This window comes from Theropithecus gelada, chromosome 17 (assembly GCF_003255815.1).
Source record: "Theropithecus gelada isolate Dixy chromosome 17, Tgel_1.0, whole genome shotgun sequence".
NCBI lineage: Eukaryota > Metazoa > Chordata > Mammalia > Primates > Cercopithecidae > Theropithecus > Theropithecus gelada.
The window spans coordinates 54123596-54252852 of record NC_037685.1 but is presented as its reverse complement, the minus strand read 5'-3'; the positions used below and the strand labels follow the sequence as shown (position 1 = coordinate 54252852).

Here is a 129257-nt window from a genome sequence, read left to right as displayed (position 1 = left end):
TTTTTTTTTTGAGACGGAGTCTCGCTCTGTCGCCCAGGCTGGAGTGCTGTGGCCGGATCTCAGCTCACTGCAAGCTCCGCCTCCCGGGTTCCCGCCATTCTCCTGCCTCAGCCTCCGGAGTAGCTGGGACTACAGGTGCCCGCCACCTCGCCCGGCTAGTTTTTTTGTATTTTTTAGTAGAGACGGGGTTTCACCGTGTTCGCCAGGATGGTCTCGATCTCCTGACCTCGTGATCCGCCCGTCTCGGCCTCCCAAAGTGCTGGGATTACAGGCTTGAGCCACCGCGCCCGGCCAAAAATCAGTAGCATTTCTATATGCCAACAGTGAACAATCTGCAAATCAAAAAAAGTAATCTTATTTACACTGAGCCATGATTGTACCACTGCACTCCAGCCTGGGTGACAGAGTGAGACTCTGTCTCATAAAAAACAAAAAGGAAAAAATAAAATTAGCCAGGCATGATGGCGAGTGCCTGTAATCCCAGCTACTTGGGAGGCTGAGGCAGGAGAATCGCTTGAACCTGGGAGGCAGAGGTTACAGTGAGCCAAGATCCTGCCACTGCACTCTGACCTGGGCGACAGAGCGAGACTCTGTCTCAAAAAAAAGAAAAAAAAGAAAAAGAAAAAAATAACTAAAAGATTATAATTGAATTGTTTGTAACACAAAAGATGAATGCTTGAGGAGATGGATGCCTCATTTACCCTGATGTGATTATTACACATTGTATGCTTATATCAAAATATCGTATATATTCCATAAGTAGATACACATGCTATGTACCCACAAAAATTAAAAGTTAAAAAAAATCATGAGATCTATAAATGTGGAGAGAAGAGCTGCATTTCCTATAAAGGGTTGCAGCCTGCAGGTGGTCATCCTGACAGGCTCGGAAACACATCCCCTCGCAGAGACAAAAAGCAGGCACTTCAGAGAAAACCGGGAGAGGCTGTGATCTGTACCCAGTGAGATTAGCTATATATACATATTCAGTAGGTTACAGGATAATCTTACAAATATCTGTGAGGGAGGCCTAATGCATGCAGACTGGATAAACATATATGTTATATGTGACCCATGTTCACCTTGAAGTGGAACCTTAATATTTCAGACGAGATCAGGTGCATTCCGGGTGGTATGGCCGTGGACAAAGCCTAACTATTTCAGTGCATTACAGTCAGGCCCTATACATTGAAAAGTGAGGCAGGGATGCAAAGGCACTCAGTGCACAGCCTCTGGGAAGCGGCCAGAGCCAGTCCATGGTCGGTGGTCTCTTGCCAGGAGAAAGTTACTGAAATCAGTCTCTTGTCCAATCAAAGCTGTAGCCACAGCTGGTGGAAAGAGGGCGTAGGGGCCAGTTAGGCAGGTGTGGAGGTCAGAGGAGTAATTGTTTCAATATTGCTTATCTCCAGGCCAGTGCTTGTTTAGCTGCTAGAGAAAACAAGCAAACAAGCAAAAACCCTTGTGGCAGTTAGAGCGTAATTTATTCTGTAAGTGTAGGGCTTAACCCTTGCCTGGCATGGTCTTGTTTCCAATTTGGTATCTTACTGCCACAAAGACTCCATTCTCTCAGTCTTATGATCTCTATTTTACCATTAATGCTGGTCAGTTGTGTTTAATCCACAAAAGGGAGGGGCTGTAACGAGGCATGTGACCCTACCATCCCATCATGGCGAGGTACTGTTTTTAAGGTTTCTGTGGGGTCCTCTTGGCCAAGAGGGGAGTCTGGTCAGTCAGGTTGGAGGGGGCGTATTTTTATTTCTTTTTTTTTTTTTTTTTTGAGACGGAGTCTCGCTCTGTCACCCAGGCTGGAGTGCAGTGGCCGGATCTCAGCTCACTGCAAGCTCCGCCTCCCGGGTTCACGCCATTCTCCTGCCTCAGCCTCCCGAGTAGCTGGGACTACAGGCGCCCGCCACCTCGCCCGGCTAGTTTTTTGTATTTTTTAGTAGAGACGGGGTTTCACCGTGTTAGCCAGGATGGTCTCGATCTCCTGACCTCGTGATCCGCCCGTCTCGGCCTCCCAAAGTGCTGGGATTACAGGCTTGAGCCACCGCGCCCGGCCCGTATTTTTATTTCTTATCCCTTAGCAGGAAGCCAGGTCTGAGGGAGGGGTGGGGAATCTGGGTGAGGAGGAAGGGGCCAAAATTTTGCGGGCAGAGCTCCCAGATGGAACAGCATGACCTGTGCAAACATGTGCTGAGGTTCACAGAGAAACACAGCCTCGGGGCAGGCCGTCCAGAAGGAAGGGCTATGGAGATGAGGTGGGGCAGGAAGGCAGCTGAGCTGCAGGGCCTGCAAAGCCTTCATTAATGCCTCGTCATTCGGACCATTCGAGTGTATGAAGCAGATTTAATTTTCTAAAGGCTCACTCTGTGGACTGCAGGCAAATGGAAAACAAAGAAAGAGCCAAAGCTGCACAAGAGCAAACGTTTTCTCTCCGTGTTCCCGAGTGCTTGGCACAAAGAAGGTTATCAGAACAGGTTTGTTTCTGGGCGAGCACAGGAATGAAAAAGTGTTTACAGAAGGCTGGAGGAGGGCAGTGGTGTGTCGGGGCAGCAGAGGGGAGGCTGTGAGCTAATCCAGGTGAGAGTTGAGGGCAGGACACACACGGAGGAAGGTTAAAGGAGTGAGCAAACTGGGTTTCCAGCCACAGGTAATGCCTCTGCTTCCTGAATCGGTTCCACGTCCCTTCTTCCTCATCCCACCCTAAACCTGCTCCTTTTCCTTCTCTCCCTCCCCAGAGCATCACTGAAGAGTGTGGACTTGCAATTTTCCCGAACTCACTTGCTCCTAAAGCAAGCCGTGGCCCTTCTGAAGTTCTCAAAGAATATTTTGATAGTTGGTAGCATAGGGGAGAAAAGATTTTCTCACCCAGTGCACATTTCATAGCTGAGGCACCGGTCATAAAAGACAGATTAGCAAGAGAAAAACATGCACATTTATTTAAGTTTTATGTGACACAGGAGCCTTCAGAAATGAAGACCTAAAAAACAGGACAAATTGTGTTTTTTATGGACAGTCATATAGAAGTATGATTGGAGGACAAATAGCAATAAAATAGGGGGGAATTAGCAAGGCCAGTTTGGTTCAGGTTGCTGGCATCTCTGTGTCTTGAAGGATATACTTCCAGGTATAGGAAGGGGACCTCCCTAATGAGGTCCTACTTCAGAGAATTCTTCTATGGCCTACTTTAGGAGGGAAGGATGGGTTAGAGAGACCTTCTTGTTTTGGCTGTTCCCTCAAATGCCAAGGTGCCATATATTGGGGTAACATGTCCTGAACCCCATCAGCAGAAAGACAAAAACATGGTTTTATGGTTTTCTGTTTTTATTTTTTGAGACAGAGTCTCACTCTGTCGCCCAGACTGGAGTGCAGTGGCGCGATCTCGGCTCACTGCAACCTCCACCCCTGGGTTCAAGCAATTCTCCTGCCTCAGCCTCCCAAGTAGCTGGGATTACAGGCGCCCAGCTAATTTTTTGGATTTTTAGTAGAGATGGGGTTTTGCCATGTCGGCCAGGCTGGTCTTGAACTCCTGACCTCAGGTGATCCACCCGCCTCAGCCTCCCAAAATGCTGGGACTACAGGTGTGAACCACTGTGCCCAGCCTATGTTTTTTCATATATTCCAGCCCACCCCTCTGCCACTTGGATGGCTTGACATATTCAAAGGGCAGCACAGTAAGATTTAGCCCACTGCAGCAGGAAGCAAGACCCAGGACCTTGTGTGCCAAATCCCTCTTCCACAATGTCCAGATTGGAATTTTATTCTGTCTATTAAGTTTTAAATTTGACAGCAATATTTTCTTATTTCAAAGACTTGTAATTATTATTTTTCAAATCTACCTGTTGTTTTTTGTTTGTTTTCTTAGAGTCCCGCTCTGTTACCCAGGCTGGAGTGCAGTGGTGCAATCTCAGCTCACTGCAACCTCTGCCTCCCAGGTTCAAGCAATTCTCCTGCCTCAGCCTCCTGAGTAGCTGGGATGACAGGTGCCCGCCACCATGCCCGGCTAATTCTTGTATTTTTAGTAGAGACGGGGTTTCACCATCTTGGCCAGGCTAGTCTTGAACTCCTGACCTCGTGATCCACCCACCTCAGCCTCCCAAAGTGCTGGGATTATAGGCATGAGCCACTGTGCCCAGCCAAATCTACCTGTTCTTTTCCCATTTTTGTCTACTATTTTGTTTCAAAATTTTGTGCACTTCAGATGGAAGTTATTCCTTCATTTACCTCTTTGTACATGCATGCCGAATACTGTTTTTAAAAGTCTTCATCAGCCTTCTTCATATAATTAATTTTATTTTGAGTGAACTCTAGTTCTGATTGTTGATTTTTATTTGCATCCTTTTTCAGTATTAGATCTCTTCATGTGTTTTGAAATTGTGGTTTAATTTTGAACTAGTGAATTGTTTGTATTTTCTTCTTCACTCTTCCACATTTACATGTACATGGTTTCCATAAACCCTGTCTAATCATTTCATAGCTGCCTCTACTTGCCCTCATTCTTCCCCAGCTCTCAGTCCGGAACTAGAACTTAAAATGGTATTTTCAGGTTCCTGGATGGTGGTTATAACGGGGAAACCACAGATCTAGTCCCCAGGCTAGTTGGCAACTTGGTTTATTTCCAGGTTAGGGAGTTGCATGGTGTCCTCCAGTCTCCATGAAAAGCCATTATCCTAGAGATCAGTCAGCACAATTCTCCTTTGTTAGAGAATGGAGAGGGATAGAGGTGGGGGATGAGGGTTTGAGGCTGACTTTGTCTTTTATTTTCTATCTACCATTGCTATGTTTTGGAGTAGAGTGGGTACATCAAAGCTGCTCTGAAGTCCTAAGTAGCTTTCTTTTTTCTTTCTTTCTTTCTTTTTTTAGTAGAGATGAGGTTTTACCATGTTGGACAGGCTGGTCTCAAATTCCTGACCTGGTGATCTGCCCACTGTGGCCTCCCAAAGTGCTGGGACCACAGGCGTGAGCCATCATGCCCAGCCCTAAGTAGCTTTCTTATCACCTTCTTCACTGCCACAAATCAAGGTCAGGCCACCATCATCTCTTGCCTCTATGACTGCGACAGCCTCCCAACTGGTCTCCTTGCCTCTAGACTTTCCTCCCTCCAATCCGTTCTTCCTACCACATTCAGAGCGACTGTTACAAAATGTAATTCTGCTCACATCACTACACTGCCTAAAGTCTTTAAATGATTCCCTGTTGTCAAAACCAGTAGCAAAGATGGAGTGGAATCACAAGCCCAACATGGAAATGGAAGGAAGGGGTTTAAGACGCTGGTTCCAATTGCTCACAAACAAAAGAACATTAATTCATGGAGTAACTGGCTAACAATAGAAAATTTCAAATATTCGTTCAACAATTTCTTACTAAATATTTCCTACTGCAAGTCACTGTGGATGTGCAAGAAATACTTTCTACGTTCCAGAACCTTACAAGGTAGTAGGCAAGATCACACATTTCAATGAGTATCAAAACTACTGGCTGAGCGAGGTGGCTTAGGCCTGTAATCCCAGCACTTTGGGAGGCCAAGGCAGGCAAATCACTTGACTCCAAGAGTTCGAGACCAGCCTGGCCAACATGGCGAAACCCCATCTCTACTAAAAATACAAAATACAGGCTGCACGTGGTGGTGCACGCCTGTAATCCCAGCTACTCGAGAGCCTGAGGCATGAGAATCACTTGAAGCTGGGAGGTGGAGGTTGCAGTGAGCCAAGATCATGTGACAGCACTCCAACCTGGGTGACAGAGCAAGACTCTACCCAAAAAAAAAAAAAAAAAAAAAAAAAAGGAACGTGGCCTTATTTGGAAGTGGGCCTGTTGTAGATGTAATTAGTTAGGATGAGGCAATACTAGAGTAGGGTAGGCCCTTAACCCAATATAAGGGGAGAGACAGGAAAGGAGAATTCCACCTGAGGATAGCAGTAGATATTGGAGTGATGCCACTGCCACTGCAGGCCAAGGGAGGCCATGACTAATGGCCACCACCAAAGGCTAGGAAGAAGCAAAGAAGAATTCTCCCCTACGAGTTTCAGAGGGCGCGTGGCTGTGTTGGGCCGTTCTTACACTGATATAAAGGAATACCTGAGACTGGCTAATTTATAAAGAAAAGCGGATTAATTAGCCCACAGCTCTCCAGGCTGTACAGAAAGTATGGGGACAGCAAATGCTTCTGGTGAGGCCTCAAGAAACTTCCAATCATAGCAGAAGGGAAAGGGGAGCGAGCGTGTCACATGGCAAGAGAGGGGGCAAGAGAGAGAGTGGGGGAAGGATCAGGCTCTTTTCAACAACCAGATCTCTTATGAACTACTAGAGAAGCAACCCCTTATCCAAGGGGATGGCACTAAACCATTCATGAGGGATCCACCCTCATGATCCAGTACCTTCCACCAGGTCCCACCTCCAACATTGGGATCACATTTCAACATGGGATTTGGAGGGAACACACATCCAAACCATATCCGATATCCTTGCCAACACTTTGATTTGGGACACCTACCCTCCTAAACTGTGAGACAACAAATTTCTATTATTCCCCCGTTTTGTGGTACTCTGTTATAGTCACCCTAGAAAATGAATGTGACAGTTTTATAGCTGGGTTATAAACAAAATGTCATGAAAGATCATTTCTAACAGCCCTGGGGCTTGTAAAGGACATGGCTTTGTGCTGAGCTCTAGCAGCACGATTTTGGTAGGTAGAGATGACAGAGGAGAAAGGGCTTTATATTCTTCCATGTCCATTCGAATTGTATGTTGAGGTCTAACCCTCCCAAGCAGCCTCTCTGGCAAACTAGTTGAACCTGAACCACTTGAATGCCCTGAACCTACTGTCGACTAGGCCACTAACTGATAGGACTTTTAAGGCACAAAATCGGGGATAACAGAATCTTTTATACATGCTTTATTACTCAAGCAGCAGTGTGCAGTGATTAAATAATTACTCGCTTTTACTACATTTCTCTGACACTGCAAAGGGAGAAGTCTTCATGGAGACTTCAGTGAGCAGTAGCTAATTTAAAGCTCAGTGTAGGCCGGGTGTGGGGGCTCACACCTGTAATCTCAGCACTACTTTGGGAGGTGGAGGTGGAGAGGGGTTGGGATTCCTTGAGCCTTGGAGTTCAGGGCCAGCATGGCAACAGGGCGAAACCTAGTTTTTTTTTTGTTTGTTTTTTTGTTTTTGTTTTTGTTTTTTTTGAGACGGAGTCTCGCTCTGTCGCCCAGGCTGGAGTGCAGTGGCGGGATCTCAGCTCACTGCAAGCTCCGCCTCCCGGGTTCACGCCATTCTCCGGCCTCAGCCTCCCGAGTAGCTGGGACTACAGGCTCCCGCCACCTCGCCCGACTAGTTTTTTGTATTTCTTAATAGAGACGGGGTTTCACCCTGTTAGCCAGGATGGTCTCGATCTCCTGACCTCGTGATCCGCCCGTCTCGGCCTCCCAAAGTGCTGGGATTACAGGTTTGAGCCACCGCGCCCGGCCGAAACCTAGTTTTTACACAAAATACAAACATTAGCTGGGCCTGTAGTCCCGGCTACTCTGGAGGCTGAAGCAGGAGGACTGCTTTAGCCAGGAGGTTGAGGCTTCAGTGAGCCCAGATCGCGCCACTGCACTCCAGCTTGGGCGACAGGGCGAGAAGACCCTGTTTCAAAAAACAAACACAAAATCTCATTCTAACGAAAACTGAATGCTAGTAGCAGGAACTGGTATTAAGACTGCGGTCTGGAATCCCTTCTAATGCGTCTGACCTTGCATTATGAAGTCTTCACAGTGATGTTTCTGGGTTCTATATGATTATCGTCATTGCTTAGCAATCTCAAGTGGTAAATAAATTCTTTAAATTTCCGTAGTCGTTTGCGGGACAAGGAGAGGGCCATTTACATGCTCTTTCCTTCTTGCTACTCAATCTTAAATTTGGGTTACGAATCAAACTGATGGACCCTACACGGCTTCTACCCGAAATTACAGATATCTACCATTTCATCTTCAAGAAACGGAGGGGTTCCGCCAAGATGGACATACGAATCACAGGAGGAGCCTTCTGACCACGTGCATTCTTCGCACACTGAGTGGGGAATGGCTTTGTCATGTTTGAAACGGTGCCTCAACTACTCAATGTCCCAGGAACCCCAGTGGAGCAAGTTGTGTACACAGAGGCCCAAGATCCACAAATCAGCTATGAAATCATTTCCATAGTCTCCCTCCCCCAACGCGTCTCGATCCACGAAGACCATCCCCTGTCCCTCTCATCCATCAAGGGCGTGTTTTTCTCCCCTCCTGCCCCGACCTCCCGCGTCCGCCCAGCCTGTCCACATCCAGCCCCGCCACGCCCCATGGGCGGTCCCGAGCCGCGGCCCCGCCCCCTCCCGCCCTCCCCGGCCGCGGAAGCCCCGCCCCCAACAGCGCGGAGACCGGGGGCGGCCCGCGGCCCGCGGCGGGCGGGCGGGCGGGCGGGCGGGGACGGACGCGGGGGGAGGGGGGCCACGGGATGTGGGGTGGGGGCGGGACCTGGCCGGGCGCCGGGACGGGAGGAGTCCCGGCGGCGCCTCGGACTTTTGCTCCCACAAGCCCTGCCTCGGAGGCAGGGGAGCTGGACCAGGAGCCGCCCGGAGCGCCCGAGTCGCCGCCGCCGCCGCCGGGGCTCCCGCGCTCCCCAGAACGGTGGGACGCGGGGCTCGGCAGCCGCCCGCGGAACATGGCGCCCTGGACGCTGTGGCGCTGCTGCCAGCGCGTGGTGGGCTGGGTGCCGGTGCTCTTCATCACCTTCGTGGTCGTCTGGTCCTACTACGCGTACGTGGTGGAGCTCTGCGTGTGTGAGTACCGTCCCCGGGGGCTGCGGCGGGCGCGGGCCGCGGCTCGGGCGCGAGACAGGCCTCGGAGCCCCGCGCCCGCCGCCTCTGTGGAGCCGGCGCCGCACGCCGGGCGTCCGGCCCCGACCGCGCTCGGAAGCGCCGAGGCCGCTGCACCCGCCCTTTGTTCGAGCCTGCGGCGCGGCCTTCGGGCGACCTGGGGCTCCTGAAGCCTCGCGGCGGCTTCCCGGGTGCGGGTCTGGCCCAGGGAGGGCCCAGAGCTTCCTGGTTCCCGCCGACCCGGGGGGTCCACATCCTCCTGGGGAGGAACGTGCAGAACGGGGGTAGGCCAGCTTCTTAGAAGGTGTAGGTTGTGTTTGTGGCCTTTTTGGCTTTTGTTCATTTTTTAAAAAAACCAAACGTGTTCCTCCTGGATTGTTTTTGTTCAAACAGCGCGAGAAGAAACGCCTGTTACCTGTAGAGCCGGCTGCGGCGGGTTGGGGGAAGGGAGGTGTGTCTTTTGGTGGCCTCGGGCTGGAGGCGGGTCAGACCTGGAGGACGAGTGAGCTCCCGCTTTTGAATTTTTGGTGGTACTTGACTCATTGTAAAGTTCATTTATTTCTACTCTGAATCCACCCGACTTTTGCAAAAGATTAAGACAGAAAGAATGGGTGGGAGGAGACGTAACCTGATTATCTTTTTCTTGACTGATTATTAAGGAGGTTTATATTTCTTATATTCATATTTTGGCGTCTTGTTTTCGTTACTTCCATTTCCGTGATTAGTTCTTAGCACAAAATTCTCACCGGATTCCCTGGAAAAAAGGAGTAGCATTGCAGTGTACTTCAAGGATTTAACCTACTGGCTTGAATTGGTTGCCTGTAAGATTGAAGGAAATTGGTTGTCATTAATCAAAACACCGTTTAGGGGTGACTGCTATATTTGTGATGTTGGGCAATTTCTCCAAGATTGTTTTGTCTTAAGTCAATTGTTCTCAGACTTTGAGTATGTGGATATTTTACACTTAAACCAGCCTCACCTAGGTTGTTCTGTGTACATCCGCTGCCTATATCAATTTTTTATGAAAACCTAGGACCAAATGGTAAGTGGTGTTTGTAAACGTAATCCCTTGTTATTCCAGAATGATCTACTCTTAGTCCTTAGACTGAATCTACCATTTTATGAAGGACTGTTAATAGTATTCTTTGAATAAAGAACCACATGAGCTAGAAACTAATGTTATGAATGAGAAGAATTTGTACCACCCACTCTTGAAAGTGGCTGAATCAGGACTTCAATTATATTTGGATTTGTACAGCTTCCAACCAAGTATTTGGTTAAAGCCTTAGTTCCATACATGGAAGAGAATGCTTTGGTTCAGAAAATTTAAGGGTAAGTTTTAAAATTAAAACATCCACTCTTAAAATTACTTTGTACCTATAGAACGCTTAATTTTGAGACGACTATCCCTGCAGGGAGGCCCAGAATAAATTAGTTGTGGAATGCATTTCCAAATAATACTAATCTTTTCAATATCATTATTTAGTCTCATCCTTTTGGATACCAGAATGTTTACTAAAAATGATGTTTGAGTCTATTAAAATTACTAGATTTAAATATTTCTGGGAGCTGCTTCCAGAAAGTGGTAGTGATCATAGGATTCTCATCAACTTATGATGATACCTCCTTTAATCTTCTTATTTACTGTGAAGTGAGCGTTTATTCCAAAAGTTATATCATTCCTATTCCGTCAGAAGATTTTTCCTACTCGATTTTAATTCCCATAGTGGTTTTGAAGTAAAGCTGAAGGAGCACTAAAAATGTGCTTTTATGTTGAGATTCCACAGCTTAACCTGTAGATGGTTTTTGTCAAAAATATTAAAAAATGAGATCAAGCGGTGCTGTGGAAAGTCTTAAATTGCTTCTGATTTCTTTCACCTGCTTCAAATAAAGAAAGAGAAATGAACATGAATTGAGAAATGCCATGTGCTAGAGGGATAGAGGGAACATTTCATTCACCCTCTCCTTTAATTCTTTCAGTATGTGAGAGCACAGGTATCTCTACAGGTGGAGGAAGTGAGACTCTGAGGAATAGGTCCTTTTGGTTAGGTCACACAATTGTTGATATTGGAATGTGACCCACATCTTTCTGTTCTTTTATGTAACTTGAGTGAGCTATGAGGGTCAGTGGAACTGTAATTGTTTGGGCCATAATGGTGTGGGGGGGATAAAGGGGTCGGCATATTTTTGGAGATCACTTAGTTAGGCTTGAGACCCATACCGGAGAGATTATATCCTACAGTTTCATTAAGTTAAAACATTCTACAACTATGGCCTGATGCTTGGCAGAATCTTCAAATATTTGGTGGTGAAAGGTCTTATGTAGAGGCTGTATTAAGTTCTGAGTTATTTGATTTTAACTAGAGAGAATTTGGGAGGTGTGCAGTGTCACTGGAGTATAAAACAGTTGAGCATAAAAGCTATCCTTTAAACTCATATTAAAACTATCCTTTACTCATGTTAAAACTATCCTTTAAACTACTTGTATGTATTTGTTTTCGTAAGTACTGACCCTCCCACTGAAATATGTATAGATATATTTATAGGAGGACTTAAATGGAGGGAAGTGTGAGTTTTGTTTTTTTTTTTTTTTTTTTTTGAGACGGAGTCTCGCTCTGTCGCCCAGGCTGGAGTGCAGTGGCCGGATCTCAGCTCACTGCAAGCTCCGCCTCCCGGGTTTACGCCATTCTCCTGCCTCAGCCTCCCGAGTAGCTGGGACTACAGGCGTCCGCCACCTTGCCCGGCTAGTTTTTTGTATTTTTTAGTAGAGACGGGGTTTCACCATGTTAGCCAGGATGGTCTCGATCTCCTGACCTCGTGATCCGCCCGTCTCAGCCTCCCAAAGTGCTGGGATTACAGGCTTGAGCCACCGCGCCCGGCCGGAAGTGTGAGTTTTAATTAAAAGTGCTGTTTTAGTAATTTTTATAGGATGTTCTTTTTATTTATATATATTTTTTTGAGTCGGAGTTTCACTCTTGTTGCCCAGGCTGGGGTGCAGTGGTGCGTGGGATCTTGGCTCACTGCAGCCTCCGCCTCCCAGGTTCAAGCGATTCTCCTGCCTCAGCCTCCCAAGTAGCTGTGATTACAGGCGCTGACCACCACGCCCGGCTAATTTTTTTTTGTATTTTTGGTAGAGACGAGGTTTCACCATGTTGGTCAGGCTGGTCTCCAACTTCTGACGTCAGGCAGTCCACCCGCCTTGGCCTCCCCAAGTGCTGGGATTACAGGCATGAGCCACTGCACTCGGCCTATAGGATGTTCTTAGATTATGGTATTCTCTATCAAACTAGGAGGAGAAGATCATAATTAAATCTTTACATGTATGTATTCATTTAATCTTAATAATGATCCCCATAAAGGTTAATTTGTCTACAGTTATAGAGCCAGTAAGTAGTATGGTAAGAATTGGAATTCAAGGGTTTTGGCTCCAAAGCCCATGCTGTTAACCACTATACAATGAATGACTAATCTATTTGGTGTCCAGATCTGGACACTCAGGGCAGATTTCAGTCCTGTATATGGTATATTTATATAAAGTACTTTTCTTTTAAAAGGCAGCGGCAGAAGATTCCTAAATATCTCAGACAATAAAAATACCTGACCCACAGTAGGCTGTAAGTTGAACAAATTGTTGATTACCAAGAGGCCCTCATTCCATCTCACCTTCTGTAACTTCCTAATTTTGTAATTAGACACACACCCCCCCCCCCTTCACCAGAAGTAATACTGAGGACAAAATTGAGGAAGAGGGTAATGCATGTAAGATGGCCATCTCACAGGAGTGATAAGCTGAGAAGCAAAGATTAAGTAATTAGTAATATTGGTCCTTGATTTTAAATTAGACAGAAATTCTATAATTTTTTTCCCCAGGGTTGATATTTAAAGTATGAGTGGATTGAATAACTTCTTCTCTTTGGTCAAGATGGTTATTTTTGAGGAAAGTGCTAATTCTGGTTCCCAAGGTTTTATCAGAATATCTTCTTGTTCGGGTCATCTTGAGCTGTTAGTAGATGTGTATCTCTTCTTTGCATGTAGAGAATCTTAGACCTTAAAGAGATTTTAAAGATAATCTTGGCCGGGCGCGGTGGCTCAAGCCTGTAATCCCAGCACTTTGGGAGGCCGAGACGGGCGGATCACGAGGTCAGGAGATCGAGACCATCCTGGCTAACCCGGTGAAACCCAGTCTCTACTAAAAAAAAAAAAAAAAACAAAAAACTAGCCGGGTGAGGTGGCGGGCGCCTGTAGACCCAGCTACTCGGGAGGCTGAGGCAGGAGAATGGCGTAAACCCGGGAGGCGGAGCTTGCAGTGAGCTGAGATCTGGCCACTGCACTCCAGTCTGGGCGACAAAGCGAGACTCCGTCTCAACAAAAAAAACAAAACAAAAAAAAAGATAATCTCATTCAATCCCTTTACTTCTGAGGAAAGTATTGTTCAAAAGAGCTATGTTGTTTGTCCAAGGACAGGTATACCTTTTATATTTTTTCAGACAAATTTGTGGAGCGGACTCTAACCTTTGAGTCTGTACCAAATACTTCCTTGTGTCTCCTGCATAACTTCTTCAAATTTAGAGACAGATTAAGATAAATAACTTAAGCACTGTCATTGTACACACTAGCTTGACACAGTTGATTCTGAAGTATTTTATTGATCTTGAAAGAACCCGTTTTCTATTTCATTGATTTTTCTCTTTTCTGTTTTGTTGTTTTCCTGTCTGATCTTTACTGTCTCCTTTCTTTTGCTTTGCGTTTAATACGCTCTTTTTCTAGATTAATATGGAAACCAAGGTCATTTATTTGAGCCCTTTCTTAGTTAGTTAGTCTTACAAATTTACCTCCAAATATTGCTTTAGTTTTATTCTATCAATTTTAGTATGTTGTGTTGTCGTTGTCATTCAATTCAAATTATTTTCTTGGGCTGGGCACAGTGGCTTACGTCTGTACTACCAGCACTTTGGGAGGCTGGATACAACCCTGTCTCTCTTTTTGTTTTCTTTTTTTTTTTTGAGACGGAGTCTCATTTTGTTGCCCAAGCTGGAGTGTGCTGTGGTGATCTTGGATCACTGCAACCTCCTCCTCCTGGGTTCAAGCAATTCTCCTGCCTCAGCCTCTTGAGTAGCTGGGATTATAGGCATGTGCCACCACGCCCGGCTAATTTTTGTGTTTTTAGTAGAGATGAGGTTTTGCCATGTTGGCCAGGCTGGTCTTGAACTCCTGACCTCAAGCGATCCACCCATCTCGGCCTCCCAAAGTGCTGGGTTTACGGTTGTGAGCCACCATGCCTGCAAGAACTCTCTCTCTACAAAAAATACAAAAAATTAGATGGGCATGGTGGCTTGTGTCTGAAGTCCAACCTACTCAGGAGGCTGAGATGGGAGGATCCCATGAGCCCAGGAGTTCAAGGCTGCATTGAGCCATGATTGTGCCATTGCACTCCAGTCTGGGTTACAGAGCAAGACCCTTTCCCAAAGAACAAACAGATCCTTTTCTTTTGTGTTAAGACAGTTTTACTCTTTGCCCAGGCTGGAGTACAATGGCGCGATCTTGGCTCACTGCAGCTTCCACCCTTCAGAATTCAAATTATTTTCTAATTTCACTTTTGATTTCATCTTTGACCCCATGGATTTAGTTTCCATTTATTTGGGGGTTTTCCAGATATCTTTCTGTTATTGATTTCAAATTTCTTTGTGATCAGAGAACATACTTTGTATGACTTAAATCCTTTAAAATGTATTCAGGCTTGTTTTAGAGCCTAGAATGTGGTCTGTCTGAGTAGTGTTCCATGTGTGCTTACGAAAAATGTGTCTGTACTCAGCAATGTATTGTGCTCTTTGTTGCTGGGTGGAGTATTCTGTTATGTCATAATGCTCCATAAATGTCAATTAAGGCAAGTTGGTAGTGTTGTTCAAGTCCTCTATGTTCTTCTCTGTTTGTTCTCTCAATTATTAAGAGAGGTATAACTATAATTGTGATTTATTTCTCCTTGTAGTTCTATCAGTTTTTGCCTCATGTATTTTGCATCTCTGTAATTAGGTGCATAAAACATTTAGGATTGTGATATCCTATTGACCAATTGGCTCATTTAACATTATGAGATGACTTTTTTATCCCCGGTGATATTGTTTGCTCTAAAATCTGCTTTGGCAGATATTAACATGGGCACTAATCTTTCTTTTGATTATTGTTAGCATGGTGTATCTTTCTCTGTCCTTTTAATGTGTATGTCTTATATTTAAATTGTGATTCTCGTAAAGAGCATATATTTGGGTCGTTTTAAATCCTACCTGAAAATCTCTGCCTTTTAATGGGGGGTTTTGATCATTTACATTTAATGTGATTATTGATATGGTTAGGCTTAAGTCTATCATTTGCTATTTGTTTTATTTTCTGTCCTCTTCTTTGTTCCATTTTCCTCCTTTGACCTTCTTTTGAATTAATTGATCCTTACAATTTTTTATTTTGATTTTTAAAAATGATTCTATTTTATCTCCTTTATTGGCTCATTGCTAGTAATTCTTTTTGTTATTTTATTGATTGCTTTAGGGCTTATAACATGCATCTTTGAGTTATAGTCCACCTTCAAGTTATGTACCGTTTCATATATAATACTTTATAAGAGTATACTTCTATCTCTTCCATCTCTGCCTGTATGCTATTGTTGTGCATTTTATATGTTGTAAACCTCACACTATATTGCTACTGTGTTTAAACGGCTGATTATATTAATAGCTTTTAAAGATTTAGTTTTTAAAAACCCCAAATATATACATTTATTCCTGTAGTTACCATTTCTAGTTCTCTTCATTTCTTTTTGTAAATCCATCCAGTGTCATTTCCTTCTGCCTGAAAGGGCCTCTTTTAACGTTTATTGTAGTGCAGGTCAGTTGGACTGAATCATTTCAGTTTTTGTATGTCTGTAAAAGTTTTAATTTTGCCTTTGGTTTTTAAAAGACAACTTTATCGAGACATAGTTTGCATATCATAAAATTCACTAATTTAAGATGTACAATGCAGTTATTTTTAGTAAATTTGCCAAGTTTTGCAGTAATCACAACCATCCATTTCTAGAACATTTCTATCACAACATTAAGATCCCTCATGCCCATTTACAGTTAATCCTTCTTCCCACCCCCAGCCCAAGGCAACCACTAATCCATGTTGTCTCCAAATTCCTTTTCTGAATATCTCATACAACTGGAATAATACATGCTTGCAACACATGTACTAAAATTGGAAGGGTACAGAGAAGATTAGCATAAAAACCAAGAAAAATTTTAAAAGGGAAAAAAATAAATGGAATCATACAATAAGTGTTTTTTTTGGTTCTTGGTTTTTTTTTTTGAGATGGAACTTCACTCTTGTTGCCCAGGGTGGAATGCAGTAGTGCGATCTCGGCTCACTGCAACCTCCGCCTCCTGAGTTCAAGCGATTCTCCTGCCTCAGCCTCTCAAGTAGTTGGGACTACAGGTGTGCGCCACTATGTCCTGCTAATTTTTTTTATATTTTTGGTAGAGACAAGATTTCACCATGTTGGTCAGGCTAGTCTTGAACTTCTGACCTCAGGTGATCCACCCGTCTCAGCATCCCAAAGTGCTGGGGTTACAGGCGTGAGCCGCTGCGCCTGGCCAATAAGTGGTCTTTTTTGTCAGGTGTATTTTACATAGCATAATGTTTTTGAGGTTTATCTGTGTATTATGTATCAGTATTTCTCCCCTACTCTTCAACCTCACATCCTAATTTGTATTTTTCTGTTTTTAAAACATACCCAGTTTTATTTAGGAATATATTTCTAGTAAGCCTCACCACATCATTTGTACACTGAATTAGAATATAAATTAAAAGTATGCACTTTCTTATATTTCTTTATGTGCCTGAATAATCCTGCTTACAAGACTTATAGTATAATTGGGTCCTGTTTGTTCTTGTATCCATTAGAGCCTAGTGTTAGTAGACTTTAAATTAATATAACTTGAATTGAATTGAATCATAGTCTTGTAAACTCACTTGAATCATGTTTGAATGTTGGGACACACAAACATCTAGAATAATAATACTAATTATAGTTACAGAACATGTATTTCACAATCTTTAGTGGTAAAGGCTACATGAAATGGTTTATTGGTCCTACATACAGTCTTTGTTTTGGGTTATGAAACAGTGATTCTTTGAAATTATGCCGACATGGTTTAAAAAAACGTGTTTCCCTAAATCTTATTCTCAATCGTTGGCATACTTATAGGAAAAGTTAAATGTGAATTAAAAACAAAAAACTTTTGGCCAGGCATGGTGATTCATGCCTATAATTTCAGTACTTTGGGAAGCCCAAGTAGGAGGATCGCTTGAAGCCAGGAATTCAAGGGCAGTTTGGGCAACATAGCAATAGCCTTTACAAAAATAAAATAAAAAATTAGCCAGGCATGTTGGTACCCACTTCTAGTCCCAGCTACTTGGGAGGCTGAAGCAGGAGGATTACTTGAGCCCAGGAGTTCCAGGCTGCGGTGAGCTATGATCACACCACTGCCCTCCAGCCTGAGTGACAGAGTGAGACACTGTCTCCGAAACAAACACACAAACAAAAAAACCTTTTTATTAATTTTATCTTTTCACATCTATTTTCAGATGTGAGAGTAGTAATTTTCTAGATAACTTGCCTTTGAAAGATAGTGGCCAGAAGACCTATTTATTTGAATTCTGCAGTGACCTTAGCCTTCTCTTTTACTTTTATTATTTTTGAAGAAAAAGTTTTTTTTTCTCGTGACTACTAGTGAGTTAATCTGTCCTGGTATTATTTTCTGTGTTACCAGATAGCAAACTGGTCTGAAAGAGCTCTGTAAATATATATTTTTAAAAACCCTCCTAAACTCAAATGAAAAAAAAGATCTGTTTTATTTCCCCACATAAACTAAACCTTCTTTGGGGCTTCCCTGCTTTCTTGAAAGACAAGAAATGTGGAAGAAAAAGATAGTGGACAACCTGGAAACCAAGTCAGACTGTTGAGAAGAACTTTTGCCTAGTCATGCAAATAAAAGCCTGGCTGCTTCTCTGCCCACTCCCACCTACCAGCAGAGAAGTAGCAGTATGTGAACTCCAAACTCTAATCTGTTTACTTGACATCTCTGCTTGGAGATCTAATAGGCATTGTAGACAAAACTCTTGATTTTCTTTTTTTTCCTCACCTGAACCTGCTGCGCCTAATAGCTCAGTAAATGACAGCTGTATCCTTCTACTTCTTGGGTTGAAAAGTCGTTCTACATTTGGTTAATCAGCATGTCCTGTCATTAAATGTATAAAATCCAGCTGCTTCTCACCACTACTACTGCAACTATTATACTCCTTTAAACACCATGATCTCTGCTTAGTGTAAAAGATTGAAAAACATGACTATAATAATCTGCACCGGCTGGGTGCAGTGGCTCACGCCTGTAATCCCAGCACTTTGGGAGGCCGAGGTGGGCAGATCACCTGAGGTCAGTGTCATGCGCGTCCGTGCGAAGAGACCACCAAACAGGCTTTGTGTGAGCAACATGGCTGTTTATTTCACCTGGGTGCAGGCGGGCTGAGTCCGAAAAGAGAGTCAGGGAAGGGAGATAAGGGTGGGGCCGTTTTATAGGATTTGGGTGGGTAAAGGAAAATTACAGTCAAAGGGGGGTTGTTCGCTGGCGGGCAGGAGTTGGGGGTCACAAGGTAATCGGTGGGGGAGGTTTTTGAGCCAGGATGAGCCAGGAAAAGGAATTTCACAAGATAATATCATCGCTTAAGGCAAGGACCGGCCATTTTCACTTCTTTTGTGGTGGAATGTCATCAGTTAAGGCGGGGCAGGGCATTTGCAGTTCTTTTGTGATTCTTCGGTTGCTTCAAGCCATCTGGGCCTGTACGTGCAAGTCACAGGGGATGCGATGGCTTGGCTTGGGCTCAGAGGCCTGACAGTCAGGAGTTCGAGACCAGCTTCACCAACATGGCAAAACCCCATCTCTACTAAAAATACAAAAATTAGCTGGGGGTCGTGGCACACACCTGGTATCCCAGGTACTCAGGAAGCTGAGGCAGGAGAATCGCTTGAATCCGGGAGGCAGAGGTTGCAGTGAGCTGGGATCGTGTCACTGCACTCCAGCTTGGGCAACAGAGTGAGACTCTGTCTCAAAACTAATAATAATAATAATAATAATAATAATAATTTGTACCATCTTCCATCAGGAAATAGTCTGTTTACCACCCATTGAATCTGGGCTGGCCTTGTACTTGCTTTGGCCAGTAGAATGTGGTAGATGTGTGAGTGTACCCTCTGTAAAAGAGTGTACCCTCTGTAAAATAAGTACTTCCTCTTTTACTATTTCCTCACCCTGCATTTTTCCCCCTCATTGCACCTATTATTACTTGACATACAGTTATTTTTGTTTCTCTTCAGAGTCTTATATTCACTGCTGTCTTTCCAGAACCTAATACTNATTTTTGTTTCTCTTCAGAGTCTTATATTCACTGCTGTCTTTCCAGAACCTAATACTTCTGGAACCCAGGCCTCAAGACAGCATACATCTTCTGCCTTAGCTCTTTCGGGACATTCTGGTCATTGTGTAAGGGAGTCCAGACTAGACTGCTGAGTGAGAGACCACATGGAGAAGAGGCCCAGCCAAGAGAAGCCAAAACCCCTAATGTGTGAACAAGACCATTTTAGACTCCCACCCCATTCGAGCTGCCCGATGACTGCTGTTAGTAGAAAAACGTTCCAGCTGATCAGAGCCCAAACTGCTGACCCACACAATTGCAGGAAATAATGAACAGTGGTTGTTTCAAGTAACTAAGTTTTAGGGTGGCTTGTTAATGCCACATTATCACTTATATTGTTGTAGTATCCTTGTAAACCTGTCTTCCTCTACTCCACCCCCACCTTTATTCCATATGTTCTCCAGGAAGCAGTCAGAATGATCTTTTTCAAATTAATATCAGTTTGTTACTCCTATTTTCAGGACCTTGACTGGCTTCCTCTCTTGTTCAGCAAGATATCTAAAAGCCTTAGCATGGCCTTTAAGGCATTATGGACTCATTACTTCATTACTTCTCTGACATAGTTTCCTTTCCACTCTTCCTCTAACTTTATCTCTAACTTAAGAAATCTATTTTCTATAGACAGAAGTTTGGGAGGGTGTGTTGTCTAAGGGAGGGAGCTCTCCACATCATCACCATGTGAGATTTTAAGATTAATACCTGACACTATTCCTGTAAGCATATAAGCAACACATTTAGATACTGCTTAGATATGTAGAACATATACTTGAACAGATGGGCATTACACTTAAATAACTGATATAATAAAAAATAAAGGTGACTAGTTTTGTGGAGAATAGATTCCCTTAAATAGAGATGCATAGGTCTTTAAAAATTAAAAAAAAGGTTTGGTTTTAAAACATCTCTATTTTGGCTTTCCCAGTGCTTCATTTTACTGACTATTGTGAACTTCGAACCACTCATTGGAATCATAGGAAGAGTTAATTTTTATGGACGTACTAATTGAACAGCATATAAAAACAAACACAAACTTATTAAATGTGAAGTCTTCTGGGAAGCTTTTAAAACTAATTGCATGAAGAGGATATCCTTAGCGTCTGAAGGAAATAATACCAAATACACCAAAATATTAACAGTGTATGTTGCTGGGTGAGGGATTATACTGATTTTTTCCTTATGCAATGCACAGGCTCTTAATAGACTTTCGTATTTTCTCCTTCCAGCATATTCTTCCCTTATCCCCCAAAGAGCTAATGAATCTGCTAAAAAAACACAAGTCATGATTATTACTCCTCTGCTCAGCACCCTCCGATGGCTTTCCACTTTGCTTAAAATGAAATTCAAAGTTGAAAATACATAAGGCTCTAGATGCTCTGGCCTGCCACTGCTTCTGACCTGATTTCTTCCTTTGCTCATTCTGCTTCAGCCACAGGCCACCTTTCTTTTCATCTGTCAGGCCACCTGAGGACCCTTGAGCTTCCTGTTCCTTCTGCCTGGAATGCTCTCCTCCCAGACTTCCACATGGCTAGCTCTCACTTCATCTAGATGGCTGTTCAGATAGTCGCCTGTCAGAGAGGCATTCCTGACGACCCTCTGTAAAAGAAGCACTTCCTCTTTTACTGTCTCCTCACCCTGAATTCTTCCCCCCTCATAGTGCCTGTTATTACTTGACATACCGTTGTTTTTGTTTCTCTCCAGAGTTGTATATTCACTGCTGTCTTCCCAGAACCTGAAGTAGGGTCTGGTATAATATGTTCTCAATAGATGTTTGCTGAGTGAGTGAATTGATTGTGTAGCTGCCAGGTCCCATGCTAGTAGAAGAGGGAGAATTGGAATATTTTCATATAGGAGACAACTTGCAATTATTGATAATTAGTATTATTGGTCATCTTAAAGTTGCCTCTGGATTTCAGGCAGCCTGTTCATTAGGCAGGTGAGGAAACTGTCTTGAATTGTCAGGAGGAAATGTTAATTATAACAGCTGTTATTATTTACTGTATGCCCACTGTGTGTCTGACATGTAGCCGAAGGCACTTCACTTATGTTAGGTCTTTTTAAATTCTAACTCTATTGGAGAGAGATTATTAGCATTGTTTTATGGATTAAAAACAAAGACTCATAGGTTAAAGGTCTCTTTTGAGGCCATATAATTGATACATAAAACCAAAGCTCAAATCTGTGTAACTCTGTAAGTTTTGTCCTTTTCATTATATATTTGTCCATTAAAATATTTAATAATTTATAAGCTCTATTTGCAGGCCTTTCATTATATTTGTTATAACTAGTCAAATCTTGTGTTTGGGGCATGTAATGCAAATAAAACAAAACCTCTCCCATATATATAAGACATATATGTAAAATGTGTGTGTGTGTGTGTGTGTGTGTGTGTGTGTGTTTTGAGACAGCGTCTCACTCTGTCACCGGGCTGGAGTGTAGTGGTAATCTCAGCTCCCTGAAACCCCTGCCTCCCAGGTTCAAGCAATTCTCCTGCCTCAGCCTCCCAAGTAGCTGGGACTACAGGCACCTGCCACCATGCCTGGCTAATTTTTGTATTTTTAGTAGAGATGGGGTCTCACCAAGTTGGCCAGGCTGACTCCTGACCTCAAGTGGTTCTCCTGCCTTGGCCTCCCAAAGTGCAGGAATTACAGATGTGAGCCACTGCACGCAGCCAAAATTATAGAACACAGACTAATTATAAGATGATGTTATCTGTAACTATATATGGAAGTTCTAGAAAAATGAGAGTTGGCAGATAATATTTTAAATCCTTCTGAACAATATTGAAGGACCCCAGGAAATAGTAATAATTATCTTTACTATTCATGCATTTAATGCGCTAATTAAGTGGTCTGTCTATATCTTTTGATCTTTACAGTAATTCTACAAAGGAGATGCATATTTTTCTTCAGTTTATAACTTGAGAAGTTGACTTAGTTCCTCAATTCAGACCTTTTCACATATCCTTCTAAAACCTGTACAGATTAGTAAGGGCAAGTAAAATCAACTATATAACCTGGGCCTATGGCATAACTAGGACAGAGAATTTTTTAAACCGCAGTTTATATGTGAGTGGGGAAATAGTCATCTAAGAATAGCCAGATGAACTCTGGTGACTGTATCAGAACTAAGAGTCAGGGACTCTGCAGAGGATACCAGGCTCTTTGTTCATCCTCAAGATGAGAACCCTGTCCCGAGTGGGAAATACTGAAAACAGGTTTGAAATCTGGTAGATCAGAGCACGGCAACTGAGAATGCAAAAGAAAAGGCACTTGGAAAAGTGTTTATGACTTGAAATGACAGCCTTAGGAAAAAAAACACTTCTAGGGGAGAAGGTAGCACCTTGGAAGTTGAAAGTGTCCCATGAAGTATTAATGTTTAATAGTAAAGAGAAAGAAGGAAATAGCTGGAAGGACACAGCTGAAACAAGAGTATCAAAGCAATGGAGGATAAATAAATGCACTATCCATCTAGCAAATAAACTGTACTTCACTGAAGCAACAGAAGAAGGCACCGTAGAAATAAGAAATTAAGCAAGCCTTTTTGCCACAGAGGGTTTCTTGCTGTGAATGGTCCATGAAAATCAGCGTAACTCAGCATGAACGATAATTAAAAAACAACATCCATGTAGATTTCTCTGGTTCAAAAAATGAGAATCAGTGCTTTTCAGTAGATGAAAATACATTAAAAGGCAACAAAGAAGAGAACTAATTCAGCATCCAGACATAAATTAAATATAAATAAGTATCTGCTGAATAAAAGAAACTCCAAAGTTTTTTTTTTTTTTTTTTTTGAGATGGAGTCTTGCTCTGTTGCCTAGGCTGGAGTCCAGTGGTGTGATCTCGGCTCACTGTAACCTCCGCCTCCCAGGTTCAAGCAGTTCTTGTGCCTCAGCCTCCTGAGTAACTGGGATTACAAGCGCATGCCACCACACCCAGCTAATTTTGGTATTTTTAGTAGAGACAGGGTTTCACCGTGTTGGCCGGGCTGATCTTGAACTCCTGACCCCAAGTGATCCACCCGCCTTGGCCTCCCAAAGTGCTGGGATTACAGGCGACGTCAAAAGTTTTTAAAACTCAATGAAAACAGTCAAAGAGCAGGAAGATTTGAAATAAGAGCTGTTCAAACTCAGGAAAGAAATGGAAAATAAGACAATATCAGAAATGAAGATTAAACTACAAGATGCCCAAAGGTGAACAGATATGACTGAAGATACAGTGAAGGTATAGAGGATAGAAATGGAAAAAGCTAAGAACCTGTACTCAAGATAAAGGGGAAGGTAAAAGGATTGGAGGAAAAAATGATGGATATACAAGATAGGCTAAGATTCATTATTATAATCCACCATATTAATACATCTGGTAAGAAAAATCATTATTTCCATATATACCAAAAAAGTAATTGAAAAGTCCAACACATCCATTCTTGATTGATAAACAATAAAATAGGGGTACATAGCGTAAACAACATAAACAAAATTTATGTACACACAAAATGCCTGATAAAATTCCACTATAAAACCAGGAATAATGATGCCTATTATGTCTACTACTTGGTAACATTGTATTGACGGAATTAATTACCACATTCATTCAAGAGAAAATAATCAGGAGCGTGAGACTTTGGAAAAGGGAAAACTATTTCTGTGCGCAGTGTATCTGATGGTGTATGTTGAAAAGCCAAGAGAATAACAACAGAAAACCTAGACAAAAAGAACTGAGTAAAATGGCAGAATAAGGGCTGGGCGCGGTGGCTCATGCCTGTAATCCCAGTACTTTGGGAGGCCGAGGTGGGCAGATCACGAGGTCAGGAGTTCAAGACCAGCCTGGCCAACATGGTGAAATCCCATCTCTACTACAAATACATAAGTTAGCCAGGCATGGTGGCGCGTGCCTGTAGTCCCAGCTACTTGGGAGGCTGAGGCAGGAGAATTGCTTGAACCCAGGAGGCGGAGGTTGCAGTGAGCGAAGACCGCGCCACTGCACTCCAGCCCGGGCAACAGAGTAAGACTCCATCTCAAAAAAAAAAAAAAAAAAAAAATGGCAGAATAAAATAGCAAACAGAACCAAATACTTTTTATATATACAATAATTTAGCTTGAAAATATAGTGGAAGAGGGCCAGGCGCGGTGGCTCATGCCTGTAATCCCAGCACTTTGGGAAACTAAGGTGGGCAGATCACGAGGTTAGGAGATCAAGACCATCCTGGCTAACACAGTGAAACCCTGTCTCTACTAAAAATGCAAAAAAAAAAAAAAAATTAGCTGGGTGTGGTGGCGGCGCCTGTAGTCCCAGCTACTTTGGGAGGCTGGGGCAAGAGAATGGCATGAACTCAGGAGGCGGAGCTTGCAGTGAGTGGAGATCCCGCCACTGCACTCCAGCCTGGGCAACAGTGGGAGACTCCGTCTCAAAAAAAAAAAAGAGAAGATACAGTGGAAGAGAACTATCCATATCCGGTAACATTAAAAAGAGAAAATACCTTAGAAAAAAACAAGGAAAATGTCAAACTCACAAGAGGAAAACATTCTTAAAAGACCCAAAATGTGACTTGAACAAATGAAAAGACATTTCATACTTTATGTTCATAGACAGAATAATTCAACATTACAAAGATGCCAGTTCTCCCCCAATTAATGTATAAATGAATTCTAATCCCAGTAAACTGTTTTTTTTTTTTTTTCCCCCTGGTGCTAGACAAATTGACACCAGAGGTCTTGTGGAAAAATAAGAGAGAATAAGCAACCCGGAAATCTCTGAAAAATAAGAGCAATAAGGAGGGGAAATTCCCCAGATTTTAAACCAGAAAGCCTTATAATTAAAACTGGGGGAGCAGGAAGTATATGAGAACTTTCTACTTTCTGCCCAATTTTGCTGTGAACTTAAAACTACTCTAAAAAATAGTGTCTCTCTCTCTCTCTCTCTCTTTTTTTTTTTTAAACTGTGTGATATGGTGCATGGACAGACGTGTTGACTAATGGAACAGTATATAATGTCCAGAAATAGACTAATAAAGAAATTTAGAATATTGTAAAAATAGCACATCAAATTACAGAAGAAAAGATGGGACAACTGGATACATATTTTGTAAGAGTAAAATCACATCCATACTTCATGCTGTGTTTTAGTGTAAACTACAAATGGATAAAATCTTTCTTTTGTCATATACACGTGCGCACACACACACTTTTTGTTTTTGAGACAGAGTTTTGCTCTTGTCACCGAGGCTGGAGTGCAATGGCGTGATCTCAGCTCACTGCAACCTCAGCCTCCTGGATTGAAGTGATTCTCCTGCCTCAGCCTCCTGAGTAGCTGGGACTACAGGCGTGTGCCCCCATACCTGGCTAATTTTTGTATTTTTAGCAGAGACAGGGTTTCACCATGTTGGCCAAGCTGGTCTCAAACTCCTGACCTCAGGTGATCCACCCACCTCGGCCTCCCAAAGTGCTGGGATTACAGGCGTGAGCCAGTGTGCCCGGCGGATCTTATATTTTTAACTTTTTATTTTAAAATAATTTGATTTGTGAAAAACAGTACAAACAGTTGTTGTATACCTTCACCCACATTTTCTAAGTGTTACTATTTGTCATATGTGCTTTGTCATTCATTCTTTCATTCTCTCTCTGAAATGTATGAGAGTAAGTTGTAGAGCTAATGCCCCTTTACCTATGTTTAGCTTTATTTCCTAAGAACAAGAACATTGTCTTTTTTTTTTCCTGAGAAACAGTCTTACTCTGTCGCCCAGGCTGGAGTGCTGTAGTGCATTCTTGGCTTACTAAAACCTCTGCCTCCTGGCTTTGAGCAATTCTCGTGACTCAGCCTCTCTCTTGTAGCTGGGATTACGGGCGCGTGCCACCACACCTGGATAATTTTTGTGTTTTTAGTAGAGATGGGGTTTCGCCATGTTGGCCAGGCTGGTCTTGAACTTGTGACCTCAGGTGATCCACCCGCCTCAGCCTCCCATATTGCTGGTATTACAGGTGTGAGCCACTGCGCCTGGGAATTAGAATATTATATAACCAGAGATTTGTTAAAATCAATAGATTAGTATTGATTAAATACTACTCTTTAATCTGTAGGCCTATTCAGACTTCATTTGTCCACTCAGTTCCTTGTTCTGCTCCACAGTTCAGTGTAGGATCACACGTTGCAGATGTCATGTCTCTTTAGTGTCCTTATATTTGGAAGAGTTCTTCAGTCTTTGTTTCATAATCATGATTTTTTAAGAGTACAGGTTTGTTTTACTTTGTTTTGTTTTGAGACAGGGTCTCACTCTGTTGCAGTGCAGAGTGCAGGCTGGAGTGCGGTAGTGTAATCGCGGCTCACTGCAGCCTAGACCTCCTGGGCTCAGGCAGTCCTCCTGCCTCAGCCTCTTTAGTAGCTGAGACCACAGGCATATGCCACCATGCCTGGCTAATATTTGAAATTTTTGTAGAAGCAGGGTCCCACTATGCTGCCCAAACTGGTCTCAAGTTCCTGGGCTCAAGCGATCCTCTTGCCTCAGCCTCCTTACGTGTTGGGATTACAGGTGTGAGCCACTGCATTCGGCCAAGGTTTATTTTGTAAATGTTCCTCAATTTAGCTTTATCTGATCTTTCCTCATGATTAGATTCAGAGAATGGCAGGCATGCCTTGGTGGAAAAATTGCGGGTTTGATTTCATATACCACAATAAAGGAAATATCAAAATAAAGCAAATCACACAAGTTTTTGGTTTCCTACTGCATATAAAAGTTATGTTCACCCTGTACTGTAGTCTGTTAAGTGTGCAATAGCATTATGTCTTTAAAAAAATAATTTTTGCTCAAAAATGCTAGCAATTAGCAGTCACCTAAGGCTTCAGCAAGTCTTGATCTTCTTGCTGGTGAAAGGTCTTGCCTCGATGATGATGGCTGCTGACTGATCAGGGAGGTTGCTGCTGAAGGCTGGGGTAGCTGTGACAATTTCTTAAAACAAGACGAGATTAAAGTTTGCCACATCTGTTGACTCTCCTTTCACAATATTTTTCTGTAGCATGTGATGCTGTTTGATAGCATTTTACTCACAGTAGAACTTCTTTCAGAAATCGGAGTCAGTCCTCTCAAACCCTGCTGATACTTTATCAACTAAGTTTATGTAATATTCTAAATCGTTCTTGTCATTTCCTCAGTGTTCACAGTATCTTCACCAGGTGTAGATGCCATGTCAAAAAAAAGTTTTCTCTTCCATAAAAAGCAACTCCTCATCTGTTCAAGTTTTATCAGGAGGTTGCAGCAATTCCATCACATCTTCAGGCTCTGTTTCTTATTCTGCTTCGCTTGCTGTTTTCACCACATCTGCAGTCCTTTCCTCCACTGAAGTCTTGAACTGTTCAGTGTCATCCATGATTTTGGACTGGAATCAGCTTTTTCTATACTCCTGTTAATGTTGATATTTTGACCTCCTTCCATGAAAAATGAGTGTTCTTAATGGCATCTAGAAATGATGAATCCTTTCCAGAAGGTGATCAATGTACTTTGCCTAGATCCATCAGAGGAATCACTGTGGCATCAATAGCCTTATGAAATGTATTTCTTTTTTTTTTTCTTTTGAGACGGAGTCTCACTCTGTCGCCCAGGCTGGAGTGCAGTGGTATGATATCGGCTCACTGCAAGCTCCGCCTCCTGGGTTCACACCATTCTTCTGCCTCAGCCTCCCGAGTAGCTGGGACTACAGGTGCCTGCCACCATGCCCGGCTAATTTTTTTTGCATTTTTAGTAGAGACGGGGTTTCACCGTGTTAGCCAGGATGGTCTCGATCTCCTGACCTCGTGATCCGCCCGCCTTGGCCTCCCAAAGTGCTGGGATTACAGGCGTGAGCCACTGCGCGCGGCCATGAAATGTATTTCTTAAATAAATATTAAGACTTGAAGGCCGGGCGCGGTGGCTCACGCCTGTGATCCCAGCACTTTGGGAGGCCGAGGCGGGCGGATCATGAGGTCAGGAGATCGAGACCATCCTGACCAACACGGTGAAACCCCATCTCTACTAAAAATGCAAAAAATTAACCGGACGTGGCAGCGGGTGCCTGTAGTCCCAGCTACTTGGGAGGCTGAGGCAGGAGAATGGCGGGAACCCGGGAGGCGGAGTTTGCAGTGAGCTTAGAACCGGCCACTGCACACTCCAGCCTGGGCGACAGAGCGAGACTCCGCCTCAAAAAAAAAAAAAAAAGACTTGAAAGTTGAAGTGACTCCTTGATCCGTGGGCTGCGGAATAGGTGTGTTAGCAGGCATAAAAACAACATGAATCTCCTTGTACATCTCCATTAGAGCCCTTGGGGTGGCAAGGTGCATTTTCAATGAGCAGTAATATTTTGAAAGGAATCTTTTTTTCTGAACGCAGTAGGTCTCAACAGTGGGCTTAAAATATTCAATAAAGCAGCTGGGTGCGGTCTGTGGCTGGTTTGATCCTCTGTCTAGAACACTCGAACTTTTTTCGTATCAGCGTTGTTGCACTTTCTTATTCATCTATTCGCTGGAGTAGTACTTCTATTTTTCTTCAAGAACTTTTCCTTGGCATTCACAGCTTGGCTAACTTTGGCCCAAGAGGCCTAGCATTTCGCCTGTCTCGGTTTTTAACATGTCTTTCTCACTAAGCTTGGTCATTTCTAGCTGTTGATCTAAAGTGACAGGTGTGTGACTCTTCCTTTCACTTGAACACTTAGAGGCCATTGTAGGATTATTAATTGGCTTGATTACAGTATTGTTGAATAGGGAGGCCCAAGGAGAGGGGGAGAGAGAGAGGAATGTCTGGTCAATGGAGTGATAGAAAAACCACATTTACTAAGTTTTCCATCTTTTTTTTATTTTTTATTTTTTTGAGATGGAGTCTCACTCTGTCGCCCAGGCTGGAGTGCAGTGGCCGGATCTCAGCTCACTGCAAGCTCCGCCTCCCGGGTTTACGCCATTCTCCTGCCTCAGCCTCCCGAGTAGCTGGAACTACAGGCGCCCGCCACCTCGCTCGGCTAGTTTTTTGTATTTTTTAGCAGAGACGGGATTTCACTGGGCTAGCCAGGATGGTCTCGATCTCCTGACCTCGTGATCCGCCCGTCTCGGCCTCCCAAAGTGCTGGGATTACAGGCTTGAGCCACCGCGCCCGGCAAGTTTTCCATCTTATATGGATGCAGTTGGTGGTACTCCAAAACAATTAAAATAGTAACCTCACAGATCACTGATCACAGAGCACCAGAGCAGATATTATGATAATGAAAAAGGTTGAAATACTGTGAGAATTAACCAAAATGTGACATGGAGACACAAAGTGAGCCGAAAGTGTTGGAAAAATAGCACAGATAGACTTGCTTAATGCAGGGTTGCCACAACCTTCAATTTGTAAAAAACACAATGCCTGCAAAGCACAATAAATTGAAGCACCTTATGAGGTGAGATGTGCCTGTGTGTTTTCAGCAAGAATATCACAGAAGTAATGCTGTGTCATTGTAACATTTTGGAGACCGTTAATGTTGATCAACACCTAAGGTTGTGTGTGTTACGTTTCTCCATTCTGTAAAGGTACAGTTTTTCTTTGTAATTAATATTCTGTTAGACCACCACCTCACACGGATTCCTTAAGAGGAAGGACTTGTTGCGTAGTTTTGGTCAGTGCAGTCAGCAGATAGCTTCCAGCACTTTCAGTGTGACTCATATCATCCAGGGTCACACCCTTCCTGGTGCAGCTTGCACACAATGCCTGAGTGAGGTGGGGTGGGACTGCCCACTTCAGAGCTCCCTGCCAGTTGCTGAGGCTAGGCCTACATTGCAGTGAGATTGCTCCCTTAGCCCTCTTATACCTCTTCCCCCTTCCTTTCACATATGCTGGTCCCTAGTAAATACATTGCACCCCAAACTCTGTCTCAACATCTGATTCCAGAGAACCCAACCTGAGTCATTTCTTATTGGGAGACATTTTGAAACCCTGTGAATAATCCGTTTGTCATTACTTTCACTTACTTCTTTTAGCATCTATTGAGACTTCTTGCTTGAAACAGTTATTATTGTGCTGGTTGCCAAATGGTGTTTTTCTTTCTTTTCTTTTTTTTTTTTTTTGAGATGGAGTCTCGCTCTGTGGCCCAGGCTGGAGTGCAGTGGCCGGATCTCAGCTCACTGCAAGCTCTGCCTCCCGGGTTCCCGCCATTCTCCTGCCTCAGCCTCCCAAGTAGCTGGGACTACAGGTGCCACCACCTCGCCCAGCTAGTTTTTTGTATTTTTTAGTAGAGACAGGGTTTCACCGTGTTAGCCAGGATGGTCTCGATCTCCTGACCTCGTGATCCGCCCGTCTCGGCCTCCCAAAGTGCTGGGATTACAGGCTTGAGCCACCGCGCCCGGCCCAAATGGTGTTTTTCTAATTCCATGATTTCTTCTACATTTACTAGTTAGAATTCTACCATATGGAAGATATTATCCTTCTCCCATTTACTTATTTATTGATTCACTCACATATATCAGCATGCACCAGCAAATTCTATTTTGTGAGTTATAATCTGATGTTTATTGTATTGTTCAGTTTGTCTCAGATTTGGCCAGTAGGTGCCCCTTCCATCTTGTTTCTGTGTGCTTTCATGTGTCCTCATTGTTGTTTTTAGTACTTCCTTTCTTTCTGGCAACATATTTCAGTGTTGTTTCTTACTTTTCCTGCCCCTGGAATTGGTCATTTCAACAGGGACCAAGAATGAATGTAAAAACTGAAAACATTAAAGCATTAGAAGAACATATGGGTGGATGATCTTAAGGCAATGGGAAAGCCTCTAACAATATCTCAGAATCACCAAGCCCAATAGAAAAGACAAACAAACAAACAAAAACCAATAAGCAGATGTTTCACAGGGGAAAAAAATGAAAATGACACATAAAGAAAAGATACTGACCCTCACTTACAAGATAAACACGAGTTAAAATTACCCTGCCATACCAAAAGTTTGAAAACTTCATCCAGTAGACTGCAGAGAAACAGTCAGTCTCATTCATTGCTGGTAGAAGTATAAAATGATACAACCCTTATAAAAGTTTTTTTGCAAAAAGCTAAACACATGGTGGAAAGATTTACTTATGGTTCAGTAATCCCACTATTAGGAATCTACACTGAAGATAAACTTCCACAAATAAACAGCACATGCACAAGGTTATTTATTGCAACATTGTAGTAGCAAAGGATTGGAGACAACACAGATGCCCATCAATAGAAGGCTGATTGTATAACTGGAATATCCACACAATGGAACATTGTGCAGTGCTTTAAAAAAGAAAGGAATGTCTCTGTGTGCTAATGGGTAGTGATTTCTAGAATTTGTAGGACATTTCACAAGACATCTGGCCTGATCTTTTCAAAAAGTCATCGTCATATGGATTTAGGGAAGATGATGGTAATAGTGCATTATTTTTGAGTCACTCCAAATCACTACATAAAAACAGAACTTGAACAGTATCTGTAGCAAAACTAGTTTGCTAGAGAATGAGAGTGAGCTTCAGACAACCAAATTGACTGCAGAAATACAAATTAAACTCTAATATGAGCATTAAATATTTATTATATTTATTTTCTTGTAGACCCAAGACTAAGACTAAATGAGGAATAATGTTTGTCATGGATACTGTATGCTTTCACAGTGTAGATACAGCACAGCTACTAGAGAATGGAGAGAGACTATGTGAAAACATTATTCAAACTTTTAAGTAACCATATTATTGGCAGTGTTATTGGTGTCATTATCTTGAGATTATTGGGTAAGCAATATGGGATATTACAGTTCTTCATCCCTTGTGTCCTTAAGAACCAGAATTTTCAATGGAAAAAGGAGATACAAATGTGAGATAGAAGATGTTAAGTAAAAACCCTGTAGACTTTGATTTTAATTGGAAATATCAGTATAAACTTACTGTTATGCCCAGACCGTTTGTTCCCCAAAGAAGACCACCAGAGTCCAGAGTCAGAGCCAAGCGGCAAGGATCTTTACTACAAGTTCGAACCTGGTGCCTCCATTCCACAGCATACAAGAGGGCCCCGAACAATGCGAGCGTTTGCTTTTTATAGCCCGAAAGTTACAGGGGAACAAAGGAATTCTTTTGGTTCCCGGGCTTTTAGTAAAACTTCGAACGGCTGTCTCCTTATCGGAGACTTTCCAGGTGGTGTTTGTACTGGGCTCAGGGAGTTTGAGAGATATATGGAGATATGTGGTGGGATGGGATGTGTTTGTACTGGGCTTGTTTGTTTTGAGCCCGGGGCTGAGGAATGTGCCCGATTCCCTTCACTTACCAGGTATTTTATCTTCCTTTTAAAATGGCATGCGCGCACACACACACACACACACACACACACACACACACACGAAGGAAAGGAAAACAAACCCTGTTGATTACTAGTCATTTGTGTAGAAAATCCCAAAGAATCTGCAAACAAGCTACTAGAACCAAAAAGTGAATTTAGCCAGCACACAAGGTCAATAAACAAAACTAAAACATTTCTAAATAGTATTCTATAGCAATGAGTAATTAAAATTGGAATTTTTAGAAATGCTGTTTATAATAGCACCAAAAACATGAAATATTTTAGGGATAAATCTAACAAAATATGTGCAAGGTTCTGTGTGTTAGAGAAAATCTAAAATGAAGAGCTACGCCATGGTCAGGCAGGAAAATGGCGGGAACTCAGAAGGTGGAGGTTTTAGTGAACTGAGATCACGCCACTGCACTCCAGCCTGGGTGACAGAGCAAGACTCTCTCTCAAAAATAATAAAATAAAATATGAAATAAAATGAGAGCAAGACTCTGTCTCAAAAATAATAAAAATATGAAATGAAATAAAATGAAAAATACAGACCTAAATGTAAAACCTATGAAACTTCTAGAAGAAAACATGTAAGAAACTGTGACTTTCATAGGCTGGCAAAGATTTCCCAGGCATGAATGATAAAAGAAAAAAATTGATAAATTAAGACTTCGTCAAAATTAAGAGTTTGTGCTCTTCAAAAGACACTTAAAAATATAAAGAGGCAAGTTATGGACTAGGAGAAAATATTGGCACATACATACCAAGATTTATATCCAGAATATATAAAGAACTCAATAAGCAATACAGTTAAAAGAGGGGCACCATTGAACATACAACTTCACAAATAAGGGATACTGATTGTTAATAAACACATGAAAAGATGCTATACATCATTAGTTATTAGGAAAACACAAAAGCACAATGAAGATACCACTGCATATTTTTTGGAACAGCTAAATTTTAAAAACTGTCAGTTCTAAGCGTTGGTGAGGATGTGGAGCAACTGTAACTCTGATCCATTGTAAGTGGAAGTGCCAAACATTTTGTGCCAAATACAGCCACTTTGAAAACAGTTTGGCTGTTCCCGGTAAAGTTCAGCACATGTTTTAACATCAGACCCAGCAATCCCGTTTTTAGATATTTACTTAAGTAATAAAAACTGATAGTGTTTGGCTGTGTCTCCACCCACATCTCGTCTTGAATTGTACTCCTGTAATTCCCGTTGTTGTGGGAGGGACACAGTGGGAGATCATGTGAATCATGGAGGTGGTTCCCCCACACTGTTCTCGGGGTAGTGAATGAGTCTCACGAGATCTGATGGTTTTATCAGGGGTTTCTGCTTTTGCATCCTCATTTTCTCTTGCCTCCACTGTGTAAGAAGTGCCTTTTGCCTCCGGCCATGATTCTGAGGCCTCCCCAGATATGTGGAACTGTTAAGTCCAATGAAACCTCTTTTTCTTCCCAGTCTCGGGTATGTCTTTATCAGCAGCGTAAAAATGGACAAGTACAAAAATATTATGTCCACCCAAAGATTTGGTGAATACACGAGTAATCATAATAGACAAAAAGGTGAAATCACTCACGTGTCTATGAACTGATTAATGGATAAAGAAGTTGTCGCACCTCCTTATAACAGATGCTATTGGGCAGTAGGACAACAAGCAGGGACTTCCAGTTCTGAGACAAGATGAAATAGAGACTCTTCTTCCTTTTCTTAGTAAGTACAGCTAAAATCCCTGGAAAATGTACAGAAAACAAACCTGAGAAGACCCTGAAAGGTAGCAAGAAGAAGCCAGATCAGCTAGGGACCTTGCGACCTGAGGAATAACATGGTGGTATGTTCCCTAGATTTATTTTTTCTTCATATATGTGCTAGAGCAGCTGTCAACCTGGAAACACCAATTAATACAGACCAAAACAAACCCTAGAAAACCATTTTCGTTAGTCAAGCCAGGAAAGGGACAACCTAGTAAGACAGAAAACTTGTAGACAATAACTGCCCTACTGTAGCCAAAAACAAAGACAAACTGTGCTCCATCCCCCACTCTCACCAACAAAGACTGAGTATTGAGCTTAAGACTTCCCCACCTTGCCCAGCTGTAACAAGACCCCCCTCCTGTGTCTCTTCCCCAACATTCCTGCTGGGATAGTATCAGAAAAGGTGAAGCGCTAGTCAGGAGCCTAGATTTTCATTCCCACTGGGCAGTAATGATGTGTGCCTTCCATCCCCCCACCCCAAACAGTAACAAGTGCCCTCTCATGGTGTCAATGGAGGCTATGTGGGAAGCACTAAGGAGGCACCTCTACCCTTCCCAGCCAAGATATGTCCGCAGACGCCTAGCGGGGAGCCGGGACTTGTACTCCCACCTGATGGCAACAAGGTGGTGCTCCCACATCTCCCACTGTGTGGAGTCAGAGGAGGCCTGCAAAAACAAATTTAAATAAAATCTAGAGTCTCAAAACATTCAGGGTGCAATTGAAAACCATCCATCCTACCAAGAACCAGGAAAACTAAATGAGAAAAGACAACAGATGCTAAACCCAAAAAGACACTGATGTTGGAATTACCTGACAAGGACTTTAATGCAGCTATCTTTAAAATGATTCAATTTGCAACTGAATCATGAAAAAATATAATTCTCAACAAAGAAATAGAAGACGTAAAGAACCAGATGGAGATTTTTAAACTGAAAATACAATAGCCAAAATTTTGAAAAGTCAACAGCAGAACGGAGAGGGCAGAGGAAAAAAATGAATGAACTTGAAGATAAAACATTAGAAATTACCCAGTCTGAACAAAAGAGAGAAAATATACTGAAAAACAAAAATGAACAAATCATCAGGGACTTGTGGGACTATTTTTAGAAGGTCTAATATTTGTACCATCAGAGTCCCAGGGGAGAAGAAAGACGATATGGTTGAAAAGGTATTCAAAGAAATGATAGTTTAAAATTTTGAACTTGGTGAAGGACATACTATAGAAGAACTCAAGAAGTTCAGCAAACTCTGAACAGAAAAATCCCAAAGAAATCCACTCCAACATACATTATAACCAAATTTCTGACAACTAAATATAAAATCTTGAAAACAGTGAGGACACTTTACCTATAGGGGAAAAACAGAGTAACAGCAGATTTGTCATCAGAAACCATGGAATTTAGAAGGAAGTAGTACATATTTAAAGTACTGAGTGGAAAGAACTGTCAACCCAGAATTCTATATCCAGCATGTAACTGGCCCATCAAAGTTGAAAGTTGACAGTTGCACATTCAGACAGCACATCCTCACATTACAAGAATTCAAAGCTAAAACAGGATAAAGGAAATAATAGAGCTTCTTTGTCACATGCTTCTCACTTGTTAAGGAGGGCAAAACAAATTTTTCCCAGTGACAGTTTTTCCCTCCCTCAAGATGTACCTTTTGCAAGAACTGGATCCCGTAGCCATAGTAGATACAAGTATACTGATAAAGTGAGTATCTGACATTTTCAGGCTCAATAAGTGGGAGACAGGCAAGAAGGCAATGAAGTGAAGAATAGGACATAGCCAGCCCTCACGTTCACAAAGAACCATGAATTAATATTGTCTCTAAATGAGATTAGTGTCATTGACAAGGTTGAAATACGACATTTCTTACATTTAAAAAATCATGTATAAACATTTAGTATGCCTAATAGGTTTTTGTTGTTGTTGTTGTTGTTGTTTTTGTTGTTGTTTGAGACAGAGTCTAGCTCTTTCACCTAGGCTGGAGTGCATTGGCGCGATCTTGGCTCACTGTAACCTCCGCCTCCCAGGTTCAAGCGACTCTCCTGCCTCAGCCTCCCGAGTAGCTGGGACTATAGGCGCATGCTGCTGTGCCCGGGTAATTTTTTGTATTTTTAGTAGAGATGGGGTTTCACCATCTTGACCAGGCTGGTCTTGAACTCCTGACCTCGTGATCTACCCACCTCAGCCTCCCAGTGCTGAGATTACGGGCATGAGCCACCATGCCCAGCCCTAATAGTTTTTGTAAGCTTGGTTTTGTCATCAAAAGAATTTTTATAAAACATATTTTGGGGCTGGGCATGATGGCTCAAGCCTGTAATCCCAGCACTTTAGGAATCCAAGGCGGGTGGATCACAAGGTCAGGAGATCAAGACCATTCTGGCCAACATGGCAAAACCCTGTCTCTACTAAAAATACAAAAATTAGTCAGGCGTAGGTAGTGGCGTGCACCTGTAATCTCAGCTACTCGGGCAGTTGAGGCGGGAGAATTGCTTGAACCCAGGGGGTGGAGGTTGCAATGAGCCAAGATCACACCACTTCACTCCGGCCTGGGTGACAAAACAAAACTGTCTCAAAAACGAAACAAAACAAAACAAAGAAAAAAATATTTTGGGATCCCCTTAAAATGGAATAGCCTTGTCTCGCTGTGAGAGGTTCTACAGATTGCTGTCCCCAGCCATGTCTTTGTCTCTATAGTTAGAGGTGCCATTAGCAAATATTGAGAGCTTGTTCCATGCTGTACACTGTTTCAGAGGCTGATGAAAAAGTCATGTCCTGTACCTTCAGGAAAAAATCCTAGAAGGAACTATGAACTGTAAACCAGTAATTACAAGTGTCAGGGGTGTTATGAAAGGGAAAGTATAAAGTGGTGTGGGAATATGTACCGAGATTTATTTAACCCATTCTGTGGTCAGGAAAGTCCTCTGTGAAGAAATGATTCTAGGCCATTGTTGGTTGGTTGGTGGTTTTTTTTTTTTTTTTTTTTGCAACAGAGTGTATTTCTGTTGTCCAGGCTGGAGTGCAGTGGTGCAATCTTGCTCACTGCACCCTCTGCCCCCTGGGTTCAAGCGATTCTCCTGCCTCAGCCTCCCAAGTAGGTGGGACTATAGTTGCATGCCACCACACCTGGCTAATTTTTGCATTTTTTAGTACAGATAGGGTTTCACCATGTTGGCCAGGCTGGTCTCGAATTCCTGACCTCAAGTGATCCGCCCATCTTAACCTCCCAAAGTGCTGAGATTACAGGCGTGAGCCACTGTGCCCGGCCTAGCTTTGTTTTTATATGAAGCAATTTTGTTGTTCCCTGAATATCTTAGTGAGAGGCTGGAAGAGACAACCACTGGAAACTGTTAGCTAGATGTGATTCTCTACTTGGAGGAGGGTGATAACACAGTACATTATCAAGTTTTCATCCTTACCAGTAGTCTGAACAGATTTTTAGTTCAAATCCCTTCTATATACTACATATACTAGCTCTGTGACCTTAGGAAGGTCATTTAATTGTTTTGAGCCTTAGTTTACTTATCTGTAAAATGGAGCTAATGATAACTTGCAGGGCTGTTAACTATTCTAAGACGTGATTCCACATTTCAAGGAGCATTTAGTCCAGTAAGGTGAGACAGACATATTGACAAGTAATTGAAAAAATAAAAAGAAAAATGAGATGGTGTGGTAAAGATGGAAGAGTGATCAGTGGTGATATAAAGGAGTGATCTACTCTGCCTTAAGAGGGACTCAGGAAGGCTTTACAAAGGAGCTAGTATTCAAAACGGGCCTTGAAGGATGAATAGACAAGGTACATGGCACATATGAAACAGCTTGATGCATCTGGGAGACCACAATTTGTTTAGAATAATTAGACCAGAAATATGGGCAAATGACAGAAGAAACTAGAGAGGGCCTGGCGCAGTGGCTCACGCCTGTAATCCCAGCACTTTGGTAGGCTGAAGCGGGCGGGTTCACTTGAAGTCAGGAGTTCGAGACCAGCCTGGCCAACATGGTGAAAACCCATCTCTACTAAAAATACAAAAATTAGCCTGACATGGTGGCACGCACCTGTAATCCCAGCTACTCAGGAGGCTGAGGCAGGAGAATCACTTGAACCTGGGAGGTGGAGGTTGCAGTGAGTCGAGATTGCACCACTGCACTCCAGGCTGGGCGACAGAGCAAGACCCTGTCTCAAAAAAAAAAAAAAAAAAAAAAAGAAACTAGAGAGGTAGACAGATTGTAGATTACAGAGGGCTTGTAGTGTTTGCTACCTACCCTGAAGATTTTGGACTTCATTCCGAAAGTGACTCACAGGTGTTGAAGAGTGTTCATCAGATTTGCTGCTGATGGTGATGTGTTACACTGACTATGGGAAGATGCCTTAAGCTGTTGCATTTGAGGAAGGCAGTGGGGAGGGATTGGAGAATAGGCAACAGATTATAAACAGACTTAGAGAGTAGAACCAACATGACTCGAGGCCATTGGATTATCCAGAAAGAAAGAGTAAATAGCACTTCCCAGGGTTTCAGGCTTGGTAGACTGAAGTGGTCGTTGGCTTTATTCATCACAAGAGTGATACAAGATGGAAGAAAACATAAGAGAGGTAGACACTGAATTACATTTTCTGTGCATGGTCTGAATTCTTCAGTATTTGATTATTCAGAGAAAAATAAAACACTAAAATTAGGGTAAGTTCTTCTACTTTTTTCTTTAGAAAAAATGCATTTGTCTTGAGCATAGATTCACAAAGAGGTTGATAAGAGTACATTACAGACTAATAAATAAGTTATGAGGGTCATAGAGGACAGTTCTATTCATTCTGCAGATATCATTAAGGAAAGAGCTAAAGAAAACATTGCAGCTATAACCATGTTGATACACTTAAAATTAATAAAGTTCTGAAAACATTTGGTGTGACTGTAGTGTTAAAGAATTTGAATTTTAGCATTTTAATGGTTTTGGAGTTTTTTTAGTGCAATTTTGACTTTGCATTAGTGTCTACAATTTATAACTAAATTTTATTTTTTTGAAAATGATATTAAGATGAATATTCAACCTGAAATAAAACTTACATACAAAATGTTTAAAGTATATTTATTCACTGTTTTTTCTTCTATTCTAGTTACTATTTTTGGAAATGAAGAAAATGGTAAGACACTTTTAGTTTCAATTTAAGTTAAATGCTTAATGATATTTTAATTGGAACAGACTTTTTATTTATTGATGAATACATGTGTTTTTGTTTTTTAGAAATAAAATCCCTATCTTTAAATTTTAAGTAATTAAAACAAGATCTAGTAATGGGGTTATTTCCAGACCAAAACATTTCATGTATTCTCATTTTGTGTTATTTATGTAAATTAAAGTAGCCATTATTTTGTACAGCACCAAACTTCTTTGTGTATTTATATAAATATTTCTGTTGCGTATGTTCTTCAAAACTTTTTATTTGGATTTTTAAAAATATGAGTTCTAGCTAGCTAGGTTGAGGAGACAATTCTGCTTTCATGATGTCTGAATTTTATTGATGGTTCTCGTTTAGGCATTTGTTAAAATCACACTTTACAATGCACAGATATTTAAGAAAATAACAAGAATGTAAATTTGTAAATTGCATTACCAGTTTAAGGAAGCTAAAGTTTTTATAACAACTAAGTAAAAAAGACAGTGCCTAGAGGGAAAATTCGTTTCTCAAAATTTCACTGAGATAAAAGCATATTTCATAATCTGATGAGATTAAATTTAAACAGAATTTAATTGGACATGCAAAACTCCAGAGGATTTCTAAAATACTTGAACAGTTAGAAATTATTAATATATAGTAATTCCTCTTACTGGAGATAATTAGGCATTAAGTATGTAAATCTTAAATTACCTTTAAATTTAATTTCTCAGTAACAGAATAAATGCAGACTCAGTTGGCTTATTTTCTTTCTTTAAATCAAAAATGTTTCCTGTATGTTGGAAGCACAGATACAGAAAGCAAAGAATTTAGAAGTTCTTATAAAAGAACTTTTAACTTATTATCTCTTGGGGCTATTTTTACCATGTCTCTCAAAGAGTCTTTTTTTTTGTTTTTGTTTTTGAGACAGAGTCTTGTTCTGTTGCCCAGGCTGGAGTGCAGTGGTGATCTCAGCTCACTGTAAGCTCCGCCTCCCGGGTTCACGCCATTCTCCTGCCTCAGCCTCCCAAGTAGCTGGGACTACAGGTGCCCGCCACCATACCCAGCTAATTTTTTTTAATTTTTATTTTTTAGTAGAGACGGGGTTTTACTGTGTTAGTCAGGATGGTCTCAATCTCCTGACCTCGTGATCTGCCCGCCTCAGTCTCCCAGGGTGCTGGGATTACAGGCATGAGCCACATTGCCTGGCCAAAGAATCTTTCAATACAGTCTTTTGTTATTGCTGCTGTTAGCTTGTTTGTTTTTAAATTCAGTTACAGGTGATTTTTGAACTTTTGAACACAGAGTTTGGTATATAGGTCTCAGGTTTTTCTTTCAACTTTGATTTAATTTTCTCGGTTAACTATGATTTTACTTCCTCTATTGTGACCAATAGCAGGTATATGTAACCAGAAGTTTGCCTATTGATAATCACATTAATTTGAATTTAGTGAAAAGCATTGTTTTCTGTTATTCTTTACTTATTATAATTTAATAATACCATCTTTTAAGTACTATATTCTAGGTCTTGTGTTAAGAGCTTTATTTTATCTATTTTTTAACAGAATATATTTTTAAGCAAAACCATTTTGTTTTGTTTTCATGAAGAAAAGAAATATTCTGAAATCATGTTAAATGTTTTTAAAACTATGAAGAGTATATTGTTTTTACATTTAAGGTATCTCAAAGTTACCATCTATCTCAAAGTTACACAATAGTGTATAGATGAGGAACAACAAGCTTGATTTAATATGGAGTCTAGGCAAAAATATTTATAAAGGAAGTAAGCAAAGTGAAGATAACATTGCAGGGTTGTTAAATGGTCTCAGTGTTATCGTAACAGTAGGAAACTAAGTTCTTGCACGCTTTTCCAAAGGAAAAACAAATGAAGCAATTATATATAATACATAAAAATACATATATATAATATGTATTTTTTCTTTTTCTTTCTTTTTTTTTTTTTGAGATGGAGTCTCGCTCTGTTACTCAGGCTAGAGTGCGGTGGCACGATCTCAGCTCACTGCAACCTTTGCCTCCCAGGTTTGAGCAATCCTCCCACCTCAGCCTACGACGTAGCTGAGATTACATGTGTGCACCACCACGCCCAGCTAATTTTTTGTATTAGTAGAGATGGGGTTCTACCATGTTGGCCAGGCTGGTCTTGAACTCCTGACCTCAAGTGATCTGCCCACCCCAGCCTCCCAAAGTGCTGGGAATACAGGCGCGAGCCACAGCACCTGGCCAAAGCAATGGTATTGAGTCCATTGGGTACACCGTGGGGTTCAACCTGAAGGGAACTGACAGGATAGAGAAAGCAGATTTTGAAAAACCAGTTTTTAATGCGCATGACGATCAATGTTAGTGGAAGCAAAAAGAGCACATTTGAAAATAGAAGGAAGTTATGGTTACAATTTTATCTTGGCATCAGATACTTGCTTAGAAGTAGAATATGACCATTAAGATGATGGTTGGAAACGTGGAGGAAACTGTAATTTTAGCTAGGACATAGTGAAAAGAACCTTGGATTTTTGTCAAACAGATATGGGTTTGAATTCTGGCTTCACCATTTAATAACTAAGTGACGTTGGACAAAGTATTAAATTCTCTGAGCCTCACTGCTTACATCTGTAAACGGAATGATACCTTAGAAGACTTACTGTGAAGGTTAGAAATAAGGCATAGATTATAGTGCCTTCTAGTTGGCTTTTGGTACATAGGAGTGGTGATTTGAGTACCTATAGTCAGTTATGGTGACTGAGTAGTCCCATGGTTTTACTAGGATGCATTGGTAATGAGGTTGCAATTATTTCTTAGGAATTCCACAGCCAAGAGGGAAAAGAAACTACGAGCAACATATTTTACATCAGCCACTGAGATGGATTGGAAGCAAAGAGGCCAATTGGCTCTTGCAGCAATCCAAAGAACATAGGCAACAATTTATGAACTATGCACCGGCAGTGAAAATAATGATAATTATTGAAATTTTTGAAAAATAATGAAAATAGTAATAATGAGTTCACTTGGAGAGTAATTTTAGGAGCTAGAATTAGTAGCATTTGCACGGATAAGCCGTGAGATACGAGGAGTCGTTTCAGGCCTGGGTTTCTGCCTTGGTCAGCTGTGTGACTGGAGTTTCTGTTCTCTGAGATCAGGCATGAACCCAATACAATTTCAAAAGAAAAGGTTGGGTTGCAACAGGGTTGTCAAATTATTATTATTATTTTATTTGAAAAGAACAAGCACTTTTTAAACCAGAAACATAAGGGAAAATAAACCTCAGACCGAAGGAAGGAGAGTACTTCAAACTGAATACATGTTAGCTTTTACAAAAGCTTCATTACGTTCTTTTTTTTTTTTCAGTGCAGACCAGTGAATACTTTTTCACTTCTTAAAATTGAGAAACACTGATATAGGGAATGCACAAAAAGGACCAAATTTTGGAGAAAATAATTAAAATGCCTGGATAAGACTAAGTAATAATATTAATAGTCAGTATTTATTGAGGATTTATTGTGTGCCAGGCATTCTTCTAAGTGTTTTGCGTGTATTAGCTCATCAGTATTAAGCAGCTAGCTTTACTGAAATAAGTAATTGAAATCTAAGCAAATTATTTGGAGAGTGCAGTATGAAGAAGTAATGAATTCTGAAAGTAACAGAAAAGACCTTTGTGGAAGGAGTAGCATTTTATCTGAACTTTAAAAATGAGTAGAATTTCAGACTTGTCTGTATTTGTTATCTTCAGAGGGTTTATGGTGCTGCATTACAAACTGAAAAAGAGTTTAAGCATCTGGTAGATCTTGCTTCTTAAAGAAATCAGTACTACTTCTTTCAAATATGTAGAATACAACAAAAAGCTTAAAATTATATCAGTGACAATATTTGGAGATAGAGATGTTGGAATGTTACATTAATCTACTTGGGAAATAGTTATGTTAGATATTCAAAATGGCCAAAACTTTTTCTTGTTAGCGTGTATTGAACGGGAATGAAATTTAGGGTACTTTTTCTGAGCAATACAGGGAATGAGTTATTCAGATGTATTCATCATTTATGGTGATGGTAACTTATTTTATTTATTTTCAGTTGACAGTTCCTTGGATTTAAAGTTCATAGTAATAGATTCTGTTTTAAATAATTTTAAGTCATTTAAGATGAACTTTTGGAGAACTTGAAATATAGTGAGTGAAGAAAGTGTTTTAGCTTAAATCTTCAGCAATTTAATATAATCAAATCTCATCTTAAATCTCATCTTATAAACCAGACTGATAATCCTTAAATATAGGAACAGAGTATTTCTTCATATCTAGTAATGTTTCCTCATGCAAGTAAAGTTTATATATTTGATGTTTCAGTACATTTTAATTTGTTTATTGGATTCGGCCTCCTGACCCAATTATTGTGTTTTAATGTAATGCCTTTTGCTGTTTTCACCTGGATTCAATGAACTGTTATTTGTTTTTATTTACCAGGAAAGACCGTTGTTTACCTTGTGGCTTTCCATCTGTTCTTTGTTATGTTTGTATGGTCCTATTGGATGACAATTTTCACATCTCCCGCTTCCCCCTCCAAAGAGGTAAATTTAATGTTGGTAAATTACCAAATGTTTTAACTGATTATGGATTTTTTTTCCCTTGTGTTACCTTTGTTAAAACTTTACATAATGCATGTGTTCTGTTTCCATTCATAAAACTGCTTGGTTGCTCTGTACTGTGAATGTGAGTCATCAGCCTGTTCTCAGATACAGTCCGCTGACATAGCATAGTAAAAGTTCAGCAGTATAGAAATGCTTACTACTTTTCTGCCACGCTATGTTTTCTTAAAGATATACTTTATATTACTGAAATAAAAAGTCTTAAGGAACGGAATTGAGTTAGGAAAGTAGAGTTTATTTTTAGAAACTCTCAACATTTATATTTTCTCAGGCATGAACAGATATGCTGCAATTAAAGAAAGTTTTGTGATGGAAACAAATTGTCTAGGCTATTGCTTGCTGCACTTTAATATGACTAGTGTTTCTTCTAATTGGAGGTTCCATTTGGAAAATAATATAGGTAAACATTTATGTGGAGTAGGTTTTATGACCAGTATGTCTCTCTTACCTCGCCATAGCTGACTGAATTCTTCCTTCACTGAAAATTTCATATAGCAAGGTGGTTAAGAATATATTCTCTAGAGTTAGAGTTGTCTGAGTTTGATCTTTTGCTCTAACAATTTAATCTCTCCAAGCTGCAATTTTCTTATCAAAAAATGGAGCTAACAATTGTGCCTGTCTCCGTAGGATGTTTGTAAAGATTGTGAGATTTATTCAGTTAAAACATGCATTTATTTATTTATTTATCTATCTATCTATCTATTTATTTATTTATTTATTTATTTATTTATTTATTGAGATGGAGTTTCGCTCTTGTCACCCAGGCTGGAGTACAATGGCATGATCTTGGCTCACTGCAACCTCCGCCTCCCAGGTTCAAGCGTTTCTCCTGCCTCAGCCTCCTGAGTAGCTGGGATTACAGGCACGCACCACCATGCCTGGCTAATTTTTGTGTTTTTATAGAGACGGATTTCCCCATGTTGGTCAGGCCGGTCTTGAACTCCTGGCCTCAGGTGATCCACCCGCTTCAGCCTCCCAAAGTGCTGGGATTACAGGCGTGAGCCACCATGCCTGGCGTGAGCTTTTAAAATAGTAGTTTACCTGCCACATTGTTAGGACTCAAATATTAGATGATGATGATGATAATGTAATCGTTTCCCTTTGTGTTAAATTTATCAAAATCATTAAAAATTATAGACCATATGTTTAAAAATAGTATCAACTTCTATTTAACTTTGCAGTGAAGAACATATATACAAAAAGTATGCATATGTGTACACACCTGTGCAACTACTACTCAATTCAAGAAACAGAACATTACCAGAACCCCATCAACCCCCGATGCTTCCTTTCAGTCGTCCACTTCATAAGAAGCCACTCTCTTGCCTTCTAACAGCATAGATTAGTTTTGCCTGTCTTTTGTACTAAATATAAATGGAGTTTTGTAGTAGTGTGTGTATGGTGTGTATGTGTATGTCATAGTCATATGTGTGTATGTGGCTTCTTTCATTAACATTCTATTTGTAAGATTCATCTGTGTTATGTATAGTTGAAGATCATTCTAATTATTGTTTAGTATTCAGTTGTATGTAACACAATTTATTTACTCGGTCTACTGTTAGTGAGCATGTGGGTAGCCTCCAGCTTCGAGCTGTTACAAGTAGGGCTGCTGAAAATGTTCTAGTGCATGTCTCTTGGATAATATATATGTAGTTATTTTGGGTAGATGCCTAGGAGTAGAACTAGTAAATATACATTTAACATTAGCAAGTAATGCCATACAGTTTTTTGCCTGCTTTTTCTATTAGATGCTTTTGTTTTAAAAGGTAAAGTAAACCATAAGTCAGACTTCAGTGTTGCTTCACATATATTCATCAGGCATTTGTTACTAATTAGTCAACCCTTAAAGTTATGTTACAAACTATCATCCATTTCTTAATCTTGAAATTGAAAAGGACTTAATTTTGTTTAATCAATTGCTAGTAGTGATGACTATTGAAAACGTCGCATGTGTAAAAAGTAAATAATTCTCATTACAGGAAATAAGAAATAGAATAAGAAAAATAATTGGTAGTACTTTTGAGAAGCAGTGTAATGTAGAGGTTAAGAATGCAGGCCGGGTGTGGTGGCTCATGCCTGTAATCCAGCACTTTGGAAGCCCGAGGCAGGCAGGTGGAGCGCTTTAGTCCTGGACTTTGACAACAGCCTTGGCAATGTAGCAAACCCCGTCTCTACAAAGAATAAGAAAATTAGCTGGGCATGGTGGTGTGCACCTGTAGTCCCAGCTACTCGGGAGGCCGAGGTGGGAGGATCACTGAGCCCGGGGAGGTTGAACCTGCAGTGAGCCGTGATCATGCCACTGCACTCCAGCCCAGGCGGCAGAGTGAGACCCTGTCTCAGACAGCAACAACAACGGTACCACACAGACTCTGGACTAACACTGCTCAGGTTCAGCTCGTACCTCTGCAACGTACTATCTGTGTTAACTGTGACTTCGGAGACTTTCCTTAGTTGCTGCCTCCTCTGTAAAGTGAGGGTGATATTAGTACCCACCTCATAGGTTAGCTGTAAGAATTGAGCAAATTGATAATCTATGTAATTACTAATAGATACGATGTGGAGTTAATAGTGTATATAAAGAGCTCAGAAGAATGCTTAGCACCTGATAAGTACCATCAAAATGTTATTATTATTGTTATTTTTTTGGTGGTTGTTCTAGCATATTGCATCCATTTCGCATTCAGCCCAGAGCTTAAGCCTTCACATCAGCTTCTCCTTCATTCTCCTCTACTCCTGTAAGGTCATCTGTCTGCCCAAGCCTGTATCCAGTGACCTTGCTGTGGCATGCTTCATTTGCCCTGTCAGAGAACTTATCATCTGGTATTGTAATTGCCTGTTTACTAATATGCATCACATTATTAAATTTTAAATTTTGTGAGGGCGGGGATATTTACATTGCATTCTTCACTAGATCCCTTCCCACACTCTCTGGCACATAGTAGATTTTCAATAATTATTAAATGAACTAATTATTAAATCTTCATGGGCCAGCTAAGCTAAGCTCTAGGGACAACTAAGAACAGGAATTTAAGATTCTCTTTGCCACTGAGCTTACAGTGTGCTGAGTGAGGTAGGCCTATATAAGCAATGACAGAGCTGTGAGTTTGGTGCTAATGTAATACCAAGCTCACAGCTTTGTTAGGAGGATTCAGTCATCTCAGAGGTTAGAACAGTGCTTGGAGATCCAGGTCTAGGGGAATAGATTGGGTCTAAAAAGCAAAAACTGGGGCCAGACGTGGTGACTCATGCCTATAATCCCAGCACTTTGGGAGGCAGAGGCAGGTAGATCACCTGAGGTCAGGAGTTTGAGACCCGCCTGACCAACATGGTGAAACCCCATCTCTACTAAAAGTACAGAATTAGCCGGGTGTGGTGGTGCATGCCTGTAATCCCAGCTGTTTAGGAGGCTGAGGCAGGAGAATTGCTTGAACCTGGGAGGCAGAGGATGCAGTAAGCCAAGATCACGCTGTTGCATTCCAGCCTGGGCAACAAGAGCGAAACTCTGTCGCAATAATCATTATCATCATCATCATCGTCATCATCATCATCATCAAAAACGATAAATCGTTAAGGAAGTTAAGTTATAGATATGGGTGTCTTTTTTTCATTGTTTCAATCAAGTACTTCTTGACCACCCAGCGGATATCAGACTGTGCTAGGCTTAAAGGTAGAGACAAACAGTAAACAAATAAAATAATTATAAATTGTGATAAATTTAGAAAACTAACATGGTAATATAATAGAATATAACAAAGTAAAAGCTACTTCAGGGGAGAAAGAGCTACTTTTAGATAGTATAGTCAAATAAATCTCTGAGGAAGTGGCGTTTAGGCTGAGACCTTTAGAGTATCTCTTCCACTAAGCTTTTTGTAGGAAAAATCTTTGTTGTTTATTCCTGTATCCCCAGTAGTTAGAATCAGACCTCGTGTATAACAGGCAGATTGATAAAGACTTAAGAAATGGTGAGGGGCCGGGCGCGGTGGCTCAAGCCTGTAATCCCAGCACTTTGGGAGGCCGAGACGGGCGGATCACGAGGTCAGGAGATCGAGACCATCCTGGCAAACACGGTGAAACCCCGTCTCTACTAAAAAATACAAAAAACTAGCCGGGCACGGTGGCGGGCGCCTGTAGTCCCAGCTACTCGGGAGACTGAGGCAGGAGAATGGCGTAAACCCGGGAGGCGGAGCTTGCAGTGAGCTGAGATCCGGCCACTGCACTCCAGCCTGGGCTACAGAGCGAGACTCCGTCTCAAAAAAAAAAAAAAAAAGAAATGGTGAGGAAGAGGCAGCATGTGAATAGCTGATAAGCATCTCCCATCACCAAGTGTCATCTTTTCTAAAAAGAAAATACGGTCCCATCCCTTCCCTGACTATAATCCTACAGAGTTTGCCAGTTAGCTGTAAGATAAAGCTCATGTTCATTTGCATGGTACATCAAATCCCTTCATGAACTAAAATCTTACTAATTTAATCTTCATTGCTTCTTCATGGAACTCTATAATCAAGCAGTGTGTTAAACTGAATATACTGTACTATTTTCACATCCTTGTGCTTTCTGTATGCTGTTCCCTTTGCCAAGATTTTCTTTTCTTCTCTGTCTTCCTGAAAGATTCCTGTTTATCGTTCAAAACTTAGGTACACTGCCTTCAAGAAACTTTCATTGAGAACTCCTACTACCTCCCAAGGGAGCTTTTATCATACCTTGTAATATATTATTAGTGTTGTACTTTATGCTGATTCATATTTTGTAATTCTTTGTTTATATGGCTCTCTTACTAGACTATAGAAGTATACTTTTTGAAGGCAAGGGTTGTTTTTATTAATCTTTGGATCTCTGATATCCGGGACAACACCTCACTCTTAATTGGCATTTAATATATATTTAAATAGAACTATCTGAACACTGAATTTAAGACAATAATAGCATTTCATAGTTTGAATTCTGTTCACTAGTTTTGAATGAAAAGACAAACTTCTAGAGCTAATTCACAATTACAATCTGTTTGAATTTTTGTTTTGTTCCATTCCTCATCTAAAATTCTGATGCCTCTTGAAATTTTCATTTGGTTAAGCTTTTCATAATTTTATAACCTTCTTTTTTTTTTTTTTTTTTTTTTTAGACAGAGTCTTACTCTGTCACCAGGCTGGAGTATAGTGGTGTGATCTCACTGCAACCTCCACCTCCCAGGTTCAAACAATTCTCCTGCCTCAGCCTCCCGAGTAGCTGGCACTACAGGCGCATGCCACCACAGCCAGCTAATTTTTGTGTTTTTTTTAGTAGAGACAGGGTTTCACCATGTTGACCAGGCTGGTCTTGAATTCCTGACCTCGTGATCCACCTGCTTTGGCCTCCCAAAGTGCTAGGATTATAGGCATAAGCCACCTTGCCTGGCCCATAACCTTCATTCTTAAGGATAAGTGATGATGTTGAGTAGCAATAGAGAGCCTGAGCTTGGGATGCTACTGCAGACTAGGAATAGAACAGCCCAGAGAAATCTGTTGAAATTTTATAGGGAATCTGTAAAATTTGATCAGAACATCTTCTATTCAAATATATTTAACATGTTACCATGTGATTTTTTTTTTTGTTTTTTTTTTTGTTTTTTTTTTTTGTTTTTTTTTTTTTTTGAGACGGAGTCTCGCTGTGCTCCCAGGCTGGAGTGCAGTGGCGCGATCTCGGCTCACTGCAAGCTCCGCCCCCCGGGTTCACGCCATTCTCCCGCCTCGGCCTCCCAAGTAGCTGGGACTACAGGCGCCCGCTACCGCGCCCGGCTAGTTTTTTTTTTGTATTTTTAGTAGAGACGGGGTTTCACCATGTTAGCCAGGATAGTCTCGATCTCCTGACCTTGTGATCCACCCGCCTCGGCCTCCCAAAGTGCTGGGATTACAGGCTTGAGCCACCGCGCCCGGCCTACCATGTGATTTTTATACTCTGCTATGAATATGTAAGAGACACATCATGTCAGGAAAGAACTTTCTAACAAGTTAAAATTCTCTTAAAGAGAACATGCCGTCTTGCAAAATAGGAAAATATTTCTCTGAAAGTATTCAAGAGGGACCCAATCTGTCAGAAATGTCTGAAGACCCCTCTTGTGATGGAAGATTAGATAAGGGACCTCCATTGTCTTTAAGACTTTTTCATCTTTAAGGTTATGTGAGTCTTTCCTGACTTCTTACTGTCCTGTTCATCTGTTCATGTTGCTTCTTGTCCCCTATAAGTAATTTGGGGGTTTCTTGTCCCATCACAATTTGATTGTGGAAGCTGAGCGAGGTAATCTAAATAGACTCTTACATTTCCTAAAGTGTGGTGTTTTAGTCTGGTTAGAGTAACAATCTATAAAAAGCAAAAACGTTTATTTTACATTGTAATATAGAGGAAAATGTACCAGAATAGAAAACAGAATACCTGTATTTTACTATTGGCTCTGCCAGTAGTTCTGCAATCTTAGAAAATTGCCTAAGTCTCTTAGAATCACAATTTCCTCAATTCAGAACTCTCTCTACTATGCCAAGCTGTTGCCTTGTTTATAGCAGAATACTGTGTTGTTAAGCTAATACCATTAGCAATGATGGGGCAGCAAGAGGAGGAGACATTTTGGTATTTGAGTTAGCAACTAGACCAAATACTCCTTAAACATGAAAACTCAGGATTCTTCAGGGCTTTTTAAGCAGAACCCTACAAGTAAATAAAAATTGAGGAATTGTATTATTAAAATAGAAAACACAATGAAGAACAAATCTCAAGCCATTCTTAGTTTTTTTTTTTTTTTTTAATCTACAAAATAAAGACTGATAGAAACCTATACTTCCTGGTAACATGAAATTTAACATGAGGCATAAAACTTAGGATCCTTGAGATGTTAGGATGACATATGAAAAGAACAATTAAAAAGTACTCTGAAGGGAAAATGCCATTAAGAGAAATGAACCAGAGGCTGGCCACACATGGGAACAGACACTAAGAAGTGAAAACAAGAAACAGCTCTAGGCCGGGCGCGGTGGCTCATGCCTGTAATCACAGCACTTTGGGAGGCCAAGGCAGGCGGATCATGAGGTCAGGAGATCGAGACCATCCTGGCTAACACACCATGAAACCCCGTCTCTATCAAAAATACAAAAAAAAAAAAAAAAAAACAGAAAGAAAAATTAGCCAGGCTTGGTGGCGGGCGCCTGTAGTCCCAGCTACTTGGGAGGCTGAGGCAGGAGAATGGCGTGAACCCGGGAGGCGGAGCTTGCAGTGAGCCGAGATCCGGCCACAGCACTCCAGCCTGGGCGACAGAGGGAGATTCCGTCCCAAAAAAAAAAAAACAGCTCTGTAAAGGATGCTCTACTTGAAGAGGCCACTATGCTTGCCTTGACAATCTGTCATAATTCTGGTGAAAGTAGTCCTATTGGTTAGCTTTTTAAAATCTAAAAATGGTTGGTTTGTTTTTTTTTAAATGACTCATTGCCCTTCTTGAGACATTTGGCTAGAAATTAGTGGGACCCCATGACTGTGATTTAGCCTTTCACCCAAAGCAAGTAAATCTTTGGACATTTTTCCAAAAATTAAAAATCTCTTGACAGTAACTTTTGCGCAACTAAAATTTTTACTAATGGAGACTATATATTAAGCCTTTCTTGTGTAGAAATTTAATTTTATTTGTGAAAAACAAAGATGGAAAAATATTTAGTTCATGTTCTTTGCCATCTGGTGTGGAGAGCAAATCTTTTCTATGCCAAAGGTATGTAGTTTTTGTTAAAATGTCCTTGATTTATCTACTTAGCAGTTAAGTTTGAAGACAAGTTTTGTCTTCATAAAATAGTTTTTGGTTTTCTTTTTCTGTTCCAGATAAAACTTTTTCTGAGCATGATAATTAACATCATGGGATTTAAAAAATTTAATAGTCCTCTTTTCTTTTATAGTTCTACTTGTCCAATTCTGAAAAGGAACGTTATGAAAAAGAATTCAGCCAAGAAAGACAACAAGAAATTTTGAGAAGAGCGGCAAGAGTTTTACCTATCTATACCACATCAGCTTCAAAAAGTAAGAAAAAGAATAAGTGTTCCTTTTCTAATGATTTTAAAAATATGCTTATTCCTGCCGGGATATATTTGCATGGTTTGACTATTAAATGGATACTGTGATTGCCATAAATAATATCTGTAGCTACAAGACTTTACTGTTTTCTCGTTGTGGTATTTCAGATGCAGAAATAGATAAATAGATAAAAACATCAATATAAATTGTTTAAGGGGCTCACTTTAATATGAATCTCTTCTGTACTTGTTTTTTCCCCCAACTCAACTTTCATGGCTAAAAATTTTAATTATTATTCTTTGTAAACTGTCATTTGGAAGTCTGAATTTGAGTATTATGTGTCATCACTGAGTAATTAAAAAAAAATCTAACAGTGTGCTGAGAATGGGGAAACAGTAAAAGACAAATAGGAAGAAAGTTATTCAGATGTACACGGCTAATACTCTGAGAGTCAGGCTGTGAACTCAGGTTTGTCTAGCTCCAGAGCCCTGGGTGTTTACTGTGTACTGATGCCTCCACTGAGATCCATGACCATAACAGCAGCTTCCTGTTCCTAGGTTGTAATCTTACGACAGGGAAGAGTCTGTGAGTGGCGGTCATTTAAATACAGGGAATTGTTTTATTTTGTTTATTTAAAAAAATTTTTTTGTTGTTTTTTAGGAAATTGTTTTATGTATTATATACCTCATTAATTGGTTTAAATACCAGGTAATGATTGCAGCTTAACAGTTATTCTGTTTACATGTACGAACTCATTTAGACCTCACAACAACCTTATGAAGTGTAGACTATAGTTTCCATTTTACGGATGAGGAAACTAAGACACAGTGAGGCTAAGTAACTTGTTCCAAGTCATACAGCTAGTATAAAAAACAACAGGATTTTAAGTCCAGGTGCTCTGCCTCTTCAGCCCACTAAGTTTCTACACTCCAATGGGAAATTACCTTTGTGTAGCTGTGTACAAACTGTGACTCAAGAAAATTTAAAGTGTCTACAAGATTTTAGGAGGGGATATTCGATTGACTGTCCTTTTTGCATAACTAATATAGTATAGAATGAAAACGTGGATTACAGATCAAACCCCAGCTTTTCCCTTACTAATACGGCGCAAGTCACTTAAACTTTCTAAGCACTAACTTTCTCGTTTTAAGGTGATGATAATAATATTTACATGACTGAGTTAGTGGAAGTATTAAAAGAGACAATAGATGTAAAGTACTTAGTATAGCTCTTTGCATAGAATAATAAATTTCCAGTAATTTTTTTTTCTTTTTTTTTTTTTGGAAATGGAGTCTCACTCTGTTGCCCAGGCTTGAGTGCAATGGTGCAATCTCAGCTCACTGCAACTTCCACCCCCGGGGTTCAAGCGATCTCCTGCCTCAGCCTCCTGAGTAGCTGGTATTATAGGCACATGCCACCACACTTGGCTAACTTTTGTATTTTTGTGTTTTTAGTAGAGATGGGTTGGCCAGGCTGGTCTCGAATTCCTAGCCTCAAGTGATCCACCCGCTTTGGCCTCCCAAAGTGCTGGGATTACAGGCGTGAGCCACCGTGCCTGGCCTATTGTTTTATTACATTTGCCTTTGATTATAGGTCTTTTAGGTGGTCTGTATCCGGAGCCTCACTTCCTTCTAGTGAATTCCAGGCAGCGGGCTTTCATTCTGCCTTCCAGGATCAGTGGCGTTTTGTCATTCTGTCTTCTTGGAACGCTTTCCTCTTTGTGTTTTTCTGTAGTTTTATACTTTTGTGTTTGTGTCCTTGTATGATTGTTCTTCTTCATCCCACGTTTGTTGTTTTCTCCTATATCTTAACCTCACAGTGGTGCCTTACCCCATTTTTTCTGTACTGTCCTTTCAGCTGTTACTTTTAGCCTTGGAATTCTAATACCCCAATATTGTGATCGTTTGCTTATTGTGCTGCATAATTTGTTTTCTTTAATAGTTTTCAGGAATTAGTTACCTTCTTAATAGAAATTACAGCAGATTCAAGGATATTAACATACTAGCACTCACCTACACTCCAAACGCTTTCTTGTGTGCCAGGCACAGGGGTAGATTTGCAGCTGCATACAGGGATTGCACGTCTACAGAGTGGTCTGCGATCTAGCTGCACCCTGGGATGCAGCGCCCTTCCTGTTATGTCAGAGGAGGGAGCTGCAGACCTCTGCCTCTGCCAGTCATCACCATCAAGCCTTCACCATTTCACCTTGGCATGTGCCCTTCAATTCAGCATTTCTTGCTCTCACTAGAGCTCCCCTTGTGTATTTGCAGCTTCCAAAGAATAGCTGTACTTGAATGGCCTCTTATCCAAAGCTTTAAGCTCCTACAATACTGGATTCATCATTTAAAACCTAAAATCTTGGGGGAGGAGCCAAAAGTCTGCCTCATTCACTTTTATATTCCCTGCATCTAGCAGTGTTTGTCACCTGGTAGAAATTCTAAGTATTTGTCAATGAAAAACACTACCCTTACCCAGACTCAGCTCTGTTTCTATCCTTGGCACCACCATTCTTCTAGCCACCCTAGAAACTCAGGTTTCCTTTGATTGCTACTTTTGAGTTCAGTCTGCTTAGTCATGAAGCCTCCTTTTCCTACAAGGTGTGTTTGGTTTAATCCCATCTCAGAGCCTAGGTAATTTCACAGCCTTTGCAATGTCACAATGTTGAGTGGAGAAGGGCAGGGGAAAGAGAAAAGAAGATACTCATTCCTGATGTTACCACTTGCTTAGCCATTCAACCTTCGACAGATGACTGTCTAACCTTTGGGTGTCTTTGATCTGTAAAATGGAGAGATTGAACTAGGAAATCTCTAAGGTCCTTTATAGCTCTACTTTTTCAACATTACATGGTTTTACCTCCCTAGTGTCGGTAACCCAGGCAAGGTGTTATAGAAGGCCCTCAATAAAACATAACATACTCGGTCAATCAGGGCAAGATGGCCAAATAGGAACAGCTCCAGTCTGCAGCTCCCAGTGAGACCAACGCAGAAGGCAGGTGATTTCTGCATTTCCAACTGAGGTACCTGGTTCATCTCACTGGGACTGGCTAGACAGTGGGTGAAGCCCACAGAGGGCGAGCAGAAGCAGGGTGGGGCGTCGCCTTACCCAGGAAGCACAAGGGTTCAGGGAACTCCCTCCCCTAGCTGAGGGAAGCCATGAGGGACTGTGCTGTGAGGGACGGTGCTATTCGGCCCAGATGCTATGCTTTTCCCACGGTCTTCGCAACCCACAGACCAGGAGATTCCCTCGGGTGCCTCCACCACCAGGGCTCTGCGTTTCAAGCACAAAACTGGGTGGCCATTTGGGCAGACACTGAGCTAGCTACAGGAGTTTTTTTCATACCCCAGTGGCACTTGGCATGGAGCAAGACAGAGCCGTTCATTCTCCTGGAAAGGGGGCTGAAGCCAGGGAGCCGAGTGGTCTTGCTCAGCAGATGCCACCTCCACAGACCCTAACAAGCTAGGATCCACTGGCTTGAAATTCTCGCTGCCAGCACAGCAGTCTGAAGTTGACCTGGGACGCTGGAGCTTGGTGTGGGGAGGGGCTTCTGCCATTACTGAGGCTTGAGTAGGTGGATTTCCCCCTCACAGTGTAAACAAAGCTGCCAGGAAGTTCCAGCTGGAACTCTGCAAAGGCGCTGTAGCCAGACTGCCTCTCTTGATTTCTCCTCTCTGGGCAGGGCATCTCCGAAAGAAAGGCAGCAGCCCCACTCGGGGGCTTGTAGATCAAACTCCCATCTCCCTGGGATAGAGCACCTGGGGGGAGAGGAGGGTGTGGGCGCAGTTTCAGCAGACTTACACCTTCCTGTCTGCCGGCTCTGAAGAGAGCAGCGGGTCTCCCAGCACAGCGCTCGAGCTCTGCTAAGGGACAAACTGCCTCAAGTGGGTCGCTGACCCCCATGCCTCCTGACTGGGAGACACCTCATACAGGAGAGCTGCAGCTGACGTCCGGCGGGTGCCCCCTGGGAGGAAGCTTCCAGAGGAAGGAGCAGGCAGCAGTCTTTGCTGCTCTGCAGCCTCCACTGGTAATACCCAGGCAAACAGAGTCTGGAGTAGACTTCCAGCAAACTCCAGGAGACCTACAGAAGAGGGGCCTGACTGTTAGAAGGAACACTAACAAACAGAAAGCAGTAGCATCAACATCAACAAAAAGGATGACCACAAAAAAACCCCATCCGAAAGTCACCAACATGAAAGACCAAAGGTAGATAAATCCCCAAAGATGAGGAAAAACCAGCGCAAAAAGGCTGAAAATTCCAAAACCAGAATAGAATGCCTCTCCTCCTCCAAAGGGTCACAACTCCTCGCCAGAAAGGGAACAAAACTGGACCGAGAATGAGTTTGACAAATTGACAGTAGTAGGCTTCAGAAGGTGGATAATAAATTCCGCTGAGCTAAAGGAGCATGTTCTAACCAAATGCAAGGAAGCTAAGAACCTTGATATAAGCATACAGGAACTGCTAACTAGAATAACCAGTTTAGAGAAGAACATTTGATCTGATGGAGCTGAAAAACACAGCATGAGAACTTTGTGAAGCATACACAAGTATCAATAGCTGGATCGATCAAGCAGAAGAAAGGATATCAGTGATTGAAGATCAACTTAATGAAATAAAGCATGAAGACAAGATTAGATAAAAAAGAATGAAAAGGAATGAACAAAGCCTCCAAGAAATATGGGACTATGTGAAAAGTCCAAACCTATATTTGATTGGTGTACCTGAAAGTGACAGGGAGAATGGAACTAAGTTGGGAAACACACTTCAGGATATTATCCAGGAGAACTTCCCCAACCTAGCAAAACAGGCCAACATTCAAATTCAGGAAATACAGAGAACACTGCAAAGATACTCCTCAAGAAGAGCAACTCCAAGATACATAATCATCAGATTCCCCAAGGTTGAAATGAAGGAAAAAATGGTAAGGGCAGCCAGAGAGAAAGGTTGGGTTACCCACAAAGGGGGAAGCCCATCAGATTAACAACAGATCTCTCCGCAGAAACCCTGCCAGCCAGAAGAGAGTGGGGGCCAATATTCAACATTCTTAAAGCAAGGAATTTTCAACCCAGAATTTCATATCCAGCCAAACTAAGCTTCATAAGTGAAGGAGAAATAAAACCCTTTACAGACAAGCAAATGCTGAGGGATTTTGTCACCACCAGACCTGCCTTACAAGAGCTCCTGAAGGAAGCACTACATATGGAAAGGAAAAACTGGTATCCGCCACTGCAAAAATGTACCAAAATGTAAAGACCATCGACACTACAAAGAAACTGCAACAGCTAATGGGCAAAATAACCAGCTAGCATTATAATGACAGGATCAGATTCACACATAATAATAATAACCTTAAATGTAAATGGGCTAAATGCCTCAATTAGAAGACGAAGACTGGCAAATTGGACAAGGAGTCAAAACCCATCAGTGTGCTGTATTCAGGAGACCCATCTCACGTGCAAAGACACACACAGGCTCAAAATAAAGGGATGAAGGAAGATTTACCAAGCAAATGGAAACTAAAAAAGCATGAGTTGCAATCCTAGTCTCTGATAAAACACTTTAAACCAACAAAGATCAAAAAAGACAAAGAAGGGCATTACATAACGGTAAAGCGATCAATGCAACAAGAAGAGCTAACTATTTTAACTATATATATACACCCAGTATTCATAAAGCAAGTTCTTCTACAAAGAGACTGAGACTCCTGCACAATAATAATGGGAGACTTTAACACCCCACTGTCAATATTAGATCAATGAGACAGAAAAATAACAAGGATGTTCAGGACTTGAACACAGCTCTGGACCAAGGAGACCTAATAGACATCTACAGAACTCTCCACCCCAAATCAACAGAATCTGCATTCCTTTCAGCACCACATTGCACTTATTCTAAAATTGACCACATAATTGGAAGTAAAACACTCCTCAGCAAATGCAAAAGAACATAAATCGTAACAAACAGTCTCTCAGACCACAGTGCAATCAAATTGGAACTAGGATTAAGAAACTCAAAACCACACAACTGCATGGAAACTGAACAACCTGCTCCTGAATGACTACAGGTTAAATAACAAAAGGCATAAATAAATAAGTTATTTGAAACCAATGAGAACGAAGACACAATGTACCAGAATCTCTGGGACACAGCTCAAGCAGTGTTTAGAGGGAAATTGATATTACTAAATACCCACAGGAGAAAGTGGGAAAGATCTAAAATTGACACCCTAATACCACAATTAAAAGAACTAGAGAAGGAAGAGCAAACAAATTCAAAAGCCAGCAAAAGACAAGAAATAACTAAGAGCAGAACTGAAGGAGATAGAGAAACAAAAAAATCCTTCAAAAAATCTGTGAATCCAGGTGCTGGTTTTTTTTTTTTTTTTTTTTTTTTTTTAAAGATTAACAAAATAGACCACTAGCCAGACTAATAAAGAATAAAAAAGAAGAATCAAATGACACAATAAAAAAATGATAAAGGGGATTCACCACTGATCCCACAGAAATACAAACTACCATCAGAGAATACCATTAGATCAATGAGGTCAATAAACACCTCTCCACAGATAAACTAGAAAATCTAGAAGAAATGGATAAATTCCTGGACACATACACCCTCCCAAAACTAAACCAGGAAGAAGTCGAATCCCTGAATTGACCAATAACAAGTTCTGAAATTGAGGCAGTAATTAATAGCCTATCAACCAAAAAAAGCCCAGGACCAGATGGATTCACAGCCAAATTCTACCAGAGGTACAAAGAGGAGCTAGTACCGTTCCTTCTGAAACTATTCCAAACAACAGAAAAAGGGGGACTCCTCCCTAACTCATTTTATGAGGCCAACATCATCATGATACCAAAACCTGGCAGAGATGTGGCAAAAAAAGAAAATTTCAGGCCAGTATCCCTGATGAACATCAATGTGAAAATCCTCAATAAAATACTGGTAAACTGAATCCAGCAGCACATTGAAAAGCTTATCCACTGTGATCAAGTGGGCTTCATCCCTGGGATGCAAGGCTGGTTCAACATACACAAATCAATAAATGTAATCCATCACATAGAACCGATGACAAAAACCACATAATTATCTCAATAGATGCAGAAAAGGCCTTCAATAAAATTCAACACCCCTTCATGCTAAAAACACTCAATAAACTAGGTATTGATGGAACGCATCTCAAAATAATAAGAGCTATTTATGACAAACCCACAGCCAGTATCATACTGAATGGGCAGAAACTGGAAGCATTCCCTTTGAAAACCAGCACAAGACAAGGATGCCCTCTCTCACCACTCCTGTTCAACATAGTATTGGAAGTTCTGGCCAGGGCAGTAAGGCAAGAGAAAGAAATAAAGGGTATTCAAATAGGAAGAGAGGAAGTCAAATTATCTGTGCAGATGACATGATTGTATATTTAGAAAATCCCATCATCCCAGCCCCAAAACTCCTTAAGCTGATAAGCAACTTCAGCAAAGTCTCAGGATACAAAACCGATGTGCAAAAATCACAAGCATTCCTGTACAGCAATAATAAACAGCCAAATCATGAGTGAACTCCCATTCACAATTGCTACAAAGATAATAAAATACCTAGGAATACAGCTTACAAAGGATGTGAAGGAGCTCTTCAAAGAGAACTACAAACCACTGCCCAAGGAAATAAAAGAGGACACAAACAAATGGAGGAACATCCATGCTCATGGTTAGGAAGAGTCAATATCGTGAAAATGGCCATACTGCCAAAGTAACTTATACATTCAGTGCTGTTCCCATCAAGCTACCATTGACTTTCTTCACAGAGTTAGAAAAAAATACTTTAAATTTCATATGGAACCAAAAAAAGAGCCTCTATAGCCAAGACAATCCTAAGCAAAAAGAACAAAGATGGAGGCATCACGTTACCTGACTTCAAACTATACTGCAAGGCTACAGTAACGAAAACAGCGTGGTACTTGTGCCAAAACAGAGATATAGACCAATGGAACAGAACAGAGGCCTCAGAAATAACACCACACATCTACAACCATTTGATCTTCGACAAACCTGACAAAAACAAACAATGGGGAAAGGATTCCCTATTTAATAAATTGTGTTGGGAAAACTGACTAGCCACATGCAGAAAACTGAAACTGGATCCCTTCCTTACACCTTATACAAAAATTGACTCAAGATGGATTAACGATTTAAATGTAAGACCTAAAACCATACAAACCCTAGAAGAAAATCCAGGCAACACTATTCAGGATATATGCATGGGCAAAGACTTAATGACTAAAACACCAAAAGCAATTGCAACAAAAGCCAAAATTGACAATTGGCATCTAATTAAACTAAAGAGCTTCTGCACAGCAAAAGAAGCTATCGTTAGAGTGAACAGGCAACCTACAGAATGGGAGAAAATTTTTGCAATCTATCCCTCTGACAAAGGGCTACTCTCCATAATCTATAAGGAACTTACATTTCCAAGAAAAAAATAACCTCATCAAAATGTGGGTGAAGGATATGAACAGACACTTTTCAAAAGAAGACATTTATGTGACTAACAAACATTTTAAAAAGCTCATCATCACTGGTCATTAGAGAGATGCAAATCAAAACCACAATGAGATACCATCTCACGCCAATTAGAATGGTGATTATTAAAAAGTCAGGAAACAAACCAGGTGTGGTGGCTCACACCTATAATCCCAGCACTTTGGGAAGCCGAGGCAGGTGGATCATGAGGTCAGGAGTTCGAGAGCAGCCTGACCAGCATGGTGAAACCCCATCTCTACTTTAAAAAAAAAAAAAAAAAATTAGCTGGACCTGGTGGTGGGCGCCTGTAATCCCAGCTACTCAAGAGGCTGAGGCAGGAGAATTGCTTGAACCTGGGAGACGGAGGTTGCAGTGAACCAAGATCGTGCCACTGCACTACAGCCTGGGCGACAGAGAAATAGGAACACTTTACACTGTTGGTGGGAGTGTAAATTAGCTCAACGATTGTGAAGACAGTGCAGCAATTCCTCAGGGATCTAGAACCAGAAATACCATTTGACCCAGCAATCCCATTACTGGGTATATATCCAAAGGCTTATAAATCATTCTATAAAGACACATGGACTTGTATGTTTATTGCAGCTCTGTTCACAATAGCAAAGACTTGGAACCAACCCAAATGCCCATCAATGATAGGCTGGATAAAGAAAATGTGGCACATATACACCGTGGAATACTATGCAGCCATAAAAAAGAATGAGTTCATGTCCTTTGCAGGGACGTGGATGAAGCTGGAACCCATCATTTTCGGCAAACTAACACAGGAGCAGAAAACCGAACACCGCATGTTCTCATTTATAAGTGGGAGTTGAACAATGAGATCATATGGGCACAGGGAGGGGAACATCACACAGTGGGGTCTGTCGCAGGGTGGAGGGGAAGAGGAGGGAGAGCATTGGGAGAAATACCTAATGTAGATGATGGGTTGATAGGTGCAGCAAACCACCATGGCACATGTATACCTGTGTAACAAACTGCATGTTCTACACATCTATTTCAGAACATAAAGTATAATAATAATAAAAAAAAATAGAAAAGCACAAATAACAGAAACCCAGTTGAAATGCTTAACTAGAGTCAATTAGATGTGCAGGAGTAGTATAAGAAGAATCAAGTCCGGGAGTGATCGGGAAATGAGTATTAAACAGTATTTGAAAAAGAGAACATGTCCCAGGGCCCAAAAGTCGGAAGGGCCCCACCAGCCAGGCAGGTTGCTTAGATGCTGTAAGTCGGTGTAGCCGAGGGAAGCCAGGAGGATTTGATACATGGCAGCAGGGATTTGTAGCTGCCAGGGGGAAATAACTGGTCAAGCGTTGGGCTTTCAGTTAAGATCTAATTTAATTTCCTTTCCCTCATTCTGCAGTAATCAGAATACACAGTCTTCACCACTCGGTCCTCAGTGGTTTTGTTCCATTTTAGGTGGGATGTTTTCACTGCCTCACAGAGTCCATTTCACATGTTTTGGCTGAAAGGGCTTTTTGCATTTGCATGCTCTGCATTCAGATCCTGCTGGTGCACCCAAGCATTATGGACACAGGAACTTACCTTAGCTCTTCCGATAGAGTGATGAGGGATTCTGCTTTTAAAATTTGTAGCATTTATCTTTTTATACAAGGTTTTCATTTACAGTTGAATAGGTCTCCATGTTTTTCCATCATTATACAAATACTAAAATGGACTAAATAATTTTAAGCGATAGTGGAGGAGAGGGGGTACAGATTTCCTTCTTAGAGAATGTCAAAGAATATGCTCCCAGTAGTGGAAAAGGAAGATTTTCAGTCTAGTGGCTAAGTACCTCCTACACAATTCTCATCAATCAGAAAACAAGTGCACTAAAGGCACCCTGAGGACTCATATTGTAATTTCAACACACCCAAAATCGAGGGCCCAGATGCCAGCAGCAGCAGCAAACAGGTTTTTCCTCCCTGTTGGTCCTGACAGGTGAGCGAGACGGAACTTGGCTTTTTCTTACGTGATGCGGTATCTTGTGACTTGTGTCTTTTTCCCTAATGTGCTAGAGGGAAAAAAAAATAGCTGAGCTTTCTAAAACGGTAGCTCTCTATTTTTAAATGAATTTGAAAAGTCGATTAAATTATGTATTTTATTGCCTCTGTATAATATTAAATGAATATTTTATTTTAAAGGCTTAAATGAAAATTATTTTTGTTAAAAAACATTTAGTAAGTAGATGTTTGTGTAAATTCCCTTTGTTCTAAGGAAATTCTTATTTACATTATACAAGTAATACATGCCCATTATTTAAAAAAAAATTTTAGGGGCACCAAAAAAAGACTGAGTCTACACACGTCATCCGTGACACCACTCAGCAGATGCTATCACCTTTTCTTGTGTATCCTAGCAGAAATGTTTTATATGTAACAGAGTATTGTAGAACTATATGCAGTTGACAATCAAATAGCTAAATATTAACTAATACAAATTTGGTTACCTGGATACAGCTTTCTATGAGCTATAGCTTCTAACATTGCTTCAAAATCTACTCTGTCTCCCTGTTATATGTATTAATTGACGTCTGAAAATGTATGCATTTTATTGGGATAGGGTATATAGTTATAACATGAAAATATATATTCTTTTCCCTTTGGAGATGGGAGCTCTCTGTATATACTAACTTGTATGAATTGCTTCTTTTTTTTTTTTTCTGAGATGGAGTCTTGCCGTGTTGCCCAGGCTGGAGTGCCCTGGCACAATTTCAGCTCACTGCAAGCTCCGCCTCCCGGGTTCACGCCATTCTCCTGCCTCAGCCTTCCGAGGTAGCTGGGACTACAGGCGCCCGCCACCACGCCTGGCTAATTTTTTGTATTTTTTTTAGTAGAGATGGGGTTTCACCGTGTTAGCCAGGATGGTCTCGATCGCCTGACCTCATGATCCGTCCGCCTCAGCCTCCCAGAGTGCTCAGATTATAGGCGTGAGCCACCGCACCCAGCCCTGAATTGCTTTTTTCCATGTAACATCCTTGTATTTTTCCATATTAGGGCTGTCAAAAAACAAAATTTCAATAAATTGAGTTTGAAAGATCTAATTGCCTTTTATTAATGATTTATGAACTATGCAGTCTACAAAATAGAAAAGAGCTCCAATGAGCTGGACAGGGGAAGTCGGCTTTAGAAAAAGGCTGAAGAAAGTGGAAACAAAGAACAGAAAGCAGATTGGTTATTTTCAACTTGCTTTCCTCGTAGGGGCATAAGCAAAATTTTGTTTTAATGGGATTTGACTGTCATCTCTCTCCAGATTTCTCAGAAGCTCAGCTCTTACAAGTAAACAACTTAGGTTTCAGGTTGGTGAAGTGGAGCCTTAGCATGAATGATTCCATTTTGGGCCTGCTGTCTTGTCTTGTCTTGTCTTGTCTTCTTTTCTTTTCTTATTTATTTAGAGACAGGGTCTCACTGTTGCCCAGGCTGTAGTGCAGTGGCGCCATCTTGGCTCATTGCAGCCTCCGCCTCCTGGATTCAAGTGATTCTCCTGCCTCTGCCAGCCGAGTAGCTGAGATTACAGGCATGCACCACCACACCTGGCTAATTTTTGTATTTTTAGTAGAGACAGCGTTTCACCATGTTGGCCAGGCTGGTCTCAAACTTCTAAGCTCAAGTGATCTGCCTGCCTCAGCCTCCCAAAGTGCTGGGATTACAGACATGAGCCACCATGCTTGGCCTGCTGTCTTTTCTTTAACAAGATATAAATGTTTTGTTTTGTTTGAGATGGAGTCTCGCTCTGTCACCCAGGCTGGAGTGCAGTAGCACGATCTTGGCTCACTGCAACCGCTGCCTCCCGGGTTCAAGTGATTCTTCTGCCTCAGCCTCCGGAGTAGCTGGGACTAAAGGCATGCGCCACCACACCTGGCTAATTTTTGTATTTTTAGTAGAGATAGGCTTTCACCATACTGGCCAGGCTGGTCTCGATCTCCTGATCTTGTGATCCACCCTCCTTGGCCCCACAAAGTGCTGGGATTACAGGTGTGAGTCACCGCGCCCGGTCATAAATGTATTTTGTATGGAAAATTTTTGTTAAAGTCTGCATAGTATTTCACTGGATATACCATAAGATGGCTAACTATTTTTATAATTCAAATTATTCCTAGTGTTTTAGTAAAAACAATGCTGTAATGAACATCACTCTTCTTCACTAATCCTTGAACACGCCAAGCATACTCACACCTCAGAGTCCATTCTCTGATTAGAATCCTCATTCTCCCGCCAGGCACGGTGCCTCAAGCCTGTAATCCCAGCACTTTGGGAGGCCGAGGTGGGTGAATCACCTGAGGTCAGGAGTTTGAGACCAGCCTGACCAATATGGTGAAACCCCGTCTCTACTAAAAATACAAAAATTACCTGGGCATGGTGGTGCACACCTGTTGTCCCAGCTACTCAGGAGGCTGAGGCAGGAGAATTGCTTGAACCCAGGAGGCGGATGTTGCGGTGAGCCGAGATCGTGCAACTGCACTCCAGCCTGGGTGGCAGAGCAACACTCCGTCCGCCCCCCCTACCCAAAAAAAAAAAAAAAAAAAAAAAGGCAACCTCTTTCTCCCTGATAGACTTGTCTCACTAACTTGCTGCTTTCAATTTCATTTTTCTCATATGTTTCTAAAATTACAACTCCCCAATGTTTCCTTCCTTGCTATCTATACTATCACTGTCTAATACATTGTTTATTTTGTTAACTTGTTTATTATTACTCCCCATTGCTTCCTGTACAATGAAAGGTCCATGAAGGCATGAACAATATCTGGCATCTAGCAGGTGTTCCATACGTTTTAAATGAACATGTGTATTGAGCAACAATCGTATATATTAGGATCCAGTGGAAAACATTTCAGAGTTTTTATTCAAAAATACATTCCCAGTTTTATTGTTTATCTGGGGTATGGATGGCAGATAAAAGGTGTTTTTTCTTTTTTTTCTTAATAAAGCTGTTTCAGAATTTCAAAAACAATCCCATAGGATGCCTTAAAAGTCTAAATTTTGATATTGCTATAGGCATTGTGGTATAATGGAAAAAAACACTAGACTTGGGACTTACTAAAGTCTTGAGTTCTGGTCTAGTTCTGCTACTCACCCTGGTGTTTGACCTTGTATGAGTCATTTATTTGCTTTGTATCTATTTTTCACCTAAAAATTGCTGAGCAAACTACATTCTGATGGTCTCTTTTATCTCTTGACATTTTGATTTGAGAAGCTAAGTATAATACATTTTGGTATTGTTTTAAAATTATTAGTTATCAATTACCCAGAGTTGTTTATTTTTTTAAAAAAGCAAGTTTTAATGTCACATTAGTTAAGTTGGTACATCCTTCAACATCTTCCTTTTACTTCTTTCATGTAGCTATCAGATATTGTGAAAAATGTCAGCTGATTAAACCTGATCGGGCACATCACTGCTCAGCATGTGACTCGTAAGTGTTACTCACACATACGCTTACTATCTAGCACTGGAAATCAGTGATGGGAGAGTGCAAGGGGAAGGAACATTTTATATGCTTTACACTTGACAACAACACTTCATCCTCTCCCATTATTTGCTGTGCATACAGGTGAGACAAAAAATTGCTAAAAGCTGGAATATACTCACAAGTTATCTTTGATAACAGTTCCTATACCAGTGAATAGAATTTTCTCGAACTTTATGCTATCTGTGCTTGTGCTTAATATAAGTCCTTGTGCACATGCAAGGAGATAATATGTTGAGGGAAAGATCACTAGTTTGGGAATCTCATCTAATCCGTGACTTTTAGTAACATAGTTACTTAACTTTCTAAGTATTAGATTACTCATTTTGTTATATTATTTAAGATGATCTGTGGTCTAACTTCATATAAATATAGGACACATATTCTAGTAGGGAGGCAAATGTGGGGTTTGGTTTTTTTTTTCCTTATTACAAAAAAACAGTAGTGCTTATGCATGGGGTAACATTTTATAGACTATGTGGAAAAATAACCATCTCCGAGCCCATCAATGTTAATATTTTGGCTTATTTCCTTCTAAACTTTTGTTTTTATGACCTGCATGTGTTTAAAATAACATATGGGCCATCTGTATTGCATTTTATCTCCTTCAGCTAATTTGTTAGCTGGATCTATCTTACGTACCAAGTACTGTGCACAAGATCTGAATTTTGTTTTTTTCAGAATAGGGTCTCACTATGTCAGCCAGGCTGGTCTTAAACTCCTGACCTCAAATGATCCTACCATCTCCACCTTCCAAAGTGCTGGAATTAATTACACACATGAGCCACCGTGCCCAGCCCAGATCTAAGTATTACAGTATCATTTGATGTGGTCTAAGGCAGCTGAATATGTTCAGCTGAATTCCCAGTATAAAAACCATGACTTTTTACCTATGAACATTTTTGTGGAAGCATCAGAAATTATCTCTAACCTGGTTTCTGGGTTGATTCTCTTAAGATGTAGTTGTAAAGAGAAAATTTTAAGTCAAGTAAAAGAAAGTTATGAGAAGTTAGAATTAGAAGAATTTTTCTGCATGGATTTTCTTATGCTTGTTTGTCTCCTAGATGTATTCTTAAGATGGATCATCACTGTCCTTGGTATGTATAAAAAAACAGAAGAAATTGCATTGGTGGTGGGAAAGAGAGAATTTAGAGTAACTTCAGTGTTCCTAAATTTTGAAGGCCAGCTTACTCATAGATATTAAGATTGATCTCTTTACATATATGCATATATTTGTATGTACACAATTATATTAAATGGTTTCTATTAAAAATATCTGCTGACATTAACCCAAATAACAATGTATTAAGAATTAACATTAAAATTCCACATTCTTATAGAATTTATTAAATACATACCTTCACAATTAAGACACCACTCTCAACTTCCCAGATGACCCATTTCTAGGTAATAATGATTAAGTTTTCTGATTTGTCTTTTTTTGTGTTTCTTTGTTTTATTTTATTTTATTTTTGAAACAGGGTCTCTGGTTGCCCAGGCTGGAGTACAGTGGCATGATCTTGGCTCACTGCAGCCTCGACCTTCTGGGCTCAGGTGATTCTTCCACCTCAGTCTCTCAAGCAGCTGGGACTGCAAGCATGCACCACCACGCCTGGCTAATGTATTGTATTTTTAATAGAGGTGGGGTTTCGCCATGTTGCCCAGGCTGGTCTTAAACTCCTGGACTCAAGTAATCCCCCTGCCTTGGCCTCCCAAAATGCTAGGATTACAGGCATGAGCCACTGCACTCGGCCCAATTTATTTTTTTAAAATCATTACTTTTTAATTGTTTTAAAAAACATCTAAGAGGTCAGGAGTTCAAGACCAGTCTGGGCAACATGGTGAAACCCCATCTCTATTAAAAATACAAAAATTAGCTGGGTGTTGTGGTGGGCACCTGTAAGTGCCAGCTACTTGGGAGGCTGAGGCAGGAGAATCGCTTGAACCTGGGAGGCAGAGGTTGCAGTGAGCCGAGATCACGCCACTGCACTCCAACCTGGGCAACAGAGCGAGACTCCCATAAGGTGTACCATCTTAACCATTTCTTAGGGTACAGTTCAGTAGTGTTAAGTATGTTTAAATTATTGTGCAATTAATCTCCAGAACTTTTTCATCCTGCAAAACTGAAATTTTGTTCTCATTAAAGAACTCCCCTTCCCCACACCACACCAGCCCCTGGCAACCTCCGTCCTACTTTCTATTTCTTTGAATTTGATTTGTCTTACTTTTATAATGTGGCTTTCTTTATTTTTCCAGGGTGAATAACTGTGTGGGATTTTCTAATTACAAATTCTTCCTGCTGTTTTTATTGTATTCCCTATTATATTGCCTTTTCGTGGCTGCAACAGTTTTAGAGTACTTCATAAAATTTTGGACGGTAAGTCTTTTTTTCTATCTTGAAACATGTATTTGAGACTTTAAGATACTATCTTTCTAATAAATTACTTCATTTTTTGTGACAAGTAGATATACTTTAATTTTACAAGTTAGAGTTTTATAAATGACTCAGAGGACAGATAGAGCTACAATTTACTTTCATATACACATGTTTATTTGTAAATAAATGTATATTAAGCAGGATATAGTGAGCGTTTTTTAGTGATCCAAATTATTTTCACCCACATTCTAACAAAAACATATTCATTTTAGGGAGGTAAATTGCTTTTCTTTGAGTCGGTGAGACTTATTGCAATTTTTATAGTAATAAAATCTATAAAGACATTAAGCAGTTTAGTGGTTGCCTCAGCCCCAGGCAGCCACTAAACTGCTTCCTGTCTTTACAGATTTTACAGCATTTCTTAAAATGGCAAATGAATGAAAACAATTAAATGTCTTTTCAGCTGAGGTTTCCTTAAACTATGATACATCTATACAAAGGAATGCAATGCAGCTTAAGAAAGAATAAGGAAGCTCTTTATAACAAATGATGTGAAGTGATCTTTGAGATCTATTATTAACGTGAAAAAAACAAGGCATGGAAGAATGCATATACTATGCTGCCATTTCTACCGCAAAATAACGTGTATATATTTATATATGTCTTATGTGGAAGAATGCAGTAAAAATTTCTTAACAGTGGTTGCCTCTGGGGAGGGCACTTAGAAGGGAGACATGCTTTTTACAGTTATCCTTTGGATTTTGTGTAACGTGGACAAATAGTAATGTATTCAAAACAGATAAATATAGCTTTAAAATTTTTTTAGTATATCTTTTTTGGGGAAAAACTACCAAAAACATTGAAAGTAACTGCCTCTTGGAAGTGGGAGAACTGCTGTTTTTCATTAATAGCTTTTTAGCATTATTTTAATTTTCTCTGTGCATGTACCATTTTTAAAAAATTTAGAAATTATTTTGTTGTTTTATTTTTTATTTTTATTTTATTTTATTTTATTTTTATTTGAGATGGAGTCTTGCTCGGTCACCCAGGCTGGAGTGCAGTGGCGTGATCTCATCTTACTATAACCTTTGCCTTCCGGGTTCAAGCGATTCTCCTGCCTCAGCCTCCCCAGTAGCTGGGATTACAGGTGCCCCGCCACAATGCCCGGCTAATTTTTGTATTTTAAGTAGAGATAGGATTTCACCATTTTGGCCAGGCTGGTCTCGAGCTCCTGACTTCAAGTGATTTGCCCGCCTCAGCCACCCAAAGTGCTGGGATTTCAAGTGTGAGCCACTGTGCCTGGCCGAAATAATTTCAAAATAAATGAAAATTTTCTCCTTCATTTGAACTCTTCTCTTTAAGTTTCAAGATAATATTCATTCCTTTTTCTTTCCCCTTCAGCCCTTTAAATGTAGGTTCAGTCCTGGGCTGTCTCCCTCTCGGTTCTTTCTACTGGTTTTCTGCGTTATTGCATGTACCCCGTGGCATTCACAGTTCTGTTCCTAGCCCTAGCGCTTACATGGGCTGAGCCTAGTCCCGTTTCCAGTTGCTATTTATTGAACCAGCAGACATGAGGAAGACACCATAAAAATCAGCACTTCTCAAACCACCCTCATTTTCTTTTCACTGTTCTTTCTATGTTTATCTGATTGGGAACAAAATCTTTACAAATCTATCAGTTTCCAAGCTAGAAAAATTAATAGCGTCTTGTAATTATTGTTATTCCCTGTGAAACTGAGGTATAGAATCAGGGTGGTATACTAGGGAAAAAAAATGAGCTTTCTTTACATGTAAATGCCATGTATATATTTATTTGCCAGAATCTAAGCTCCATGGGAGCACAAATATTTATTTCTTTTGTTTATTTATGTTTCTTCATCACCCAGTAGTTGTTCAGTAAATATTTGCTGAGTGAATAGCCAGAATCAAGATACTTAAACTTTAGACTCTTTGTTCTTTCATTTTTAAAATGGAGGTAATAACTTACAGGATTTATATAAAGATTTAAATAAAGAGTGTAAATACATGGAAAGCAGTCAGTAGATGTTTATTTTGTTCTTTCCAACTCTGTGCCTCAAATCATTCCTATTCCTAATGTCACAGGCATGGTTTAGACCTTCCATCTCCTAGTTTCCTGTCTTTATTCTCTCCTTTCTTAAGTACAATCCCTGCCAATTTATGAGCAGAGAAAATTTTTTTTTTTTTTTGCCTTTTCTTAAGAGGATACGCTTGCTAGTCACTGACATGTCTTTTTTGTGAAATTTCTATTGTGTTCTCTGCCCATTTCTAGTACATTTTTATATTTACACATGAAGGAGTTTGTCTTATGTTAAAGATACTCATCTTTTTTGTTGTCGTTTTGTTTTTTGATATAGGGTCCCACTCTGTCTCCCAGGCTGGAGTGCAGTGGTGCAGTCATGGCTCACTGCAGTTTCAGTCTCCCAGGCTCAAGCAATCCTCCTGCCTCAAGCCCCCAAGTAGCTGGGACCATGGGCGGGCACCACCATGCCTGGCTAATTTTTGTATTTTTTGTAGAGACGGGGTTTCACCATGTGGCCCAGGCTGGTCTATAAGTTCTGATCTCAAACAGTCCTCCCACCTCAACCTCCCAAAGTGCTGGGATTACAGGTGTGACCCACTGAGCCTAGCCACTAATCTTTATTCTTGACCTTGAGTTAGATGAGGATTTCTTTTTTTTTTTTTTTTTTTTTTGAGATGGAGTTTTGCTCTTGTCACCCAGGCTAGAGTGTGATGGCACAGTCTCGGCTCGCTGCAACCTCTGCTTCCTGGGTTCAAGTGATTCTCTAGCAGAGACAGTTTTACCATGTTGGCCAGGCTAGTCTTGAACTCCTGACCTCAGGTGATCTGTCCGCCTCGGTCTCCCAAAATGCTGGGATTACAGGCACGAGCCACCGCGCCCAGCCCAAATGAGAATTTCTTACGTTGAACATAGCAATCACCATAAAAGAAAAGATCAATAAATTGGGCTTCATTAAAATAAAGAACTTTTTATAAAAAGGTGACTTTTGGAGTGAAAAAGCAAGCTACTGACTGGGAGAAGATATTTACAATGCATATAATCTCACAAAGGACTCCTATCCAGAATATGTGAGACACTCCTAAAAGATAATTCTTTTTCTGTCATGGGCTGCAAATGCTTTTTCTGCATTTTCTGGGTTTTGTTTTTGTTTTTGTTTTTTTTCAGACAGAGTCTCACTCTGTCACCCAGGCTGGAGTTCAGTGGCACAATCTCAGCTCACTGCAACCTTCACCTCCCTGATTCAAGCGATTTTGCTGCCTTCACCTCCTGAGTAGCCGGGACCACTATGCCCGGCTAATTTTTGTATTTTTAGTAGAGACAGGGTTTCGCCATGTTGGCCAGGTTGGTCTTGAACTCCTGACCTCAGGTGATCCACCCACCTTGGCCTCCTAAGGTACTGGGATAATAGGTGTGAGCCACCACGCCTGGCCCACGTTTTCTGTTTATGTCTTACATTCCTGCTTTCTTTTGTTTTTGTCACATCAAAGTTTTACATTTTTAAAGCAGTTCTTTTTATATATGATACCTGTCTGTTGTCTATTCCATATAAATTTATACAGATATTGTCCTATTTTTTCCTCTGGCACTTTTGTTGTTTTTGTTTTTACCTTTAAATCTCTGATTTTGGAGGAGGGATTATTGTGGTTAAAAAGTACTTTTACATCTACTCTTTCTAAAAAGCTTGTGAAGGTGTTTTACAATGTAGGTTTTGTTATTATTCAGGTATGGTGAGGCCAATAGATCAGGAGGCAATTACCACTGAAAAGAGAGTTTGTTACAGTGCCAAGAGAAAGGGGCCCCAGGATAGGAAGCACCATGTGGGATCCAGAGCCTTTGTTGTGGTTCCTGTGGGGAAGGCAGGGTAAGCAGATTTTGGATTGGCTGGCTCCAGGAATTGCAGAGGACTCAGGTGTCGGGGCTACTCGAGTTGTCTTATACCTGGTCCTGGGACAATGAAGGCAGAGGACTGCTGCCTTCTGGAGTATAAAAGGCAGAAGAGGTGGTTCTCAGTGTGGGATCTGGAATGTTTAGTTTGTGTATGAAAGATGTGCTCCTGGGTGAGTGGTTTGCTGTCTCTTAAGAGCTGGCTAGCCTAGGGAGGGGCAGTTTCTCCCCAGTTAGTGAGGCCCCAGATGCCAGAGCATCAGGAATATAGAAAATAAGAAAATAGGGTTGGGTGTGGTGGCTTATGCCTGTAATCCCAGCACTTTGGGAGGCTAAAGTGGGCGGATCTCAAGGTCAGGAGATTGAGACCATCCTGGCCAAGAATGGTGAAACCCCATCTCTACTAAAAATATGAAATGAGCCGGGCATGGTGGCACGTACCTGTAGTCCCAGCTACTTGAGAGGCTGAGGCAGGAGAATTGCTTGAACCAAGGAGGTGGAGGTTGCAGTGAGCCAAGATCACAGATCACGCCACTGTACTCCCGCCTGGCAACAGAGCAAGACTCTGTCTCAAAATAAAAGAAAAGAAGAAAATATGGTTGATATAGAAGGGTGCCATTATTATTTCAGTTTTCAGAGTTGGAAACAAATTGGAGAAATTATGCAACTACCTAAGGTCACATACTTAATAACATAGGAATAATTTAGGCCGGGCACGGTGGCTCACGCCGGTAAACCCAGCACTTTGGGAGGCCGAGGCGGGCGGATTATGAGGTCAGGAGACCGAGTACCATCCTGGCTAACACGGTGAAGCCCCATCTCTACTAAAAATATAAAAAATTAGCCAGGCATGGTGGCAGGCGCCTGTGGTCCCAGTTACTCTGGAGGCTGAGGCAGGAGAATGGCGTAAACCCGGGAGGCGGAGCTTGCAGTGAGCTGAGATTGCGCCACTGCACTCCAGCCTGGGCGACAGATGGAGACTGAGTCTCAAAAGAACAACAACAACAAAAATAATAATAAAAGGAAGAATTTAAACTAAAATCTGGCTATTCCAGCATCCAGCTACTTTGCACTATAACTTGCTACTCATAGCTGGGAAGAATATAATTAAAGCCGTGAGTCATCAAGCACAATTCTATTTCTAGGAGATACCTACTACATTTTAGAAGGATTTAAACATCATTAGATGTTTAAAGTTTGGGTACTTAAAACCAGGGGATGCTAGCACTTACAATGCCTGTGCACGTATTAGAAGAGAACACCCCTGCCTGTATGGTGTCAGCCTCGTGAATTTTGGCTTTTGATTTCCCCCTCAGCTGGGCACCTTTGTTCAGTTCACAACATACTAACCATACCCCTTATTTAAACAGATTCAGTGCCAGATACATGAAACCTAAATTACTTAATTTCACATTTCTCCATCAGAAAATTCAGCAATGTTTGTATGCAATGATTTATTAAAGAACGAATAACTTTTTTGGATTTTGAGTAAAAAAATACTAGTAAACGTAAATCTACCTTTTTCTTCATTCATTCAGGAAATATGTATTTAGTACCTACTATATGGCAGGTAGTACTCTAGAGACTTGTAGTATATCTCTGAAAAAATGGGCAGAGTTCTGTCCTTGCAGAGCTGCTTTTGAGAAGGAGGGGACAAGTAATAAACAATGAGCAGGGTGAGAGATGTAAGTATTGGGCAGTGGCGTGATAGGGCAGATGTCAGTATTGAACAGCACAGTCAGGGGAGACCTCATTTAGAAGGGAATTGATGGATATCTGAGATAAGAGCATTCAGGCCCAGAGAACATGGTACGTGTCCTTGCCATGTTTCAGTAACACAAGAAGGCTACTGTGGCTGGGGTAGAATGAGCGGAAAGGAGACTGAAAGGAATGGACCAAGAGGGGGCCAAAATGACAGAGGGCCTTGGAGAGTGTTGAAATGACTGTGGCTTTTACTAGCAGCCCGGTGGGGACATGATCTGACTTGTGCAAGGCTCACTCTGACTGCTGAGCTGAGAATAGATGGGATAGGACGCGTGCCAATACACAAGCTCACATGGTAGAGGCTGTTGCGGCATCCCGGCTGGAATAAGGTAGAAGCAGTGAAGGTGGTATGAAGTCATCAGATCTAGTTTTTGGAAACTACTAGTCAGAAGTTAGTTTGTTTTCAATATTGGCTAAAAAGATTTTATTTTATTCTTCCCCAGACACAAATCTTTGTTGTAAAACCTCACTGGAAAAGTGTATATTTAAAGGATACTTGAAACGCGTCTGCAGGCGCAGCGCAGGTGACTCATGCCTGTAGTCCAGCCCTTTGGGAGGCCAAGGCGGGAGGATCACTTAAGGCCAGGAGTTCAAGACTAGCCCTAGCTCTGGTGCCTTAGTGAGACTTTGTATCTTTTTGTTTCTGTGACTCGCTGTGTCACCCAGGCTGGAGTGCGGCAGTGCGATCTCAGCTCACTGCAACCTCCACCTCCAGGTTCAAGCGATTCTCCTGCCTCAGCCTCCCAGGTAGCTGGGATTACAGGCGTGCACCACCATGCCCGGCTAATTTTTGCGTTTTTAGTGGAGATGGAGTTTCACTATGTTGGCCAGGCTCTTGACCTCAGGTGGTCTGCCCACCTCGGCCTCCCAAAGTACTGGGATTACAGGTGTGAGCCTCCGCGCCCAGCCAAGACCTTGTGTCTTTTTTTTTTTTTTTAAAAAAAAGGAAATGTGCTCGAAGAGCTACATGTTCTTGTCTATTTTCTCTTTTGTATTTCTTGAGAAAATGTTGTAGACGGCCATTAGAAAGCAACATCTTAGTGTTCCTTCGACAGGATTTATAAAACTAGTGTTTAGGATAATTTTGCATAAAAGTTGGTTTCTTAATGTATTGTCTCTATTTGCACAAGCTTTGCCACAGGAAATCTACAGAGAGTTGTCCGAAGGTAAAATACATCATTACCACGACATTCTCATGATACCTTTAGTGACATTTATAGTGAATATGTTTAACAAAAATTCACTTCACAAGATGGTCAGATGGAAGACTCACTTGATATGTTTGAAACGTTTGAAACGTATGTTGGTTACTCTGGAAGAAAAGAGAAAAAGATCAATGTCAAAATAACCTAATGCTAATAGCCTCCTTTTAGTCTGTAATACTTTTAAAATCAAGCAGAACAGAACAGCTTCGTGTTCTGGTGGAGTAGGTGCTTTGCCTATATGGTTTATTTTAAGAGCTAACATTTAAAGGCCTCCTCCTCCTATTAAAGATACGAATTTCTTCTAGGCTCTAGTTTGCGTCTGTTAAAATGTATGTAGCCATAAGAAGGGATACCAGAGAAGCTGTTTTCATTCATTAATACCTTGAGGTAAATGTATTTATCAAAATGGCTAACTATGCACAAAGGCTCTATAGACATACAGATGAAAAAAGTAGGAATTGAAGCAGCTGAAGGCATGGGCGGTCCGAAAATAGAGATTAGAGAAGTTCAAAAATATTTCACAATTAGTTTTTAGTTAGCAGCAAATCTAAATAAAATAGTCAAATATTTTAGTATAGATATGGGGAGCTTATATATGTTGGATGTTGGAGAAAGCTTGAATATATACATAAAGTACAAAAGAAAACGTGTTGGGTATAAGAGTTGATCTTTTCACTTTATTACTGAAAGTATTGCTTTTTTTTTTTTTTTTTTTAATGAGACGGGGTCTCACTGTGTTGCCCAGGATAGCCTAGAACTCCTAGGCTCAGGTGATCCTCCTGTCTCAGTCTCCCCGATAACTGGGATTACAGGTACACACCACCATGCCAAGCTAAAATTAAAAAAAAATTTAAGAACAGTATTTTAAATAACTCTTCCTGAACTCCTAGATAGGCAAGTTGCTTTTTGATAATACCAATTCTTTGCTTTTGCAGTTGTTGCATTGGGATATATTAAGTAATTTATTATTTTTCAAATATGGCAAGTATTTTGACATATTCAACGATCTTTAGGCAGAACTAACTTATAAATTATATTTTGGAGGTTGACTCCCCTCAAAATTAACTTCTTTATTTCCTCCTCAGAATGAACTGACAGATACACGTGCAAAATTCCACGTACTTTTTCTTTTCTTTGTGTCTGCAATGTTCTTCATCAGCGTCCTCTCACTTTTCAGCTACCACTGCTGGCTAGTTGGAAAAAATAGGACAACAATAGGTAAGTAGGTTAAAATAAATTATAATTGCTTAGGACAATGACTATAAATAAATATGAAATCTAGAGAAGGACAGGGTCAGATGATAGAGAAGTGTAAGACAATTCTGAATCCGGAATTGGTGGCATATGCCTAATAATCCCAGCTACTCAGGAGACAGAGGCGGGAGAAGCCCCTGAGCCCTGGAGAACAGCCGAGACAACATAGGGAGACCCAGTCTCTAAAAAGTAAAAATAATAAAATAATTCTGTAGTAAAATTAATTTTGACTGGATGGGAACAATGGTTTTATAATAAAGTTCATTATTTTGGAGAAGGTTGAGGAAATGAGTGACTTTTTAACATATTTTCAGTAACGTGTTATGTGGAGAACTATTTTATAAATTTTAATAAATAAAAACTTTCCTGCGTTTATACAGTGTCATTTCAAAAATTAATCTGTGAGAGATTGGGCACAGTGGCTCACACCCGTAATCCCAGCACTTTGGGAGGCCAAGGTGGGTGGATTGCTTGAGTCCAGGAGTTCAAGACCAGCCTGGGTGACGTGGAGAAACCCTGTCTCTACTAATAATACAAAAGAAACTAGCTGCAGTCAGGCAAAATTGCATCGTTGCATTCCAGCCTGGGCAATGAGAGTAAGACCCTGTCTCAAAAAAAATTAATCTATGAGAGATAGACAGTAGATTTACGTGCTTTAAGGAAGTTTGTTCTCAAACAAGAAAACCCTCACATCCTCAATTACAGCTTATCTTTTAGCTAAAACATAACAGTGTATTTCATGTATATTCTTTTTTTTTGAGACAGAGTCTCACTCTGTTGCCCTGGCTAGAGTGCAGTCGTGCCATCACAGCTCACTGCAACCTTGACCTCCTGGACTTAAGCAGTGTTCCCACCTCAGCCTCCCAAGTCGCTGGGTCTACAGGTGTGTGCTACCACACCCGGCTAATTTATTTATTTCTATGGAGATGGGGTCTTGCTATGTTGCCCAGGTTGGTCTCAAACTCCTGGGCTCGAGTGGTCCTACCACTTAAGCCTCCCAGAATGCTAGGATTACAGATGCAAGTCACCCTGCCCAGCCCATATATATTCTTTACTTTTCCCCCACAGTTAAACACATTTAACTGGCATATGTTCCATGACTGAAGCTAAGGAGTAGTGCTTTTGACATACCTCATTATTTCCATCTTTGTGTCAGTTGTCAGTGAGACTTATGTATTGTATCACTAGTATTAGCATTTATTTCTCTTTTTGTTTGATCATTTTAAAAAATGAACATATAGGGGGAAAAGTAAGGTATTCAAGTAATTGGACAAACATTCCCTAAACAACAGTGGTGGCATTGCTCACTGAACTGTTGACATTAGAAGCCCTGCTATGCTATAATTGAAATATTCATGTATCTGCTAACATACCAAGACACAGAATAAGGATTTTTATGGTAATGTTTTGTAAAAAGTTAAAATCCACCTGCTAGATTAGAGCCGTATATCTGCCAGGTAAGTTGGAGGGAAACAGTTTTTAATTATAGAAAGAATAAGGGGTTTGGGGTGAGACATGTAGATGCTTTAGTATTGGATCATTTTAATGTTGTGTTACTGAGCTGTCTTGTAAGTTATGCTGGGCTTCCAGTGTGAGGATTTGTTCCTTCTCTTCCAGTTCCATCATGCCTTCATCCCTTTTCCATGTCAACAAAATTTCTTATCCCTATTAACTAATTTTTTTTGGTCATCTTTGTAGAATATTCTGCTATCTCTTTACCTTTAATTGAAAATGACAGAAAGGCAGCCTACAGGCAAAGTGCAGCCCTTAAGTTCTCCCCAACCAATAAGATCTATGTGAGCGATTTCACAAAGAAGACCAGATTTCTTCTCTTCAAAACTGATGAATCTAGTGGTAGCAGGCCCATTTTCCCACTCGGCATCAGTGAAACGGAGCTAAGCAGGGGTGGACTGCGCAAGATAGGGCATGGATTTAGATAGGGTGTGGACACTGTCTTGCCAGTCGTGCCTTTTCTGTTTCCTGCCCAGCCCCCGTAGGTATGTGAGAGACTGGCATTTCTAGGGAACCTGCTGTTGTCTTAAACAATCTTTTTCAAACTTTTTTTTTTTGCCAGTGGCCACAGTAAGAAATGTAGCATTTCGTATCGTGACTTAGAACTTGCACAAATATTTATAAAATTATATAAATAAGCAAAAGTTTCACAAAACCTGTTTAATCTCTACTATATGCAGTGTATTCTGATATTTTCTTCTCTAGTTTCTTAAAAGGAAATGCAGGTTGCAAGTCACTCAGTTGATTTTGTGGTCTGTTAAGGTGTTTTAACCCACACTTTGAAAAAACATTGCTTAGCACACCACTTTTTTACAGCTTCATCTCCCACAGCCCTGGTCTTTAGCTAGTTCTCCACTGCTACATTCAGATGTTTGTTTTTGGATCTTTTGAGGGTGTCTTACTCTGCTGCATCACCTCTATCTTCTTCATAACCGTCACCTACCCACCTTGAGATCGTTTACCCTCATTTAGTGAGTTCCTGCATTTAAGCTAATTTCATTATCGCAAACAGGCAAGCTAGTCCCTTTGATTCTGAGCTTTTTTATTGCTTAGAATTGAAGAGCCTCTGAAAATGAAATTTTAAACTTGAATATGTTATTCTCTGTTTATTGTATTCTAATGTGCTTCCTGAGTCTTCTATTCTCCAACAGTTTTCTCCTAAGTTTTTCTTTCCCTTCTGGTTTTATTTCTCACCCATGTCCATTCTAGATCCTATGATAAATGACTTTAACAGCTCTCGACAAAAACAGCTCCTTACATCTTTGGTGCCTAGACTTTCTCCCATTATTCCTTTGCTAATTCATGGCTCTGGTTACCCAGCCATCCTCTTTATCCCTGTGCACAGTGGGGCTGTTGAAAGCTGTTGAAGGGTGTCTTCCCCCGTAAGGTTTGCTATAGCTACAGATTTAAGATGTTTGAGGGCCTTAGCTCTGTTTGGCAGTAATGTCACATGTTTCTGGTCAGGTCCCTCACCTACTACCCAAGACGGTTATTCCAGATTTTCATAATTCTCCCACTCTCCTTACCTATTTTATGAGTCCCTAGTAGAAAAATTAGAAGGAGTCACAAGTAAACTCTCATCTTCACATCTTTATAGCCTCATACAAACATTTCTTCTTTCACACCTATCACTCTCACCTGTCTTTAACTTCTGAGGAAGAAAGATGTCTTTTCTGGTATTCAAGGTGAATCTTTACAACTTTTCTAGACTCCTTCCCATCTCTTCTAGGATTCCTTCTTCAGTTTTTAGTTCACTTGTTTATATCAGCAATCCCTCCCAATGCCCTGGGTTCTTATCCTTAGCTTATAAAACACACTGAAGTGCATTCTATTTTTAAATTAAACATTTTTTGTGAAGCCTGTATCTTTCTCCAGACCTCACTCTACATCACTTAACCAAGCTTGAAATAATGGTCTGGTCACCCTCAGCTTGCTCAGCTTTCCCTACAAGCACCCCCAAAGCACATATATGCCCCCCATCGAGACAAAATTAGCTTCCTTCACCTTTGTGCTCCCAGTACAACATGGCTATGTTAGCACTTATTACACTGTAATTTTGCTAGACTCTAGGTTCTTCAATAGGAATTTTATCTAATTTATCTTTGAATCCCAAATATCTGGTACGAAGCTATCAGGAACATAGTAGGAAATTCATAAATAATGAGTGAAGTTGAAGCCAAGAGATAGTGGAGCACACAACACTAGATTTTCAGTAGTATTTGATAATTATTTTGACATGTTACTTGATAAGGTTGATGAAATATTAAATGTGTTATTTTTTCCCAAAAAAAGTTTCAGAAATTTATCTTTTAATTGCAACCAATGTATTATTTATTTTAAATTATATTTATAATTTTTGATGTCAAAGATATAAGCAAGAAAATTGGTACTTTCCATCCCTTCTATAATTTTTAAACAGATTAATTAGTTTATATATGTATGTATATTTAACAGAATCATTCCGCGCACCCACGTTTTCATACGGGCCTGATGGAAATGGTTTCTCTCTTGGATACAGTAAAAATTGGAGGCAAGTCTTTGGTGATGAAAAGAAGTATTGGCTACTTCCAATATTTTCAAGGTAATTTATAAAATGTGGGTCTCAGAGATTATGGCATCTGTGGTGGTCTTTTTCTGGTTAAATGTCTTCAGATTTAGAGAATATAATATATAATGATATTCTTATAGACTTTGAGAATGAAAACTCAATTTTTTATACATAAAATATTTTATTTTTCATTTTTTAATTAGATAATGTTAAGGAGAGTTTATATATTTGAATGGAAAGTAGAAGAAAAAGATGATTTGCTAAGAAAATGAGATTTTTTCCTTCAAAATGCAAATAAGTTGTTTGAAATAAAGAATTATAAAAATGTATGGTTATTAGCCACAACTTCAAAGATCCTATCACAGAAATGAATTACATATTCTGTTGTGTCCTGAATCAGAGAAGACCAACGACGTATTGCAATTTTACCCCAAATGTAAATGAGAGTGTATTCTTGAGATGATTGATAGTTTCCATTTCTTTCCCATTTCCATCCATTTTAGGCCAGCTCTGTATCAAAGTCATCATAAAGAAGGAAAAAATATTTGAAGATTGAGTGACATATTTGTAAGAGTTACGGGTTTTTTTCCCTAGATTAACTGAATTGCCTTTTTTTGGTCTGAAAATGACTTATTTGCTTTCATTTTTTAAAGACATTTTTGCTTGGTATAAAATTCTAGATGTTGGCCAGGCACAGTGGGTCATGCCTGTAATGCCAGCACTTTGGGAGACTGAGGCAGGTGAATCACTTGGGGCCAGGAGTTCAAGACCAGCCTGGCCAACATGGCGAAACCTGGTCTCTACTAAAAATACAAAAATTAGCTGGGTATGGTGGCACACACCTGTAGTCCCAGCTACTTGGGAGGCTGAGGCACAAGAATCGCTTGAACCTGGGAGACAGAGGTTGCAGTGAGCTGAGATGGCACCACCACATTGCAGCCTGGGCAACAGAGCAAGACTCTGTCTCAAAAACAAAACAAAACAAAAAATTTTAGATGTTGCTAAATGTTATGTTTCTGGGTTGCATTTTTATAATGAGAAATTGTGATAACTCTTATTTTTGTTAGTCTGTATATAATGTTTTTTTCTATGGCTACTTTTAAGACTATCACTACTTCATGCAATTTGATTATGATATATTGATCTAGTTTTCTAGTTTCTTGTGCTTGGGTTTAGTTGAACTTTTTGGATCTCTGGTTTTAGAGCTTTAATCAAATTTGGAAAATATTGTTAACCATTATTTCTTTTGTCATCTCCTTCCCCTATTACTGTGGGGACTCCAATTACACGTGTTATCAGTCACTCACAGTCCTCCCACAGCTCACTGGTGCACTGTTCATTTTTTGTCTGTTTTCTGTGTTTCATTTTGTATAGATCCTATTGCTATATCTTCAAGTTCATTGATCTCTTTTGTATACTTTATCCATTCTCATGTATTCAAGATTTTCCCCCTCCCATTGGTTGGAACACAGATTACTTGTTTTGAAGTTATTTTCTCTAAACAGAAATTTTGAAGTTATTTTCTGTAAACAGCGAATTATAAGTCGATAGGATTTTGTTGTTATTTTTAGTTGTCTTTCCTTTAAAGATGTTCCATTATCTTCCGGTCTGCATTGTTTCTAATGAAAAGTCAGCCTGACTTTAATTTCTTTATTTCATTGTTTGTAAATTACTATCCTTTCCCCTCCTGTAGCTACTTTTAAGATTTTATCCGTATCAGCTGGGCGCGGTGGCTCACGCCTGTAATCCCAGCACTTTGGGAGGCCGAGGCGGGCCGATCACAAGGTCAGGAGATCAAGACCTTCCTGGCTAATAGGATGAAACCCCGTCTCTACTAAAAATACAAAAAATTAGCCGGGCATAGTGGCAGGTGCCTGTAGTCCCAGCTACTTGGGAGGCTGAGGAAGGAGAATGGTGTGAACCCGGGAGGCGGAGCTTGCATTGAGCCAAGATTTTGCCACTGTGCTCCAACCTGGATGACAGAGAAAAAAAGATTTTATCCTTGTCATTGGTTTTGAGCAGTTTGATGAGTTCCTTGGTGTTTATCCTCCTTGGGGTTCATTAGGCTTCTTGGATCTGTAAGTTTATAGTTTTCATCAGATTTGAATAATTTTCATCAATTATGTCTTTATTTTTTTCTGCCTATTCCCCTTTTTCCACCTCCTCCCTGACCAGCTTTTCTGGTACTCTCATGTACACATACGTTAAATTGCTTGATAGTGACCCACAGGCCATTGCTATTTTGTCCTTCTCTGCCATCTTCTTTTCTCTGTTGGCTTCATTTTGGTTAATTTCTACTGCTAATATCCATAAGTTCACTGATCTCTTCTATAATGCCTAGCCTGCTGGTAAGATTTTCCAATGAATCTTTCATGTAAGATTTTAAAAATATTTATTTATTTATTTAGAGACGGTGTCTTGCTCTGTCACCCAGGCTGGAGTGCAGTGGCGCGATCTAGGCTCACTGCAACCTGTGTCCCCTGGGTTCAAGCAATTCTCCTGCCTCAGCCTCCAAAGAAGCTGGGATTACAGGTGCGTGCCACCACACCTGGCTAAGTTTTGTATTTTTAGTAGAGACAGGGTTTCACCATGTTGGCCAGACTGGTCTCAAACTCCTGACCTCAAGCAATCCACCCACCTCATCCTCCCAAAGTGCTGGTATTATAGGCATGAACCACCGCGCCTGGCCCAGATGTATTTTTCAGCTCTAGAAGTTCAGTTTGGTTTTTTAAATATCTTACATTTATCTTTTCATTATATCTATTTTTCCTTTTAATTCACAGGTACATTGATAATCATTTTTAAAAAGTCCTGTTTGCTAATTTTCACTGAAATTGCTAAGTTTCTGATTTTTTTCTATTAACTTTTTTTTTCTTAGCTATAGATCACATCTGTGCTACTTTTCATGTCCAGTAATTTTTGATTGGGTGGTGGACATTTTGAATGCTACTTTGCTGCCTGTCTAGATTGGCCTCCCGAAGGGCTAGGATTAGAGGCATTACTACTGCGCTTGGCCCGAGGCTTGTTTTAAGCCTTATTACGTTGAGTCCAGAGTAGTACTTTCTCTAGGGCTAGTTGAGCACTCCAGTAAATGTGGAGTTTTTACCAAATCCATGTGTTCAGTGGGATCGCCCCAGTCAAGCTGGGCAAATGTGAATGCTTCCCAGTGCTGTGAATCATTCATCGTTCGTTATTCCCAGTTGTTCTTTTCCTAGATTCACAAGTGCAGCTTAGTATTTATCAGAAGACTCAGGTACACCACAGTGCAGATTTCTGTAGCCATTTCTGTGCATATCTTGCTCTCTCTCAACTCTGTCCCATAGATTTAAGCCACCTCAGCCCCTCTTTTCTTAGACAGAGTCTCACTGTCTCTCAAAGTGAGACAGGCTGAGTGCCCAGGCTGGAGTACAGTGCTGCAATCTTGACTCACTGCAATCTCTGCCTCCCGGGTTCTAGTGATTCTCGTGCCTCAGCCTCACTAGTAGCTGGGATTACAGGCGCATGCCACCACACCCAGCTAGTTTTTGTATTTTTAGTAGAGATGGCATTTTACCATGTTGGCCAGGATGGTCTTGAACTCCTGACCTCAAGTGATCCACCTGCCTCAGCCTCCCAAAGTGCTGGGATTACAGATGTGAGCTGCCGCACCCGGCCCACCTCAGCCTCAAAACTCCCACCTCTGTCATCTCAATTCAGTGAAACTACCTTGTTCTGCTTGTTTCCCACCCCCGTAGTGCCAGGGCCCTGGTTTCCCACCCCTGTAGTGCCAGGGCCCTGGTTTCCCACCCCCATAGTGCCAGGGCCCTGGTTTCCCCCCCCCCGTAGTGCCAGGGCCATGGTTTCCCACCCCCATAGTGCCAGGGTCCTGGTTTCCCACCCCCGTAGTGCCAGGGCCCTGGTTTCCCACCCCCGTAGTGCCACGGTCCTGGCAGAAAGCTGTGCCTTGCTTGGTTTTGTTTTCTTTTTTTCTGAGACCACAGTTCTCTGCTGCCTATTTTTTAAAAAAATAATTTTGTACTGTTCAGTTTCTGACTGTACAGTTTACCAGTTACTCCATCTTGGTGAGAAGTAAAAGTCTCTGTAGTACACAATTTTGATGTGTTTAGATAATATGAAAATAAGGCATAAGTGTGCTCTTTTTAGACCGTAAGCTTCTTGAAGGCAGAAAGTTTCTTCTCTTTTGTTCACTATTTCTTTTTTTTTTTTTTTTTTTTGAGACGGAGTCTCGCTCTGCCGCCCAGGCTGGAGTGCAGTGGCCTGATCTTGGCTCACTGCAAGCTCCGCCTCCCGGGTTCACGCCATTCTCCTGCCTCAGCCTCCCGAGTAGCTGGGACTACAGGTGCCCGCCACCTCGCCCGGCCAGTTTTTTTTGTATTTTTTAGTAGAGACGGGGTTTCACCGTGTCAGCCAGGATGGTCTCGATCTCCTGACCTCGTGATCCGCCCGTCTCGGCCTCCCAAAGTGCTGGGATTACAGGTTTGAGCCACCGCTCCCGGCCTCTTGTTCACTATTTCCTATATCCGTAGTACTTAAAATGGTACCTAGAACATCATAGGCATTCAGTAAATATTTGTTTAATGAATATTGTTGAATAAATAAATATGTGGAACTTACATCATGAATTTCAGTTTGAGCCTGAATGATCTTATAAATGATTACGATAAGCAGGTCAGTTACTCAAATACTTGAATACCTATGCTTGGGGTGCTATACTAGGCATCAGAATCTTAATAGGCACAGAAGACATTGTTTCTCAATGTATGTAAATTATAAAAGAAAAGGGCTTGTGTCTGCAATGGAGGTATTAGTCTGTTCTCACACTGCTAGTGAAGACATACCGGACACTGGGTAATTCTAAAGGAAAGACGTTTAGTTGACTCACATATGGCTGGGAAGGCCTCACAATCATAGTGGAAGGCAAGGAGAAGCAAAGTCACATTTTATATGGTGGCAGACACAAGAGTATGTGCCAGGGGAACTCCCGTTTATAAAACCATCAGATCTCGTGAGACTTACCCATTTTCACAAGAACATCACAGGAAAAACCCACCCCCACGGTTCAGTTACCTCCCACTGGGTCCTTCCCCTGACACATGGGAATTATGGGAGCTACAATTCAAGATGAGATATGGGTGAGGACACAGCCAAACCATATCAAGGTAATAACACCTAAATTAGAAATCTTAGGAATTACTTCCTTATATGACAAGTTATGATAATTTATGCCATGTCTCTGAAAAATGGGTGTTAAATTTGACCATTTTGATTTAATTTAACATTATTTAAATTATTACTATTTTTCATTATGCAGCTTGGGTGATGGTTGCAGTTTTCCAACTCGCCTTGTGGGGATGGATCCAGAACAAGCTTCTGTTACAAACCAGAATGAGTACGCCAGAAGGTGTGCTTCTTGTTCTTACGCTTTTCCATATTCATTATAAAGCAAACCGTGTACATGTGTTGTGTGTACATCTTATGAGTAAATACAGTAGTGATTTAGTAAACCAGCATAGTTAGGGAAAGAGAAATTTAAATTTTTTAACTGTGGGTTAATAAAGGTATATGTGCTAATAACCATAATTTTTTATTATCTAAACCAGAACACTTAAGAGTAGGAAAGAGGGCCGGGCGCGGTGGCTCAAGCCTGTAATCCCAGCACTTTGGGAGGCCGAGGCGGGCGGATCACGAGGTCAGGAGATCGAGACCATCCTGGCTAACACGGTGAAACCCCGTCTCTACTAAAAAATACAAAAAAACTAGCCGGGCGAGGTGGCGGGCGCCTGTAATCCCAGCTGCTCGGGAGGCTGAGGCAGGAGAATGGCGTAAACCCAGGAGGCGGAGCTTGCAGTGAGCTGAGATCCGGCCACTGCACTCCAGCCTGGGCGACAGAGCGAGACTTCGTCTCAAAAAAAAAAAAAAAAAAGAGTAGGAAAGAGAATGCTTGTTTATTAATAGTTAAACCAGGATAATCGCATAAAGCTGGAAATGTCTGGGCAAGCTGGGAAGCAACTAAGACCTTTCAAGATTTGATTAAATTGGATGTCAGTTATGTTTTTTCAAATAAATTAGTCATTATACTAAATTCATTTTATTTTGATAAACAAATTTTAATATACTATCAAAATAATAAGAATTCAAAAATACAATTTTTTTTTTCATTACTTCATCTTAGAGGAAATTTTCCCATAATATTTGCGTGGCAAGTAAACTTTCATACATTCAGTGTAATAGTTCATTTTAAATGAAATTTTAAAGAAGCTAGAGATACTTCTGTCCAAGTAAAACATTCATAATTTATTCATTACAGAAATAAGTTGTAGGAGAAGAGGAATGATAAGTTCTAAACTAGCATATTAATATTGGAAGAACCCTAAGTCTTAGAATGTAGCTTAAAGCCTTAGATCTTTGAGCTCTAACATTTGTTAGGGTTCTGGCCCAGTCACTTAAATTATGAGCCTCAGTTTCCACCTCTATGAAATCGGGATAATGATACTCACCACCGAAGGTTATTTGGAGTGCTGAGATAATGTATATAAGGTGCCTGGCATCATGTCTGGCCCATAATAGGGAACCAACAAATATTAGTTTCCTTTTCCTCTTCCTTTCCTTCCTCCATTCCCTCCCTCCCTGGATCTTTTAGCTAGAAAAATAAGTCTACGCTAAATCACTGAATCATTTTTTCCCCTTAGATCTAAACTGCAGAGGTAGAAAGCAGAAAACTTGGGAAATGACAGGTAATTGTTTTGTACTGGCCACAGACATAGATCCCCACCTGTCCTTGCACTGCCTATGGCTCCCGATTAACATATTAAGAACAGTTCAGACTGGCCTCTGAAGCTTTTTAGATTTTGACTAATTGTTTTCATTGGCAGCGTTGGAATACAGATTCTTGGGTCTAGAGAGCCATTTAATGGGGGGTTGTGGGCATATTTTTATTTTGAAGGTAGTTTTTTCAGAGTACTAAGATCTCATGAGTTGCCCTCACATATTTAGGAGAAGGAATACTAATTTGCTGCTTATTAATTTATTAAGTATCCACCGTTGAGCATTAAGCTATTTATTAAGTTGTTTGCTCTTCTTTTCAGTAGTGGCTCAAATCAGCCTTTTCCTATCAAACCACTTAGTGAATCAAAAAACCGTTTGTTGGACAGTGAATCTCAGTGGCTGGAGAATGGAGCTGAAGAAGGCATCGTCAAATCAGGTAATAGTTCTCATTTGAAACACTGCTTTGGTTCAAATGAAAAGCATGAGGTATGATACATGTGGAAAACTCAAAATAATGTAACATTTAAAAAATACTAAAATATGTGAAACTTTTAAATACATGCTGGGCGCGGTGGCTCACGCTTAGTAATCCCAGCACTTTGGGAGGCCGAGGCAGGTAGATCACGAGGTCAGGAGATCGAGACCATCCTGGCTAACACGGTGAAACCCCGTCTCTACTAAAAATACAAAAAACTAGCCGGGCGTGGTGGCGGCGCCTGTGGTCCCAGCTCCTCGGGAGGCTGAGGCAGGAGAATGGCGGGAACCCGGGGGGCGGAGCTTGCAGTGAGTCGAGATGGCGCCGCTCACTCCAGCCCAGCCCGGGCCGCAGAGCGAGACTCCGTCTCAAATAAATAAATAAATAAATAAATTAAAAAAATTAGTAAAATATATAAGGTGTTTGTGGTTCTTTTTTTTTTTTTGAGACGGAGTCTCGCTCTGTCGCCCAGGCTGGAGTGCAGTGGCCGGATCTCGGTTCACTGCAAGCTCCGCCTCCCGGGTTCACGCCATTCTCCTGCCTCAGCCTCCCGAGTAGCTGGGACTACAGGTGCCCGCCACCTCACCCGGCTAATTTTTTGTATTTCTTAATAGAGACGGGGTTTCACCGGGTTAGCCAGGATGGTCTCGATCTCCTGACCTCGTGATCCGCCCGTCTCGGCCTCCCAAAGTGCTGGGATTACAGGCTTGAGCCACCGCGCCCGGCCGTGTTTGTGGTTCTTAGTAGCTTCTATGAGGAAGGGATAGAGGGAGGAGAGTATAGTGGCTCATGTTTTTTTCTGTGCAACTGCAGGTTTTTGTTAACCCGGCCACATACTTCCCCACACAGATGTGGAAAGTTCTTTTGGCATTGGCTGTTCTGAATAAGCAACGTTATTCTTTTTTTTTTTGAGATGGAATCTCGCTTTGTCACCAGGCTTGAGTGCAGTGGCACAATCTCTGCTCACTGCAACCTCCACCTCCCGGGTTCAAGCGATTCCCCTGCCTTAGCCTCCCAGGTAGCTGGGACTACAGGCGCCTGCCACTGCGCCCGCTAATGTTTTTTGTATTGTAGTAGAGACGGAGTTTCACCATGTTGGCCAGGATGGTCTTGATCTCCTGCCCTCATGATCCGCCCACCTCAGCCTCCCTCAGTGCTGGGATTATAGGCATGAGCCACCGCGTCTGGCCAGCAGTGTTATTCTTTAGGGTCCCAGCTTTTGCTGAGTTGACAAGAATTCTTGAAAAGCATTGCATTCTTTGCTGCCTTAGTTTAAAAAGAGCACACTGGCCAGGCGCGGTGACTCACGCCTGTAATCCCAGCACTTTGGGAGGCCAAGGTGGGCAGATCACACGGTCAAGAGTTAGAGACCAGCCTGGCCAACATGGTGAAACCCCATCTCTACTAAGAATACAAAAATTAGCCGGGTGTGGTAGCACATGCCTGTAATCCCAGCTACTCGGGAGGCCGAGGCAGGAGAATTGCTTGAACCTGGGAGGTGGAGGTTGCAGTGAGCCGAGATGGCACCCCTGCACTCCAGCCTGGGCGACAGAGTGAGACTCCATCTTGGGGAAGAAAGAAAAAAAAGAGCACACTGAATATATTTTAACCTTTTTTAGGTGACTCTTAATCATTTATGAATTGAGGATTCAGGTATGGAATAGTCAGCAAAATTGAAGTGGGAATTTTCATCAGACCTGGGTTTAAAATATTGTCTGGCTACTTAACTAGCATTACAGCCTAAAACACATCTGAGGTAATTTTTAATGATAATAGTAATAACACTGTGATTATCTCCTTGCACTATAGAGAAGTGGTTTTGGGTCAGGCACAGTGGCTCACACCTGTAATCCCAGCACTTTAGGAGGCTGAGGCAGGAGGATCACTTGAGCTCAGGAGTTGGAGACCAGCCTGGGCCAAACAGCCTATCTCTACCAAAAACTTTGGGAAAAAATTTTTCTAGGCCTGATGGCATGTGCCTGTAGTCCCAGCTACTCAGGAGGCTGAGGCGAGAGGGTTGCTTGAGCCTGGGAGATTGAAGCTACAGTGAGCTATGATCATGCCACTGTACTTCAGCCTGGATGACAGAGCAAGACCCTGTCTCAAAAAAAAAAAGGAAAAAGAAAAACGATTCCAGACATTTAGCTCCATTTGTACTAACTGTAGCAAATACCCTAAATACCCTTAAAAACACGGTTAGAATTTCTGAAGTTTTCTTGTTGTCTTGACTTTTAGCAGCATTTAAAACATTCTCTTAAATTAGTATTTTTAGGATCTTCATTAGGATCATTACACCTTTTGTATAAGGTCAAGGTAAAATCCCGAAGTTTAAGGCCAGCCTAGGCAATACTATTGAGGCCCATCTCTAAAAAATAAAGCTCTAGGGAAAAGTTCATTTTGCAAACTTCTTAATTATTGCTGTTTAACATCTTTAAAGCCAGTGGGTATTTCCACTGGATAAACATAAAATCAAACTTTTGACTCCTAATGTTAGCTTTTTACTTCTGGGTTCTATAAGAAGACAAATGGTTGACACCATAAGCCTATTTTGTATTTACATAATAGTCATTTTTGCTGTAATCAATTTTTACCATTTAGCCAGAAACTTAATACTTCTTTTTTTTTTTTTGTCATGTCATACACAATTATGTGCTTACAGGGACAAATAACCATGTAACAGTGGCAATAGAAAATTGAGTACCACTTGTTCATAACTAACCATTTGAATAAGAATAAGGTAAGACAGTATAAAGGTAATCCTTGAATAAATGCAGCTTATTTTCATATTTCATAATCTTTAAAGAATTTGCGGTTCTTTTTTTTAGTCTTTTTAATTGTATCAGCAAAATTAGGCAGTACAGGAAAGACTGGAATGTAACATCTGCCAAAATCTCATTTTCTTTATTCCTTATAGCACAATCTTAGTAACTATTTGTTGGTAAATTAATGAAGAAACTAATAAAAATAGTTTAGGACTGGTATGTGGACCACTGGCCTTTTCAGTAAACAGTACCTTATTAATTAAAGAAAAAAAGGTGGCCAGGCAAGGTGGCTCACACCTCTAATTCCAGCACTTTGGGAGGTCAAGGTGGGAGGATCACTTAAGCCCAGAAGTGAGAGACCAGCCTGGGTGAGATACTTAAATTTGTATAGTGAGACCTCATCTCTACAAAAAATAATTAGCCAGGTTTGTGTTGATGCACACATGCATTCCCAGCTACTTGGGAGGCCGAAGTGGGAGGATCACTTGAGCCCAGAAGGTCGAGGCTGCAGTGAGCCAAGATGGCACCACTGCACTCCAGCCTGGGTAACAGAGCAAGGTCCTGTCTCAAAAAAAAGAAAAAAAAAAAAAAAAGCGACTTTTGTCCACTATTGAGGAAATTCACCCCAGAGAAAAATGACCAAAGACTCTAAAAAAGACTTAAGAGGTTTTTTTATGTTATATGGTTTGTAAAAGACACAGCAAGGGAAGATTGCTAAGTAGTAAATTACCACAAACATGGAGCTTATCACATTTATCATCCTGTTCCTGTATAACAGAGTTTGTTTTTCTAAAGGCGTCTTACCTGGAGTGTCAGCTAGAGGAGCATCTGTTTCCTCACTTGTGGGCTTGTCCTCAGCAGTTAGGCCCTTGCAGAGGACCTTGAGCCTGCGTGCAGGGCTGCAGCCAGAGCCTAAGACCCAGGACAGAGTCAGATCACAGGCACTCAGGGTGGAGGTCACGTTGGGCAGAGTGGCTGCAGTCAGGAGAGGAGCTGTATGACCCGCATGTGGTGATCGTAAGCCAGATCCATGTCACCGAGAGCTGGAGCTGTGTAGTGCTTGGTGTCCAGACAAGCCCGCAGTCCGAGGTCCACGTTTCTTCTTAATGTGGGCGGAATAATTGCTGATGCTTGTGGTGGTTGAGAATCCTCAGCTGCAGTTCCTTTAACAGTTGCTGTGGGAAGTTTTCTACATCTTGCACCAGTCTTAGGACAGGTGTAGGTGGACCAGATGTCTTCTCAAATGACGTCCAAGTTAGCAGTCTGGGAGTACTGTAAGATTCTCCCTTTTAAGATACTCTTTTGATTGATTCAGGGGAAGAAAGTAATACCCGCTCATTTACTGCTACAAAAATCTTTATTATTATAATATTAGTAGTGTTAAGGACTTACTTATATTCCATCTTGTTATATTAGTTGCTTTGTACCTTAGCCCACAGAACCATTTAGTAAATATTTTCAGAAATAAAAAAATCAAGTTTTAACCAACAATTTGTTTCTTTTTTTGTAGGTGTATGAAAACATTATAGACTGATATTTTCAAATTTCATTTGGAAGAAAATGATCAATGGAATGAAATAATTGAAGTATAACAGAAGATATATTTTTTAAAAAAGAAAGCCTTTGTACAGTTCCTGGGATCCACAGAAGCACTGCTCCAGAGCGGAACGATGCCTTAATCTTGTGTCCATTTGTGCAGCATTGACTTAGAGCTACAAAAGTGACTTAATGTTATTCTGGAAATAATACTTACCTGTTATGAGATGCTATAATACGAGCTGTCATCACATTTTAACATGCATATGTATTTTTTGATACCTGAATTACATTATTAGAATTAGTATCCATATACATTTTCACTCTAAAAACACAAGCTTAAAAACTTGAAAGTAAAGTACATCTAGGACAAATGGTGGCTGAAAGTGAATAATATTCAAATTACTGTTGCTTGTACTGTATAAGGAAAATGCTTTTTTAAATTGGGTATTTGCTAATTTATAATTACTATTTTATACTTTTCAATATTTTTAATAACTTTTATTGTTGGCCATAACAGAAGGATTCAGATATCTAAATATCATTTAGAACATAGAACACATTGGTCTAATTCATCGAAAGCTTAGTTATAAGCATTAATGCAACCATGTAGTGGAACAAGTGCCCAAGGCTTAAAGGGAACTCGGCAGGAAAAGAACTATTTTGGGTTCTCTCTGCTATTTTATAACTTTTGTTGTTGAACTTTCAGGGGTGTGTACATGGGCAGAGAAACACAAAGGTACATGTGCTGGAGAAATACTGGACACAGTAGGAAGAAGTGTAAGTGTCCAGAAGAAAAGCTAAGAGGAATATTGTAATCTGTTAAAAAAAGAATAGTTTGAGTTTTAACAGTAGTTAGACTAAAGCATGCTGTTGACTTGACTTTCAAATTTCAGGGTAGGTAATGACTAAAAATTACTTTGAACCTTTTTTACAGTAATACTGTAACAACTTAAACAGTGACTTAAAATGCAATTCAGACTAGGCAAAAAAACTTTTAAGTTTTCCTCCTGGCTCTCAGTTGGAAAGTCTAACCTGAGTGGTCATTTTACATTCCCAGTCTCTGAGAAGTGGATTCTACTCTTAGATGCACAGTCTCAAGTCTGACTTTCTAACAGTAACCCTTATGCCTAGAAACATTTCTCCTTTTTCCTTTTAAATCTAATCTAAGCGACAGGAGTTGTTGCATTAACTCCAAAGAAAAGTACAGAATAAACAATGTCGAAATGTTACTCCTCCTTTACACCTTTTAGTCAGACACACACACACCCCCACACACCCACCCCAAAATAATCGATTGCTTCCCGTTGGTGGGTGGAGATGAATCTCAGCAGCGTCTGTGAGTACTACAGGTTGGAGTTTCCTGTCTGTAAAATGGGACTGCAGGGGAGGGGTGTTGTGAATGAGTTGGACTGGATGACTTCTAACATTCTGCGATGCCTAATTTTGCAAAATCACTTTTCATTCACCCAGTAAATTTTTTTCTTCTTTTTTCCAGGCAGTCTTGCTCTGTCTCTCAGGCAGGAGTGCAGTGGTGGGATCTTGGCTCGCTGCAACCTCCACCTCCCGGGTTCAAGAGTCTCCTGCCTCAGCCTCAAGTAGCTGGGATTACAGGCTCATGCCACCAGGCCCGGCTAATTTTTACATTTTTGGAAGAGACAAGGTTTTACCATGTTGACCAGGCTGGTCACGAACTCCTGACCTCAAATAATCCACCCACCTCTGCTTCCCAAAGTGCTGGGATTACAGGCATGAGCCACCACGCCCAGCCCCAGTAAATTTTTTGGAGTACCTTCTATATGCTAAGCAATACACTAGGAATAGCTCTGTCATTTCCTAGTACAGCATAAATTTTATGGTTGCTACTGTAGGTTTATAATTTGTTGTTTATAATTTGGTCTAATTTCCATCAGCCATACTAATACTAGATTTTAAAAGGAGGCAACTATTTTTCTCTTTGAACCAAAGGAATGAGTTAGCTTTGAAAACATAGTTTGGAATACTATAGTATGGATTCTTCTACCTTTGTTTCAACTCCTTAGTCTTAATAATCTCGATTCTAGCAAACTAGAATGAGAGTTAAGAGATAATCAGTTATTGCTGGGCATGGTGGCTCATGCCTGTAATCCCAGCACTTTGGGAGGCCGAGGCTGGTGGATCACCTGAGGTCAGGGGTTTGAGATTAGCCTGGTCAAAATGGCAAAACCCTCTCTCTACTAAAAATAAAAAAAAAAAACCCAAAAACTGTCCAGGCATGGTGGGACACTCCTGTATTCCCAGCTACTCGGGAGGTGGAGGCAAGAGAATCACTTAAACCCAGGAGGCGGAGGTTGCAGTGAGCCAAGAGTCTGGTGCACTCCAGTCTGGGTGACAAGAGTGAAACTCCATCTCAAAAAAATATATGTATCAACTACCAACTAAAACCATAACTTCAGTTTGGCAGTTTACATATTATAAGGAGATAAATGTTTAAACATACGTGACTACTTTCAGAAATGTTCTCCTGGTACTTTCTGTGAGTATTTCTACATTCAGATCGAAAGATTTGCGTGTACCTGGCTAACGCCAAGGAAACTTTATTTTCTTCTTCACTATTATGCACTTTCATGGTAGTATAGTCTTTCTCAGTTCTTTTAATTTTTGTTATTTAACATCTTTAATATAATAGCACAGCAAACATCTTTTCAGAAATTTTCAGTTAAAGCCTTTGAATTATTTATCTTTGGTTTAATTTACAGCCAGCATTTTGCCACATTCTAAATAATATTTAGCTGAACTGATTCATACGTATTAATGACCATTCTAGCAAAGGCCTACAGGTGGTGTGGGAATCAGGGAAAGGCTGCCTCTTTGGTATTTCAACTGGTATTGATTATTGCTATCAACTATTTGGGGAGAAAAAATGAAAATGAAGCCCTGTCAAATTTTATAAGTACTATCTTTGGTCCTTCAAACACTTGAACATTTGTGATGACACCTTAAGAAAAATGAAGTTCAGGTCTTACCATTGCCATTAAAAACAAATTAGGAGACGTGGTTTACCTGGGAACAAATTTACTTGAATATTCAGTACCTGAAACCATGCCAAACCAAAGAGCAGCTGCAGTACATTAGTTATTTTAAATGAACAAGTTTACAAAGTTTATTTTCATCTATACATAAGGATGATTTTTTAAAAACTTTTTACATATTAGTGGTTATGATCCAATGTGTCATGAGTGAATTTAACTGTAAGGTGGTTTAAATCAAATATGCAATGTTTACTTGAATTGTATTTCTATTAGCAGATTTTGACTATGTTTACAGGACTGTTTAAATTAAGGATTATCAGGCATGTGAGATCTCCTTTCACTTATCTTTAAAACAGATGTATATTAAGGGCTTAGAGTTAGGATCTACATATTCTGGGCAGTGAATAGGCAGTAACTTACAAATAAGTTTTGCTTACCTTTTGTTCTAGGGACTAGCACTGCTATCAATGGAAAGTATTTTTAACTAATCTGTTACTAAGAAAGTCATATTTTTGCATTTCAGCCAAAATAAAGACCATCTCTGATAATCTGTTAGAAACAGATAATACATGTCTGAAATCCATATGTTTCATATGATCTAAACTGTATTTTCCAATTTAAATTAAAATGTAATATAGATTCAGAAAGGTTCATATTTTTCTAATGACTTCATTCTATATTATTTTGTTAGGTTGCATAAAGAAGCAAGGAATTGCACTTGTATTAAAAGATGAAGAAAGCTATTAGGTATATTTGTACATGACTGCAAATGAGTCTATGCCTGTTTAAAAGAAAAGATGGACACTATTTTAAAGTGAGCTTTAATATGCTTTTATATAAACAAATTTGAAGTACAGTTTAGTTTGGTTGTGTTTACCTAACAAGTACTATAAGCCGTGTATTTGTTCTTATTTGTATAATCCTAGCCTGTGACTTAATGTTGACGCTTTGCTTTGTCTTTTGGCTGGCCTAACCTACATTGACATGTACGCAGAACATTTTACAACTTTTTTTTTTCAAAAGTCATAATGAATTACTTTATTAATAAACAAATAAAGTCTTGTATTTGAAGTGTTTTCTTTGTTATAAAGTGGTATTTACCAAATGAGAGAATAACCATTATTTTTATCAACTTGAAAATCTGGTAAAATAGTGCTTAGAGAAAGAGATTGGCTAATAGTTTAGGAAAACCACCTTTAAGATAGGTATTATTTTAGTGCAACAAAATTGTAGTTTACTTAGGTTTATTCAAAACCTAAAGAGTTTAGCGGCTTTTTACTGAACATAATTTAATTTCAGAAGTCATTTAGGACCTTGAGGACCTTCAGATCACTGTAAGTTGTTGAATTGTGATTGTTAAAATGCTGAATAATTAATAGATTTCATTATGTAGAATTCTTTTATGGCATCTGTGTTCCAATGCCCTTCCAAAGAGGCCAAGTTTGTTACTGAAGCCAATTAAAGATTTCATGTAGCTATATTTATAAAAATTGAAGTATCTCCATGAGAAAGGAAAGATCTTGAAGACAGGTAAATATATCAAATTGCAGGCTGGGTGCAGTGGCTCACGCCTGTAATTCCAACACTTTGGGAGGCCAAGGTGGGTGGATCACTTGACGTTAGGAGTTTGAGACCAGCCTGGCCAATATGGTGAAACCCTGTCTCTACTAAAAATATAAAAACTAGCCAGGTGTGGTGGTGGGTGCCTGTAATCCCAGCTACTCGGGAAGCTGAGGCAGAAAAATCACTTGAACCCAGGAGGCAGAGGTTGCAGTGACCCGAGATCACGCCACTGCCCTCTGGCCTGGGTGACAGCAAACCTCTGTCTCCAAGAAAAAAAAAAAAAAAGTCGAATTGCCGAAATCTGCAATCTGCATATAATGTGATCCCACTTACGAGTTTTACAGTGTCCATGCTGTGTACCTGTGTGTTCAAACTCAGCCTATTAATCGAGTATTAATTACACTATTGTAATGTTCTCATATCCACCTCCTGTTCCTTTTGCAGTGAGCTCCAGTGTTGCGGGTATCCACTTAAAACACCAGGCGATGCCCATCATCTCCACAGGAGGAGTTTGTCTTGCCGGTAAATCATGTTTCACAGTGAAAGTGATCTCATGGTACTCATGTAGTTTTCTTTTTAAAATTATTATTATTATTATTTTTTTTTTTTTTTGAGACGGAGTCTCACTCTGCCGCCCAGGTTGGAGTGCAATGGCCGGATCTCGGCTCACTGCAAGCTCCGCCTCCCGGGTTCAAGCCATTCTCCTGCCTCAGCCTCCCGAGTAGCTGGGACTACAGGCCCCCGCCACCGCACCCGGCTAGTTTTTTGTATTTTTTAGTAGAGACGGGGTTTCACCGTGTTAGCCAGGATGGTTTCGATCTCCTGACCTCGTGATCCGCCCGTCTCGGCCTCCCAAAGTGCTGGGATTACAGGCTTGAGCCACCGCGCCCGGCCTAAAATTATTTATATGAGGCATAGTAGGTACAGATTTATAAAATACCTGAGATATTTTGATAGAGGCATACAATCAATGCATAATAATTACATCAGGGTAAATGTATTCCTCACCTCAAACATCATTTCTTCGAGTTACAAAGCTTACGATTATACTGTTTTATGTTTTTTTTTGTTTTTTTTTTTTTTGAGACGGAGTCTTGCTCTGTGCCCCAGGCTGGAGTGCAGTGGCGCGATCTCGGCTCACTGCAAGCTCCGCCTCCCGGGTTCACGCCATTCTCCTGCCTCAGCCTCCCGAGTAGCTGGGACTGCAGGCGCCGCCACCGCGCCCGGCTAATTTTCTTGTATTTTTAGTAGAGACGGGGTTTCGCCGTGTTAGCCAGGATGGTCTCGATCTGCTGACCTCGTGATCCGCCCGTCTCGGCCTCCCAAAGTGCTGGGATTACAGGCTTGAGCCACCGCGCCCGGCCTGTTTTATGTTTAAATGTACACTAAATTAATGATGACTGTAGTCACCCTGTTGTGCTATTAAGTAGTAGATCTTATTCATTTTATCTAACTATATATTTTTTTTACCCATTAACCATCCTCACTTACCCCCAACCCCCACTACCCTTCCCAACCTCTGGTAACCTTCATTCAATTCTCTGTGTTCATGAGTTTCATTGTTTTAATTTTTTGCTCCCATAAACGAGTGAGAAGTCTTTCTGTGCCTGGCTTATTTCCCTGGACATAATGACCTCTAGTTCCTTCATTGTTGTTGCAAATGCAGTATCTCATTCTTTTCTGTGGTTGAATAGTGCTCCATTGTGTGTACGTATGTGCGTGTGTATTTTGTGTGTGTGTGTATATATATATATAAAATCTTCTTTATCTATTTGCCTGTTGATGGTCACATAGCTGGCTTCCAAATCTTGGCTATTGTGAATAGTGCTGCAGTAAACTTGGAAGTACCAATTATCTCTTGCACATACTGATTTCCATTCTTTTGGATAAATACCCAAATGCTCTCTTTAACATCTTTCCACACTGGATCCATCATATAATTGTGCATAATAGCAGCTGGAACTGACAGATATATAGAAATAATGCTGCTTTTCTCAAACTGCTGAGCCACCTCTTCATAATACTTGGCTGTAGCATCTGCCTCTCCTGATGGGGTACAGGAGCAAAGACTGTTAAAGGGGGATTGCTGGATCATACGGCAGTTTTTTTAGTTTTTTGAGGAAGCTCCACGCTGTTCTCCATAGCGGTTTTACTAATCTACATTCCTAACAACAGTGTATGAGGGTTCCCTCTTCTCTGTATGCTTGCCAGCGTTTGTTGTTGCTTGTCTTTTGTATCAAAGCCCTTTCTAGTGGGGTGAGATGTTATCTCATTGTAGTTTTGATTTGCATTTCCTTGATGATCAATGATGTTGAGCACCTTTCTGTATACCTATTTGCCATTTGTATGCCACTGTGTGCCTGTTTGCCATTTCTTCTTTTGAGAAATGTCTATTGAGATATTTTGCCCATTTTAAAATCAGATTATTAGATTTTTTTTTCCTATTGAGTGGTTTGATCTCCTTATATATTCTGGTTATTAATCTCTTGTCAGATGGATAGTTTGCAAATATTTTCTCCCATTCTGTGGGTTATCTCCTGACTTTGTTGGTTGTCTCCTTTGCTGTGTAGAAGCTTTTCAGTTTGACATGATCCTATTTGTCTATTTTTGCTCTGGTTGCTTGTGCTTCAGGGGTATTACTCAAGAAATCTTTGCTCAGACCAATGTTCTGAAGTTTCCCAAGTGTTCTCTTTCAGTAGATTCATAGTTCGACATCTTAGACTTAGGTCTGTAATGCATTTGATTGTTGTGTGTGACTGTAATGCATTTGATTTTNTCTGTAATGCATTTGATTGTTGTGTGTGACTGTAATGCATTTGATTTTTGTGTGTGATGAGAGACAGGGGTCTGGTTTCATCTTCTAAACATGGATATCCAGTTTTCACAGCCCCATTAATTGAAAACACTGTCTTGTCACCAAGGTATGTTCTTGGTATTTTTGTTGAAGTGAGTTCCCTGTAGATGTATGAATTTATTTCTGGCCTCTCTATTCTGTTGTACTGGTCCATGTGTCTTTTTTTATGCCAGTTACCATGCTGCTTTGGTTACCCATAGCTCTGTAGTATAATTTTAAGTCAGGTTATGTAATTCCTTCAGTTTTGTTCTGCTCAGAATGACTTTGGCTGTTCTGGGTGTTTTCTGATTCCATCAGAAAATTTTAGGATTATTATTTCTATTTCTGTGAAGATATCATTGGTATGTTGATAGGGACTTCATTGACTGTGGATTGCTTTGGGTAGGATGGACATTTTAACAATATGGATTCTTGCAATCCATGAAAATGGAATATCTTCAATTTTGTCTCCTATTCCATTTCTTGAATCAATGTTTTATAGTTCTTACTGTAGAGGTCTTTCACTTCTTAGGTGAAGTGTATTCCTACATATCTTATTTTGTTTGAGCTATTGTAAATGACAATAGTTTGTGATTTCTTTTTCAGATTGTTCAATGTTGGTATATACAAAGGTTACTGATTTTGTATGTTTATTTTTTTATCCTGCAACTTCACTGAATTTGTTTATCAGTTCTTAGGGGGAGTGTTTAGGTTTTCCAAATATAAAATTATATCATCTTCAAACACGGGTAATTTTACTTTTTCCTTTCCAAATAGATCCCCTTTGTTTCCTTCTCTTGTCTGAATGCTCTAGCTAGGACTTCTTGTATTTTTCATCATGTTTAGTTTAATAGTGTAAATCATAGAACCCAAAGAAAGTACCACTAGCGATGCATAAAGTGCTTCCAAGAAGGAGAGAAATAACATTCTAAGAAAAAGCTGATTTGCTTGATATGTACCACAGTTTGAGATCTGTATCTTTGCCTGCATTTTCAGACAGATGATTCATCTCAGAAACACATGAAGTAAACTTACGGTATTGATAAATTCAGTGCAATACTGTAAATATACTTTATATCTTCCTTATAATTTTTTTAACATTTCCTTTTCTCTAGCTTACTTTTGTAAGGGTAACAGTAAGCAGTATCATGAAAACTATTTGATTTTTAATCTAAGTAAAATGTATGTATTATGAAAGTATTTGTGGCCGGGCGCGGTGGCTCAAGCCTGTAATCCCAGCACTTTGGGAGGCCGAGACGGGCGGATCACGAGGTCGGGAGATCGAGACCATCCTGGCTAACACGGTGAAACCCCGTCTCCACTAAAAAAATACAAAAAACTAGCCGGGCGAGGTGGCGGGCGCCTGTAGTCCCAGCTACTCAGGAGGCTGAGGCAGGAGAATGGCGTGAACCCGGGAGGCGGAGCTTGCAGTGAGCTGAGATCCGGCCACTGCACTCCAGCCTGGGCGACAGAGCGAGACTCCGTCTCAGAAAAAAAAAAAAAAAAAGAAAGTATTTGTGACTGGGGTATAACGAACTAATAAAATCTATTACACATAGGAAATATTTAGGAGAAGAGCTTTTGGAAGAAAAGAAAATAATAACATTAGTAGTTTCTTAGTTCAAGTCATGTAAAACTGTACATTATACATAGCGTTAATGAAAGATAATATAAGATTCCTCCAATAAAGGCTCCCTTTATCTGATACTGAGTTATTCTACAAGGCCTGTCTGATGATGCTATTGTCATTTACTAATTTTATAAAGCCTATCTATGAGGTTTTTGTCACAGAAACGGTATGGAAAACTGTCTCTCAAACTATTCCTAAACCTGTTAGGAAAATATGTCTTTATACCTAAAATCTGTGAAGGTATTGGATATCATATCATTATCACCACAAAGTATCTACTATTTCAGTATAGCAATATTAATTGTATTTTTATCAGATTAATCCAAACCACATAACACATATATGTTCTCTATTATCTAAACTTAAAATAAGGAATTTTATTTATGGAGGTTTTTTTTATTTAAGCAATTCTCAAGTTCGATCTAGCCTCTGAAATTTTTATATGAAAGACTTAATAAATGATGTGTCATTCTCAAAATATGTCTCTTGTTTAACTTAAACATTATAAATAATATTTTACATATTACAGATGCAGCAGGAGTTGCAAGACAGTACAACTACAGAGATACAAAAAGGTATGTTACCAATGTTTATTAATTAAATTAAATTCATTGATTTCTGAAATAAACTATAAATAGTAAATGGCATCCCTTTCTATTGTTTGGTTTATAGATAATATGTTAAATATTTTTTCATACATACCACTAATGAAAGATGTGAAAGCATTAACATTTATAATGAAAAGTATACTTAACCCGTCGTTAATTCATCATGTTCCATAGCTTCAGAGAAATCTCAAGAAGTCTGTGTATCTTTTTTCCTCTGGCTCTACATTTTCTTCACTTCTGCCATCCCTATGGACCTGCCAGCCAGCACACTGAAACTGTTCTCAGAAAACAAAGGAATCATCGACTTCCTGGGTTTATGGTGGTGATTTAAGGCCAAGAGACAGACTCCAGGCTCATCTAGTAACACTCAGGCTACTCCAGTTCAAAGGCAGCCACATGACAGGTGACATTTTAAATCTCCGGTCATTTGCTTTGTCATTGGTTTACTTTTGCCCCCAGGAAAGGTTCCAGATTCCTAGCATGGAAGAAAAAACACCCAAATCAGTTTGGCTCCTGTCAAGTTATTCAGCCTCATCTCTCATCACTTGCCATACTCTGCCCCTTCACTCTAGCATCTCGCCAAAGTCGGCTACGCAGAACATAGGGACCTTCCTCAGCTCCAGCTCTCTGTATGTGTTCTTCCCGCCATCAGAAAAATAAACTAATCTCTAAGAAGAGATTCAGGTCTCCTAATTTTTTATCGTCTCCTATCTTGCTCGTTCTTTTATCTCCCTTTTATATTCTTCAAATTGTTCACTTCCCACCATATTTATTTTCATATGACTTCTGAGATTTACTATTACTTTCTCCAACTTCTTTTTAAGCTTCTGAAATTTTTCATGTTTCTTCTGCATTGTTTTCATAGATAATGACTCTTGGTGAAGAATTTGATTTTAGAAAAGTGAGCAGTATGGTGGTTTTAAAATACATCTACTAATTGGTTGACATATTTCTCCCTTGAATTTCCCTCTGTTGAATATGAGCTGGCCTTAGTAACTAGCTTCTGGTGAATATAATACAATGGAATTATATTATATATAGAAGTTATATATATAATTATATATAATATTTTATATATAGAAGTGTCATGTCACTTCTAAAGATTAGGCTAGAAAATGTAATACAGCTTCCAGCTTACTTTCTCTCTTTATAGAAGCTTGTCCTTAGAATACAGCCACCATATATCCTGAGGAAGCCCAAGCCACATGGTGAATTCTTACGTAGCTATTCCAGCTGACAGTCCCAGCTAAAGTCTCAGCCAAAAGCCAGCTTCAGCTGCCACAAATGTGAGTAAAAAAACCCTTAGATAATTCTAGTCCTCAGCTTCAAGTGACCATAGCTATTGCCAAGGGAAGAGAAATGAGCTGGCCCCATGGAGCCTTGCCTAGAACTGCAGGTTCAGAACAAAGTAAGTGTTGTTTTGAGACACTGAATTTTGAGGTGGCTTATTATAAGGCAATAGATAACAGATACAAATACAGGTTGTTTCCATGAAAAAAATCAATAATAAGAAGTACTGAAACAAGTAGGATAGCTTTGTGCCAGCAGGTAGTCAGAGGCTGAAAAAAAGAACCTGGAGAAGAACAAGAATGAAATCCAAAGAGCTTCAAAGAGACTGTAAGTAGAAGCTTGGTGGCCCTTGAACAGAAACCTTACATGCCATATGGAAAGTAGGTGATACACTTGAAGTGCTGAAAGAAAAAGGCTGTGAGCCTAGAATATAATACCCAGCAAAGCTACTCTTCAAAAAGGAATGGGAAATAAAGTTTTCTCAGACAAGCAAGAACCAAGGGAATTCACGTGTAGGCCAGCTCTGGAAGAAATGAGGGTCCTAAATCTGAAAAACGAAGAGACAATATCTACCATTATGAAAATACACAAAAGTCTAAAACTGGTAGAACAGATACACAATTGAAAAAGAGACAAGAATCCAATGTTACCACTACAGAAAACCATTAACTCATATAGATAAACAATATAAAGTGAGAAAGGACCAAAAGATACACAAAACAAACATTAAACAATTAATAAAGTGACAGGAGTAACTCTTTAGCCATCAATACAACATTGAGTGTAAATGGCTTAAATTCTCCAATTAAAAGATACAGCCTGGATGAGTGAATCAAAAAACAAGACCCAAGAAACTCACTTCACATGAGTGCCAACAAAAAACTCACTTCACCTGTAAAGACACACACAGACACACACAGAAAGTTAAGGGATGGAAAAAATATTCAATACAAATTGAAACCTTTTGAAAGCATGCAGTAGTAACTGTACCTACACCAGGCAAAATAGACTTTAAGTCATAAAAACATAAAAAGAAACAAAGAAGATCATTATATAATGAAAAAGCGATCCATTCAGCATGAGGATATAACAATTATAAATGTAAATACACCCAACACTTGAGCACCCAGATCAATAAGGAAAATGTCATTATAGCTAAAGAGAAAGGCATACCCTAATGCAATAGTCACTGGATCCTTCAACAGCCCATGTTTAGAAGGAAACAGCACATCTAAAGAGAAGATTAACAAAGAAACATCAGACATAACCTGCTCTATAGACCAAATTAATCTAAGAGAAATACACAGAACATTTCTTCAAACAACTGCAGAATACACATCCTTCTTATGAGCACATAGGACATTCTCTATGATGGACCATATGTTAGGCCATAGTAAAGTGCTCTATAAGTTTTAAAACCTCAACATCATATAGAGTATCTTCTCTGACCACAAGAGAATTATAGGTATCAATAACAAGAGAAACTTTAGAAACTATACAATTACATGGAAATTAAACATGCTCATGAATGAATACTGGGTCAATGGAGAAACAAAGAAGAAAATTAAAAAATGTCTTCAATGAAAGCAAATAAAAATGAAACACAAAATACCAAAACCTATGGCATACAGCAAGAACAGTGTTAAGAGGAAAATTTATATCAACAAACACCTATATCAAAAAGCTAGAAAGGCTTCAAATAAACACAGATCACCTGAGGTCAGGAGTTCGAGACCAGCCTGACCAACATGGAGAAACCCTGTCTCTACTAAAAATATAAAATTAGCCGGGCGTGGTGGCACATGACTGTAATGCCAGCTACTTGGGAGGCTGAGGCAGGACAATCACTTGAACATGGGAGGCGGAGGTTGCAGTGAGCCGAGATCATGCCATTGTACTCCAGCCTGAGCAACAGGAATGAAACTCTGTCTCAAAAAAAAAGAACAAAGTGAAGTCAAAATTTGTAGAAGGAAAGACATAGTAAACATAAGAGCAGAACTCAATGAAATAGAGGCAAACAAAAAATACAAAGGCTAAACAGTTTTTCAAAAGATAAAGAAAACTGGTAAACTGCTACTTATACTAAACATACTAAACAAGAAAAACAGAGAAGAGACCCAAGTAAATAAAACCATAAACAAAACAGGAGATTTTGCAGCTGATACCACAGAAGTAGAAATGATTATTAGGGACATTTGTGAAAAACTATATGACAACCAATTGGAAAACCTAGAGGAAACTGATAAATTCCTCGACACATGTAACTTACAGGATTTCACAAGGAAAATCTAGAAGACCTGGACAGAGCAATAACAGGTAACAAGCTTGAAACAGTAATAAGTTCACAAAAAAGTCCCAAACCAGGTATCTTTACCGCCAAATTCTAATTATTTACATTAAAACTAATACCAATTCTTCTCAAACTATTCCAAAAAAAAAAAAAAAAAGGAAAAAAGAAAACTACAGGCCAATATCCCTGGTGAACATAGATGCAAAAACCCTCCACAAAATACTAGCAAACCGAATCCAATAGCACAAAAAAATTAATACACCACGATAAGTTGGGACTTACTTCTTCCTGGGATGTAAGGATGGCTCAATATATTCAAATTAATACATCTGCTAAATCTCATTTACAGAATAAAGGGGAAAACACACAGAAGTATCTCAACAAATGGAGAAAAGCATGTGATAAGAGTCAACATACTTTCATGAGAAAAACTCTCACAAATCAGGCATACAAGGAACATCCCTCAACATAATAAAGGTCACGTATGACAAAGCCACAACCTACATCTATTGAATAGGGAAAAGCTGAAAGCCTTTCTTCTAAGAACTGGAACAAGACAAGGATACCCACTTTCATCATTCGTATGCAACACAGTACTAGAAGTCCTAGCCAGAGCAAGTGGGCGAGAGAAAGAAATAAAGGGCATCCACATTGGAAAAAAAGTCAAATGGTCCCTCTTCGTAGATGACCTCATCTTACAGAAAAATAAACCTAAAGACTCCATCAAAAGAGATTTAGAACAGATATACAGATTAGCAAAGTTGCAGGATACTAAATCAGCATACAAAAATCAATAGTGTTTCTATACACCAATAATGAACTAGCCGAACAACTATCAAGAAAGCACTCCCACTTAAAATAGCAACAAAAGATCAAATATCTAGTAATAAATTTAACCAAGGAGGAGAAAGACCTCTACAGGGAACACTAAACAATACTAATAAAAGGAATTGGAAAAGATACAAACAAATGGACAGACATCCCATGGCCATGAATTGGAAGAAATCATATTGTTAAAATAACCATACAACCCAAAGCAATCTACAGATTAAATGCAACCCTTATCAGAATAATGTTGTTTTTCTCAGAAATGGAAAAAAAAAATCCTAAAATTTGTATGGAACCTAAAAATGATTCCGAATAGCCAAACCGCTCCTGAGCAAAAAGAAAGAAGCTGAAGAAATCACATTACCTGACTTCGAAATATATTAGGAGGCCACATACTCAAAACAGCAGTGTTGATATGAAAACAGATACATCAGTGAAACAGAACTGAAAACTGAGAAATAAATCCACGTATTTACAGCCAACTGATTTTCAACAAAGGTGCCAAGAACATACACTTGGGAAAGAACACTGTTTTCAATAAATGGTGCTGGGAAAACTGGATATCCAGAATAATGAAACTGGGTTCTTACCTCTCACCATATATAAAATGCACTCTGAATGGGTGCATTCAACATTATAAAATTACTAGAAGAAAACTCAGGATAAATGCTTCAGAACATTGGTCTAGGCAATGATTTTATGGCTAAGACTTCAAAAGCATATGCAAAACTTCCCAAATAGACCATTGAGACTATAGTGAAAAACCTGCAAACAAAGGAAACAACCAATGGAGTGAAGAGGCAATCTGAAGAACAGGCGTAAGTATTTTCAAATGAGTCATCTAACAAGGGACTAACATCCAGAATATACAAGAATCTCAAACAGCAATAAAAAACAAATAATCTAATTAAAGATTAAATCAAAGATCTGAAGGACATTTGTCCAAAGAACACGCACAGATGGCTAACAAATGGATGTAAAAATATTCAACATCACTAATTGTCAGGGAAATGCAAATCAAAACCACTATGAGATACCATCTCACATGTGTCAGAATAGCTATCATTGAAAAGTAAAAAAATAACAGGTTCTGGTGAGGCTACAGAAAAAAAGGGAATGCTTACACACTACTTGTGAGAATATAAGTTTAGCCACAATGAAAAGCAGTCTGGTGATTTCTCAAAGAACTTAGAACTACCATTTGACCCAGCAATCTCATTACTAGGTATATACCCAAAAGAAAATAAATTGTTCTGCCATAAAGACACATGTATGTTCCTTGCAGCACTATTCACAATAGCAAAGACAGAAAATCAATCTAAATGCCCATCAATGGCAGAGTGGATAAAGAAAATGTGGTACCATGAAACCCTTTGCAGCCATTACGAACAATGAGATAATGCTCTTCACAGCAACATGGATGGAGATGGAGGCCATTATTCTCAGTGAACTAACACAGGAGAAGAAAACCAAACATCGCATGTTCTCACCTCTAAGTGGGAGCTAAACACTGAGTACACATGGTCAAAAACAAACAACAGACACCGGGGCCTACTTGAGGCTGGAGGCTGAGATGAGGGTAAGGATTGAAAACCTACCTATTAAATTCTATGCTTATTACCTAGGTGACAAAATAATCTGTACATCAAATCCCTCAGCACAGAATTTATCTGTAGAACCAACCTGCACATGTACCACTGAAAGGAAAATAAGAGAGAAAAGATTATATTTTAAAAAGAGGCCCCAGGAGCCTAGCTCCCCAGGTATATTTTATCCAGGTGGTCTTCACGTCTGTCTGTAGGTTTGTGTAGATTTGGCTACAAATGGCCAGAGCAGGCTTACTCAAGAATGGGTAGACTTCAGCATCTGGGCCCATTTTTCTGACCCTGAAGGCCCCAGTAACCGTCAGTACAGATCTCCATGGCTTGGCTGTCCTACCTTCCCAGCATCAAGTTCTGTCTCCCGCACGTGCAATGTCCCCAACATACCCCGAGGACTCAGACCAAGCCTTGCTGCCTCTCCACTGTCTGCCCCACCATTAGTGTCCAATAGAAAACCACCTCTCCTGACTTACAGGTTCAGGATAGGTGGACAGCTTTCCCACCAAGGAATGTTGGCCCTTTGGCTTGGTCTGTTTGAAATTGCTGGCCTGCTCTTTGCCAGGGGAATGTGGTCACATACAACTTGCCAGGAAGAACTCCAGCGGCCTTTCATTCTCACTTCTGTTACAGGAGGGGACCCAAAGCCCGGCCAGAAAGCTTGCAGAGCTCCAGACCTCAGGCCAGATGTTTGGCCTGTGGCCTCAGTATCTCTAAGGCTTTCATGTGCACAACACACATCCATCGTGCTGAAGCCACCCCACCACACAAGGTGGGCACTGGTTTTCACAATGGGATCGTCCATCCACCTGGACAGGCAGTGTCCCAACAGTCCGCTTTAGACATGGGGTATTAAACTTTTGTAATTAGTATACAACTATAGTCTTAATTATTTCTGTTAATTACCACCTTTATTTAAAATAACTAACTCTTGTTTTCTTCAGACACAGAGAAAACTCAAGACAGGAATCTAAGGACTGCCTAGATGATATTTACAAGTACACACTTTAGATTACATTACTGATGTTAAGATAACAAAACAAGTGCATATTAAAAATCAGCCAAAACCTTTGGACACTCTGCTGATATGTAAATCATTTGATAATGTATAAGAATAGGAAAAAATTGATGGAGCAGAAGCAGCCATCATCCCCCTAAGAACATAACTCCACTGACCTGGGAACCACACCCCCATCTGCCACAGTGGCTGCAGCAAGCACCATCCAAGGAGAGTCTGAGCTCAGACCCACCTAACTGTGCCCTCGCCTGATGGTTTTTCTCTACCCGTCCCAATAGCCAAAGATAAATGACATAAACTCTTGGGAGCTCCACGGCCCCACCCATCACCTGAGAAACCCGAGTACTTATCCTGGCCAATCCAGGGCAAGTTTACATCTCCCTTCTCCTGCCGCAGCTGGTGCTCTCTTGCAAGTGCCACCTGCCGGCTGAAGGCCAACCAACTCAAGCTATTACAGCAACTCCTCCCAGAACAATCCTGCTCCAAAGAAGCTAACCAGAGGTGTGCCCACAAGGCAGCTTTACTCTTAGCATAACCAGCGTTCAAGAAAGCCAGTGCACTAAACAAAACTACAACCAAGGACTCCCACAGAGTCCACTTCACTCCCCTGCCACCTCCACTGAAGCAGGTGCTGGTATCCACGGGTGGGAGACGCAAAGACAAATCACATCACAGGACTGTTAGCAGACATCCCCAGTACCCTGGAGGCTGGTAGCACTGCTGGGTAGCTAGACCCAGAAAGGCAATAACAATCACTGAAGTCTGGCTCTCAAGAAGCTCCATCCCTAGAAAAAGGAGGAGAATACCACATCAAGGGATCACCTCAAGGGGAAAAAAAATCTGAACAACCGCCCTTGAGTTCCAGATCATTTCACTGAAACAGTCTACCCAAATAAAAAGAAATCAGAAAAGTAATTCTGGTAATATGACAAATCAAGTTTTCTATAACACACCAAAAAGATCACACTAGCTCTCTAGCAGTGGACACAAACCAAGACAAAATCTTTGAATTGCCAGAAAAAGAATTCAGAAAGTTAATTATTAAGCTACTCAAGGAGACACCAGAGAAAGGTGAAAACCAACTTAAATTTTAAAAATAAGCTCTGAGGGGAAAAATGGTAGATGGGAAGCAGGACACAGAGAGCAGTGTGTGGAGACTTGCATCAAGAATTTTTGCTGCAGAACTACTGCAGGAAGAATTCACAAAAGTCAAGAAAATCCACGGACCTTCTGAAGAAGTGGATTGCTCCTGCAGGTCCTGCACGACCCGGGAAACAGCCCAAATACTGTGAGTGCCCAAGCTGTGAAAGTGAGAAAGGGGGAGCATCTGCCCCTGAATGCATACCCTCACTGGGAAACCTGAAGGTCTAGATCATAGGAGAAGGATCCGATCTTACCTGAAGCTGAGTCAGTTTAGAGATCTGAGCAAAACACGGGTAGAGGAAGCAGCAGAAAACGCCCTGTGGGCTCTCTGGGTCCCCCGGGAAGCTCTTTCATGCCTGTCTCACAGGAGTCCTTGGGGAGAGCTGCCAGAAGTACTGGGAAAAGACCACAGTGAGAGGGAAACCTCCAGCCGAATGTTGTAACAATTCCAACTGAATGTGAAGTCTCCTGGCCAAAACTTGGGGGAGGGCATGAATCCTGTGTGCAGACCCAACAGGTGGGGAAGCACGAAAGCCCTGCTTGCTTTTGCACCTGGGAGGCTGGAAGCCTGGGGCAAGTTCTCAGCCTTGCTCACCCCCTGCCTGGAAGCAGACTTAGAGCTGTTGGTGGGGGTGCACAGTGGGAGTGAGACCGGCCTTTTGGGTTGTGTGGGAGCTGGGTGAGGCCTGTGACTGACAGCTTTCCCCAACTTCCCTGATAACCTGCATGACACAGCAGAGGCAACCACAGTCCTCCTAGGAACATAACTCCATGGACCTGGGAACCACACCTTCATCTCCCAGAGCAGTTGCAGCAAGACGTGCCCAAGGAGAGTCTGAGCCCAGACCTGCCTAGCCCTGCCCCCACCTGATGGTCCTTCCCTACCCACCCTGGTAGCTGAAGATAAAGGACATGTACTTGGGAGTTGTAGGGCCCCACCCACTGTCTATTTTTACACTACCACAACTGTTGCTCTCTTGAAAAGTCACCTGGCAAGAGGCCAACCAGGACAAAAATAGTGCATTAAACAACCAAAACTAAGGACCCTCACAGAATCCATTTTACTCTCCTGCCACCTTCACCAGAGCAGGTGCTGGTGGTATCCATGGCTGAGACCTGCAGACAGTCCACATCTCAGGACTCTGTACAGGCACCCCCTAGTACCAGTGTGGAACCTGGCAGCCCTGTTGGGTGGCTAGATCCAGAAGAGAGCACCCTGTTGGGTGGCTAGATCCATCACTACAACTCGGCTCTCAGGAAGCCACATCCCTAGGAAAAAAGGGAGAGTACTACATCACAGGAATAGCCTGTGGGACAAAAGAATCTGAACAGCAGCCTTGAGCCCTAGATCTTCCCTCTGACATAGCCTACCCAAATGAGAAGGAAACAGATAAACAATTCTGGTAATATGACAAAACGAAGTTCTTTTTAACACCTCCAAAAAATCACTAGTTCAACAGCAATGGATCCAAACCAAGAAGAAATCCCTGATTTACCTGAAAAAGAATTCAGAAGTTCAGTTATTAAGCTAATTAAGGAGGCACCAGAAAAAGGTGAAGTCCAATTTAAGGATATCCAAAAAATGATACAAGAAACGAGGGGAGATATCTTCAGTGAATAGATAGCATAAATAAAAAAACAATCACAGCTTCAGGAAATAAAGGATGTACTTCGAGAAATTAAAAATGTTCTGAAAACTCTCAGCAATAGAATCAAGCAGATGAAAGAATTTCAGAGCTCGAAGACAAAGTTACTGAATTAACCCAATCCAACAAAGACAATGAAAAAAGAATAAAAAAATGATCAAAGCCTCCAAGAAGTTTGGGATTATGTTAAGTAACCAAACCTAAGAATGATTGGCATTCCTGAGGAAGAACAGAAATCTACAAGTTTGGAAAACATATTTTGGGAAATAATCCAGGAACACTTTCCCAGCCTTGCTAGAGGCCTACACATTCAAATAAAATAAGCTAAAAGGACATCTGGGAAATTCATCACAAAAAGATCATCACCTAGGCACATTGTCATCAGGTTATCTAAAGTCAAGATGAAGGAAATAATCCTAAGAGCTGTGAGGCAAAAGCGCCAGGTAACCTATAAAGAAAAATATATCAGATTAACAGATTTCTCAGCAGAAACCCTACAAGCTAGAAGTCATTGGGGTCCTATCTTCACCTTCCTTAAACAAAACAATTACCAGCCAAAAATTTTGTATAAGGTGGACCAGATGGCTATTACCTTGCCATGTCTAAGTTGGATCAGATGGCTCTTGCTTTGTAGCTTCATAAATGATGGAAAGATATAGTCTTTTTCAGACAAACAAATGCTGAGAAAATTTGCCACTACCAAGCCAGCACTACAAGAACTGCAAAAGGAGCTCTAAATCTTGAAACAAATCCTGAAAACACATAAAAACAGAAACTCTTTAAAGCATAAATCTCCCAGGACGACCATAGACATGGCAAGGCAAGAGCCATCTGGTCGACCTTAGACATGGCAAGGCAATAGCCCATTGTCTGAGTTCAACCAGATGGCTCTCGCTTTGCCACGTCTAAGGTCGACCAGAAGGCTCTCGCCTTGCCATGGCTAAGGTCGACCAGATGGCTTCTGTGTGCCTATGTCTAAGGTCAATCAGATGGCTCTTGCCTTGTTCTGTGTAAGGTCAACTAGACGGCTCTCACTTTTCCACGTCTCACAGGATCTATAAAAATATAACACAATGAAAAAAAAACCATGGTATACAGGCAACAAATAGCATGATGAATGGAATAGTACCTCACATCTCAATATTAACGCTGAATGTTAATGGTCTAAATGCTCTGCTTAAAAGATATAGAATTGTAGAATGGATAAGAATTCACCAACCATCTGCCTGCTGCCTTCAAGAAACTCACCTAACACATAAGGACTCATATAACTTAACGTAAAGGGGTGGAAAAAAGCATTCCATGCAAATGGACACCAAAAGTAACCAGGAGTATCTATTCTTACATCAGACAGAAAAAACTTGAAAGCAAGAGCAGTTAAAAAAGATGAAGAGGCGGCACGCCCAAGATGACCGAATAGGAACAGCTCCAGCCTCCAGCTCCCAGCGTGAGTGACACAGAAGATGGGTGATTTCTGCATTTTCAACTGAGGTACCGGGTTCATCTCACTGGGGCATGTTGTGTTGGACAGTTAGTGCTGGTCTGCGGGTGCAGCCCGACCAGCAAGAGCTGAAGCAGGGCAAGGCATCGCCTCACCAGGGAAGCGTAAGGGGGAAGGGGATTCCTTTTCCTAGCCAAAGGAAACTGAGACACACACACCTGGAAAATCGGGTAACTCCCACCCTAATACTGCGCTTTACCAAGGGTCTTAGCAAACGGCACACCAGGAGATTATATCCCACACCTGGCCCAGAGGGTCCCACACCCACGTAGCTCCCTCATTGCTAGCACAGGAGTCTGAGATCTAACTGCAAGGCAGCAGCGAGGCTGAGGGCGGGGTGCCCACCATTGCTGAGGCTTAAGTAGGTAAACAAAGCCGCTGGGAAGCTCGAATTGGGTGGAGCCCACCACAGCTCAAGGCGGCCAGCTTGCCTCTGTAGACTCCTCCTCTGGGGACGGGGCATAGCTGAACAAAAAGCAGCAGAAACTTCTTCAGCAGACTTAAATGCCCCTGTCTGATAGCTTCGAAGAGAGCAGTGGACCTCCCAGCATGGATTGAGATCTGAGAACGGACAGACTGCCTGCTCAAGTGGGTTGCTGACCCCTGAGTAGCCTAACTGGGAGACATCCCCCACTAGGTGCAGACTGACACCTCAAACCTCACATGACGGGGTACACCCCTGAGATGAAGCTTCCAGAGCAAGAATCAGACAGCAACACTCACTGTTCAGCAATATTCTATCTTCTGCAGCCTCTGCTGCTGATACTCAGGCAAACAGGGTCTGGAGTGGACCTGAAGCAAACTCTAACAGACCTACAGCTGAAGGTCCTGACTGTTAGAAGGAAAACCAACAAACAGAAAGGACACCCACACCAAAACCCCATCAGTACGTCACCATCCTCAAAGACCAAAGGCAGATAAAACCACAAAGATGGGGAAAAAGCAGTGCAGAAAAGCTGGAAATTCAAACAATCAGAGCACATCTCCCCCTCCAAAGGAACGCAGCTCATCGCCAGCAACGGAACAAAGCTGGACGGAGAATGACTTTGACGAGTTGAGAGAAGAAGGCTTCAGTCGATCAAACTTCTCAGAGCTAAAGGAGGAACTACGTAACCAGCACAAAGAAACTAAAAACCTTGAAAAAAGAATGGATGAATGGATAACTAGAATAATCAATGCAGAGAAGACCTTAAAAGAACTGATAGAGATGTAAACCATAACATGAGAAATACATGACAAATGCACAAGCTTCAGTAACCGACTCGATCAACTGCAAGAAAGAGTATCAGCGATTGAAGATCAAATGAATGAAATGAAGTGAGAAGAGAAGTGTAGAGAAAAAAGAGTAAAAAGAAATGAACAAAGCCTCCAAGAAGTATGGGATTACGTGAAAAGACCAAAATCGTGTCTGACTGATGTGCCTGAAAGTGAGGAGGAAAATGGAACCAAGTTGGAAAACACTCTGCAGGACATCATCCAGGAGAACTTCCCCAACCTAGTAAGGCAGGCCAACATCCAAATTCAGGAAATACAGAGAATGCCACAAAGATACTCCTCGAGAAGAGCAACTCCAAGACACATAATTGTCAGATTCACCAAAGTTGAAATGAATGAAAAAATATTAAGAGCAGCCAGAGAGAAAGGTCGGGTTACACACAAAGGGAAGCCTATCAGACTAACAGCAGATCTCTTGGCAGAAACACTCCAAGCCAGAAGAGAGTGGGGGCCAATATTCAACATTCTTAAAGAAAGGAATTTTACACCCAGAATTTCATATCCAGCCAAACTAAGTTTCATAAGTGAAGGAGAAATAAAATCCTTTACAGACAAGGAAATGCTTAGAGATTTTGTCACCACCAGGCCTGCCCTACAAACAACAGGTACCAGCCATTGCAAAAACATGTCAAAATGTAAAGTCCATCAATGCTAGGAAGAAACTGCAAGCAAAATAACCAGCTAATATCATAATGACAGGATCAAGTTCACACATAACAATATTAACCTTAAATATAAATGGACTAAATGGTCCAATTAAAAGACACAGACTGGCAAATTGGATAAAGAGTCAAGACCCATCAGTTTGCTATATTCAGGAGACCCATCTCACATGCAGAGATACACATAGACTCAAAATAAAGGGATGGAGGAAGATCTACTAAGCAAATGGAAAACAAAAAAAAGCAGGGGTTGCAATCCTAGTCTCTGATAAAACAGACTTTAAACCAACAAAGATCAAAAGAGACAAAGAAGGCCATTACATAATGGTAAAGGGAACAATTCATCAGGAGGAGCTAACTATCCTAAATATATATGCATCCAATACAGGAGCACCCAGATTCATAAAGCAAGTCCTTAGAGACTTACAAAGAGACTTAGACTCCCATACAATAATAATGGGAGACTTTAAAACCCCACTGTCAACATTAGACAGAACAACGAGACAGAAAGTTAACAAGGATATCCAGGAATTGAACTCAACTCTGCACCAAGCAGACCTAATAGACATCTACAGAACTCTCCACCCCAAATCAACAGAATACACATTCTTCTCAGCACTACATCACACTTATTCCAAAATTGACCACATAGTTGGAAGTAAAGCACTGCTCAGCAAATGTAAAAGAACAGAAATTATAACAAACAGTCTCTCAGACCACAGTGCCATCAAACTAGAACTCAGGATAAGAATCAAAACCACTCAACTACATGGAAACTGAACAACCTGCTCCTGAATGACTACTGGGTACATAACGAAATGAAGGCAGAAATAAAGATGTTCTTTGAAACCAGTGAGAACAAAGATACAACATAACAGAATCTCTGGGACACATTTAAAGCAGTGTGTAGAGGGAAATTTATAGCACTCAGTGCCCACAAGAGAAAGCAGGAAAGATCTAAAATTGACACCCTAACATCACAATTAAAAGAACCAGAGAAGCAAGAGTAAACACATTCAAAAGCTAGCAGAAGGCAAGAAATAACTAAGATCAGAGCAGAACTGAAGGAGATAGAGACACAAAAAACCCTCCAAAAAATCAATGAATCCAGGAGCTGGTTTTTTGAAAAGCTCAACAAAATTGATAGACTGCTAGCGAGACTAATAAAGAAGAAAAGAGAGAAGAATCAAATAGATGCAATAAAAAATGATAAAGGGGATATCACCACCAACCCCACAGAAATACAAACTACCATCAGAGAATACTATAAACACCTCTATGCTAATAAACTAGAAAACCTAGAAGAAACTGATAAATTCCTGGACACACTCTTCCAAGACTAAACCAGGAAGAAGTTGAATCCCTGAATAGACCAATAGCAGGCTCTGAAATTGAGGTAATAATTAATAGCCTACCAACCAAAAAAAGTCCAGGACCAGACGGATTCACAGCCAAATTCTACCAGAGGTACAGTGAGGATCTGGTACTATTGGTTCTGAAACTATTCCAGTAGAAAAAGAGGGAATCCTCCCTAACTCATTTTATGAGGCCAACAGCAACCTGATACCAAAGCCTGAAAGAGATACAACAAAAAAAGAGAATTTTAGACCAATATCCCTGATGAACATCGATGCAAAATCCTCAATAAAATACTGGCAAACCGAATCCAGCAGCACATCAGAAAGCTTATCCACCATGATCAAGTGGGCTTCATCCCTGGGATGCAAGGCTGGTTCAACATACACGTAATCCAGCATATAAACAGAACCAAAGACAAAAACCACATGATTATCTCAGTAGATGCAGAAAAGGCCTTTGACAAAATTCAACAGCGCTTTATGCTAAAAACTCTCAATAAATTCAGTATTGATGGAATATATCTCCAAATAATAAGAGCTATTTATGACAAACCCTCATCAGTCATTTGCACAACTGTGAAAAAGAAATTGTTCAGAGAAGAGCAAAGTGTTTTTCCACGAGCCAAAGGTCGGCCAAGGTATGCTAATGAGGAGGACTGGAGAGAGCGCGTCACAGACACTGATAAGGAGCCCTGGGCAGCCACAAGGAGCGTCCTGGCACCAGACGCTCAGGGAACTGAAGGCTGGCAGGGGCCCGCCCAGTAGTCTCTTGCCCACTGCATGCCTTTCGGCTACAGCCTCCCAGACCCTGTGGCCTCTCCCCTCCCCCTTGCCACATGGGGACGATGCTGACCCTGAGAATGGTGCAACCACCTGCCTGCCCCTGGCCACCTCTCACCAGCACGTGAAGGCTCTTGGGCTCAGTTCTGTCTCTGCAGTAGGAGGGTGTTCAGCCACATGAGAGAGTCTCACTGTTGGACATTTTATGTCTTTCAGTCAGTCTGTCAAAGATCTAGAACCTACTGTGATAGAATTTAAAAGTTTACTTTCAACTGGGCAAGACTGCCCATGCCTGTAATCTCTGCACTCTGGGAGACCGAGGAAGGTGGATCACTTGAGGTCGGGAGTTCAAGACCAGCCTGGCCAACATTGTGAAACCCCGTCTCTACTAAAAATACAAAAATTAGCCAGATGTGGTGGCACACGCCTGTCGTCCCAGTTACTCGGGAGGCTGAGGCAGGAGAACTGCTTGAACCCAGAAGGCAGAGGTTGAAGTGAGCGAAGATTGTGTCATTACACTCCAGCCTGGGTGACAGAGGGAGAATTCATCCAAAAAAAAAAAAAAAAAAGAGTTTACCTTTTCCTATTTATGTGCATACAGGTATTTGGGTACCACATTTATAATTTACAGTTAGTTTGAAAGATAGAAATTGTAACAGTGTGGTTGGGAGCCTGGTATGTAAGCCATTTGCTGGTGGGCATGTTTTGAACATGTATTGGGCCATTCTATGTATGATCTCTGTGATCCCATCACTGCTGTTCATTTCTTCCAGCAGAGGAATGACACACTTCTCCCTTTAATTGCCAAATTATCTCCAATTCTGAATTAGTGGAATATAATTTAATATGATTTTACTATAATTAATTCAGAGTCATTCTCTGCCAGGTACTGCTGGGCTAGGATAAAATGAGATCTGAATTACATTAAAATAATTAATTTTTCCAAGAGAAGAGGTGACAGAATGTTTTCAGTGGGTGTATAATGTAGATAACCTAGATGCAGTAAGCTGAATAAAAGCATTTAATCCAGCACGTTCATATTTTAACTTGATCATCAGCAATAGGAGTTTGAAACCCTTTGCAGCTGCAGGTCCTGCACAACTGAATTCAGTTCCTTGTGCACAGCAGTGTTCGCTAGAGGTGCCTGGAGGTCTGAAGGTGTGCCCTTTTATAGGCAGGAATTCCACCAGGATGGGTATAGCTTGTTTTTTTAAAAGGCTTGGGACTGGATACGATTGCCCAAGGAGACAGCGTAGACAGCGAGGAGGGCTGAGCATGAATGGGATGAGCCACCGGCACAAAAACGGCAGGCAGGAAGGCAGTAAAGAAACGAGCAGGGCCCAAACCAGCAGACTGTGGCATGCCATGATGGAGACTGAACACAAGCAAAACCACAGACGACTGTAGTTTTGTTCCCTGTTGAAGGACAGACACTCTATTACGGAAGACTTGGACTTCAGTTCGGTTCAGGTTCCTTAGCAAAGGACGAAATGGGGAGAGAAGACAGGGAAGCGGGGAAGAAAAACTCACTCACTATGTGAGCCAAACATCGCATGCAGTTGTACCAACCAACTAAACATGGTCAACGACAAAGAACTGTGGTTTCCGCTGCTCTCAAACCACTACTGAGATCACCAAGTTTTAAGCTTATTTCAAGATTATTTATAGGTGATTCCCTAATTGGGAAAGTCATTTCTGAATCTCTTCTCTTCTAATAGATCCAGAAAAATTAACAAACTTTATTCCAGTAAGAAAGTTTGGGATGTGCTGCTTCAGCCCCTGTCCTAAGGAAATTATCAAGCCCGGAGGGTGGGGTGCTATCAACTGCCTGCGCCCATGTTACCTTCTGACATCTAGAAGCTTCCCTGTGCCAGATGGAGCCACCAATGTGGGGAGGAGAGCACAAAGAGCAGAGGATCCACAGAAACCACACCTGCAGGGAGCAAACACCGTCACACCCCACTGCTGTCCATGCAAACGCATTTACCTAGTTATTCTTACCATCTCCCTCAGTGTGTTGAATCTATTCTGGGGTTAGACAAGCTCCCAGACTTACCTGCTATGTTTAATAAAAACAATTTTGGCTTTCAATGGTAAAGGAAGAATCAGGGCTATTAAAATACTCATGAGTGAGAAAGTTGAAAAAAGACGTAGATTGTGTTTGGCCTGTCTTCTCCCCACCGTAAGAGGTTGCCACTCAGCTAGAGGCCTCCTGGTTCGTGTAGGCCAGCCCTCAACACCTCAGTGACCAAACTAAATATAACCCTCACTAGGGCTTCCTGTACTTGGCAAGACCCAGGGGTAGACCTGGGCTACCAAACAAAACCTTGTGTTCTTAGAGCACGGTAACAAGAGCTTTGGCAGTTTCCTCAGAGCTGTATTCCGCAGCAGTAGCATTATTTTCACCTACCTGCAGCCATTACTGCATTGACCTCTGGAAATGTCACATCAGCTGCTCTCGAGACAAAAATACCATTTGCTATTTTTTTTTTTTTTTCTCTAGGCCCTGTCCCTTTGATGTTGAGCGGTGGATGGAGTTGGCGGGATTTGCCTGTGGCTTGCGGCATACCCAGTGGATTGTATCAAATCCAGAATTCAAGTTCTTTCCATGTCTGGAAAACAGGTAGGATTTATCAGAACCTTTATAAATGTTGTGAAAAATGAAGGTGAGTAAACACCTGTGTTTCTAGCATCTAGTATACATCTTAAAATCTGAGATAAGAACTTCTCTGTTTTGATTGTAAAAAGAAAGAGAACAGTAACCCAGAAACTTTGTGTCCCAAATAGAGCATAGACACCTTATCTGTTACTCATAGTAATCCTCCCTTAAATTTGTGTAACATGTAAAGTTCTACAAAGTACTTATACCTCCCTTATCTAATTCAATCTTCATAACCACCCTGGGCAATACTAATACTATAAACCAGTCTCCAGCCTCAAGGTTGGTGCTCTTGCCACTGCCCAGGTGAAGCTGCAGAGCTGCGGCCCCCTCTCTCCATGGTTGCCTCTGTCTGGCTGTCTCAGGCCTCAGCTCTGCCCCATCCGCATCCTAAGAGTTAACCAAGCATGGAATTGGGGGGTGTTACCTGAGCATCAGTCAGTTTCGCCAGGAGACCTGGTACTTGTCCTTGTTTCTGTTGGTCTCTTTAGGGAAAGCTGGGGATGCATCCTTCCAGGACTTGCTGGTTTTAGCACTCTTGTCTGGATTTGCCTGTGTAAATATACCTGTGCTATGCAGCTGTGCGGGTGTCCCCAGAAGAGGGATTGCTGCAGTCTTTGATTGCCCTTTTGTCTTCTAGGAATAACGGCCTTATATTCTGGAGTGAAACCTACTATGATTCGAGCATTCCCTGCCAATGGAGCACTCTTTTTGGCCTACGAGTATAGCAGGAAGTCGATGATGAGCCAGTTGGATGCATACTAAGTGTCCTGGAGGGCCTGAGCCAAGCACAGGTGTTTGAGGACTACAGTTCATCTCAGGGTTTCTTGGAGTACAAGACCAGCGTGAAGTTATTCTGATTTCTTGGGAATTTTGCTTTTCTGTCTTCCCTTATACCCTACATCTTAAATTGTATGGAAGAACCTCTATTTTGCATCATATCATTTCTGCCCATAATTGTACTGAAATAGAGAAGTCACTGCTCTTTCCCTTGGTAAAATAGAGAGTGGTCAGCAGCCTTCTGCACCTAATTCAAAAGGCTGAGTATAGCTCTGTCAGGGCCTTTACATAAACCTCTACTTGCACATGCAATTTGGACAGTTATGTGTTGAGGGAAACACAGTTTGGTTCCATGTTTGTTTCAAATATTACCAGAAAAACCCAGAGGTGATCATTTCCTCATGAAGATGCTTGTAAATGGTTGCTTAACCCATTCTAGATGTAGGATCTGCTTAACGTGTGTACTATTCTAAGTGGTTGATTTTTTTTTTTTTTTTTTTTTAGTATGGAGTCTTGCTCTCTTGCCCAGGCTGGAGTGCAGTGGTGCAATCTCGGCTCACTGCAACAACCTCCGCCTCCTGGGTTCAAGCAATTCTCCCACCTCAGCGTCCCGAATAAGTGGGATTACAGGGGTGTGCTACCACACCGAGCTAATTTTTGTATTTTTAGTACAGACGGGGGTTTCACCATGTTGGTCAGGCTGGCCTCGAACTCCTGACCTCGTGATCCACCTGCCTTGGCCTCCCAAAGTGCTGGGATTACAGGCATGAGCCACCAAACCCGGCCAAATAAAACATATTTGTAACCAACAAAAATTAAGGACAAAGAAGGGCATTCCTTATAGAATGATAAAGGCACAATTCAACCAGAAGACTTAGTCTAAATATGTGCGCACCCAACACTGGAGCACCCAAATTCATAAAACAAGCTTTTCCTGGCCTACAAAAAGATTCAGACACACAATAACAGCAGGAGACTTCAACAGCCCACTGAAAGCAATTGACAGATCACTGAGGTCGAAAACTAACAAACTCTGTACTTACACTTGACAGTTGACCAATTGGACCTGACAGACATCTACAGAACACTTTGCCCAACAAACATTCTCATGTGCACACAGAACATATTCTAAGATCAACCACACTGTTGGCCATAAAGCAAGCTTCAATAAATTCAAAAAGTTTGAAATCATACCAGGCACACACACTGACCACAGTGTGACAAAAGCAGAAATCAGTATCAAGAAGATCTCTCAAAACTACATAAATACATGGAAATGATATAATTTGCTCCTGAATAACTCCGGGGTGAAAATCTGAATTGCACTTAAGGAACTAGAAAAAAAAAATAACCCCAAAGCTGGCAGAAGAGAAATAACTAAAATTAGAGAAGCACTGAGTGAAGTGCTTTTTGAAGTGCTGTTTTTTTTTTTTAAGACAAGATACAAAAATCCACACAAAAGATCAATGAAACCAATAGTTAGTTTTTGCAAAAAATAAACAAGATCGATAGCCTGATAGCTAAACAAAGAAAAAAAGAGAAGAGCCAAATAAGTACAATCATAAATGAGAGATGACATTACAACCAATCCCACAGAAATACAAAAGATCCTCAGAGAATACTATAAACAACTCTATGCAAACAAATGAGATAATCTAGAGGAAACGTTTAAATTCCTGGAAATATACAATCTCCCAAGATTGAATTAGAAAGAGATTGAAACCTTAAATAGACAAATGTCGAGTTCCAAAATCAAATCATTAATAAAAAATCTACCAACCAGGAAAAGCCCTGGACCAGATGAAGCCAGAGCTGAATTCTACCAGATGTACAGAGAACTGGAACTAGTTCTATCGAAACTGTTCTGAAGAACTGAGGATGAGGGGCTCCTCCCTAACTCATTCTATGAAGCCAGTATCAGCCTAATATGAAAATCTGGCAGAGAAACACACAAAAAGAAAACTTCAGGCCAATTACTCTGATTAACATAGACACAAAAATTCTTAACAAAATACTAGGAAACAGAATCCAGCAGCACATCAGTAAGTTAATATAACCACAATCGAGAAGGCTTCAATCCAGGGATGCAAGGCTGGTTCAACATATTCAAATCAATAAATGTGATTCACCACATAAACAGAACTAAAAGCAAAAACCATATGATCATCTCAATAGATGCAGAAACAGCTTTTGATAAAATCCAACATCGCTTCACGTTAAAAACCTCAACAGACTAGGCATCAAGGGAACATACCTCAAAATGATAAGAGCCATCTATGACAAACCCACAGCCGCCAACCTACGGAATGGGCAAAAGCTGGAACCAATCGCCATGAGAAATGGAACAAGACAATGATGCCCACTCTCCCCACTCCTATTCAACATAGCACTGGAAGTCCTACCTAGAGAACTCAGGCAGGAGAAAGAATAGGCATCCAAATAGGAAAAGAAGAAGTCAAACTATCTCAATTTGCTGATGATATGATTCTCTATCCAGAAAACCAAAGACTCACCAAAAGGCTACTAGAACTGATAAACCAGTTTAGCAAAGTTTCAGGATAAAAAATCAATGTATAAAAATCAACAGCATTTCTATACACCAATAATGTCCAGGCTGAGGGTTAAATCAAGAACAGAATCCCATTTACAGTAGCAACAAAGAAAATGAAATACCTACGAATACAGCTAACAAAAGATGTGAAAGATCTCTACAAGAGCTACAAAACGCTGCGGAAAGAAATCAGAGAAAACACAATTAAATGGAAAAACATTCCATGCTCATGGATTGGAAGAATCAGTATCATTCAAATGGCCATACTGCCCAAAGCAATTGACAGATTCAGTGCTATTTCTATCAAACTACCAATGTCATTTTTCACAGACTTAGAAAAAAGTATGGCCGGGCGCGGTGGCTCAAGCCTGTAATCCCAGCACCTTGGGAGGCCGAGGCGGGCGGATCACGAGGTCAGGAGATCGAGACCATCCTGGCTAACACGGTGAAACCCCGTCTCTACTGAAAATACGAAAAACTAGCCGGGCGAGGTGGCGGCGCCTGTAGTCCCAGCTACTCGGGAGGCTGAGGCAGGAGAATGGCGGGAACCCAGGAGGCGGAGCTTGCAGTGAGCTGCGATCCGGTCACTGCACTGCAGCCTGGGCGACAGAGCGAGACTCCGTCTCAAAAAAACAACAACAACAACAACAAAAAGAAAAAAAAAAGAAAAAAGTATTCTAAAATTCATGTGAAACCAAAATAGGGCCTCAACAGCCAAAGCAAATCTAAGCAAAAGGGCAAAGCCGGAGGCTTCAAACTATAAGGCTATAGTATCCAAAACAGCATGGTACTGGTACAAAAGCAGACATATAAACCAATGGAACAGAGTAGAAAACCCAGAAAGTCTTAAACTTACAACCATCTGATATTGCAAGGCTGACAGAAACAAGCAATGTGGGGAGGACTCCCTATTCAATAAATGGTGTTGGAGTAACTGGCTAGCTATATGTAGAATAATGATACTGGACCCATACCTTTCATGAGATACAAAAATTAACTGGAGATAGATGAGAGATTGAAATGTAAGACCTCAAGTGATAAAAATCCTAGAAGAAAACCTCAGAAATACCCTTCTTGACACTGGCCTTGGGAAATAATTTTTCACTAAGTCCCCAAAAGCAATTGCAATAAAAACAAAGATTGACAAGTGGGACCTAATAAAACTAAAGCGCTTTAGCACAGCAAGAGAAACGATCGACAGAGTCAACAGACTGTCTACAGAACAGGAGAGAACATTTGCAAACTATGCATCCAACAAAGGTCTAATATCCAGATTGTCAGAGAAGTGCAAATCAAAACCACAATGAGATATCCTCTCGCACTGGTCACAATGGCTATTAATAAAAGGTAAAAAACAACAGATGCTGGCAAGGCAGCAGAGAAAAGGGAATGTTTATACACTGTTGGTGGGAGTGTACATTAGTTCAGCCACTGTGGAAAGCAGTCTGGAGATTTCTCAAAGAACTTAAAACAGAGCTACCATTTGACCCAGTAATCCCATTATTGGATATATACCCAAATGAATAAAGACCATTCTACCAAAAGACACACACACTGGTAAGTTCATTGCTGTGCTAGTCACAATAGCAAAGATATGGAATCAACCTAGGTGCCCATCAGTGTTGGACTGGATAAAGAAAATGTGGTACATACACACCGTGGAATTCTACACAGCCAAAAACATGAGTGAAATCATGTCTTTTGTGGCAACATAGATGCAAATTAATGCAGGAACAGAAAACCAAATACCACATGTTGTCACTTATGAGCTAAACAACAGGTGCTCTTGGACATAAGGATGGGAACAGTAGACACTGTGGACTACTAGAGGGGGGTGCAGGGAGAGGGATACGGGTTGAAGAACCACCTGTTGGGCACTGTGCTCACTAACGGGGTGCAATATACCGATGTAACAAACTTGCACACATACCCCCATATGTAAAATTAAAGTTAAAACATTTAAAACATGAGTATCATTCTGATCTAAGTTTCCTGAGTTGTTCAAAGAATCATTCATTTTGTATTATAAGAAAGCAATACCCAAAGAGGCCTTAAACAAGTTTTCCTTGAATAAACAAAAGCAGAATAGTGTGACAACTCATAATTTCCACAAATTGTGATGGGTCTTGGAGGTCTGGGGAAGAGAAACCTTAATGGTAATCTCCTTATTTCGAAAAGTGAAATTCTTAAAATAAAAAAGGGCGTTTCCTTCCTTCCTGTATTTCTAGTACTGAAAAAGACAGACTTTAATCTTCACTGAGCCAGCTAAGTATTTTCCTCCCTATTCACCTAAACCCAGGACCTAATCTGCCCTCTGTAGATTATTGCTGTGTGAATTCTAAAGGAAATAGTATAACCTATGTTATGCCTACACATGTTTCTGTCATATGAATGGCAGGGTTTAATATTAACATGAAAGGAATTTGAAAGTATGTTCTATGATCTTTTCCTCAAAGGGGAGCCAAATCAGGGGGAGTAAAGGAAAAAGGCCTTTAGTTAGGCTGCTGCACTGGCAGTTGGAACTTTTTTTGGAATATTTAGAGGAGAAAAAAATCACCTGCAGTGAGGCCGCTCACCAGCCTAGTGGGGCTCCTGGCTCCTGGCAGGTTGCTGCCTTCCATGCCTACCATGGCTCAGGGCTCTACTCTCCTCTGTGCCACTCTGGTACTCACAGCCCTTACAGCAAGTATTTTTCTACTTCCACTCAAAAATTAAAAAGCTCCCATGGCAAACTCCAGACACTGAGCTGCTGACGTGGGTGGTCCGAGTGGTTAGTGTGCTGGTTACAAAGTTGCTATGCTGGAGAGATTTGCCCTGAACGCTCAAACCCTGTATTTTCATGAACTGCTGCTTCTTTTGGTGCTTCCTGTAGAGTGCGGGGTTTTTCAGAAATGAGTATATCGTGTGTTAGCAGTGACACTTGTCTTACCAGTTGTTACCTTTCATTTCCTGATGAACTCACCTTGGTCTAGATTGTTGAGGGCCTTGCCAATAAAAGGAAAATCATTCAAATAAGAATAATGTCAATAAAGCCAAAATAGAACATTTTCAAGGACAATCACGGCCTGAAGATACAGTGGCAAAAAAGGTATTTTGAATAAAGTAACACCCACAGGCTGGGCGTGGTGGCTCATGCCTGTAATACCAGCACTTTGGGAGGCTGAAGCAGGCAGATTGCTTGAGTTCAGGAATTTGAGCCCAGCTTGGGCAACAATGGCAAAACCTCGTCTCTACTAAAAATACAAAAAATTAGCCGGGTGTGCTGGCATGCGCCTATGTGCTCCCAGCTACTCGGGAGGCTGAGGTGGGAGAATCACCTGAGCCTGGGAAGTTGAGGCTGCAGTGAACCAAGATCACACCACTGCACTCCAGTCTCGACAATCAGTGAGATGCTGTCTCAAAAAATAAAAAATACAAATAAAAAATTTGTTAAAGTAGCATCCAGCACCAAAGAGGAAATAATAGTGGTTTCCTGTAGATATAAGGCTAACCAGTGTTTGTAACAAAAAGGTAACTCCCTTCAGAGTTCCCCAAGCTTAGGTGAAGCTGGTTGTGAGCAGGAGTAGTGGATTTCAAAATAATACACCTAGATTACTCTAAGAACACATATTTCTTTTGACTTCACTTACAATTTTATACAAAAGCAGAAGTTACCAAAGATTACTTATCCTCATATTTACCACAATCTTCTTACCCCAACCCCTGTGTCTGTGTGTAATTAAGGCAAGCTTGTTAAGTAAGCTACCTATTGAATGTTTGGAAAGAGAGAGGGTGTGCTGGGAGGTGGGGCATTTCTCTCTTCCGGATTTAAAACTTAGTCTTTGTTGCCAATCTGTTAACAGTTTGTAAATGAAGGGGAAGAAAAATATATAAATTAGCTTTCTAATCAATCTGAAATTACAAATGTGAACCACAGCAGGGAATAAATACTTGACCAAAAATACGTAAGTGGGTGCTAGGCAATCACAATTTTTAAATATCTCAAGTCTTTGATATGAAAGTTCTATTTCAAAGTTCTTCAAAATGATGCTGAATGTTCCTGCATACTGTGTTCCAAATTTATGTAAATACAAGACGGAAACTGTGAAGTACGTGCCTTCAAAAAAGAAAAAAAACCTGACATTTTATCTCTATATATTTAATAGATTTATCAAGAACATATGTAAACATATATAAATACAGATATATCATCAAGGAAGATTTAGGACATATGAACATGTGGCAGGGGTTGGAAAGAACATAATTCTTTCCCAGAAGGGGAAGGGGGAACTATACTTAATCGGATCCAGCTACAACGAAATTCTAAGTCACTTCTCACCAAAAAGTACCTCCACTGCAAATTGTGGTGGGTAAATTTTCCATGTTTTTTGTTTATGTGGATTATCCAATTCATTTCTTGGTAGATAAAGCCTAAGAATAGAAAAAAAAATTATTACATTTTCTATCGGGGCTAACAGAAAAGCCACGCAGTTGGGTACCCACGTTAGAGCTGGAAGAAACTAAGAACCTCAGCATGAATAGAACCTCAGCCCCTTTTTTGTGTCTCAGTTGGCTCCTTCCACCTTTTTAGTGAGACTTAAAAATACTTTAATCTTCAGCAACACATGAGTAACACATGCTGACTCTCTTACCATTGCTTTATATGGAATTAATGGCATCCAAGTTTAATTAAATATCTACATTTCTAAATGTGACAGAAATCAGTCAGGATAGACATGAATGAAAACCCAGTAATAAACTACTGTATCTCTTTTATGTGTGAGGCTTGCAATTTTTTGAATTTTTACACTCAGACCTTGGAAATGACCTTGAGCAGTGGGATATAACTCCCACATGCTGAGAGTTCCAATAATGGAACACTAGGCATAAATTGGTTAACCCATTTATGCCTAGCGTTCTAAATGATAGAAGTTAGTGATTTTGGCTAAACAACAATCTCATAAGTAACAAAAACAGGTTTACCAAGTAGTACGTGAATCTAAATGTTACAGAAATCTTTAGAAATTTATATAAAAGTAAGAATAAAAGTGATCTAGCTTATCACTTCTCCAAAATGAACATTGTGTTTTAAAGGAAAAAAACTATCCTTTAGCAAGAACCCCTTTTGAGGAGCAGCATCAAATGAAGCTCCACCCGGCTCTCACTTTGAGGGACTTTGCTCATGTCAGAAGAAAAAGCTTATTGTTTGTATGCATCCAAAAAAAACACTTGTAAAAAATTTCCATCAAATCCAAAGTTCACTGTATCAAAATCCAAGAAATGTTTTGCATTGCAAGTGTGGAGGCCAGAGGTTTAATTTACCGTTGCCTTGCTGGACTTAAGGAGTTACTAGATGCAGTGCACATTTGAAGAAAAGATTAGCACTGGATGTAACAATAACTATCAATTCATGCCACATATAATCATAGCCACTTTTCAATGCTGACCTAAATCAGTCAAAAAATTTTTGTCCTTTTGTATTGAAGAGTATGGTTGACACACAAAAAAAATCTCAATTTTTCACCATCACAAAACAAATGATACTTTATAGTAGAGAACTTCTATCGACTGAGAAATGAGTTTCCAAGTATGGTAGAAGGTTTTTTTGGAACAATAATCTCCAAGCCCAATTAATAATTTTTCAGAAAGTTTTCCCAATTCAGTTTTTAGAAAGCCACATTTAAATGGCTATTTAAATAGACTATCACTTAATGATATTTTTTAGCTATATTCCTTAATACTGTGTCTTGTAACTTCTCGTAGATACAAGTGTGTCAGTCAGCTTTTCAGCTAGCTGAAGCCTCCCTAGGTCCCGCCTTACTTTAGCACAAAATTTGGTGGTGGTTCATCATTGGTAAATCAGCACCTACTGACAGGGACGTGACATATTGAAGGTGCTGAGTAGACTCATATTGAACTTCTCTAAGAGGAATTTTCTACCACA

The 129257-nt window shown here is 40.7% G+C and overlaps 2 protein-coding genes across 7 annotated transcripts in view; one reads left to right on the top strand and one right to left on the bottom strand.

Annotated features, from left to right (window-relative positions):
- Positions 1-8187: 8187 nt before the first annotated feature.
- Positions 8188-96392, top strand: ZDHHC20 (zinc finger DHHC-type containing 20). Of its 5 annotated transcripts, none has more exons than XR_003116518.1 (13): positions 8188-8801; positions 39483-39509; positions 43991-44094; positions 52077-52197; positions 66064-66133; positions 67252-67284; positions 68444-68564; positions 76544-76676; positions 80679-80805; positions 86084-86173; positions 87462-87506; positions 87858-87973; positions 92285-96392. XR_003116518.1 is itself a non-coding variant. In XM_025364662.1 (13 exons), the coding sequence occupies exons 1-12, from the start codon at positions 8477-8479 to the stop codon at positions 90707-90709; spliced, it is 1302 nt and encodes a 433-aa protein (XP_025220447.1). In that variant the 5' UTR covers positions 8188-8476; the 3' UTR covers positions 90710-90749; positions 92285-96392. The 5 variants fall into 5 exon arrangements, 4 of the variants coding, with proteins under 4 accessions (XP_025220447.1, XP_025220446.1, XP_025220448.1 ...); XM_025364662.1 differs by lacking the exon at positions 87462-87506 and adding an exon at positions 90672-90749 and having other exon boundaries at positions 87861-87973; XM_025364661.1 differs by lacking the exon at positions 87462-87506 and adding an exon at positions 90672-90749.
- A 31064-nt stretch (positions 96393-127456) lies between these two features.
- TPTE2 (transmembrane phosphoinositide 3-phosphatase and tensin homolog 2) overlaps positions 127457-129257 on the bottom strand; it is a 94383-nt gene continuing 92582 nt past the window's right edge. For both annotated transcript variants that reach the window (XM_025364344.1, XM_025364343.1), the window contains one exon: positions 127457-127744. In XM_025364344.1, the coding sequence (XP_025220129.1) occupies positions 127642-127744 (103 nt within the window). In that variant the 3' untranslated portion in view covers positions 127457-127641. The remainder of the gene's footprint in view (positions 127745-129257) is intronic.

Coding starts and splice junctions, on each gene's coding strand:
- ZDHHC20 (XM_025364661.1), top strand. CDS start 8,477: ATGTGGGGTGGGGGCGGGACCTGGCCGGGCGCCGGGACGGGAGGAGTC. Junction 39,510..43,990: donor TTTTGGAAATGAAGAAAATG/GTAAGACACTTT, acceptor TTTATTTACCAG/GAAAGACCGTTGTTTACCTT. Junction 86,174..87,857: donor CAGAATGAGTACGCCAGAAG/GTGTGCTTCTTG, acceptor TCTTCTTTTCAG/TAGTGGCTCAAATCAGCCTT.